General features: G+C 33.0%; 13 protein-coding genes and 1 pseudogene across 14 annotated transcripts; 7 read left to right on the top strand and 7 right to left on the bottom strand.

Moving 5' to 3' along the window:
- Positions 1-26,142: 26,142 nt before the first annotated feature.
- On the bottom strand, positions 26,143-28,746 carry LOC125833817 (phosphopantothenate--cysteine ligase 2-like). The gene is made up of 9 exons (XM_049512986.1): positions 28,593-28,746; positions 28,367-28,490; positions 28,237-28,281; positions 28,067-28,152; positions 27,344-27,396; positions 27,185-27,244; positions 26,962-27,063; positions 26,627-26,746; positions 26,143-26,382 (listed from the first exon to the last, which is right to left on the bottom strand). Exons 1-9 carry the CDS (start codon positions 28,744-28,746, stop codon positions 26,143-26,145), a joined length of 984 nt encoding a protein of 327 aa, XP_049368943.1.
- A 1,445-nt stretch (positions 28,747-30,191) lies between these two features.
- On the bottom strand, positions 30,192-37,011 carry LOC125834083 (protein EPIDERMAL PATTERNING FACTOR 2-like). 2 transcript variants are annotated; one of them, XM_049513255.1, is made up of 4 exons: positions 36,927-37,011; positions 32,876-32,881; positions 30,542-30,597; positions 30,192-30,412 (listed from the first exon to the last, which is right to left on the bottom strand). In XM_049513255.1, exons 1-4 carry the CDS (start codon positions 37,009-37,011, stop codon positions 30,209-30,211), a joined length of 351 nt encoding a protein of 116 aa, XP_049369212.1. In that variant the 3' UTR covers positions 30,192-30,208. The 2 variants fall into 2 exon arrangements, with proteins under 2 accessions (XP_049369212.1, XP_049369211.1); XM_049513254.1 differs by lacking the exons at positions 32,876-32,881; positions 36,927-37,011 and adding an exon at positions 31,279-31,429.
- LOC125834069 (transcription termination factor MTERF5, chloroplastic-like) lies at positions 36,966-38,333 on the bottom strand. Its single transcript, XM_049513237.1, has 2 exons — positions 37,133-38,333; positions 36,966-37,016 (listed from the first exon to the last, which is right to left on the bottom strand). The coding sequence occupies exon 1, from the start codon at positions 38,320-38,322 to the stop codon at positions 37,162-37,164; it is 1,161 nt and encodes a 386-aa protein (XP_049369194.1). The 5' UTR covers positions 38,323-38,333; the 3' UTR covers positions 36,966-37,016; positions 37,133-37,161.
- A 1,410-nt stretch (positions 38,334-39,743) lies between these two features.
- On the bottom strand, positions 39,744-41,039 carry LOC125834068 (transcription termination factor MTERF5, chloroplastic-like). Its single transcript, XM_049513236.1, has one exon. It carries the CDS (start codon positions 41,037-41,039, stop codon positions 39,876-39,878), a length of 1,164 nt encoding a protein of 387 aa, XP_049369193.1. The 3' UTR covers positions 39,744-39,875.
- Positions 41,040-42,557: 1,518 nt separating this feature from the next.
- On the bottom strand, positions 42,558-43,693 carry LOC125834071 (transcription termination factor MTERF5, chloroplastic-like). The gene has a single exon (XM_049513239.1). The coding sequence runs from the start codon at positions 43,686-43,688 to the stop codon at positions 42,558-42,560; it is 1,131 nt and encodes a 376-aa protein (XP_049369196.1). The 5' UTR covers positions 43,689-43,693.
- A 5,267-nt stretch (positions 43,694-48,960) lies between these two features.
- LOC125834074 (transcription termination factor MTERF5, chloroplastic-like) lies at positions 48,961-50,191 on the bottom strand. The gene has a single exon (XM_049513243.1). It carries the CDS (start codon positions 50,139-50,141, stop codon positions 49,035-49,037), a length of 1,107 nt encoding a protein of 368 aa, XP_049369200.1. The 5' UTR covers positions 50,142-50,191; the 3' UTR covers positions 48,961-49,034.
- An 8,174-nt stretch (positions 50,192-58,365) lies between these two features.
- LOC125833816 (uncharacterized) lies at positions 58,366-65,041 on the top strand. The gene is made up of 4 exons (XM_049512985.1): positions 58,366-59,538; positions 62,086-62,281; positions 62,364-62,496; positions 63,751-65,041. Exons 1-4 carry the CDS (start codon positions 58,391-58,393, stop codon positions 64,938-64,940), a joined length of 2,667 nt encoding a protein of 888 aa, XP_049368942.1. The 5' UTR covers positions 58,366-58,390; the 3' UTR covers positions 64,941-65,041.
- Positions 65,042-70,492: 5,451 nt separating this feature from the next.
- Positions 70,493-72,411, top strand: LOC125834070 (transcription termination factor MTERF5, chloroplastic-like; annotated as a pseudogene).
- Positions 72,412-75,000: 2,589 nt separating this feature from the next.
- LOC125833815 (uncharacterized) lies at positions 75,001-98,897 on the top strand. The gene is made up of 2 exons (XM_049512984.1): positions 75,001-75,195; positions 97,815-98,897. Exons 1-2 carry the CDS (start codon positions 75,040-75,042, stop codon positions 98,895-98,897), a joined length of 1,239 nt encoding a protein of 412 aa, XP_049368941.1. The 5' UTR covers positions 75,001-75,039.
- LOC125834060 (transcription termination factor MTEF18, mitochondrial-like) lies at positions 91,901-93,749 on the top strand. Its single transcript, XM_049513230.1, has one exon. The coding sequence runs from the start codon at positions 91,901-91,903 to the stop codon at positions 93,605-93,607; it is 1,707 nt and encodes a 568-aa protein (XP_049369187.1). The 3' UTR covers positions 93,608-93,749.
- Positions 98,898-99,662: 765 nt separating the features above from the next.
- Positions 99,663-108,293, top strand: LOC125834076 (uncharacterized). Its single transcript, XM_049513245.1, has 2 exons — positions 99,663-100,615; positions 107,771-108,293. The coding sequence occupies exon 1, from the start codon at positions 99,849-99,851 to the stop codon at positions 100,494-100,496; it is 648 nt and encodes a 215-aa protein (XP_049369202.1). The 5' UTR covers positions 99,663-99,848; the 3' UTR covers positions 100,497-100,615; positions 107,771-108,293.
- Positions 108,294-109,119: 826 nt separating this feature from the next.
- LOC125834061 (uncharacterized) lies at positions 109,120-115,155 on the top strand. The gene is made up of 7 exons (XM_049513231.1): positions 109,120-109,282; positions 109,447-109,565; positions 109,784-109,916; positions 110,077-110,180; positions 113,481-113,652; positions 113,746-113,886; positions 113,961-115,155. Exons 2-7 carry the CDS (start codon positions 109,525-109,527, stop codon positions 114,954-114,956), a joined length of 1,587 nt encoding a protein of 528 aa, XP_049369188.1. The 5' UTR covers positions 109,120-109,282; positions 109,447-109,524; the 3' UTR covers positions 114,957-115,155.
- Positions 115,156-115,525: 370 nt separating this feature from the next.
- On the bottom strand, positions 115,526-122,873 carry LOC125834059 (somatic embryogenesis receptor kinase 1). Its single transcript, XM_049513229.1, has 11 exons — positions 122,351-122,873; positions 121,757-121,889; positions 121,559-121,630; positions 119,588-119,731; positions 118,606-118,677; positions 118,399-118,470; positions 118,197-118,309; positions 117,209-117,340; positions 116,739-117,080; positions 116,117-116,511; positions 115,526-115,957 (listed from the first exon to the last, which is right to left on the bottom strand). Exons 1-11 carry the CDS (start codon positions 122,448-122,450, stop codon positions 115,643-115,645), a joined length of 1,890 nt encoding a protein of 629 aa, XP_049369186.1. The 5' UTR covers positions 122,451-122,873; the 3' UTR covers positions 115,526-115,642.
- Positions 122,874-129,253: 6,380 nt separating this feature from the next.
- On the top strand, positions 129,254-130,767 carry LOC125834038 (ATP-dependent 6-phosphofructokinase 6-like). The gene has a single exon (XM_049513216.1). The coding sequence runs from the start codon at positions 129,254-129,256 to the stop codon at positions 130,757-130,759; it is 1,506 nt and encodes a 501-aa protein (XP_049369173.1). The 3' UTR covers positions 130,760-130,767.
- Positions 130,768-131,273: the final 506 nt, after the last annotated feature.

The raw sequence follows: 131,273 nt of genomic DNA, 5'->3' as shown, positions 1-131,273 counted from the left end.
ATCAAATGCCGGACAAAGTTATAAATCGTGTTTTGGTCGACGATGGATCCGGTCTCAATATCTGCCCACTTTCGACTCTCAAGCAGCTGAAATTCGACTTGGGAAAGGTTCAACAAAACCAGGTCAATGTGAGAGCTTTCGATGGAGTGCAGAGAGACACGATAGGGGCAGTAAACTTGGGAATCCAGATGGGTCCTGCAGAGTTTAATGTGGAGTTCCAGGTGTTGGATATCAACACTAGTTACCAACCTGCTTCTGGGAAGACCGTTTATCCATATGGCCGGGGCTGTGCCGTCTACCCTTCACCAACTCTTGAAAATTTGTTTGGAAGGACCAGGAATTGGTCATTTATGGTGAAGGGAGTCATTCCAATGGGTATGCACCGATCGTTGATATATCTCTCGAGGTTGTGATTTCTACACGGTGGAGCTGGTAAATGCCACCGGTGATGACTTGGCTCCACAACCTCCTATGCCTGCGGTGTACAAGATGATTGCTACTGTTATGCTCCAGAATGGTTTTCGAACCAGGTTTTGGGTTGGGGAAGCATTTCCAAAGAATCGTCGAGCCTATCCAAATTCCCGCCAAAAGAGCAAAGTTTGGTTTAGGATATGTCCCAACAGATGACGAAGTAGAGATGAAGAACAAGAATGTTGATCAAGCATTGGCCAGGCCAATTCCTCATCTTTACCAGTCATTCCGGTGCGAGGATATGTCAATGATGATGGTCTCGGGGAAGGAATCTGTGGCCTTTTTGAGGAGATTGATGCAGTCATTGAAGAAGAGGCTGGGACATTCAGGCATCCGTGATGCAGAACCTGAGGAGCAATTGCAGAACTGGACATCCATACCACTCCTGATTTCCCGCTCATCTGGGTATAAAAGACATGTGTCTTTGTTTGTTTTAAAAATCGGTGGTAGTCCCGGAAGAGGCCCGAGACCCATCCTTTATGCAACTGTTATTTGTTTGAAGCTTTTAAATTCCTTTGTGATGTTTAAAAAGGCAATATGGCCCTCGGCCATGGCCAAAGTTTGTGTTTGTCTTTCAATTTAAATGAAAGCCTCTTTTATCGAAATTTGGTTTACTTGTCTATTTATATTTTACCTTTCCTAACTTTGTTTGTTTATGATTTCAGTAATAATAATTTAAAAACTTGCCAATGTCATGTCATGTCATGAACCGAGTAAACAAAATGAGGCAGGTGATGATGAGTGCGAGGAATACGAAGAAAAAAATGAGGTTCCCGAACATGTTGTGAAGAGTTTCGACAATTTGAAAATCAACATAAGCCAAATTTGGAAGAAATCGAAACTGTGAATCTCGGAGACGATGAATGTGTTAAAGAAGTAAAAATCAGTGTCCATTTGACGGAAGCTCAAGGAAGAGACCTGGTTCGCTTGCTTAGGGAGTACATTGATGTATTTGCCTGGTCTTATAAAGACATGCCAGGGCTGAGCACAAATATGGTGTCCCACAAGTTGCCGATCAACCAGATTTCAGTCCAGTAAAACAAAAGACTTGGAAGTTCAAGCCTGAGTTGAGTTTGAAGATCAAAGAGGAGATTACAAAGAAGATCGAGTCCCAAGTAGTGGAAGTTACGCAATATCCGATTTGGTTAGCTAATGTTGTTCCGGTTGCCAAGAAAGACGGAAAAATAAGAATTTTGTGTCGATTACAGAGATCTCAACAAAGCTAGCCCAAAGATAATTTTCCATTACCAAATATTCACATTCTCATTGATAACTGTGCTAAGCATGAGATGCAGTCATTTGTGGATTGTTATGCCGGTTACCACCAGATCCTGATGGACGAAGAAGATGCAAAAAAAACAGCTTTCATCACGCCTTGAGGTGTATATCATTATCGCGTGATGCCATTTGGTCTCAAGAATGCCGGTGCTACTTATATGAGGGCCATGACACCATCTTTCACGATATGATTCAACAAGGAGATCGAGGTGTATGTAGATGATGTCATAATCAAGTCTCGTGAGAGTTGGATCACTTAACTCACTTGAGGAAATTCTTTGATCGCTTTGCGTCGATACAATTTGAAGTTAAATCCCGCCAAATGTGCATTTGGAGTGCCAGCTGGCAAGTTGTTGGGATTTATAGTCAGTAGAAGAGGCATTGAGCTTGACCCTTCCAAGATCAAGGCGATCCAAGAATTACCTCCTCCAAAGACCCAAGAAAGAGGTGATGAATTTTTTGGAAAGGTTTGAACTACATCAGTCGGTTCATAGCTCAATCCACTGTGGTGGTGTGAGCCTATCTTTAAGTTATTGAAAAAAGATGCCTCGACCAAGTGGACCGGAGAATGTCAAACGGCTTTTGATGCTATCAAGAACTATTTGTCCAATCCACAAGTGTTGGTCCCTCCGCGAGAAGGGAGTCCGTTATTGTTATATTTGTCTGTCTCAGATAATGCATTGGGGATGCGAGCCATCTATTACTTGAGCAAAAAATTCACTCCCTACGAGGCTCGTTACACTCTGTTGGAGAGGACATGTTGTGCTTTGACCTGGATTGCTCAGAAGTTAAGACATTATTTGTCTTCTTATACCACATACCTTATTTCAGGATGGATCCATTGAAGTATATTTTCCAGAAAAGCAATGCCGACTGGAAAGCTAGCTAAATGGCAAATGCTTTTGAGTGAGTTTGACATTGTGTACGTGACTCAGAAGGCGATAAAGGCACAGGCCTTAGCCGATCATCTTGCAGAGAATCCAGTTGATGAGGAGTATGAACCGCTCAAGAATTATTTTACTGACGAGGAAGTTTCATTCGTGGGCGAAGATATTTCTGAAGCGTACCCCGGATGGAGAGTATTCTTCGATGGAGCGGCAAATCATCAAGGGAAAGGAATCGGAGCGGTCTTAGTATCAGAAACCGGTCAGCACTATCCTATGGCGGCTAAACTCCGATTTGAATGCACGAACAACATGGCTGAGTATGAAGCTTGCATTCTCGGTCTGAAGATGGCAATTGATATGAATGTTCACGAGTTGCTGGTTAATGGAGATTCAGATTTGCTGATTCATCAGGTTCAAGGGGAATGGGTCGTGAAAAATCCAAAGATCACACCGTATGTGCGGTATATACAGAAGTTGTGCAAGAGATTTCGCAAGATTGAGTTTAAACACACTCCCAGGACACAGAATGAGTTGGCCGATGCTCTTGCCACCATCGCGCCAATGATTAAGCATCCAGATACAAGTTATATTGATCCAGTGGATATAGAGGTAAAAGAACAACCTGTTCATTGTTCACACGTCGAAGCGGAACCAGATGGTTTGCCTTGGTATTTTGACATCAAGAAGTATTTAGAGGACAGGACTTATCCTGAGAATGCAACGTTCAACCAAAAGAAGTCGATACGCCGCATGGCCCTCAATTTCTTTGCAAGTGGAGAAATCTTTTACAGGAGGACTCCAGATTTAGGTCTTCTCAGATGCGTTGATGCTAATGAAGCTGCAAAACTTCTAGACCAGATACATGCCGGAGTTTGTGGTACTCATATGAATGGGCTCACTTTGGCGAGGAAGATCCTCCGAGCCGGTTATTTTTGGATGACTATGGAACACGATTGTTGCAAATTCGTGCAAAAATGTCATAAATGTCAAGTGCATGGTGATTTGATTCGAGTACCGCCTCATGAGCTCAATGCTATGAGTTCACCTTGGCCATTTGTAGCTTGGGGCATGGACGTCATTGGTCCAATAGAGCCAGCTGCCTCTAACGGACACAGATTCATTTTGGTTGCCATTGACTATTTCACCAAGTGGGTAGAAGCAGCTTCATACAAATCGGTAACCAAGAAAATTGTATCTGATTTTGTTCGCAACAACCTGATATGTAGGTTTGGAGTACTAGAATCCATCATTACTGATAATGGAGCGAATCTTAACAGTCACTTGATGAGAGAGATATGTGAACATGTCAAGATTACTCACCGAAACTCAACTTCCTATCGTCCCCAAATGAATGGAGCTGTAGAAGCCGCCAACAAGAACATAAAGAAGATTTTGAGAAAAATGATTGATAATCGCAGAGGTTGGCACGAGATGTTGCCATATGCTTTGTTGGGTTACCGAACGACCGTCAGAACATCAGTTGGAGCTACTCCATATTTGCTAGTATATGGAACAGAAGCAATTATACTTGCAGAAGTTGAAATACCTTCATTAAGGATCACCCAAGAAGCTGAGTTGAGTGATGCTGAATGGGTTCGCAAGAGAATCGATCAGTTAATATTAATTGATGAGAAGAGAATGGTTGCTGTTTGTCATGGACAACTATATCGACAGAGAATGATTCGTGCTTTCCACAAGAAAGTAAGAGCCAGAATGTTTGAGGTTGGTCAGTTGGTCCTCAAACGCATTTTCCCTCATCAGGATGAGTACAAAGGGAAATTTGCACCAAATTGGCAAGGACCCTACATGGTTCGCAAAGTGTTATCTGGAGGTGCCTTGATCCTGTCGGAGATGGATGGCACCGAATGGCCGAAACCGATCAACTCAGATGCAGTCAAGAGATATTATGTGTGAAGTTTATGTTTGTATTTTCTGTCATTTCCTTGTAATCGTTCTATTTGCTTGTAATTGCTTTGTTTAGAATTTATCCCTATGTAATGAACTACGTCTGACCAGAATTCTCAAGAATGAGATACGTAGGCGGCCTATGTCGGCCTCGGTCACTAATTTATCCCTTTTTAATATTCTTTGTATTTGAACTACGTTTGACCTGAATTCTCAAGAATGAGATACGTAGGCGGCCTATGTCGGCCTCGGTCAGTTTCTTTGTAAAATTCTTATTTTTGCTAATCCTTAAGAGGAACTACGTTTGACCTGATTCCTGCCTCAACGGGATACGTAGGCGCCACAAGGGCTCGGTCATATTTCCCGTAAGGATTTCTATTTCTCTTCACAATAGAAACTGGGACAGAACTTTTGAGAGGGACTCAAAAATTCTCGAGGAAAAGATCTTTCCAACAAAGTCAAGACTAAAGTCACTTTGAGATTTGCAATTGGGACAGAATTTTTGAGAATATCTCAAAAATTCCGTGATTTGCTTGCCAACGACTGAAGACAAACCAAGACAGTTAACTGGGACAGAAATTTTGAGATGGCCTCAAAATTTCAACCGGGTCTGTCGGCAGTTTAGAACAACTTCGAATACTCCCCAACGAGTAATCAGATAGATCCCAAAACATCAACTCCAAATGGCGTCCACTAAGTTTGGCGTGACATGACACTTGGTAGTGACATTTTTCAAATGCTACTTTTTGAAAATCTATTTTTTCTTAAAACTTTTCCTACATGTTTCAATTATTTTTACATAAAAAATGTTTTGTCTTATCTATCAAGAAGCGAAAGATTGAATAAATCAACCGGAGATAGCAAGACAAGGAGCAGACAACCGAAGAGATCAACACAGATCAGTTCATTTTTTTAAAAACTAACAATTTTTCTGTGTATGCAGGTCTATAGGTTTGCCTCAAGATCGGCATATTCTTCCATTCAATGAATATGGAGAAGTCAAAAGGGCGAAGAGCTCCCCAAATTGACAACTTTTCTGTGGATGCAGGAAATATTTCATGCTTCTTATACCAAGAATTGGGAATATGAGTAGCATTAATTTATTCAAATTTTCAGCAAGACAAGGTTCTTAACGAACATGCAATTATGTTCGGAGATGGGACAAATGAAAACCTTGAAGAGAGAAATATTATTATTTTCCAGCAACTAAAGATACCTGGAAGATATTTATCTGCATTATATTATCAGATATGATAATATTCTTACCCTGAAGGTTATTTATATTGTATTGTCGAATGAGACGATACCACTACCCGGAGAGTCATTTATATCGTATTGTCAAATGAGATGATACCGCTACTCCGAGGGTCATTTTTATTTATATTATCGATTGAGACGATATCACTACCCGGAGAGTCATTTATATCGTATTGTCAAATGAGATGATACCACTACTCCGAGAGTCATTTTTATTTATATTGTCGATTGAGACGATATCACTACCCGGAAAATCATTTATATCTTATTGTCAAATGAGATGACACCACTACTCCGAGGGTCATTTTTATTTATATTGTTGATTGAGACGATACCACCGTTCCAGAAGATACCCAGAAGATCACATATGTTGCTCGGTGAAGCATTATCTTCATTTGGTGTCAGGGAGGCATCATCAAAAGAAATCATGCATCGCGGGAAGAAGAAACCATGCATAACTAGAGGAAATCTATGCATAGCAAGAGAAAAGTCATGCATCGCGGGAAGAAGAAACCATGCATAACAAGAGGAAATCCATGCATAGCAAGAGAAAAGTCATGCATCGCGGGAAAGAGATTCGTGCATAGCAAGTGAAGGATTCATGCATCGCGGGAAAGAGAACCATGCATAGCAAGAGAAGTATTCATGCATCGCGGGAAAAGTCATGCATTGCAAGATAAAGAAGTCATGCATCGCGGGAAAGAGATTTATGCATAGCAAGAAGAAGCAACCATGCATAGCAAGAGAAAATGCCATGCATCGCGGGAAAGAGATTCATGCATAGCAAGAGAAGGATTCATGCATCGCGGAAAAGAAGTTATGCATTGCAAGAGAAAATTTACCCATCACAAGAAAATCAACATCGACTGCATCATTTTTTCTTTACAAAATGACATCAAGAGAATTATCAACAACGACGTCAAGAGAACTGTCAACATATTTACATCAACTTATTTTATTACTTTGACATCAAAGGAAGAGTACATTGAAGATCATATTGCAAATATGAGACACAAACTTTATTTGCTTCACGTCAAACCCGATAGAGTTGATGTCAAATATTCAAAGAGAACAATTAAGTGTCAACACGGTAGAAGACACTGTCTCCCATTTGAATTGCATTTTTTATGCTAATGAGTTTATCTTAGTCTTTGTCGAGAGCATCCAAGAGGATGAATTCTCAAAACAAACCACAGGTGCGGACGACATCAAAAAGGATGCAGCACAACGTGGAACTTTTTCTTAGCGGCGAACTGGGACATAGTCCAAAGAGGAGTGTCAAACTCTTAGGACGCGAGCAGAGGAGCGACTTTCACCACAATCAAACTGCACCCCTATTAGAAGGCATGTTGGTTTTTCTTAGGTTTGGCCTCTACCGGAAGCGGCTTTCCAATCCGAGTGACAATGCACCAAGAGCTTTGGAAATTATGTCCGTGTAAGTTCTTAATTATGGATGTGAAGTGCACCACATTCATGTCTAAGAGGTTGCAAGCCTCTTTTTCATACTCGACTTACTTGTCACTCCTCCAGAACCAAAGGATATCTTGCGTAATAGATTTCCTTTTTAACCGATAGAGTCGAACTACAAGTAGCCTGATTTCCTAAGTTGAGGAATATGTAGGCGGGATCAATGCTGAAAACTCGGCTGTGTTCCAACATTCACTCTCAAATCTTATTCCCAAGCATTCCGATCTCTTCATAATTCGATATCGGAATAAATTTTGAATTCTTTCAGAATCGTGCGGTAAATCAAGCGTATCGAACTACAAGTGGCCTGAATTCTCATATAGCCTGAGATATGTAGGAAACGCACCTCCAAGGTTCGGCCATAATTCCTAAAGTCCGTACCAAATCCCTCTCCTAATGGATGAAGATGTGGTCGGTCAAAATTGGACTTGTCAATTTCATTTTCCTCGAATTTCTTGCATCAATCCGAGTAAAATGAGGGACAGTTGTTGACACCTAATTTTGACCCTCCACAATAAGAATTAATTTGCAAGCTTCCTTAATTCCAAACGATTTAAAATAACTAATTTTATAGAAAATTCAAACTAATGTTTCAAGATATTTTAAGAATTTTATTCACTTTTATAATATTTTAATGATATATATGTTTTATATTTTACGTATGTAACTAATATATTTTATAAACACTTGAAAACCATCTCGAAGAAGATTTTATTATTACTATTATTATTATCACTATTATTATTTTAACGCTAAACGCTTTATTAATCTAGTTTAGTGTAAATTATAGCTATGTTGTTGAATTAGTTACTTTTATTAAGTTAATTATTTTTTTCCGTTAGGATTAAGAAGCTCGCTAATTAATTTGTTATTGATTCGCCTTATTTAATTTTTAGCCGAATTACCCACTAAATTCATTTCGGTTAAAAGTATTAATTCAATTTGGCTATTTCTTAAAATTCCGAAATCTAACCGATCTAATTGTACCCTTAACCCATACAAAAGACCCAAATGTTGGGCCTTTTTGTATTTTATTTATTCCCTTCAGTCGTTCCATAATAAAAGAAACTCAACCCAATTTCTTCAATTCCATATCCCATCAGCAGCAGCCCACCAGAAAATATCACTGCCCAGCCCACTCTTTTCTCCCTTACCCGGCGGCCCATTTTCTGTTCAGCAAAGAGACCCAGAACAACCTAAATTCCCAACAGAAGCGACACCATCTCCCAACGTATTTCTCCTCTAGCGACTCAACGACAAGAAACCCAGAATTCGTACAGCAGCAGGCAACAAGCACGTTTTCTCCCCTTTCCTCTTTCGGAATGGGTTGAAAACCTCAAAAAAAGATGTTTGTCCAAAAGGGCGAAAGGATTTCGATTTCAAATTTTGAATGCCAAAATTCCATCCGGATTTCCCCCTCTTTCTACCCTAATTTACTGGTATAAAAGCTCTCTTGGCATTTAGTTTTGAAGGGGGGGGGATAAAAAAAAAAGATTGGAGAGATAGGTTTGTGAAATTTGGAGATCTTTAGTTGACACATTTTTTTTTAAAACAGATATACAGAGAGCAACCATAGTAAGAAACAGCTATAAAAATACCTACAAAAATATAGGGGGAAAAATCAGTGTTAGAGAGAAATAGTTGGAAAAGATATTGGGAAAAGATTGAGAATCAACTAATTTAAGATAGGAATAAATATACTCGAATTAGATAGTTCCTAAAACCATAGAAAGACCGAGAACCCAGATTTCAGTTCAGTCCTTGCCTTCGCCTGTTTCCGGTTTTGGTCATCGGAGTCTTTGTTTGTGGTTTGGAAGGTTCTCAAATAGCTCGTCATCCCAGTTCCGCTGCTTCGAGAAAGGTAATATCACTTCCCTCTTCGCGTTTTGTTCGAATTTAAGTGTTGTGTGATGAATCAGTTTCTTTGGTTTTGTTTTGTTCTCTCTTGTTTTGATTGAAATATTCATGGATGAGAGCCTGTTTTAATTTGAATATGAGTGTTTAAATTATTCTTGAATATTCTCACTTATGTTCTTGGAATGGGTTGACCCATATTTAGCATCACCTTGCTCAAATGTTCTGTTGGGAAGTCATGTTCATTGAATGTATTTTTCTTGTTGATTTGAGCTCTATAAAACTGATCGTTAGTTGTAAGTTCCGATAGAGTTGAGCTCACTTTTATTCTTGATATATTCGTAAAACCGTTTTGAACTCACTCTTGTCCATAGGATCGATTCCTACTTCAGATTTTTATATGCTCCATCCCTTTGTCGATGTTTCCCCTTTGTCAAGAATATGGAAGAAGTGATATTGTTCTCTTAACTCGCTAATAGCTCGGGGTTGACCACTAGCTTCTGGTTTGCATATTACATATTTTCTGGCCTTAATTTGTTATTATTATTGGTTAGTTTGTTCATGTTTGAAGCATGTAATTTCTATAGCATTGGTTGTTGTCCCTCTAGCTGAATAAGAAAGCATGATATGTGTCTTCTCTATTTCATTTAGAGTTCCATGTTGGTTAAGGAGAAAAATGATTGTTTATGTGTATTACTTTGTTATGATAAGCTGAATTTTTTTTTATTTATTGCGGGCTGCTTTCTGGGATTTTTAGCTCTTCTTAACCTCATGTAGTTTCATTTTTGAGTTTGGTGGTATCCATTCATGTTAGGAGAAGTATGCTTTGACCCATTTGCATTTTTGCTGATCACTATTATCAGAGTGTTTACCCTTTTAATACTCATTGTTGGATCCTTGTTAGGTATGCAAGGTTTATTAAATGTCGTTTAGTCATTAGTTGGTCATGGCTTATCTTTTTTAAAAAATTGGAAATCTTAGGATAAGGCATTATTTCATATGTCTCTTGGTTCGGTATTCAACTTTTTTCGATAAAAATTGGTGTTCATAAAAGTCCTTTTTGTATACGTTTTTGTCTATGTTTCTTTCGGTACTACTGTTATGGTTAATATTCAAGGAAGTAAATTTAGGGAATAAGTGTCAGGATCATTTATGGGTTTTAAATGCTTAAATGCGTTTAAAAATGGCTGCCAACTTGAATTGCTTAAAATATTTATATAGTTGTCCATGCATCATTATTATTTTATTTTCTGAGATTGCTGCATTTTATTTTATTTTTGAGTGTTATTGCTTATCTATTATGTGTGCTTTTGGGAAAAAAATTAGTGGTATCAATTGCCTCCTCTTACTCAATCTATTTATTTATTTTCTTTAGCTAAGGTGTTAAGTTGTAATTTCCTTCGATACATTTATTATTTTGGGAATGGTTAATCATCGTTAAGCTATAGTTTGAAAATGTCATTATTGGGCACTAATCTCATTCTTATTTTTGTTTTGCATGTGTAAATCTATCCGAGTTCGCCACGAACTCCTATTTTCTTATCCCATATTTCGTGAGAGCCATAAAGGCCCAAATTCCTCCTCCATCGAGTCAGCCATCTAAAAATTGACAAACAGGTCTCAGAGTTGAAAGAATATGTGACAGATCGAGAAAGTAAAAATTTTGGGCCAAAGGCCCACACTTAATTCCAAAGAGATGTATTTTGTATTTTGGGCCTAAGCCCTTAGTCATTTTATTTATCAATATTCTTGTTAGAATTTAGGACAGGTGGAAAAATTGGACCTGAGGCCCAAAGGAAATGATATATTCCTTTCACATTAGTTTAGGACAGGTGCATGTGACGTAAATGGGCCAAAGGCTCAAAGGGAAAATGGGCCCAAGTGCTGGTCCAGGCGGACAGAAAAACCATACTTGGGCCCAAATCTCTTTACCTCTTTGTCTTACTATGTTTATTTACTTGTTAGTATTTGCCGTTGATTTTAAGGTTGGTAAATTTAAACCCCCGAAAGACGTCCATTTTCGCTTTAAAAGAAAATTAACTAAATTAGCCATCTCTTAACAAGATTTAAAGAAAATAATTTTATCAGATAGCTTCCTTAGATGATATTTAAATATTTCCCTTTTTTCCCCTTTAAAATGGTTCTAACTATAAAAATTGTTCAAATCAAATTAAGTTAAATTATTTTAGCCAAATAAATTAATTGTCGAATAACCGCATTAGCGGACATTCTAGGTGCTTTTAAAACCTTCCTAGAATGTTAATAAGAACCTCGAACCCTTTTCAAGTTTTCACTAGATTTCTGTTTTAGTCTTGTGAAAATGAATAGTTTTCTTGATTTTTCTTAAAAAATTAAGTGGCGACTCTTAAACCAGTCTAAAATATATTTTCCAAATAAAACAGAGATGATAACCCAACCTATGTGATTGGAGATCCCATGAAGTAGGTTCATATGGGTAATAACAAGTCAATATTGACTCTGCGCACTAACTGAGAATGTTTGAACTGCTACTAAAAATGAGGGATGAGTTATTAACTTTTAATGAATTCATAGTCCTTAATTAAGGAAGGTGTATTTAAAGTTGTATATTGTTGATGAATTCACCTATATGAGAAGTAGAGTGTGGCCGCTCCTATGAGACTTTGGCCTAGTCTCTAGAGCTCTCATGAATACCAGGCACGCACATGGCCTATTGGCGCAAAACCGCGTTGAATAGCAAAATTATTGTGGTCAAAATGTGATTGGTAAAGCCTCTGATTTACAATAAGAATTATTGATTTATAGAAATATTATATCTCACCAGTAAATCTTTAAATTAAATTTTATCAATCTAAGTTTGGTTCATAGTTTGAAAGACACCAAACTTATTGCATTTTGTCTTGAAAATCCAACAAGTTATATATTTTCATAAAAATTCTTTTGAAATAAATGAGAGATTGTAAGTAAATATCTATTTCAAATGAATTTATTTTTTATAGTGTATTTACAACACCAAAGTAATTAAGGTGTATACAAAAAGTTACTTGGAGAGTTGGCAAAATGGAAGAAAGTGTTGGCACTTAAATGTCTTCAAAGAACAAATGTCCTTACACTTGGCAATAGCATTTCATGCACTTGACACTAGTCAAGATGAAAGGCAATTTGTTGGCCTATAAATATGCATGTTACCATTGAAGAAATGAAGAGGAAAATAATGTTTCTCTGATCCTTGCCAACAAGTCGTCTTGCCCCTCTCTTTAATTTTCTTTCTTTTAAGTTATTTAATTATTTTGGTTTTGTTATTTTATATCCCCTAATAACATGTTGATGTTAATTAATTTGTTGATTCATATATTCTCTAGTTAAGATAGGAAAGTGCTTGTTTAATCCTCTGGAAATATTTCATATCGTTGAAATAGTTTTTTAGGATAGTGCTCAGCACGACTCAAGTATTAATTTTATGCACTATTATTATATATCATTGTAGTAATTTTCATCTTACTTTTAGGACTAATTTTTGTTAATAATAAGTTATATTATTATTGTGAAATTTCAATTATTTCCCCAACACATTGAAATCATGTACTAAAATTCTATAATTTCTTTCTATTTTATCTGACCTATAATTTGGTGGAAGTTAACTTCTGATGTTTCTCTCCGCCATTAGTGATAAAGTCACATTTACTCCCTCATACCTTGATTACTAACTACTCCCTCATACCTTGACAACTAACTTGACTTTCTCTCAATCTTAACGTAACGTATAATATGTTGTATTTTATTGTATTTAGACAGATTGGAGGATGACGTTAAAAAAATTTCATATTGTCTAAAATTGTTAATATTTCTCTTTTTTGTTATGCAAGCTTCAAAATTCATTGAACTCTTCAAAAGATTGAATCAGAAATAAAAACAAAGAATTATATGAATAATTTATCAGATTTGATTGATTATCTATAAATTTGGAGAGGTAATGCAGATTAGATTGTTATTTATAGAGCCACCAAAACGAGCTTAGCCCATGGGGCTGGCCCAATCCAACCCGTTATTGGGGTAGGGTTGAGATAGGATTTTTCAAGCCCATTTAACACTTGGGCTTATAAGTCATTGGCCCTTGAGGCTTGATCAGGGCGGGGTCAGGGTCGACCCATTGGATAAAAAATTTTATTTAAGAGTAATTTACAATAATCTCACTAGTATGTAATCTAATTACTTAACTACACGCTATGTTGTAATATTATGAATCTTACCAGATTTTGGTACGTCCAGATACATGTATCTCGGAATCTATGGACTCATAATTAGGTTAATCTATTCTAGATATTCCAAGTAGATTCGCATCTATCTAGGATGCATAGACAAATCTCGTGCCCTCGCCTCCCTCCAATCTTGCTTGTCACTCTTTTATCTCGCTCGTGTATCTGGTATGCGAGATACATGCTAATTACACTAGACTTTTTGCTATTGTTATTAAAGCAACACCATTGTTTGCCATATTTGATTTGAAAATCTTCTCATTTTCTTGATGTTATAGAATTATAAGTTTGAAAAGAAAAAAAAAAGGTTGGCCCACCCCAACCCTCGGCCCTTCTAGGGTTGGGTTGGGTTGAGCATTTTCATGCTCTTTTGAATGAACGGCCAGCCTGCCCTAGCCCATCAAATTCCTTGGCCCACGAGGCTTGGGCCGACCCTTTTTGATAGCTCTAGTTAATTACTAATATTATTTTTCAAAGTAAATTTCCAATACTTTATGTAATAATAAGAAGTATCTTTATTTCTTTTACTTGTTTATATTTAAAAATAAGTCAAACTAAAACAAACATTATGATTTTGGATACTCATGTCAACAATATTAAAAAACAGTTAACTATAGTATAATTTTGTTGTATAGAAAAGAGAAAATGGCTAAAGCCCTCCCAACCTATACTCGAAATCCCAATTACACACTCCAAATTCACGGGTGTCTTATTTGATTACTGTAATGATCCGAACCATCATTACTTAGGAAAAGCAAAACTTCAGGAAAATACTGGGTCACTGTCCCTCCAGGGCGAGACAAATGCTGCTAGGGCGGTGGCGACACGACAGGGTAAGTTGCCGCCAGAGCGGGTTGGGCGAGGTAGAATGTAAATAATACGAAATCTTATTTTCTCCTTTTTCCAAAAACACCTAAATTAGACGTAAATCACCCCCAGAAACCCTCCAAAAGCTTCCCTGGGCTGGGGAAAGAAGGAGGAAGAGAGTTTCGACGTAAGGAGATCAATGACTTGTGGATTCTTGGCCAATTTCACCATCTTGTCACCCGAAAATCGAATTTGAGCTATAATTTCGTGCAGCATCTTGGCGTCAGGTAGGCTAGGTTTATTAATTGAATAGTTATAAATATGTGCTCACTGTATAGTATGATGTTAATCAACGGCAAGAATTATACATAGGCCTTCGTGCATCGAGTAGAAGGTGACTTAGAGCATAGGAAGAAGCCTTAGACGATGAACTAAGGCTAGATACGGTCGAGTTATTATTTCGGTAATGTGCATTGATGAATGTTTCATTGTGATGTTGTGAATCTATATTAGTGTGATGTAGGTAGTAATTATTTCGTTATAATGCTTGTATGTATGCGAATGTTGCATTATTGATCACACTAATCGTATATGAGGATAATTAAATGAGGTATGCCATGAATCATGACTTGATTGTATGAAGGTAGGAATATACATTGTGATTTTGGTTGTGGATTGTTGATTGGATTGGGTGTTGCATTTCGACACACTAACATGGGATCGATTAACACGTATCGGCATAAATATTCACGATCTGACACACTAACTTAGAACAGATACCACGCACCGATACACTAATAGTTTGGATGTGGGTTCCATGAGAGGACCATGACTTGACATAATTGTATATCCTGAGAATTATGATGTTGTACGTGTTCTTAAGTGATAATTGAAGTGGTATTTCTCCTGAAGGGTTAAATGATTATGATGACCTATATATGTTGTTCTACTATGTTGATTTAACTCGTTAGGTATCTCGTTGTTGAAACAACATGGAAGGGCCAATGGTTCAAAAGTGTTAATGTTGAGAGAAAAGATTGTATGTGTGCGTTAATGTTGAGAGAAAAGATTGTATGTGTGCTGCAAGGGTGAGAAGTGAAGGTAGTGTACACAATGAAAATACTTAGGTAGATTTCACTGTGAAAGTAAGGAATTTGTGGTTGGTAGTTGAGAGGTCTTGATAAAAGGTGTCATATGGCAGGGACTGGTAAGATGAAGAGAAGGCAAGGGTATGTCGTGTGTGGTTAGTCGGAATGTGGGTAGTTGAAATGGTGGACCCTTCTATGAGTTAGAACGGTTAGACTATGATCAAGAACCTAGTAAGTTGGTAGACTGAGGCGGTGGTTGGTAGTAAGGGTACTAGTGTAATTTTGAGGTATTTGAGAGAGGTTAAAGGTGAAGAAGCGAGTGGTTTTATTGCATGTTCTTGCTAGTTGAATTCTTATATTATGCGGTAGGCGTCGGGTTGACCGATGATGCCTACCAGTATGTGTGGTTTTGTACTGATACTATTCTTGCTATGCCTTTTTGGCATAGTCTGGATCTGGATGCAGGGTCGGTGATGTTTCATTGGGTGAAGACGAAAAATTCTCCAACAACTTCTATTTTTCTCTCTGTATGGTAGGAGCTGTGTCTTTGCATTTTTATGTCATGTTGTACTCTTAGTAGCTCTTGTACCTGCTTAGACTAGATCACTATGAGTGTTAATTACTTTACAAGTCTTAACTCTAAGTCGTTTTAAAAACTCTTGTTTTATAAATATATTACATAATTTTCTTTTATTCGTCCTCTTTCTTAACTTTCCGCATGTTTTGACTATTGGGATGTGAGGGTTCTGTTAAAGTGTGTGACCATCTCATCTAAAAGCTTAAGTTGTTAGAGAGATCACACTTTTATTATTTGATTATATTCTCAACACGCCCCTCACGTGCGGGCCTGATTTTTTTCATAGGCCAAGCACGTGAAAATTCTTTTTGATTTGGGTGGCAGTGAGATTCAATCTCAGGACCCTTGCCTGCTCTGATACCATGAAGAAAACACAGAACAGAAAGGAAAAGAAAAGCTTAGTATTATTGATATATTTCATATCTGAAACTACTGCACAATACCTCATTATATAGGTTGTTGGCAGGTTACAATATAGGAGAGTTCTATTTGAATTCTACTTTGTAAGTTAACTCTTATTAGTAATACATAACAACACTTACACTCCTAATGCAATACATGCTCCTAATGCTAACACAATTCTGCTTTTTTATGCTAGTCTTCAATAGGTTCTCCTACTTAGGTGTTAGTATGTAGGTGCCCGCACGGCCCGGTAGGTTGGATCGTGACAATTACAAATCAATTCAAATGTCAAATTAACTCAATTTTTTCTTGATTTTGATTTTGGATTTAATTTTTTAAAAATTATTCTATCCTGAAAGGATATATTTCATTATCTTAGATATTTAATGAGAATAATTTTCTTAAGGACCACTTTGAATTCAGCTTTAAGCTAGCTAACATACACTTCTAATGTCTTTTTTTTATAGCAAATTTATACCACTAGACAGTGATTTAGTGGCTTTTTATTAATAATAAACATAAAAAATTCTCAATAGGAATAAGTACAAACATATACTTCTAATGTCGAATTAGAATTAGAACATATTTAAAAGAAGCCAATCATATATAAGTTGATTCAGATAACATGTTATATAACAATTTGCAACATAATGAGGGCAATCGTAGACAGGAAAGAAGGACAAGTATAATTCATGAAGCAATAAGAAAAGAGAGATTTATCTTAAGTACATAAATTATTATCATACTTTCCCACGGAACATAAAAATCAAAAACTGCAGCTGAAGAAAGAGTGAATGGAGAATGAAGACCAAGAGATGAATATAAAAGGACTTAAATTTCGGCGGGAATTTGAAAATTTTCTATCACGCAATTTTAATTATTAATTTAGCTTTTTCTCATTTAATTTTGTAAAATGATTGAATTAAAATTTTAACTGGAAAACATATGAATAATTCATTTGATTTGATAGATTATCAATAAATTTGGAGAAGTAACATGGATGGGATGATTAGTTATTATTATTTTTCAAAGTAAGTTCAATACTTTCACTCAATTTGATAATAAGTAGTATTGTTATATTTTCTTATTTATTTATATTACTCTTATTTAGATTACTCTTATTTAGAAGTGAGAGTTGGAAAGGACCAACATTGCATTAATACTCTTGTACAACATGCATACAATTTTGTACATTAACTTTTCACTGCATTAATTAGTTGTACAATGTGCAAAAACAATTGTACATTAATAGAAGGACTAACACCAAGGACTAACATTGCAATTATTATTATTACTCATTAGTCCTTATTAGAATTATTATTATTACTCATTAGTCCTTATTAGAATTATTATTATTACTCATTTGGCTTCATCTACTTCTACTTTTTCTACACATATTTTTCTTTAATAAAATAATTATTGCCTCCATTTTTTTTAAAATTTTTTAACATTTATTTTTTAATTTTAAAACATTGGAAATTTTATGTTAAAAATTTAAATAATAGAAAAAATGATTTATTTAACTTTTATCATCATCGATACAACTAATTTATTTGACGTTTTTTCTTAATCTTCATCTCATCATTAATGTTATTTATATAATTTTCTTAAATCACTTATTTTTTCTTTTTTGACTCTTTTTTTATATATATAAAAGTTGGATATGTAAATGATGATGTCACATTTCTTAGAAGCTAACATTACTATTTATCTAATTTGTCCAAATTTTTAAAAAAAAATGAAGATATCATACGCAAATTTATGGTTAAACTTAAACTATTTGATTCTCGAAAAATAAAAAGTCTCACATAAAATGGGACAGACGAAGGATAACTCTCAATTAAATTTATTTCACTTTTTATTTTCCATTTTTAGCATAATTTTTCAAGTTGGATTTCTAGGAATTCTATAGTAGACCCATTTAAATTTTACTTTTTTGTTTTAAATTAGAGAACTTGGCCGCACTTCGCGCGATCATTTAAATTAAATAAATTTTTTTAATTTTATATTTACTTTGTTGTTTAATTGTAATATTATTATTTGTCTTAATAATATGAAGATTGTGAAAAAAAATAAATCTTCACAAATTTTACATCTATTAAATGAGGAAGAATATATTTTTTATCAAATAAGTTAAAATATATTTGCTAATAACAAATTCTTCCATTGCATGAAGTTCATCCTTTAATATATAATATATATTTCGGTCTACCATTCTCCTTAAATGTCTAAGAAATATCTCATAATGTCAAATAAGACTGTAATACTCTCTCTGTCCCTAATTACTTCTCCACTTTTAAATTTACGCATTTATTAAGAAATCAATTAATGACATAGTCAGTTTATCATTTTACCCCTATTAATTATGAAGTAGATGAAAAGTTCTGCAATTTTCAAAGTAATTGCTCATTTAATTGAGGGTATAATAGGTAAAAAAATATTCTTTCTTGATTTGTCAAAATGGACAAGTAATTAGAGACAACTATAAAAGGAAAAGTAAACAAGTAATTAGGGACAGAGGGAGTACTAAACAAATGCATCAACAAATGAAATTTATATTAAAAATATATTGAATAATGACATAAAGATACCTTAATAGAATTTCCTATCCATTTACAAAAAAAAAAAAACGTCACCCTTTCAATTTCGTTATATCTTCTTATTTAGTAAAAGAATCATCATTTATTATATTTTACTCCACCTTCATTTGTACCGTCAGAGTTTTAAGAATAAACATTAAATTTTAAATTGAAATAAAATTCATTGAAAAATGACAGAAAAAATAATAATAGTATATGAAAATTAAAATAAGGTGCAAGAAAAGCCTTTTCACAATAATTTTTTCAAATATATTGACAACAATTAAAATGAAGCTGTTATTTTATCTTTAAAATTAAGTTTGATTGAATTGAATTAGTACAATGAGAAAAAATATTAAACTAATAACTTTTTGATGTTATTAAATGCATTCTATTTTTAATTGAGTAGTAGATTAAAAGTTCCGAATTAGGATATTAAGATAATATCTTACTCTCTCCTTAATTATTATGGTATTGCAAACATTTATTTTCCTTAAATCGTGATTCATTTTCCATTTACAGTTATATCCAATTAATTTCTAATGTATTGAATGTGGTTATGGGATATTGAAATAATATCTTTATTTTTCCTTAATCATAATAAATTATAATTTAACATTTATTTTTCTGAAATGATAATTTTGTTTTAATTCCTAAAACATGTTGTTTACTATATTGAATGTAATTATAATAAAACATATTGTATTTAGTATGACAAAAGAACTCAAAAAATGGAGAAATTAGATAAATAGTAATCTTAACTTCTAAGAAATGTCACATCATCATTTACATATCCAACTTTATATATATAAAAGAGTTAAAAAAGAAAAAATAAGTGATTAAACAAAATTAGTTCTATCAGCCTTGGGTGAAACTCGAATCTATCATGGGATGTTTAAATGGAAATAGAGGGAGTCATGGTTTAAAACTTTTAGAGGTGACAATGTGTTTGCTAAGAAGATTTTTATTCGAGTGATAGTTTGAGAGTAAGGTAAATGGACAGTGTAGTTATTATGTATGTTAATATTAAGAGTGTTAGCTTCAATGGAGTCAACTGAATGTAAATATTTAATCTGGGCTCTTTAGAGGAAGCATTTAGTGTTATTCAATCTTGGTTCTGTACATTCTTATGTGACCACCTATTTTGTCCTGGACATGATTTGGAGTATGATTCACTAGTTGTGCCCACACATGTTTTCACTTTTGTGGGTGGATCCTTAGTGGTGGATTGGGTGTACTGATCCTGCGATGTCCTATTGGTGGGATAGGATGTTGGGAAGAGTTGGTTATCTCAGATGATTCATTCGGTGTCGTCTTGGAGCTGTGAAATATTCCGTTGGTTCTACATATATCACCTTACTTTTGAGAGCTTATAGAAGAGCTACCAAGTGTATTTATAATTGTATGACAATTTTAATATTCATCTAGTTGTCGAAGTCATGTTACGATTTTGTGTGATTGAATGTGAGGACCATTGAGTCTAGTTATACCGTTCTTAAGGTATCTACAATCGCAACTACTAATCTAGCATTTCAACAATGTTGTTAGAGGTTACGTTTGTGTGGGTATATTGCTCGATGGATGGTTACTTGATCATTTTCTTCTTAAGGTTAGATAATTTTGATTTTCCCTTGATGAGTACTTGATGTCTAAAGATCAATTTTTTATAACTTAATCTCGTAGAAAGTTTATGTTGTGAGAATGAAATATTGATAAGATTTATGATGGTTTGTGCATTATGAGTGTGTGGTGGTTGATTTAGATTCACTTTTGATTGGAGTCAGTATTGATTCAACATTTTATCGTGGCTATATGAGAAAAGATTCCACTTAATGGCTTTATCAAGGTCCTTGAGAACATGTTGCATATATGTGTACGATTAGCTTTGATGGTTATGGAGAATACCTTTTGTTGTTAGTTGAGTTTACATACAACAATAGTTACCACTTGAGTATTGATATGACCCTATTTGAGGCATAGTAAGAGAGGAGATGTAGCTCTCCCATTGATTGGTTTGATGCATTTGAGGTAAGACCTTGGGAGACTCAGCATGATATGCACAAAATATATTCACATATTTTTGTCGATTCTTGCACCCTTTCTTACCCTCGCCTTCTTTTGATCCATCGAGGATGAACGATGGGTAAATTGGTATCTAATGTAACAACTCATTTGGTCATTTTGAGTACTAGAGCTTTTTAGTTCACAAAAGACTCTTCCGAAAAATTTTAAATGAGTATTTTGGGCTATTGGTAGCTATAGTTATATAATTAATGAGTTGTTTTTAATAAATTATATAGTTGGTGGTTAAAGAAAACAATATTAAAATTAATAGGGGCCACTTCTACCACTCCAATAATTAGTCCTAATAATAATTAGGGGTTTCTATCTTGAGTTAGAAACTCAACAGGAACTTCAACTACGGCGGCACAATCAGTAAGGAGGCCGACGAGTGCTTCAGGTAAGTTTAGTATGTATTTTGTGAATATGAACATAGGTCATAGGATTATAATTATTATTATATTATTATTATTATTGAAATTAGACGAGAGAGAGACAGAGGAGAGCATCACGCTTCCGGTAATTTTCGAGTGAGTTTCAATTTGTGTCTACTTATAATATTGTTGCATATAGGAATTAGTATTATAATATTATTGGGTTGAAAAAATTAAGAGGTAAGTTGCTGAAAATTGGGTGAATTGTTCGTGCTTTTATGACCGAGGATAATAACAAAATTGAGTGACCCAATCATTGACAATGATTGGAAGTGATGGTAGAATGGACTTGATTAGCATTGGCAGCGATAGTTGAATGGAAGTAATATGGGTTAAAATATTATTTTGTTATTAGAGGTTACGAATTTCTATTGATTTTGGAGTTGCAAAGTTCTTCATGGTCATCACATTATGATACATATCCATGTTCCAGCGTATTGGTGTGATGTACTTAAATTTTAGGGATACTATATTATATGAAAGTAATTAGGGTTGTACTATTTGGAGAAATTATGCCTTAATCCTAGGCTTGAATTTGAGAAATATGAGAGTTGGAATATTAAATGGCATCAAATTAGGAAATTGATTATAGAATTAGGTGAGTTTTGGAGTCTAGGCTAGACATAGAATAATATGAGTGTTTATAGACTCATTAACTTACAAATTATGCATATATATTTGATAGATTGGAAAGGTTCGAAGGCATTGAGGAAAGGAAAAGTATTGAAGAAGTAGCTTGCTTGACTTCGGTTCTTCGGTGGAGGTAGGTTATGGTTTATTCTATTTGATAGATAAACTCTTAATAGCGATTCATATGCATTGAATGATACTGTGAAGTTCTCTATGTACTTGATTGTGTGATTGCGTGACTTGGTTGTGTGGTTTGTGATTGGTCTAAAATCCTGAGACCGTGAGATTTATAATCTGAAAACCTCTCTATCGAAGTGATGAATAAAGAAGGTTTGATGTAATATTATTAATGAATTGAAAAGTTGTGATAATAAATGATAAATTAATAATATTATTGGATCGGAGTGTCACGTTCCGACACGATATTTTTGGATCGGAGTGTCACGTTCCGACACGGTATTTTTGGATCAGAGTGTCACGTTCCGACACGGTATTTTTGGATCGGAGTGTCACGTTCCGACACGGTATTATTGGATCAGAGTGTCACGTTCCGACACGGTAACATTAAAGGGAAAAGATATTGAACTAACTTAATGTACTCAATCTCAATGAACGCATTTCCCAAACGAGTGTGAAGTGGAGGCATGAGTCCTCGTGTGTGTGTTTGATATTGTGATTGATTACGTACTTGCTTCAACTGTCACTTGTTCATGTTGTTGTTTCCTATCACCTGCTAAGTGCTATAGTTGACTTTATACTATTATTCATTGTATATTAGTTTCTATTTTGGGTTGGCCGATGATACCTACTCAGTACATGTTGCCTCGTACTGAGCCCTACTTGTATTTTTCTTTGTTTTCCTTTTATGGAGTGCAGCGAGTGTACCAGCGAATTTGACTCGCCCTCAGCTCTAGCCAGTCTCAGCATATCAGGTTTAAGGGTGAGCTATTTATTCGAGCTTGTGTTGGATTCCCTCGGTCATGACTTGATGTCCATAGTTTTCGGACACAAATTACTTTATTTCATTTATTTCGTTGTCTTGATACTCTTAGACTTAGTATTTAGAGATTAGATGTCCTTGATGTGATGACTTTCAGATTTTGGGGATAATATGTAATAGACTTTAGAGGTTTATTTGATTGGTTACTTAAATAAGTTTTGGAGCTTCCGCGGTATTGTTGTTATTCGTATTTGAATTATTGGTATATGTTGGGGTTTAGGTTCCTTGGTCTGCCCACTTAGGAGGTTAAGTGTGGGTGCCACTCATGACTCAATTTGGGTCGTGACAATTTTATAGGCTAAATAATTATAAACAGTTATAAAAAATGAATAGTTTTTATCTTTTCATCTTCCATTTTCATTTACTTAAATTTATATTAATGTAATGGATGTTATAAAGGGCATAATTAATCGGGTATGACATAAATACATTTTTTTTAAGTACAAATAAAAAATACAAAACAAAGATAAAATGTCAAAAAAAGGAAAAAAATATGAATACAAATACTGGTCATAGAGAGATGCCACATCAAATTGTCAATATTCAACTTTATATATACATATATAGGTTCATGCCCTTAGATGTTATTTTATTACTTTAGCTGGCATCGACATTTTTGTAAATCTGATATCTACTTTGGAACATTTTATAATGTGGCATAGGCTGACAATTCAGATCATAAATTTAAAATAATAAAATTTAATTTATTATAATACTAATATCAATATCATAAAGATATATATATATATATATATATATCATTTAAAAAAATATATAAAAAGTATTATGAATTGTAATAATTAACCGTTTTTTTTTTAAAATCATATAACTAATTTGATTTACACTCCAAAATTCATAGGTGTCACATAATTTACACATTAATTCTTCATTACTTAATATATGTAATTATATCAATGACATATAAATTGAAATTAAAAAATACATATTTTATTTGAAAATCACGTAATAGTACTATAAGATATAATAATCAACAACTTAACATATTTAAAAAATTTAGTTGACTCTCCAAATTCCATATGTCTCATGTAATTGAGACAAAGAAAAACATATATTGGTTTAAAATTAATAAAAATATTATAAATTATAATAATTAACAACTTAAAATTTATAAAAAAAATCCTTTCAAAATTTTTAGTTGGCTCTCCAAATTCAATCGGTATTACAATAATTAAAACATAGAAATTAACATAGATTGGACTCCTGCTGACATTTATGTTTCCTTTTTCTAAATTTTTTCTTTTATACTTTATATAAATAATTTTTTTATGTAAAAATTATTATAAATCATAATAATTAATAGCTTAAAATATTTCAAAACATATAAAAAGTTTTTGTTAACTTTCAAAATTTCATCTATACCGCATAAATTGGGAGAAATATAGATATATAGATATTTTAAGTTGCTAATTATTGTGAGTTAAAGTACGTTTTATGTAATTTTCATATATATTACTCGGTCCTGATTTATGTGATACAAATGAAATTTCAAAAGTCAATGAATTTTTTATAAGTTTTTTTTTATATTAACTTGTTAATTATTGTGATTTCTAATATATTTACATAAAACATACTCTAAATACAAATAATTAGCAACTTAAAATATATAAAAACATACTAAAAAATTGATTAATTTCAAATTTCATATGTACCACATAAATTAAAACAGAAACAGTAACATATATTGGGCCCCGTGCTGGCACGGGGTCTCATATCTAGTTTAAAAATAAGTCAAAGTAAAACAAACATAATGATTTTGTGTACTCCTCGATATCAACTATATTGAAAAATAGTTAATATTTTTTTGGGTATCAGATAAATTGAAATAAAGAGAGTAATATTTATTTATATTAGTAAATTAATTAAGATTAAGAATGTTTTTGTCATGTATTTCCAATATATTTTGTTAGATCTTGTTCTAAAACACTTTATTTATCAATCTAAAGTTTTAAGTAATTTAATTCAAAGTTCTAAATATTTTTATTTTTAAAAACTTTGAGAAATAGAAATAAAAAAAGAGATAAGTTTCAGAAACACACCTAAACTATACATTTTTTGTGAGTTTCATACCTAAACTATCACTTATTAGTTTGAGAAACACAAATCTCTCTTTTATACCACTCTCATCATGGTGCGTATAATACACTCTCTTTTATTTTAAAAAATTATCTCACACTCCACATGGACAAACATTTCACTTTGACAATAAATAAATAAATTATTAATATTAGTTAAAATTAAAGATTAAAATTATTATCCCCAAAAAACAATATTTTTTTATAAAATAAAAAAGTAAAATATTTTTCTTCCTCTCACCCTCCCCCCCGCCTTTCCAATCCTAATTTAGATATTGTTTTATTTAAAAATAATAATTTTATCCACTAGTCCACATAACCCTTCGCTTCCAAAATGTTTTCTCGTTTTGTGTTAGATATAGATATATATATATATATCAAAAATATTTTGTTATGCGCCACGAGACTTTTTTAAAATAAATTTTTTATTTATGTTATATACGGTACACAAGTAGAAAAAACTTCTTAAAAATATATGTACATATATAACACAAAATGAGAAAAATGCAAAATAAATAAATAAATTAGTAGTGGAGGGTTAAATAGGATGGGGTAGAATTTTTTTTGGGAATGAGTGGGTGTTTTTTTTTTATTACTTTTTTTTGGGGGGGAGGGGGTGTGAAGAAAAAAATATTTTATAAAATAATTTGTTTTTAAAAAGGACGGGGGATTGTGGGGGGGGGGGGGTACGGGGGGAGGTGGTGGAATGGGGTAAGAAAAATAATTTAAGTTTTATTTTTTAAAAAAATATTTTTTGGGGATAATAATACTTTAATTTTTAATTAATATTAATAATTTATTATTTAATTTTTGCCAATATGGAATATTTTATCCATGTTGAATGTCATGTGTCAAGGTTTTTTTCAAAGAGATAAGTTTGAAGATCTGAACTATTGTTAGTGAGTGTGAGTTGTAATAGGGACAACAATAACATACTCAGTACAATCCCACGAAAAGAAACACATTGCCAATCTAAAATAAAACAAGCTAAGAAAAACACTCTTTTCTTTTCTCTTTTACAGGATAATTGGTTGCACTACATTTGCTTACTGAAATGTCCATGTAAGGTGTAACTCCACATTTGGGCGATAAAATGCATGATCCAAATCCATACTTGTTATGCATCAAACTTCTTGATATATGTTGAGTGTCTATCAACAACAAGCTCAACCAACGGAGACTCGACTTCAGCCCCTGCCCGAGTGCAGTCCCTGCGAACTGTGACTTTTTCCTGCTCAGTGACGACTATAACTACCTCTTTACGGGTTGATAGTTCATTAGCTATCACCATATGCATCTTGTATTGTTTGAGGGCCATATTAGCCTTTGCTAAAAGGATATCTGTGTCTGTCTCTAGCTGTCAAATAGTAGATATTGGAAATCAGTAATGAAACTATACCCCTGATCCCACTTGTGAGATTATACTGGGGTACGTATGTTGTTATTGTAGTCACGAAACCATATGATATACTTCCTAGCAAATGAAGCTTTGACATAGAAATTCAAGTCACCACTTCTTTACAAGTAGAGAATTTTTTTCCCCGAGACAGACAATTATTAAATTTCGTAACTTTACCAATCCATACAAGATGATCACCAACCTTAAAAGATATGTGGAAGGCCATTGGTGCCCATTCATTCCTAAGCATGGAAAGCATTTTTGGTACTTGGGTGAGTCGTATATCTAGAGGACCCGATGCTGACTGGATTTTATGTAAAGCCTGTGAAGAAGAGAGAACATATAACAAATAGAGCAGATTTAGAGGAAACAGTAGATACAACTCTCTTTTATAAGATGATTAAGATGACATGTTATATAACTATCAGTAGCAACATAATGATCTAGGGCAATCGAAGACAGGAAAGAAGGAAAAGTATAACTCACGAGAAGCAATAAGAAAAAAAGAGAGATAAATTCAAGAACATAGATTATTACCATGCTTTCCCACGGAACATAAAAATCAGAAACTGCAGCTGCCAGAAAAAAAATAGCACTAGGCCCGACGTCCCTCAAAGACACAGAAATTAGCTGAAGAATCTGCCAATGACCAAAATAGCATTAATCGAAGTGCTACCAGCCTCCACAAAGCGTACTAAAATGCTCATACAACATTGATTTAACAGTAAAACAGATTTCACTGATCTATTTTAACTTAAACCTGCAAATACTCGAAAATTGTTGTAAATGGAAGTTTCAACAGGATGCCCTCAGCAACTGCCTGCAAATAGTAAATTCTTCCTGTTAAAGACTAATAATAAGGATAACATTTCGAACAAAAAAAATAGGAAGAAAACAAAAAATCAGTAATAATCCATACTGCGCGATTTTCAGTAATGGCGCTCTTCACTGTTTCAGCATGCAATGCATCCACTAAAAAATAGTGCAACAGAAAAATGCTCATAAGATTGGAAAAGTGTGAATTGCTCAACAAATCAATTGTGATACAAAATACTCAGAACAGTAAAGATATCCTCTAAGTGACTATATATAAAGTTACCAAATATCAGAAGATGGATAAGCCTTTAAAGAGTATAAAACTAAGACAAGCTTTGACAATATGTGCTTACCCATTCCCATTTCCGTTGATTTACACTGGGATTTCAAATTGATCACATTCTTGCTTACCGTACGTATGAATGAGCTACTAATAATAGATAATCTCATGGTACATGCTATTTGCGGATAATATGGTGATAATCAACGAAACTACTGAGGGATTTGAAGTTTAAGATCTTGGTGTTATTGGTGTCACTGATATTGGTGTCATTTCGGGTCAATACACGTCATTGGTGTTAATTGAAGGATATGTGTAACATAGGCGTTTAAAGTTTAAGATCTTCACAAGATCAGTATCGTAGAAATGTAGATGTTAAGATGGAACATCATAATAAATGACCATAACTGATAGAGTGTACAAGTAGCGCTTACAGAGAATAAAGATTAAAGAATAAAATAAGATAAGGTCGTCTAGAATGACTTGGTTGATAGAAATGTATCACATGCATCAATATTGAGCGTAAAAAATATAAGAACTATAGACCTTCAATACTTGAATCATCAGCAACACTAAAGCACTCTAGCAGCGGATCATCGGGCAGAGAACTACAAAATGGCTGGCATGACCCTCTGCATATATATTTCATGGTGTTACTAGTCTAAAATCAAAATCACAATAATCGAATAAATTAACTTGGCACTTGAAGAACAAACCTTCGGTAGAGAAAGACTACAGAATAACCGGCATTCAGAAAGTATCTGCAATTACATTTTCATTTTGAACATCAAATGTATGTGAGTTCAAGTGTGTGCAAAGCATCAAAACATAGTATTCGTGATATACTCTGTGGATGCAGCCCCTCTATGACCGGAGCTAAAGTTGTCGATATAACGAACACATTGTTTTTCCAGAGGAACAGTTGTACCACCTGAAGTAATACACACCACCCTGTTTGCTTTTCCACTCACTGAACATGGAGACACAAAATAAAGTCAAGTGGCATCTATATTCAAAGAACAGAGAGTTAAGAGGTTAAAATCTATGAGATGTTGATTACTAAAGAAATAACAATTGCCTGATGATGAAGTATTGCGATCAACGAATTCCTTCAAGCTTTTCTCAATTTCAGCAGCATCCTTTAGTAGTGGAGCTGACTCGAAGAAGGACATAACTTCATTTTTCGGTGTTTCTCGTAACTGATTAGCATCATCAATTGCATCCATGCCGAAACTTGACAAAATGGTTTATTTAGTCATTCAATTAGATAACATACAAAACTTGAGAACCTGTCATAGATACAATCAACAGTCACCAAAAATATCCTTTAACAGGTCATTTTCTGCACTTCGAACATCATGTAGTACTGGATAATGAAACAAACATGCTGCACTTCGAACATCAAGTAGACCAAGGCCAAGGGCGGAACTAGGTAGGACCAAGGGTTCATCTAAATCCCCTTTGGCGGCGGAAAATTACTTTATTTCTACATGGTTAAACTTGAGAACCTGTCATATAACCAATCGTGTGTTTACTTCTTCATAATACGTAACCCCTTAGTGAAAATCCTAACTCAGCCACTAACCGAGGCTTAGATCAAAGGATTGAGATTTAACAACACTTTGATATGTTTCTTCAAAACTAATCCTACAAAAAATTCCATTTTACAAAAAAAATTCAAATGATAAATACAAAGGGCAAAATTTTATTACTAACCAAACATGAATAAACTCATCCTAAAATTAATCCTTTAATTAGCTATCCTTTATCCCTCATAACAAACCAGCCCTAAATTTATATAAATTGAATACCCAAAATCTTAATATTCCCAATCGTTAGCAAACATGCAAGAAAAAAGAAAAAAAAAAAACTGTTCAAAAATTGTTACCTGCGCGAAAGCTAGTTGAGAAGAATTTCTGTATATGGAGAATTTGGTGGCATAAATAAATAGTAGTACTAAAATATTCATTTTTTATATCTAATTTTTAATTTTAATACTTAATAATTAAGAAACGCCAGCTTCCGGCAGCCGTTTGGTCAGCTTTCGTCGCCGGCAATATGCTCTTTGTTATTAAAGTGTGAAAATACGTAGCAGACAAATAATTTTAAACCAAAAGATAAAAATACAAAAAGGGAACCGTATGGATCGGGAGATTGAACCCGACGTGAATCGAACATAATTGAACGGCTGCTGGAAAATATATGACGGCAAAACTATACACACAGTTTAAAGTTGTCAAATTGAATGTAAGTGAGATTATTTTATTTCATATTTAAATATAGATATTAATTAATTTTGAGATTATTTTAATTCGTATACAAAATGAAATAGTTTATTTGTTCCGTCTCACAAAACATACCAAAAGAAACTTAATAGTAGCATTATATCTCATGCAAGTAAATGAAGTAAAAAAAAACTTTGGGAGAAATTAAACAAAGAGAACACTCTAAATTACTTCACTGACAACTAAACCTACAAAACTCTTACAATTCCTCCTATTTACAATGACACTACCAAAATCTTGAAGGAAATTAAATGAGGCACAATAATCCAAATGCAACATTGCATAATATTAGTCATAGCTAGCTAGCTAGTACTCCATAATTAATAAACATACATATCACAACTAGTGGTCGAAATTAAATAAAACTGAATTTTGAGTGGCGACTCTGATCTCGTAGGAAGGATCAATTGGAAGGGACATGGTAATATTTGCCTTTACACATACATCTGTAGACAATTGGACAAGATTCAGCAATGGAGCATGCAAAGCTCACCATTACTCTCTTACAAGGGAAACAAGGTCCACAAGCATGAGAACAATCTGGTAAACTTGATCCTGTTGGATACATCTCCATTCCTAACACATCATGATCTCCTTTTTTTTCTTCCTGCAATTTCAATTTTTTATTTTTCAAATTATACATATGTGACAAAATTGTTAAAATGGTTTCATAATTGAGTGACAAGTTAAAAACACCACTTATTTTTAAACAGCGGAAGGGGAAGTAATAATTTACCTTAAGGTGGACATGGTTTTGATTGTCCTTGTTTGTTCCTTTGCCATGATAGGAAACTGAAATTTTTATAAGGAGAAAACATTTATGTATGCACATAGCAAAAGACATCAATTGCAACATTAATGTTTTTTTCTGAAAGTACTAGCAATTGTCTCTATGCTTTAAAAAAAAAAAACTAAATTGAGATATATATATATATATATATACACTTTTATTACATAGTTTATTTTACAAATGGATGACTGGATATATACTTATCGGGAATCTTAATAGTTTAGTTGATTGACTATCTGAAATTTTTGCTTTGTTGATGAGATTTTGATTATTGGTCGCTAATTTAGTCCTACAAACTATGTCACAGCTAGAGCTGAACATCTGGTACATGAGCAATTTAAATGAGGGCCCAATATTGAGAAATCGGAATTGAGATGAGTCCTACTTTAATAACATATAAAGGGGGAAAAATGGACTTAACTCAACCTCAAAAGCTAGCTTATATAGACAGAATTGTTTAAGTCATATTAAAGAGACCACTCATCCCTTAAATTAACCACCGATGTGGGACTCTTCACAAGAAAGCTCATGCCTAGTGTTACTTTCGGCTCAAACTATGTATACATATGAAAAAACACATATATTATACACACGCATACATTTTTTTTTTTATCTCCTATCTCTCATTGTTTTTTTTATTATATTTGAAAATAAGACAGGATAAAGCATAGGTTGGCACTTACAATGATATGGACGTAGGCTTTGGCTAGAGTCAACCAACAACATTAAAACAAGAGTAACTAATGACACACTCAAAATTCCAAATGTATTCACCATCTTCTTTTAAGAATCTTGAAAATTTGGTGCAAACAAAATTTTTATTTTAAAAAAAAACAAACAACTAAAAAATAGTTGGAAGATGGATATGTGAAGGAAAATATTGGACCAAACTTGTGGACTATATATATAAGAGAAAATATAATGAAATTTGAAATGAAAGAGGGGTGATTTTAATTAATGTAGGATATTGTACACCTGATGAACTTCACATGATACACGCCCATTTTTATTTTTATTTTCAAAAATTCACAGGTTTCCTTCTCTTCTTTAAACTAATCCCACTAGGTATACAAATAAAAATAATTTTTTTCTTAAAAAAAAAAAACAAGACCCAAAGTATGAAAATTTTATGATAGCAAAGAAAAGGATAAAAAGGGATTTCTAAAGAAGAATAAATTTTAAGTAGCACACTTTAATTATTTAATTTTTTATATGGGTGGCAGTGAGATTCGGACCCAGAAATTTTATTTTATTTGAATTTTGATATCATGTTAAAGTATGTAATCATCTCATTTAAAAGTTGAAGATGTTAGAGAGAACACATTTTTATCCTTTGCTTGGATTCTCGGCAACTACTACTAGAAACATTTTTTCAAAAGAAAAATTATCACGAATTAATGGAAAATTTGTGCAATAATATATGATTTTTCCACTAATTTTTACCGAGCTAGCTCACTGAAAAAATGAATGGTGAAAAACAAATTATCATTGAAATATAAGAAGCTTCTTGATTTTTACTTGTGAAAACACTATTATTTTTGTTCACTAATTCGATCAAAATATTTGTGAAAATTTAAAATAGTCATTGAATATTTTTAGTGAAAAAACAGTTACTACTCCCTCTATTCTATATTAATTGAATTTTTGGAGTTTCTTGCATTGTTCAAAATAAGTGAATTGTTCAAAGTTCAAGATGGATGTTTGAATTTTTTTCCATATTTATCATTTCCTTTAATGAGTTTGATATTTTCTAAGAGATAAATCGCACTATTTGCAAAATTATATTTATGATTTCACAAAAAATAATAGTAAAAAATATAATTTAAATTATATCCTTAAATATTTTTCTTAATAAGGGTGCATTGTCATTTGCCTCACAAATTTACTTTTAGTAGTGAATAGCGCAAAAAAAAAATTGTGTATATAGTCTGAAATGAGCTAAGGTAAAAATAGAAATTGTGCTTCTTATAACTTATTTATTTGACCAAAACAATTGGTCTTTTTTTAAAACTTGTCCTTTTTAATTGAAGACTTTAAATTCAAATGTTGCTTTTTTAAACTTGACCTTTATTATATTTAATTTTATTGAAACTTTTAAATTCATATGATATGACACGATACTATTTTTGTTTATCTCTTACTAATAATTTTCCTAACTATTGTATCAACAAATGTAGAGTGCAAATAAAAATAGTGTGAAAAGGTTCATTCAGAATCAAAGGGATAAATTTTCTTTGAATCATAGAAGATGTTACTCATTATATGGCTCACCAACTTCACTTGACTCTACTGTCTTTATGAAAGGCTCACTTTATACAGGTTCGAATCAAAACACGAGCTTTACCAAGAAAATAATTGAACGTTTTGAAATATATGTAATTTGTCCTAGTCCAAGATTTCAAAATCCAACGTCATCCCAGCCTGGAGTTTTATTTATGGATGAGCCGATTGTGATTTTTATTCTTATTATTTGAATGTATATTATTCAAGGACAAGAAAATGCCAGTATTAAAAAATGGCTATAAGACAAATATAATTAACATGAGTGGCAATATGCATTAATTTCAGTTGTTTAGTAGAACACGTACATATGTGTGATATAATTATCAAGTGTACCATATTGTTAAACAAATAGATGAAATTAGTGATAAACAAAGAAAAAGCAAAGAAGTAAAGTCTAATCTAAAGATAAGATTGGTTCTTAACCACTACAAAACGAGATTTTTTCCTTTACTAGTATCTATTTTCTTTCGAAAACTTATGAGATGCTATTTTTTAGGAAATCTGACTCTTAGTGTTTTAAAAGGAGTGAGGCGAGACGTTTTATGCAGTATGGGGCGAGATGTGAGTCTTGTATCGAGGCGCGTAAGTCTTATGGACTTACGGGGCATAGCTCATGTATATTCAATTTTATAAATTTATTACTAAGAAAATAAGTAAAAGTAAAGCTTTTATTTATTTTACAAATAAATTTTAATAAATAACCTGTAATATATAGGAAAAAAAATATTATGATTTTTATTTGAGAAATGTAATAATAACCAATAATGAAGAAAAAAAGAATTACAATTACTATTTGAGAAATATCATTACACCAATAATAAAAAATATGATTTAAAGAAAAAAAGAATTACAATTACTATTTGAGAAATATCATTACACCAATAATAAAAAATATGATTTAAAGAAAAAAAAATAAAAAAAATAAAAAGAAAAATAACTCCCAAAGCGTACGTTTTTACGCCTAGAACTTACGTTTTTAATCTTGAAGCTTATGCACCAAATTTTAGGACTTACATCCTATGAATTTATGTCTTCAATTTACACTTCGATGCTTTTTCGATACACCTCGCCCCATGACTTGCCCCAAAAATGTTTTTTTGAAAACACTACTGACTTTTATGTTATTTGTATGGATTTAGTTTGTATATATTGATAGTGTTTACACATAAAATCGTTGCCATTTTCAATTCGAAAAATGACTAACTTGTATTTATATTTAAAACCAATTCAAATTTTTAAATATTATTTCCAACTTTAAAATTAAATAAATACCTTCTTCTTCTTTTTTCACAATTTTTATGTTCAAACAAATTATACCGCAAAAGACGCAAAAAGAAGATCATTGAAGAGAGGGTCTGGTAAAACGTGAAGGTCTGAACTTTGGAATAAATGAAATTTGAGCATTTATAAATTTCCTTTTCATGCATGCCTTTAATTAATGTATATTTTCCCTCCTCCCATGTTTCATGTCTTATTAATTTACTTCACCTGCAGGAATACTCTGCCATAAATCTATACCAAGTACAATTTTTCAATTTTAAGTATCAATTAATTTGACAAAATTAAGCTCATAATATTATAAAATGTAGCTAAAAGTAATAATGTAAAACAACAAATGTAGAGAGACAAGTTTTTTTTTTCTTCAAGTATAAATATGTTTAAGTATCCATAACGTAATTTTCAATACTTTTATTTATAAAAGATCATGGAAAAAGTTAAATGGTGTGAAAGTTAATAATCGCATAATAAATAATTTCTTAGAAGTTATGAACATTCGCCGTAATTCTCTCCGTTCCTATTTATATGTCATCATTTTAGGTTTCACGTTCCTTAGAAAACTAGGTGAGTTTACTTTTGTATCCTTATTTAGTGTTCTCTTGAAGTCAAATTTCAATAAATGAACATGAATTAATTTACTTTGATTAACTAATTGGGCCAATGAAAATGAATTAATTATTTAGTTTTTCTATATTGGACAAATGAATAGTTTCAAGGCTAATAACTTTCAAAGGGTAAAATAGGAAGAATAATATTATTTATGCATTGATTTTGTAAAATGACAAATATTAAAGACCATCTATTTTTAGTAAGAATGACATATAAAAAAAAGTGACACATAAGCAATAGACCGGTAAACTTCTAATCATGATTCCAACGTCTCCCAACAAGAGGTTGAAATATGGTGGAGGGGTTGCATCTTAGGTAGGGGAGTTAGAATCTGTTTTTGTTTGCACGGATCAGGATTAAGAACTCACTTATTTATTAATTTAGCTCATTTTAATCGGCTTAGTTCAACCGATTTTATAATCGTGCAGATATGTAATTCAGGTTAACCCATGAAAATTTTTGTCTTCTTTTACTTTCTAGTTTGATATGTTTTTTTTATAGTTATGATATACAAGGAAACGCTTATTAGATACTCAAATAAATTATAATAAAATAAAAATTGAATTTAAAACATAATAAGAATAGCACGAGTTGAGTTATTATCTGATTTTTGGCTCATTTCAGCCCAACTCAATTCAACCCAAATAACATTTAAGCGAGTCATGATTCATAAACTCAACACGTTTTGACATTCTCAAATTCATCCCAAGCCGTTTATTTGACACTTCTAATCTTAAGCTTGTCATCAAAGTAATCAAGTGCATGTATTGTTTAATGGAACGATTTTTGGGACTTCTGGATAAACAAATATAGATGAAAGATTACCCGTTTCTGTAGCAACGGTACCTAGTCATGTACAATACTACAGATATAAACGTATTTAATTTATGTAAAATGATTGAAGTCCAATTATATTATGGCCAAATATTCATGGAAAAATGACTAAAGTTCAATCATATATGACCTGAAATTCATGTAAAAATGTTCCAAATTGCTTGCTTCCTTCCAAGTTGTGTGAAGTTGGGTAAAACAAGTCAAACTGCATACACGTATGTCTGAACTTCAAACCATGTAAAGTAGATTTAAAAGCGACTAAACTTGCAATAAAAATGATAAAACTTCAGCTATGACTTAAATGAGGGTCTTGAAATCAAGCCCATTAACTTGAACCACTATAGTAAGGTAAGGGCCAAGACCAGAAAAAAAAATGTAGATTCCTTGGACTCCATATATCATTTGAAGCAATTTGGTCCAAATCAACTGAGTCTAGTATCCACCTCACTCAGTCTAGATGCTTGAATAGTACTTACATATTTGGCTGCTAGTCAACAATAATTATAATCGCTAGTTAAATATACCGAAAGTATACTTGTTTGTTCATGAATTCGTTTGGCTTGATTAAGCGTTCTTTCTATTTGGAAAAAGAATTGGAACTATTGGTTAAGAAAAATACATGACTTCTTCCTATATCCTTAAAGCTTTTATGAGCAGAATTACACTATAATTGCACAGGTTGGATGATTTATTTCCTTGTACTTAGGGAGAGTTACTTAATATCTGCGCTAGTGAGAACTAACTGATTGACGAAACAGTTGAAGATATTATGGCAAACTTGCCTAAACACCAACAACAACGTACCTAGTATAATACGCAGATGTTACCCCTACCTAGGCAGGTAGTGAGATTGTTTTCAATAGATCTTCAACTTGGGAAAACACTATAGGAAGCTTGCTTAAACACCATTGTCATGAAAAACCACTATTTTCTCCCTGATTTTGATCTCCATTTCAGATAGATACCTCATACCATTGAGGTTGTGATTCTCCCAACTCAAGTTAAACTTCCAAGTAATTAGCTTCCAAGACTAAATAAGAGTTTACTGTATCATTTCAAGCACTAGGAAAGTGTAAAGGGAAAAAGAATGTTCAACTTCACATCCTTTATAAGACAAAGACTGAAGCTTTAAATGTTAATCAATAGTAAAAGGTAGGACTTAACGAACTAACTAACCATCAAGTCCTTATAAATGGATAGATTAGCGAATAATTCGATTCAAGATTTTATAGGATCAAACTCAGACAGAATAGAAGAACATCAGATAAAGCAATGTTGTAGACTTGTAGCAGAGGAAGTATTTGACTTACTCTCTTATGGAACAAACTTGCTGGTAACTGACAAAGGAAATTAGTTATCAACAAGATCTGTCGAATCCAATCAGCTTCAATTTGCAAGATTGATTTTTGCATATAGCCTACAGCAGTTCAGACTTCTCGGCAACACTGACTGTGTTTTCAGAATACAAACTGAAAACAGAAAAGCAAAAAACTGTAATGAACTATAACTGAAAACTGAGAAAGATCTCAGCACCTTTTGGTGTCAAAAATAAACAAAATCTATTAAGGAGCCACAATTTTCTTGAGCTGTTCATACAAATCAGGCATCTGATCCTTGTAGGGCTGCACAAAATAATCTACGAACTTTGTGTCTGGTAAGCTCAGAGCATAATAGAGATCCAACTTTCTCCTCTCAACCTTCTTATCGTCCAAAACTTTCAAAACTTGCATCCGAGGTACCACCCTTTTTTCCATACTAAAGGCCAAAATTGCAGGATGAGAAACCAAGTAAGCAGTTCCCAAACCAAGCTCCTTCATGAAAAGATTCAGTGCTTTCTGAATTCTAACTTCAGAGAGGCCAACACAAAAAGGTAGCTTCCGGAACATCTCAAGTATATCATCATCAGACCATCCAAAACTCTTAAAAATTCCAAACTTCTTTTCCAACTTAGACTTGTTTTGTGAGTTTAACACTTGACATCCATAAATAAAACTGGGGGAATCACGTGGAACGAGAAAATCGTTCTCCATCCTATGCAAAAAACCTTTAATCCTCTCGGGATTTTGAGCAATATAACTCGGATTTCTAAGCATGAGTTTTTTAATTCTCTCATCAGGAACACCATAGTTTTTCAACAACAATAGATTAGTCTCCATAGTATGATGAGCACGAAAAGAAAGCAACCAAGGAAATCTCTTTAACGCCTTAACTACATTTTCATCACTACCCAAAATTTTCCTGAGGAGATCAATGGTAGGTCTCAAATGAGTATCTAAACCTCTATCAACAATTTGTGAACCTTTAGCAATTACATCCACCAGGTCCGACCCGGATAACCCGAGATCCATAAGGCACTGGAATTTGGGTTTTAGGGTTTTGGAAACATCATGGTATAGTAATTTGGGAACCCTAGAAACCATTATTTTCATCTGGGTGTTGTCGAAACCATTTTGTTTCAAGAAATTGATGACTAAATCAGGATTCTTTAAGTTTTTACGTGAAGTTACCTTGGAGGATGTAGATGCAGCTTCTTCATTGGAGAATCCGAGAGAATCAACCAGATACTTCACCAAGACATGGGTCGGGGCAGGGGTTGCGGTTGATGAGTAGAGATACTGAGATCTGAAATTGAAGGAGGAAAGGAGGTCTCCAAAGCCATTGCAATGAAATATGGACCTGTGAGTTGATACAACTACAGCTTTGCCTCTGAATCTGATAAGCATTTCTTTTACAACTTGAAGAGTTCACTCCCAAGTCCTATGGCAACTTTCCAACTGTGAAACTATGTATACTTTACTTTCGAAGAAGAGAACCTCAAATAAAGGTGACCTTTTTAAACTTAATAGAGTTGAACAAGTAGATATTTACGTTTTATTTTGCATTTAACGTGGCAATAATTAGATAAGTTCGGGTGAAGTATATGGGGAGAAGTTAGGTCATCTTTTATATCAGTCACATTGTTCGACTATATGGAGTTTTCGTTTCCATTGTCTCTAATCAAGGTTCATTGTTCACTTCTCACTTTTGGAGGGTTTTACATCATGGTTTGGATATTTGACTAAATATGAGTATAATTTTTTACCCTCAAACGGATGATCAGTCCGAGCTGATGATTCAAATGTTGGAGGACATGCCTCGAGCATGTGTGATTGACTTTGGTGCTCGATGGGATTAGCACTTGTCCTCAATAGAGTTTGTCTACAACAACAGTTATCACTCTATGCCTACAACAACAGTTATTACTCCAGTATTAAGATGGCTTCATTTGAGCAACAGTTATCACTCTTTACCTACAACAATAGTTATCACTCCAGTATTCAGATGGCTCCATTTGAGGTGTTGTATGACAGATGGTATAGATCTCTAAGTGATTGGTTTGATTCAGCTGAGATAGACTCTTTAGACAAAGACTTGTTATGTAGTAAGTGTGTCTACTTGCAAAAAAGGTAAGATTTTTTTAATTTGTGGCCGGGAATAATCATTGATTATTTGTAGAATTATAAATCATTCCATTAAAAGTAAATGTGTAATTTGAAAGTTAAATTGTTTCAATAAGGGAAAGTGTGATAATCTTTTGGAAGCACTAAAAAGATAAGTATGTGCCTAATAAATAGGGACATAGAGATTTGAACTTTTTTATTTTATTTTTAATGAAATAATAATGAATAATCATACAAATATTTCTATAACTTCAATATCAGTCTTCTTAACGGGAGATGCACCATTAAAGTTAATGAAAAGCCTAGTTAGTAGAGCCAAGTTGTTTGACAAAACATAGGCATCCTTACAATGAAATAACCAAAGTAATGCAATTTCAATAACAATACCACATGTTGGATTTCAATAACCAAAAGTATGATGAAAAAGAATGTTCCAACACTTCAACTTCACATCAAAGATAAGTCAGAGACTAAAAGAGTCTAAAGTAAGGTACAATAAAAATTCTTGAGATGTCAAGAATATCAGATATCAGATGACTAGTGCAGTAACCAGAAAAGTATTCGACTTTTGTCTTCTGGAACAAACTCTCGGTAACTGCCCAAGGGAATCAGCTTAACAACAAGATGTATTGAAACTGTATAGCTTACTGCAGTTCAGACTTGTAAATATGACGAAGATGTTTCAATAAACTATGTCCTGACTACACCAATGATGTTTGGAAATACGGACTCTGTTTTAGTTGTTACCTGTTCACAATGAAAAGCAAAAATGTATTGAACTATAACTGAAAATTTAGAAAGATCTCAGCACCATTGGTGTCAAAAATAAACAAAATCTACTTAGGAGCCACAATTTTCTTGAGCTGTTCATACAAATCAGGCATCTGATCCTTGTAGGGGTGCACAAAATAATCTATGAACTTTGTCTCTGCTAAGCTCAGAGCATAATAGAGATCCAACTTTCTCCTCTCAACCTTCTTTTCGTCCAAAATTTTCATCACTTGCATCCGAGGTATCACCCTTTTTTCCATACTAAAGACCAAAATTGCAGGATGAGAAACCAAGTAAGCAGTTCCAAAACCAAGTTCCTTCATAAAAAGATTCAGTGCTTTATGAATTCTAACTTCCGAGAGGCCAACACAAAAAGGTAGCTTCCGGAACATCTTGAGTATATCATCATCAGACCATCCAAAACTCTTGAAAACTCCAAACTTCTTTTCCAACTTAGACTTGTTTAGTGAGTTTAACACTTGACATCCATAAAGAAAACTAGAGGAATCACGTGGAACGAGAAAATCATTCTCCATCCTATGCAACAAACCTTTAATCCTCTCAAGATTTTGAGCAAAATAACTCGGATTTCTAAGCATGAGTTTTTTAATTCTCTCATCAGGAACACCATAGTTTTTCAACAACAGTAGATTATTCTCCATAATATGATGAGCACGAAAAGAAAGTAACCGAGGAAATCTCTTTAAGGCCTTAACTACATTTTCATTACTACCCAAAATCCTCCTCAGGAGATCAATGGTAGGTCTCAAATGAGTATCTAAACCTCTATCAACAATTTGTGAATCTTTAGCAATTACATCCACCAGGTCCGACCCGGATAACCCGAGATCCATAAGGCACTGGAATTTGGGTTTTAGGGTTTTGGAAACATCACGGAATAGCAATTTGGGTACTTTAGAAACCATTATTTTCATCTGGGTGTTGTCGAAACCAGTTTGTTTCAAGAAATTGATAACTAAATCAGGATTCTTTAAGTTTTTACGTGAAGTTACCTTGGAGGATGCAGATGCAGCTTCTTCATTGGAGAATCCGAGAGAATCAACAAGGTATTTAACCAAGAAATGGGTTGGGGCAGGAGTTGCGGTTGATGAGTAGAGATACTGAGATCTGAAATTGTAGGAGGAAAGGAAATTTCCAAAACCATTGCAATGAAATATGGAGCTGTGAGTTGATACAGCTACAGCTTTGCCTCTAAATCTGATAAGCATTTCTTTTGCAATTTGAAGAGTATACTCCCAAGTCCTAGGGAAGCAATGTATACTTTACTTTGTAAAAAAAAAAAAAAATGAAAAGACGCGGAAATTATTAGTTTTATCCTTGAACTATTAATATACACGCCCATCTTGTAATATGAGTGAAATATATCCCTAAATTCTCACCAAGTTTAGGAGTGTTTTTCAATACTTTTCTCGATTTTTTTATTAAGAGTCTTATGCTTCTACAAGATTTTGAGACCACTTATTATGTCTCGTCTAATATCTGTGACCTCATACTTAGTCAAGTAGAGGTGTTTTTAAGGCTGTCAACGTGTCTTTTAACTTGATCTCATCTGATATCTATGTTCTCCTAGTTGTGCACACCCAAAGTTATATATGTCCTCTTTGATATCTATACCCTCCTAGTTGTGTACAACTAAAGTTGGAGGACATAGATATCAGTTGAAGTCAATTTAAAGAGCATATTTATATATTATGTTTGTTATATATTTTTTTTATGACAAGAAAAACTTGCAGCCGCTATCCTTTGGATACACACATGATAAAACTCTCGCTCTTATGCAATAACCACACATGAGAGGCTAACCCGGGACAAGCTCAACCCATTTTTGTATTTAGTTACTCCACTAATTTCAATTTATGTGACATACTTTGATTTAACATTAAGTTTTTTTTCTATAAAAAATTAAGATTTTTGAAATTTTTGATCAAAAATAATTATTGATATTTTATTTGTATGGCTATAAATCATTCCATTAAAGATAAATATGTAATTCCAAAGTTAATTTTTTTCAATTAGGGAAAGTGTGATACTCTTTTTCGAACGAACCAAAAAAGAAAAGTATATGCCAAATAAATCTGGACAAAGGGATTTGTACTTTTTTAGTATTTTAATGAAATAATAATCAATAATCATATAAATATTTATATAACTTTAATGGGAGATTCACCATTAAAGTTAATGAAAAGCCTAGTAGAGCCTAACTTGTTTGACAAAACATAGGCATCAACAGCATTCTCAATGAAATCCCACCTGTATGAATTCATGAAATAACCAAAGAAGTAATGCAATTTCTATTACATTTAGAAGAAACTACCACATGTTGGATTCAATAACCAAAGTATGATGAAAAAGAATGTTCAACACTTCAACTTCACATCAAAGTTAAGAGAAGGACTAAAAGAGTCCAAAGGTACCACAAAAATTCTTTAGATGTCAACAACATCTGATCTGACCAATTGAGTAAGCAGAAATAGTATTTGATTTCTGTCTTCTGGAACAAACTCTGAGGTAACTGCCCAAGGGAATCAGCTTAACAACAAGGTGTATTGAAACTGTACAGCTTACCGCAGTTCAGACTTGTAAATATGAAGAAGACGTTTCAATAAACTATATCCTGACTATACGAATGATGTTTTAGTTGTTACCTGTCAAAATGTATTGAATTACAAAATGAAAATTTCAGAAAGATCTCAGCACCCTTAGTACCAAACGTAAACCAAAAACTATTAAGGAGCCACCGTTTTCTGGAGTGGTTCATACAGATCAGGTATCTGATCCTTGTAGGGAAGCACAAAATACCTTATGAATCTTGACTCAGATATGCTCAGAACACTAGAAAGTGCCAAGTTTCTTCTCTCGAGCTTCTTTTCGTCCAAAATTTTCAACACTTGCATCCGAGGTACCACCCTTTTTTCCAGACTATAGATCAAAACACCTAGATGAGAAACCAAGTAAGCCGGTCCAAGACCAAGCTCCTTCATGAAAAGATTCAGTTTTTCCTGAATTCTAACTTCTGAAAGCCCAATACAATAAGGTAACTTCCGGAACATCTCAAGTATATCATCATCAGACCATCCAAAACTCTTGAAAATTCCAATCTTTCTATCCAACATAGATTTTTTTTGAGAGGATAACACTTGAAATCCATAATGAAAAAAAGGGGAGTCACGCGGAACTTGAAAATCATTCTCCACTCTATGCAACAAATCCTTAATCCTTTCAGGCTTTTGTGTAAGATAATTAGGATATATAACCACAAGTTTTCTTATTTTCTCATCAGAAAACCCAAAGTTTCTCAACAACAATCGATTAGCCTCCATAGTATGGTGAGGACCAAAAGTAAGCAACCAAGGAGCTCTCTTTAATGCCTTAACTACATTTTCATCACTACCCAAAATTCTCCTAAGAAAATCAATGGTAGGTCTCAAATGAGTAACTAAACCTCTATCAATAATTTGTACATCTTTAGCAATTACATTCACTAGGTCCGACCCGGACAACCCGAGATCCATAAGGCACTGAAATTTGGGTTTTAGGGTTTTGGAAACATCACGGAGTAGCATTTTGGGTGCTCTAGATACAATTTTTTTCATCTGGGTGTTGTCGAAACCGGTTTGTTTCAAGAAATTGATGACTAAATCAGGATTCTTTAAGGTTTTCAATGAAGTTACCTTGGAGGATGTAGAGGCAGCTTCTTCATTGGAGAATCCGAGAGCATCAACAAGATACTTGACCAAGAAATGGGTCGGGGCAGGAGTAGAGGTTGATGAGTAGAGAAATTGAGACCTGAAGCTGCACAAACCGACGCCATTGCAGTGAAATATGGAAGTGTGAGTGCCTCTGAATCTGATGAGCATATCGTCCAACGGTCTAACGTTGCAAGAGCAGCAAAAAACTTTTAAATGTTAAAAATGAATTACTAAGCTTATTGCCATTATTGCATATAAAAGAGGGGGAAAGCTCGGAAATGTCGTATTAGAAATAGTTCAAAAATGCTCTCCTTCCACCTATTGATTTAAAAATGTCCTTAACATTTTGTTTAGATTAAAAAATGCCCTTAAGTTAACAGAATTATGACATGAAATTTAACAAAACAAATGGTCAATTTTCATTGATCCACATCAAATAAAACAAATGGTCAATTATAGTTTACAATAATTACCATTCGTGACCTACTTTTAGTTATAATTATGTGATTCACATTTTAGTTAAGGTGTAGTTTTATCCTCGTTATACTATGGAGGACAAATATAAAACGTGTGGTTATTCGTATATATATTTTAGAACTCCTTTTAACAACTTCTGCATTTAGTTATCATTTTCAATCGCGAATTATTCAAAACTATTCTATAACAAGTAGTTATAATAAACTTATTGACGCTCACATCAGATGGAGAGTAAACAATCTTGTATGTGCAACTGTAGCTCAACCTAGACATAGATTTGTTCTTTGGTTAGCTGTACATGGAGGCTACTTACCAAAGTAAGATTGAGATACTTTGGAACGTATCTATAGATAGTGATGAATGTTGTTGATGTGACATGAAGATTACAGAAACACCCCTCTACCTTTTTGCAGATTGTGCTTTGACAAGTAGTTGAGATCTGGTTTATCAAATTGGTTGAGCATACAACTTGTGTAGGAGAGAATTAAAAGGAAGCACTAGAAGCATTTTAAAAAGGAGATTGTAGCAGCTATGCGAAAAACTGAACTACTTTCAATTTTGACATTGATAAAGGACATTGTAGGTACCTTGGTGTACCTCTCTCTTCAAAGAAATTGATTGCTGCTGCTTATTTGCCCCTCATTGAGAAGATAACATCTAAAATTACTTGCTGGTCAGCCAAGTTATTGTCATATGCTGGTAGAATGCAACTAATAAAAGCAGTGTTGTTTGGAGTTCAAGCTTATTGGGCTCAGATTTTCCTCATTCCTAAGAAGGTCATGAAGACAGTTGAGCAAATTTGCAGGACAGGTGCAGTGACAGTGTCCAAGAAAGCTTTTTTGTGGCTTGGTCTAATGTGTGCCTGCCAGGGGCAGCATGTGGACTAAATATAGTGAATCTATGCATTTGGAACTTAGCTGCAATTCTAAAGCTACTATGGGATATCAACAGGAAAAAGGACCGTCTTTGGGTTCAATGGGTGCACAGTTATTATATCAAGAAGGGTGATATTACCCAAGTCCAAATCCCTAAAACAGCTTCCTGGGTGGTGAGAAAGGTATTGGAATCTAGACAACAATTGATCACTCGACTACAAAGCCATGGAACACTACATCAACAACTTGGAAATGCCCAGCAGGGAGGGAAACTTTCAATCCATAAAATGTATGTCAACTTATTGCCTGTTCAGCCCAAAGTGACTTGGAAACATCTTGTTCTGCATCCAAAGATACATCCTAGATACAAGTTTATCTTGTGGCTGGCTATACAGAAACGTTTGGCAACAATTGAGAGATTGCAAAAGTTTGGTATTAATGTTCTCCCTGATTGTGCCTTCTGTGGGCAACACCTAGAAACACTCACATTTATTCTTTGAATGTGATGTGACTAGGAGGATATGGAGGAGGTTGCTACAATGGATGGGGTATAACAGACAAATACAAGACTGGGAAAATGAGGTGAAGTGGATGAGCCAAGTTGCTAGAAGACGAGGAGGTCAAGCTGAGATAACTAGCTGTTTGTTTGATATGACTGTGCATAAGGTGTGGCAAGCTAGAAATTTCATTCGATTCCAACAAAAACCTTTCCTCTCTGAAGTGATCATTAAGGATATAGTGATACACATACATATAAGAGGAAGAAATAGTATAGCATGGAGGGAGTGTTGCAGAGAGTAACACAATATCCTAGTTGAATTTCATAAGATTCTTGTTTTTCTTGTAAATGTTAGTGAATTAGCTGGTTGTATGTAGGAGCAGCTTGTCCAGGCTGCTGGAACTCAAATTGTACATGTTTTTGGTTATAAATGAAAGCTCTAATTTTACCAAAAAAAAAAAAGGACATTGTAGAAAGACGAGAGATGTTAAAATTAGTAGGAGAGCTTGTAATTATAGCAATTTTGATTCGTAGGATTATCTGTACTAGTCTGATTCTGAAGGCCTAACTTCTCGTAATAACTTTCCAGGTAGATGGTTATGAAAGTATGTGCTCCCTTATGTGTATTGGTTCCTCTTGTTGGTTATGGCAATATTCATATTAGTTATCAAAAAAAAAACTTTTCAACTTTTCAAGGTGTTTACATATAGATAAACTAAGTAGGTGTTTGGTCATAGATTCCCAATACTTTTTTATATTATTTGAAATTAATAACATTGATTTTTTGAAAGGCAGGTAAAGAAAAAGTGGACAACTAATATGGAACGGACGGAGTATACTCTGGCCAGAATGAGAAGAGCCATCCCAATGTGGATTGAGTTTCACACATTCAGCTTCAAATGGGAAAAAAGGTTCATTTGCAGACATTGCTTCAACTTGGGACCTCCTTGCACTGAAGTAACCAAAATAGTATTCCAATTACAATAACAATTAGAAGAAACTATAAATTACAAACATGTTTAATGGGAGGTAGCAATAGTTGGGATGAACGCAAACTCGTCTCGACACCATAGAGAAATACTACCGTCATGTTCCATACTGGCTACACCATTGGGCCATTGGCATCTAAATTTAGCTTTACATGCATAACAGATGAGGCACTTCACCGCCTTGCACTTTGATCAACATGGAGAAGCAAAACAAGAGCACAAACTTCAAGTTTGAATAACAATTCAGTTAGGAATTGGGAAAAAGATGATGGTTGATTAAAAACAGTCAAACACTTTCATTCATCTCACACCAAATTTCATCTACTAACGTAATACATTACGTTATACATGAGAGAACAAACCAGTCGACCAAATCTGAACCAAGACCAACAAATGGTAAGATGAAACAGTAATTCCGCCAAGTAGCTAACATTACATTGTAAAATTCAACAAAAGAGCTATCTTCTGCTCAAGTGAAGCTAAATTAAATATTGTGAGAATAGAAAGGCTTCTCATTGACTTGATCAACAATGTCCTAGAGTTGCTCGGAGTCCTTAACTATGTAAAATATGGTAGGTAATTAATCACAGAATATCCTGAGGTTTCCTATAGGATAATTCTATATGAATTTCATTATTCAAATACAATAAATCTAGATGTGGAAAATGTAGACACATATTAACTTGATATTCCTACAACTATATAGCTCGTGAGTCCCGATAAATTCAGAACGATTTTAAGATTATCATGAACTGCAAGCTATTGGAGAACTTGCACCACAGTATATTTTTTAAAGAAATTTATAATGATGGAGACAAATATCATTCAGTATTCAAGGCAGAAAAGTGTAGCACCAATAGGAATATTAGCTGGACGGCTACATGATTAAAAAAAAATTACTTAGTCTGCAAGCTCTGATTAGTAGCTCTAAATGTAACAAATGAACATCGACCAACCACTTAAGGGTTCTTTCAGCTCTGATTAGTAGCTCTAAATTTTCCCCACCCCACCCCCCAAAAAGGAAAAAGGTATGGCAGTTCCACGAAGAACAAGCTAATTAGCTACTATCATTTGCAGAAACATAATGTATATGCTTAGCACCATACTATGATGAAAACTAGCTTGCCAAGCATTTGACTAAGACTAGAGTCTATTGCCACATAAGAAGTAATTTTAGGCACCCAAACTTACTTCAGTACAAGCAATATACCCCACAAAATTATTGTATAATGAGTTAAAAGCAATATATCCTCATGGTATAACAGCAATTCTAGAGTAGTTCATTCACTTGCTTTTCTACTTAATGGAAGATATAGAACCTGCCACTTTGTGGTTCATCATTAACAAAAGACATCAAGTGAGACATTTATTAGCTAGCAACATGTTATCAAATACTAGAGATACTTGTTGAATGATTGGTGCTTTTTTTTGGAAAAGATGTAGGTCACTAGAAAGCAAATTAAGTTTGAATAGCAAAAACACTCCAATGGTATTTTGCTTTAACAGCAAAAAAATGATTATTGGCAACACAGACGATATTATTCGAAATACCAACTGAAAAAAGAAAAGCAACAAAATATCTGGATAAATTTTTAAGCAAGTCGCAACACCCTTAGTGCCAAAAGTAAACTAAAACTATTAAGGAGCCACAGTTTTCTTGTGAGATTCATACAGATCAGGCATCTGATCCTTGTAGGGAAGCACAAAATACTCTATGAACTTAGACTCTATTAAGCACAGAACAGTATAAAGACTTGCATCTGAGGCTCCACCTTTTTTCCAGACTATAGACCAAAATTAAAGGATGAGAAGCTAAGTAAGCAGGTTCTAAACCAAGCTCTTGTTAGAAAATTCAAGGAGGAAGAACGGCATTCTATATTAATCATTTTCTTTCAAACACAAAGAGGAGGAAAGTATTCTTCTTTACTTCTTCCAAATTGAAATACATAAAACTATGAATATATTGTCTTTCTGAGTATTTTCACGTTATCATGTATTTATATACCAATTAAACATAGAGAAATTTTAATATTTGTTATTATTATTATAACTACTGTTTATATATGTTAAGCTTATCTTTCACCTTTATTTTTATTTGGCAAGATGATGACATGAGTTGAGCTTAAATGGAGAAACATGGTCATTGAGGATTCATGTAGCCGATCTCAACTTGTTTGGGATTAAGGCTTAGTTGTTGCTGTATAGTTTCTCATATTATAAGCTTAACAAAACCAGGACAACATTTCACTTACTTAAAGTCAATATTTTTCCATATAGCATCCTAGCTACAGTCAAATGAGCAAAAGGTAAACTGGTAGCAACTAGCAACTATAGCACATAAACAAGGAAGAGAACTACAAAAGCAGTTGACTTTATTCTCTCTATTGAGATGATACTGCCGAATCCTTTAAGACGCATACAACAGGAAAAGAGAAAACAACTGCGTCATTTGTACTTGCTGAAAGCACCAACTGAACTTAAAAAATATAGCCGTCTTCTTTCTTTTTCTACTTACCACTAGCACCAAAAAGTGGATAACTATTAACTCGCAACAAGTGAACTAACAGTAATGTAGATTTGAAAGGTAATCTGATCAAATAAAATTCACTTTGCCTTGCTGATAACAAAGATCACCGTGACGTCCATCAAAAGAAATAACAAGATTAAGTAGTTTCTATTTTCCTATCCTCTTGAGGTACAAATCATATAAGTTAGGCATATCAGCTTTGACAGGCAACACGTACTTGTCCAAAAACTTTGATTCAGGCCATGTCATAACTGTGTAAAACTCCTGCCTACTCTTTATGAGATTCTTTTCATTGACAAATTTCCAGATTTCATACCTGGGCATTAGTCTCTTCTCCAAACTGTATGTTAAAAGCGAAGGGCGAGAAGCTATGTAAATAGACTTGTATCGGACTTCTTTCATCAAAAATGTCAATGCAGTTTGAATTCGTGCCTCTGATAGGGCTACACAGTAAGGTAGCTTTTGCAACATGGTGAGAATATTGGTGTCAGACCACCCAAAACTCTTGAAGACTCCAACTTTAGTGTCTACTTTCTCTTGACTCAAGTTAGCAAGCACACTAACAATGTGGAGAAACACTGCTGAGTCGGGAGAAACGCCAACTTCTTTTTCCACCCTATGCAGCAATTCCTCAAGCTTCTTAGTGCTATGTTTAAGAATGCTGGGATTCCTAAGCACAATATGCTTGATCTTATCATTTGAACAGCCAAATGATCTCAACAAATTCAGATTGGCTTCCATAGTTCCACCTTTATAGTAACTAATCAACCAAGAACATCTCTTTACAACCCTAACCACATTTTCATCACTATCCAACACCTTTTTAAGTGAACTTAAAAGGGGTTTTATACTGTTATCTAATCCTCTCTGAAAAAATGCCCAATCTCTGAAAAGGACTTTGACTAACTCGGGACCAGATAACCCTATTTCTGAAAGACAGTGCACTTTGGGTTTAAGGGTTTTTTCAACATCATAGAATAGCAAGTCTGGGAACTTGAAAACCAAGATTTTGATTTGGGTGTCGTTAAAACCTGTTTGTTTCAAGAAATTGACGCATAAAGCTGGATTCTTGGAGGAATTAGTGCGTGTTACCTTTGCGGATGCAGAAAGAGCTTCTTGTTTGGAGAATCCGAGTGAGTTGATGAGGTACTTCTCTGTGAAATGGGTCGGGACAGTTGCCACAGCCGTTGAGTATCGAAAGAGAAACCCATTACCCTCAAAGTTGAATAATATAGCTCGAGCTTTGACAAGCATCCTGGCAGAAACCCAAAACTGGGCAAGACCTTCTAGGGTTTATGCTCTCATTTCTTCTCAAGGTTGAAGCCATTCATTGGCTTTTGAAATTAAAATAGGTGATACTCCTTTTATTTCATATTAACAGAATTTTTGGGGTTTTTGATTGTTTAAAATAATTGAATCATTCATTCAAGATTGAGAGTTGGCATTGCTGTTGAGAGGATAAAAGTATTTTTTCCTTTTTAGAAAAAAAAAAGTGTTTGTCAAATCTTTAAAACAGTTTTTAAATGAAAAGAAAAATAGTTTTTCACGAGTTAAAAATTTCTGCTTCTTAAAAAAAATAAAAATAGAAAATTACTTTTGAAAGATTAAAATATTCTTCCATATATACATATTTATCAATTAATTAATCAACATATCTCTTAAGTTTGATTGATTTTTATTCAAGAATATTTTATTTTTATATGTACCCTCCGTCATAATTGTCCCTATGCTTTTAGAAAAGGGTTATATTTATCATCCGTCATACTTTTTTGATATATTTATCCCTATCATCCAACATTAGATACATATTTATCCTCAAACAATTAAGTCTCATATTTCCACTTTTATCATCATATGTAGCATCTACTTGGCATGCCTATATGGATATATATCATTTCACTTAATACTTCTTCTTAATTTAATTATTATAATTTATACCCAGTTTCAAATATTTTATCCACCCATTTAATCCATGACTGTCAATCCATTTCATTGTCACTTTCCCAAAGAAAATCACAAAAAAAAAAAAAGAATTTAACTGTTATACCGTAGATTATATTACGATATTGACTTTTTTAGTACAATTATTAAATCTGCTAACAATGGCCTAAAATATTAGATAAAAAATCGTCAATATTGATACGTTTATATTTTAACGATTTGCTAAATTTTGGAGTAAAGTAATCAATGCCATTATCCAGATTTGGAATATAATAAGAACAAGAATCATGATTTTCGTATCTCTTTTCATCTGACAGACAATGAGACCAAGAAAACTGTTAGATACACTCAAATAATTCCCAACACAATGTAATCCACCATAAATCTAGGCATACCAGTAAACACCATTCTTTCCCCGGCTGATTTCATCACCTCATAAACACAAACATTCAAATTTTTAAATTTTTATTTAGGTAAAACACAGCTCTATCAACACACTTAACATCCTTAATTTTGATCCCAAAGAAAGTTATGAACACCATAACTCTCAATTTAGCTTCGAAATCAAGAACGAATAACAGAGGACTCAACGAAAGTAACAACAGAGCTCTTAATATATTGCCACCTTCAAAAACAATTATCATGAAATACGAAAAAAAAAGATTCAAATCTAAGTAATATAGATTGAAACCCCAATTTTAGGATTGGGGTTTTATGAGTTAAATGAGTAGGTAAAATATTTGAAATTGGATATAAATTATAATAATTAAATTAGGATGAAATATTAAGTGGAATAAATATATATCCATGTAGGCATACCATGTAGATGTCACATAGGATGATAAAAGATAGATATATGAGACTTAACCGTTGGAGGGTAAATATGTGCCTAAAGTTGAATGGTAGGGTAAATATATAAAAAAGGTGTAACGAAGGACAAATATAACCCGTTTCTAAGTGTACAGGGGCAAATATAACCCTTTTCTATTCTAAAAATAAGCAGTTTTTTATCAGAGCATGTTTGACATTGTTGTTGGGAGGCCAGAAGCACCTATTTGGATAAACAATTATTTTTTGTGAAAAATTAAGTATTTGCCAAATCAGTAAAAGTGTTTTAAAATGAATTAATTGCCAAACAGTAAAAGTGTTTTCAAAAGCACAAATATATTAAAAGGTTTTGTGGGGTGATAGAACACTTTAAAAATTAAAGTGTCTTTATACAAATATGAAATAACTTCAGTGGTGACTTTATGTATTTTCTGTAAGGAAAACATCAAAATACATACATTCACTCCATATTTTGCATCTTTGTATGCAGATGCATATATGATTTCATATGCAAACATTATCGAGCATATGTAGTTGTGTGTTCTTGAGAGAAAGCATGCACATTTTGCTTGCAAACACTATTTATTCATTCATTTATAGTATGGTAAAGTGATGAAAGAAGTTAGAATGATTCATATAAATGCATAAATAAATGTGATTTCTTTTAATTCTATTAAATTTGTTATCAAAAGAAAGACAAAAGGTCAAAAGAAACGTACTAAAAGAAGATAAATGCAAGGCTGAAGTAATTTAGTGAAATTAGAACGTGTTTGTTTATATTCGGCAGGGATTTAATGTGTTTTCTTATCATGAATATATTTTAGAAAAATGAGATAAAAGCTCAAAAATCAGATAAAATAGATAAATATCATTTAAATACTAATGGTGGTCATTGAGATGTGACACATCACCGTTTTTATATTCTACTTTATATAGATACTAGATAATTTTAAGCCCGTGATATGGGCCCAATATAATGAAAGGCCCATTTACGGGCCCAATATTACAATATTATATATATTTATAATAGAAATTTAATTAGTTTTCAAAAAGAAAAATTATTATGACATTTTCAAATAAACATGATACAAATAATAATAAAATATCAGATGCTCCAGTGCTCATTATAACATCATGTCAAACATATATATTCGAATTAAATAATTAATTTAATGATATTCTTTTTCTATTTTATTTGAAAATTATTCAAGAGAATAGATTAAAATTATTCTCAATATATTAACAATTTTCATAAAATATATGAAGCAATAAATTCTACTATTCACCTATAGATTAATTTTGAATACACTTATAAATTTGTTTTAAAGGTGTTTAACAAACAAAAATAACGACCTACTTGATGAAAATTAGAATGAATCATCTCATTATTTACAAAGTGATAAAGAATAAAAAAAAGTTATGACTTTATATCTTGTCTTTATATTCATTAAAATTAGGAGAACAATCTAGTATAGTAACGAAAGATTTTTTTTCTAAAGTAATTTATATACCCGATGAATGAATGTTATACCTCAAATAATGAGATGTTAAAAATATTAATAAAAGTTATTATAATTATAGATTGCAATAATTTAACAAAAGGTAGTTAAAATAATAATTTATATAACTTGATAAAAATGATTTTAACTGTTGATAAAATAATAGTACTTAATAAATAATATATGTTTCTCAATAAATTATATAATGACATGTATGTTATGTGAAATTTTGGGATTATACATAAAAAGAGAAATCAAGTAAATTAGATACTTCAAAAAGTATCTTTACAATCCAGAAAGAAAAGCAACACCATGAAATTGAAAAGTCTAAAGAGAACCAAAGAAAAGGACATAACATGCTCTGAAATTTTTGAAAATTTTGTTCTTGAAGAGCTTGTTCACTAATTGCATTCCTTATGAATTACGTCTTCTGAGAATTGCAATTGTGATTGATATTGGATTTAACATATTAACTGGTTCATATATTATCATATTCATTAGAATGTTTGAAAAATGTGGATCAATTGAATTTTGTTGAAAATTTGTTATATGGACAAGTTTCAGAAGTGATGTGTTCACTAAGAAATAATGAATTTTACTCTTGTCTTATAATTGTTTTACAAAAGTAGGGCCATTAGGGAATAGATGAAAAATGAAGTTCTTAATGTTGAAAAAATTGTGTATTAGTCTTCCTAATAAGAGATTTATACTAAAGTGTATAATATTTAGAACTATTTAATTTTCTTGATATCATTCTTGGTAGATTTTTGTTAGCGTAAAATTACATTTTTACACTTGATCATAACATAATTCACTTAATATATAAAAAGATGTTTCTAGAATTATTTACTATCTTTCTTAATAGATTTTTGTTAGAATGAAATTATATTTTTACCCTTGATCGTCCTACATATTATTAATTTTTATCACATTTATTTCTTTTCAAGTATATTAATTAGAGCCAAAATAAAGGTGAAAATATTTAATTCATAATGAATTAAAGTAGGCATTTTTGATAAGCATAATGAATAGAAAAAAATATTAAGCATTAAATTAACGTAATAGTAAAATAGAGTAATGAATAGATATTACAATAACTCACAAAAGAAAAGAAAGTGAAGTAATAACAAAATAAGTTAATGGTAATAACAATAACAAAAGATGTTTCTAGAACTATTTAATTTTCTTGATATCATTCTTGGTAGATTTTTGTTAGCGTGAAATTACATTTTTATCCTTGATCATAATTCACTTAATATATAAAAAGATGTTTCTAGAATTATTTACTATCTTTCTTAATAGATTTTTGTTAGAATGAAATTACATTTTTACCCTTGGTCGTCCTACCACTTCACTCTTCTATATAATAGAAATATAGATTGTTTTATTATGCATAGAGATTAACATGATCTCCCCAACAACCACAATAATGATAATAGTAAGAATTAACAACTGAAAATTAATTGTCCTTTATTATCATTCAAAGACAATTAGGACAGCAAATCTTGACTTTTTATTTTTATTTTATTTTTGCATAAAGAAGAGATACTGGGATTTAACAATTAATTAAAGCAAACTTTATAATTGCCTAAGTATAATGTCTTGAAAAATCACTAGGCCATTACAATCTAAAATGAAATATTTCTCCCATCCATCGATATTGTTTAAGGTAATAAAACGAACTTCACCAACTTTATCATGATTAATTCTAGATTATTAGATGATAATTAAGAGTTTTCTAAATGATTTAGCAACATAATTACATGTTTACTTTTTAGTTTTTAGTTTTTTTTTTTTTGGGGGGTTCTGGGAAGTCCCATATTGGGGCCAGGGGTGGAGGTACTGATGGGGTTCATCCTTCTTCGAAAAATTACATTATATATATAAGATTGATTTATTGATTTACGTGTATATATTTAATAATGAACCTCCTCAGAATATGTTAAAGGCTTGGTTCAGTGGTAAAGTGGATTCAAGATTCCGTCAAATCTTCTTGGCTTCGCGAGTTCGAGTCCTTTGGACATTTTAGCTTGTTGCTTATTCCTATGTTTTATTGTTCTTGTTGACGTAGAGTTAAATTTTATCTAGTTACATATATTTGACCTGATTCGTTTATATGTGGATACGGTTAGCGTGCTTAATTGTTCTTTTGAACCCTTCAATGAAAATTCTGCCTCCGCCATTGATTGGGGGTAAAACACTTCCTAACAAAGGGGACTCGAGTTTTTGGCTAAAATCATTCCTGAAGTATCACCTAAACCTAAAGTACATCCTTGAACTATTCAAAAAGTTGCAAGATTCCTCCTTGTGTCTATTTTTTTTAAGAAACTCACGCTACCAACAAAAAATGTGCCAAATCGAATGAATATATGTACACATGGTTAAGCTAATCAAGTTAGGTGATTTTTTTTTAATTTTTAGAAATTGAGGGTTTAAATCATATTCAGACAAAATATATTCAAATTCTAAATATTCTTTGTAAAAATATGGCCAAATACTACTCCAACTTCAAAAATTTCAAATAAAATATTTTTTTTTAATTTTCATAACTAAACACCTACGTAATTTCACTAAATTTCCAACATTTCTGTACATTGTATAAAATGTGAATTGCATTGTATATATAACATATACGCCCTAAATATTTTATTAAAGAAAATGTTTAAATAATTGGACGTAATATTTTTGAAATGATTTTTTTTACATAATCTTTCTAACTATCGGTACATACTGTATAAATATTTCAGAACTTATGTATTGTTGCAAGTCAATTTACTTGATGATGCAAAAAAACATATAAACTAACAACACACAAAATTTAAATTTTGAGAATGAAAAATTCATTTTCTATCCATATCCTTATTCTTTTTAGGTAACTTTGATCTCCTCGTCGTGGCCAAATTAAAAAATATTTTATTTTGTTGGTTCAATCAATTTCTTAACAAAAATAGATTGAATGACGATTCTTGTTATTTTTTGGATAGTATAAGGATGTTTTTTGTTCACTTAGATAATATAAGGATGTACATTAGATTTGAGTCATAATTGAGGGATGATTTTAGCCAAAAACTCAAGGGGACTCCGCACCCCGAGAGACTCAGATCTCTTTGATTAATAATGAAAGAGTACTTACCACTCCAAAAAGAAAACATTATCGAGTACTTTTTAGTTTTTTCACTATGGACTTCAAATATTTACACATAATAAAAGAGTCAAGAACATGTCAAATTGAGATTAATTTCTTGTTTTGATTGAGAATTTTTTTTGTTAATACAAATTAAACAAGAATACATCTATAAATACCACAAAAGCAAGTATCAGGATTTGGGCACTCTCCAAAAACAGTGCCTTCATAAGTCTTTCCACAAGTGACCATGCATTTCCCTATTTCACAATTCTCCATTTTTATTGGCACATAAACCAACGTTTGACTGCATTTCCTCTCCAAATTCCTCCCTGTTCACACACACATAATTTATTTATTTTAAAAGTCAGAATGGACATTTGATCATGTTTCATTTTAAAATTTGAAAAAAATGGAGTTATTTTTTACCTTTTGTAAGTAATTTGAAGCCAAAATCTTGAAAATTCAACTTGAATTTTTTATGGCCACACAACACTTGACCAGAATTTATTTGAAATTGAGATCTAAATTATAATTATTGTTGTTGTTGCATCCCTTGATTTTTAATCAATAACAATAATAACGTATTTAGTGTAATTTTACGATTTTTAAATCAATAAAAAGAAAGTTATACTTTGTCCAAGATAATTATTAAGTGATGTGGAGATTAAAGGTACATACCAGAGGATGTAGCACTGAGGTGAAGGAAGCATAGAAGAGCAAGGATGTGAATCAACTTCATTTTTGTTATTTTTTGAACTTATGAGGAAAAATGATAAAGAACTTTGCTTTTAAAAAAATGATTTGATCTTAACCACACCATATGTCTTTTATACTCCCACTTTCGTTCATTTTTAATTATCATTTTCCTTTTTAAAAGTTAAATGATAAAAAAATTTACTAACATTTTATGATGCATTTTTTTATTATATTGATATTCAAAAAATTGTAATATAGTATTTTTCATATAATTTTTGAATATTTAACTATTTGTTTAAAATATCAAATTAATATAATCTAATTTAACTTTGACAAATAAAAGTGAACGAAGAGAATATTGTCTTTTAGACACTTCAAAACCACCTTGAAAATTGCAAAATAAATTATGTTAATCTAAAAGGTGTCTTTTTGCTATTCAAAATGCAATTTTTTTCATTTCTCATCCACAATAGAAAAAGTATATTTTTTACTTATCACTTTTAACATATTAAAAATTGAATAATATAAAAAAAGACATATTAAGAAAAGATAATTATGCTTTTTTCATATTTTACCCTTATCATTAAATATTAATTTTTTAATTATTTTTTAAGACCTAAGACTAACATTGCTCCCTCTGTCCCTAATTACTTGTCCACTTTTTCTTTTATATTTGTCCCTAATTACTTGTCCATTTTGACAAATCAAGAAAGGATATTTTTTTTTTACCTATTATACCCTCAATTAAATGACTAATTACTTTGGAAAATTCTTGAAAAATGTAGAATTTTCCATCCACTTCATAATTAATAGGGGTAAAATGATAAACTCACTATATCATTAATTGTTTTCTTAATATGTGTGTCAATTCAAAAGTGGACAAGTAATTAGGGACGGAGAGAGTATTTAATAGGGATAGTTTGGTAAAATACATAAATTAATAATTGTTTTCTTAATAAACGTGTCAAGTCAAACAGTGACAAGTAAAAATTAACCGAGGAGTATTTCTAGAATGTCTTAGGATCATACCGTTTAACTTAATTAAAATATGCACATATATTTCCTCTATTTTAAATTGTTTATCCTACTTTTCTTTTTAATCGGTTAAAAAAAATCATCGTTTATATTTGGTAATAACTCTTTACACCTATCATCTAATTTATTATATCCAAGACCACAAAAATCAAAAGATTTTGATACATTAAGCACATTTTTTTTTATAGAATTAATCATAAAATCCAAAAATATTTTTTATTTTCTTAAATTTGCTGAATCAAATTTAAACAAACAAATTTCATTTTTAATGTCTGTCATTAAACAAGTTTTAATTAATTTATTTATAAGTCCTCCATAATTAGTATTCTTAGGCCAATTTGGTCCCTTTCTTTTCAGATTGATGAAAACTGGAAACTATGGCGGCTCGCTTATTCCGACCGCACGGCCATTGCGCCGCCGTAGGGCAGCTTTTTTTCATCTACAACTCCAAATTCTTGTTTCAATATTCAACAATTGCAGATAAAACTGCATGTGACCAAACACATTTCTTGGTGAACTATCTCGTGAACTCGCTTGGATTTTCTAGAGGAGAAGCCATTTCAACAAGCACTAAGGTAACTCGTTCGAAATCCACTGGAAATCCTCAATCTGTGTTAAATTTCTTCGAAAAAAGTGGTTTGGACAAAACCCATATCGGTAAAATTGTTTCTGCAGTTCCGAAGTTGCTTGTGTGTGATGTTGACAAAACCCTTAAGCCCAAACTTGACATTCTTCAACAGCTTGGTTTATCTGGATCTGATTTGGTCAAGGTCATTACAGGGAGTGTGTCTATTTTGAAAAGCCTTGAAGTTTCTGATTTGGAATTTTGCATTAGTTATCTTAGAAAAATTTTGGGTAGTGATGAGTATGTAGTGAAAGCTATCAAGAAAAGAACATGTTTACTCTCTGTTAAAGCATGTGAAAGAGTGAGAATCAATATGTTGTTCTTTCAGAGCATTGGGTTTACAGATGATGATATCAAAAAATTCATACTTCAAAATCCATATACTCTTTTGGCAAGTCCTGAGGTTGTAGAGGAAAAAGTTCACAGACTTGAAAATGAATTTAATATTTCTCGAGCATCGGGATTGTTTATCCATGGAGTTGATGTGTTTATTTCAATGAAAGAGTCGACTGTAGACACAAAACTTGGCGTTTTAAGGGATTATGGTTGGTCTAAATGGGACATAATCAAATTGGTTCAGCTTTTACCTTATTGTTTGAGGCTGTCAGAGGAGAAATTGCGAGCTGCGCTAGACTTCTACATGGTGCAACTTGGTTTGAAACCTGCCTACTTGGCTTCTCACCCAACACTGCTCATGTTCAGTATGAAAAAGAGAGTTTTGCCCCGGTTGGAATTCATGAGAAGTTTAGTTGAGAAGAAACTATGTGATGAAGATTACAATCTGTATACTGTTCTGTTGCCATCAGAACAGAAGTTTTATCAGGCTTATGTGCTTGCCCATAAGATGCCTGATGTGTGTGAACTATACAACAACATTCAGCAGCATGAAAAATACAAAAAGTGATATTCTTGTTCGCCAGAGGTTTGATACTCCATTTCATTTTGCCGATCTAGTCTTTTGCAATTTCTACCATAGTGAGATTATAACTCTTGCGAAAATGATATGTATAACTTTGAACTAAAGGGAAGAAACTCCAGTAGAGGCTCTTGAGAATAAGAAAGTGAGAAATCTGTTTCTGCTCCTATCCTCAAAATTGGTTCCTCTGCCATTCTCCATTTAAACAGAAGATTTGGTTCACTGGCAACAGTTCGAACTCGTGATCTGTGCTTATTTACAGCAGATTGTGATTGATTAGGATGATTATTTTATCTTATCAGCCTTTAGGCTATTTATATCTATCCATCAATGCCTAGATTCCAAACTAGTCAGCCTTAGCTGTATCATATCTATTCCATATAGTTAGGCCCAAATCATTATCAACCCCTAGGTTATACTCAAGGGTGAAATTTCAACAGTCCTACACTTAACACAGAGCTTGTTGGACAATGTTCAGAAAAAATCATTTTGAGTTCTTGACAATGTAATGCTTCCTGGAAACCCATCCCATCCCCTGAATTTTGTTTCTCATTTGCTGATAGTTTGGTGACGATAAAATCTCCTTGCTGAGATTACTTGACTAAGACATTGTTTTTTTTGCATTGTTTCCCTACCCTCCTTCTATCTCTCAAAAAGGTGAAAAAGGAATTTTCATTCCTTTGTGTCCTCTAGGTAATATCATAGTAGGCACTAGGCATCTATGAAACTTTTAGTTTCCCGAAAAGAAAGGGGAAGAAGAATTAGTTTGGGCTTTATACCGTTCAAAACAATCAGTTTGGGATTTATCTGCTGTCCAATGAACCTTTCTTTTTCTAAAAAAGAACAATCGTCTATGACTAGTTAAACCTGTATGATGCAACTAATTTGACAAGTTGCATATGTTTGATTAATAGAGTATGGGTGAAGAATTATTTGCCAAGTATGAACTCGATGTACTAGGCTTCCATCTTCCCAATTAAGGAGCTAGGAGCACCAAAACAACAAGAATGGACCTCTGATGATGTTTGTTACCTGTTCACACTCTAGCTGCAATGTTGCTTCTACTTTGAAAGCTTTCGGGTTCAGCTAACCCCCCTGTTTATTCATCTTATTTTAGTCACGTATTAGAATTCAGATGTTTGGAATCTTCCACCCGTCACACAGTGATTTTTTGTTGTGATTGTCACTAGTGCCTCAGGGTTGTGTTGTGGATTATCCATGCTTTGTTATGTGACTAATTTCTTCTTTTCTTTCCAAGGAGTCACACAAGAGAATGAAGATGTTTATCAACTTTTACTACCCCACCCCCTCCTTCCTCGTGGCTAACCCCTCTCTTCCTCTGCATTTATTATGGATATCTTTTTTGGAGGGGAGGTGAAGTAGTTTATTTTTTTTATCGTGTTAATATTATACCTTTAATAATCTTCATTTTGAGTTTATAAAGCTCAACACAAAAACATGCGGTACAAAATTCATCCAATAGTGGTCTTCTGAAATTGCACCCTAGGTTGTGGCTTAGTGGTCAATGAAGAAAGTTGAGTCCCATAAAGTCTTAGGTTCAAATTCAAGCGGAAGTAAAAATGCTAGATAATTTCTTCCCATCTTTTCAAGCCTTGATGAGCAAAGTTATTCACTGGCACAACAACCTGTACTGGTGGGGAAATAGCAAGTATCCCGAGAAATTGGTCGAGGTGCGCGCAAGCTAACTCAGACACCACGATGATAAAAAAGTAGTGGACTTCTGAAATTATTTCTTACTAAAACACACTTCTCCATTCATGAGTTCATTATTTTGCAGCTAAAACACATAGATATTGAGAAAAGACTGTAATATATCTAAACCTAGCATGCGATGATAAATATTAATCAATTCAGGATGGAGAATATGAAGATTGGGTTTTCACTTTACCACCAGAGTATGTCAAATCCTTTAAGGATTGGCTAATAAGATGGTTTGTTAAAGTATTAGGTGATTTCTTGCTACTTATCTAACCTTGGTAGACAAAGTTGTTTTTTGATAACCGTGGTGTTTGGAGCAGCTTTTACACACCTCGACTAATTCCACGAGATACCTCCCACCTCCCACCAACAATAGGTACCATGTAACTTTTTCTATCAAGGCTAGGATAAATAGGAAGAAATCACGTAGTAGTTTCTATCTCTGTTGGGATTTGAACCTGAGACCTCATGGTTCTCCTACCCACTTTATTGACCACTAGGACACACACCTGGATGGTAGACAAAGTTATCCGGTGCATATAATGATTTGTGGTAGAATATAACAGGTACCAGTTGAATCAGTCGAGGTGAATTTAAATCACTAAATAGATACAAATAAGTTCAATGCCGACATCACTACATAAAACATGGGTCTCTTGCTCCTTGCTGATGGAGCAGGTTCAGATACACCTCCTTTACTATTATTATTTTTAGGAAAAAGACCGTTCTTGTAATTTCATGGTCTATACAGAAAATGTGAGGAACAACACCATGTTGACAGATAGATTTGCTGATATTGTTTGGATTTTTAGGAAGAGTCTGATTCTAAGAGTGCTTTCTTTAACGAATGGTTCCCAGGAACTATGCCCTAATGCCACCTTAATCTTTGAATTTCTTGTGCAGTATTTTGGCTCAATTGCAACTTCGTATGTTGTGCTGGATGAGGCATGCGAGAATGACAACCGTTGTGGCATTCGATCAGAGAAGGACGGTGATGGCAACAGCTTTGCAGATGACTCATTGCTGCTTGATGAAAGGACTTGATCTGCAATTGGAAGTCATCTCAAGCATGCATTCATACTGATTGCAGGTAGCAAACACACAACATTCTGTGAAACAAGCTGAAGCAGAGCCGGTGATGCATAATTTTACTAGTTTTAACTCTCTAAGATGGATAAACTTTAATGTCAATAGCTCTCAAGCTGGCCTAATAGCAATGGCTGGCAATTTTGTGTCTAAATCCTGACCAACATTTAGCCTTGTAGTTAAGTACAGGCTTTTAATATTTCTCAGAATTTCAGTTAAGTAGCAGAAGCCACAGGAAAAGAGAGTGTCATTCATGACACTCAAATGATGACACAAAAGGGTGTGTTTGGTATGAAGGGAATTGTTTTCCATGGAAAATGTATGGTTTTTTAATTATTGTCTTGTGTTTGGTACATAAATAAAATGTATCGTTCTAGTACCATACCCTAGGGGAAATCGAATTCTTGCTACCTCTTTGAAGGAGAGATGTCTTCATCCTATTATAGGAACATCGTCAGGGGAGTTCCATTTTTTATGGGGGTGGGAGGGCAACGATTAGGGTACAAAGTTAGTAGGTAGTTGAGTGCTGTCTAGTTCTGTTATTAGTATTGTTACTATTATTCTCCAACTATCTTATTTTTTTATTTTAGTATTATATGTTGCTTCCTTTGTTTCAATTATTATATTATTTGTTGTTATCACTTTTCTCTTCATTGTTTTCAGCATGACTTCTTAGCTACTATATTTGCTTTGCATATTTGATTTTTCATATGTTTACCTGAGCTAACGGTCTATATGCACGTCATCCTCCCCGTACCTCACTTGTGGAATTACAGTGGGTATGTCGTTGTTGGGATGGAGGGGAAAGGAAGTTCTAATGGTAGGAGTTTGGGAGGAAGAACCTTTGAGAACAATGAGAAGTTGGTCTATGTTTATTTCCAAAATTTAGTGCAATTAACAAAGGAGGATTGTGTTAGGTTACAAGTTACATTGTTACAACCCATATAAAACTAGTTAATTTTTCACAATACAAATTCCAAACTTATTTTGAATTGAAGTATCTTTTTACGGTGACAATGTTTTTCTAAAAGTTTTATGATTGCTATAGTAAATTATTGTTGTTTATGTATACTAAAATAATAACATTTAACGTTTATACTTAATTTAACTATTATAATCAATAACACATAAAATTATCTTTTATATGTTTTCTATGTTACACACTAAAACAAAATATTTGTTAAATTCAAAATGTTAATTGATTTTCGTGATTCATTAATTAAAAAATTTAAAAACTAATACGTTACTAATGAATTCATATCTAAGTAAAGAAAAATCTAATAGTTTTGGAGTATTAACCCTATTCACTCAAATTAAAATATGAAACTCACAAAAATATAATAATTCAAAAAGGGGTTTTAACCATTGAGGCAACATTTCTCCCCAAGCAGAAGCGTTTTCTACTCTTGCTAAGTTTAATAGAAAGGAGCTCAACAATATGTTCCTCCGATTCAGAGGCCGCGGCGGCGCCGCTGCGGCCGCTGTTGCCAGATTTCACGGTCTTATAGACTTCCTTTCCTTGAATAGTATCAAATCTCAATGTTTCTACTCAACAAGCACAACCTCTGAGTTGGTGAAATACTTGGTTGATTCTCTCGGATTCTCCAAACAGGAAGCATCGTTGGCATCTTCCAAGGTAACTTCACGGAAACACTTAAATAATCCTGATTTAGTCATCAATTTCTTGAAACAAACTGGTTTCGACAACACCCAGGTGAAAAAACTGGTTTTCATAGCACCCAAATTGCTATTCCATGATGTTAACAAAACCTTACAACCCAAATTCCAGTGCCTTATGGATCTCGGGTTATCCGGGTCGGACTTGGCGAAATTAATGGCTAAAGATAGAACAATTGTTGAAAGAGGTTTAGTTACTCATTTGAGACCTACCATTGATTTTCTTAGGAAAATTTTGGGTAGTGATGAAGATGTAGTTAAGGCTATAAAGAAAAGTTCTTGGTTGCTTTCATTTAGTGCTCATCAAATTATGAAGAATAATGTAGTGTTGTTGAGAAACTCTGGTGTTTCTGATGTGAAAATAAGAAAACTTGTGCTTATATGTCCTAATTATCTTACACAAAAGCCTGAGTGGGTTAAGGATTTGTTGCATAGGTTGGAGAAAGATTTTCGAATTCCGCTCCATTCTCCTATGTTTCCTTATGGGTTTCATACATTAGCCGCGCAAAAGCAGTCCAAGTATGAAAACAAGATTGAAATTTTCAAGAGTTTTGGATGGTCTAATGATTATGTACTCATGATGTTCAGGAAGTTACCGTATTGTATTGCTCTCTCTGAGGATAAAATTCAGAAAGCATTGAGTTTTTACATGAAAAGGCTTGGTTGTGAACCTGCTTACTTGGCTTCTCATCCTTCAATTTTGGTCTTTAGTTTGGAAAAAAGGGTGGTACCTCGGGTGCAAGTCTTGAAAATTTTGGACGAAAAGAAGGTTGAGAGGAGAAAGTTGGGTTTCTATTATGCTCTGAGCATAACAGAGACAAAGTTCATGGATTACTTTGTGCTACCCTACAAGGATCAGATACCTGATTTGTATGAACAGCTCAACAAAATTGTGGCTCCTTAGTACATTTTGTTTATTTTTGGCACTACATTGAAGTATTGTTTTCATTTCAAACTTGTTTTGCTTTCCAGTGACCTACTTGCATGTTTTCCAGTGTTGCCAAAGATCATTTCTCTCTTTATGTCTTGTTGCTTTCAGTACGTACACATTTGGATAACTCTATAGCATACCTTTAATTCTGAAAAAATGAGAAGCCACAAAGATGGGAAGTCGTATATTATCAGGCATGTTCTTCTTCTGTGGAGTTTAAAGTTTATGCTTTTGTTTAGATCAGTGAGCTTCTTTTAGAGAAGGAAGTGTGCAGTTTTCAGGAGTTAACTAGGATACCATGGTTCGAAATGTGCCTTTTCGTTTAACTCTTATCAGAGGCTACAATCGAGAGGAAGGTAGATTTTCTTCTGAAAGGAATTGGGATTAAAACCGGAGATGTTGGTTTCTGCTTCCCTTTTCGGTTAGAAGATTGGGTTCAAGAGAACATTATTGCTATCAAGTTCTCCAGTTAAGTGAGTTGGTTTTGTTGAGCAGTTTGTGCTGCCTTACAAGGCTCAAATTCCTGATGTGTATCTCACACAAGAAAATAATGAAAAATTAGTAGTACTTTGAGGAACATTTGTTTTATTAGATGCTGAAAATTGTATCTCAGTCTTTCAGCCTGGAAATTTTCTTGCTTTATCAGTTTCATTGCAGTTTGTCCAGGCTTCCTATGGCTATAATAGTTTACATAATTCCAGTTTACTCAACTCAACATTGTTATTTAACTGTCTGTTTATTTGCACTTGATGAAGATGTTTAATCTTTTATCATTGAGATCTCAATTATTAGGTGCATTTATTTTTCAAGTCTCAGATATATATACACATGGATATTATCATAGTTTGGCAAAAATACTGTTAAGGGTCACATGGTAGAGTGATAAGTATTTCAGTGCGCTTTGGTCTATCTTACAAAGACCATCCTTTGTATAACTTATGATCTATTCAAGAATTGAGTGTCCCCAAGAAAAATCCTGTCGAATACAAGGAAAAGATAGAATCTTGCTTGACAAAGAGTTTGGTAGAAAACGAAAGAGACATTCTTTTTGAAACAAACTAAAAAAGAAAGTAAAATTGAAATGAAAATAGTAAAATCCTTTCATGTGGTACAAACAATTTTTTTTATGTTGAACATGTGTTCTTTTTACAATATTTAGAATGGAAAAATCACACCATATACACATTTAAGAGACAATATTAAGAGTTTTAAACCTACTCTTAAAAAATTCTTTACAATTTAATTATGGGTTATAACATATCAATTAAATTTAACTTTATTTAAAAATCAATTAAAATTTACTTTTATTAAATGATTAATCTTTTTATATTATTAATTATTTAATTATATTGATTGCAGTAACCTTTTATATAATTAATAGGTGAGAGAAATAATATTAATGAGAGAGAATCAATTTGTAATTATCTATTACACCTTTTAAGAGATTTTTTAACTTATTCAAATACCTTTTATTTATTAATGACTATTGGGGCCTTTAATTTAAAAATAAATAAAAAATTTAGTACCGTATATTTTAACATGTAATTTTCTCTCTTTAATCTTTTTTTTTTTTGCTTTTCTTGATGTTTTATTTTAAATTTTGATATTATTTTTTTTTAATCTGATTTTTTTAGAATTAAGAATTCTATATTTTGAAAATTTGATTTCGTTTTTTATTTTAATTAATCTAAAACTTGATTTTTGTTTTACTTAAGTTTTGAACTTGTTTTTGGTGTGTTTTTCTATATCTAAAATACTGTTTTGTTGGTGAAATAAGTATATTTAATTCTGAAATTTGTTGATATATATAGATAATATGAGATCATAAAATCTTTAATAAGGATTTCTTAAGTTTTAGCTTAAATATGATTAAAAAAATCACACTTGAATACGGAATATAAATTGAAGAGAGAGGAAAATATAGAACTTGTATTAATTATTGCAGTTTAGACTTTTAATTACATGTTTTGATTTTTGGGTGATGTATATTTCTTTTGCTACAATTTCTGACAACAATATATAATATGCATTGTTTTACAACCAGATTTATTCTTCCCGGATTTATACTCATTGGATACTAATTTTATACATTTTTATTTTTTGTCTTTGTTCTAAAATTTCAAGTTGGATACCAAGTGTATATAAATTAGATAAAACATTAACTTGTTTTAGATTGTCTAATTTGGATAATGTTGGATACCAATTGAATACAATATTAACTTGTTTAGGTTGTCTAATTTGATTGAAATCTCAACCACATGACAATTTTCCAATGGGATATCAATTCAATACTAAATTTATACAAATTAAATACAATATTAACTAGTTTTACGTTGGCTATTTCAGTTAAAATCTCAATTACATGTTGTTTTTCAATTTTACCACTGGGACGTCAGTTGGATACCAAATGTATACCAATTTCATACTAAGATTTGACTTAATTTTTCCAGTCAATATCAATCTCATACAAACATTACCTATTTTTTGAGTATACATTTGAAAAACACTGAATACACAAATAATTAACTAGCACACATAATAAACATTCTGAAATTATAATTCATTAACTTAAAAGACAAAATAAATCAAAACATGAGTTTACCACAATAAAACAACCAAATCAAAATAAAAATAAATATTGTCTTTTTTTCAGAAGGGTAATTTGAACATATCTTCCTATTGTGTTCCTCCCGACGACATGTACTGCACATAATCTTAAACCTCTTGAATTTCACATCAGCAAACTATTTACAAGTTGTGGTCTCCCTACAGTTCTTTTTGAACTAGGTGACAATAATTTCTGCTCCAACACTTTTTGAATTGCATATTTTTCTGTTTCATCATAAATTATTGTGTCAATATTATATCATACAAAAGTACAAATAACTTTTAGACATATGTTATATCAATATACAAATTTCATACCATTTTTATTCTTACAAAATTCATACAAAAGTAAAAATACATATGTTATTTTAAAACAATTTCATATGTTATTACATAATACAAAAGTAAAAACACATATGTTATATCAGTATACAAATTTCATACAATTCTTATTCACACATTTCTTACCTATTTCATGCCAAAAGTTATCAATTATTCATACCAAGATCATGCCACTAGAATACCAAAATAATTCCAACTTAGAAATATTAATTGTCATTTCTTTAATAAACAGTATACCAAATTCATTACATTATTATTCTCAAAATTCATTACAATATAATGCCAAAAAAAATTCAATCAAACCAAAAATCGTACCAAAACATTATCGATTGTCATACATGCTTGGTAGTATAAGTATACAAATTCCAAAGAAAAAATTATCTATTTTTTTAACAAAAAATATACCCAAAAAAAAAAAGCGTTAGACAAATAATGAACAAATTCAATATTCATACCAAAATATAACATTATACATTTTTTTTAAAAACGCCATAATTCAAATTATTATACACAACAAAAAATCTGAAATCAGTATACAAATTTCATATAATTATTATGCACATTTTTCATACCTATTTCATGCCAAAATTATACCTATTTCATGACATAAGTCGTCACTTTTTCACAGCAGAATCATGCCACTATAATACCAAAATAATACCACTTTTAACTATTAATTGTCATTTATTAGACAAATAGTATACGAAATTCATTCAAATATAATTCTAAAATCGTGCCAACATGGTATAACCAATATACCAAATTCAAATAAATTTTATGTAATTTTTTTACCAGAAACATACAAAAAAATGAATGTTCATACAAAAATCTATACCAATTTCAAACAAATTTTATGTAATTTCAAAAGTAAATATTCATACCAAAAACGCCATAATTAAAACTATTATTCAAAAACAAAATCTGAATAATTTTTTTTCCAGAATCACTGTTCATAATTTTTTTGAACGTTTGGTTTGCATTACAATACAAATAAAAAATCGCAAAGAACACTAACTTGAAAGATCCCATCTACCACGATGTTTTATTAATACTAATAAGAAGCCGTCCAGAAAATATAGATTATTGAATAAAAAGAATATGAATTAGATGAGAGTGACAAGATTTCTGGAAAAAAAATCGAAGAGAGAGAAACGTGGAAGAAAATGGATGAAATCAGAATTTTTAATTAATTTTAACAAATTAGAGTGAAATAAGGAAACTAAATATGCTTAATTAGTTTGAATTTCCTTAATTTATGCTAATTAGTAATTATCTTCAATCAATTCAAATTTAATTAACACATTTATTTCCATTTTTTTACCTTTTTTTAAAAAAAAATGAATTTTTTTTTATCTTTTTTTTTTTTCAAAACAATTTTTTACAATTATTTAAAAAAAGCTTTTTTTTTTAAGAAACTGTTACAACCTAAAATTTTTTATTGTTACAATTTGAAAATTTAATTCTACTGCTATAACTTGAAAATATTAGTCTAATATATGATGAATATAACTTTTATGAATTGAGTTTTATATTATTTATTTAAAAGAACTATGATCCAAAATCAAATAAAACTATGGAATGTAATTGCAAAAGATCCACAAATTGGTTATAGAGGTGTAGATACTCATTTGAGACCTACCATTGATTGCCTTCGGATAATTTTGGTTAGTGATAGAAAATATAGTCAAGGCATTAAAGAGAAGTTCTTGGTTGCTTAATTTTGGTGCTCGAAACATTATGGAGAGTGGAGACAAATCTATTTTGGTGCACAAGCCCTAATGTGTGTGTATATATATATATTTTGCTCCGTTTTATATTACTTGCTTCCTACAAGTCACTTAAGAAGTCTAAATAAAAAAGAAATTTTACAAACTTATCATGTACTCTCTTTGTTTAATTTTACTTACCCAAATCTCAAGAAATCCTATAAAAAAGCAAAATAATTTAGCAAGTTTATCTGTTTCATTGCAGTTGGTCCCAGCCTTCCTATGACTAGTTTACATAATGCAGTGTCTACTTGTCATTTTACTCAACTCAAATTGTTGTTTTAACAGTCGGTCCTTCTCTTGGGCATATTTGAACTTAATGAAGATTTTAATCTTAATTATTGAGATCTCATTTATCAAATGTGTTTATTTTTTAAATCTCATGTATACACACATGGATATTATCTAAGTTTGGCAAAAATACTGATAAAAATTATGATAAAATGGTAAATATTTCAATGCGCTTTAATCATTCTCGTAGAAACTGTCCATTTTATCAGTTATGATCCATCCATGAAATGAACTTTCTCAAAGTAAAATATTGTGGACTACAAGAAAGAAGTAGAATCTCATTCAGCAAAGAGTTGGTAAAAGTTGAAAAAAATATTCTTTTCTAAAACATACTAAAAAATATTAAAACGAAAACAGTAAAATCTTTTTGTATAGTAGGAACAATTTCTTCACGTCAATTTGTGAATTAAGTTGTATATTTAAAAAAATAAAATTATGATTGAAAATTAAATCATATTTTTCCGAGAATTGGGATAATTCAAAATTATGATCCCGAATATGCAAACACTAATTTGAAATGGTGAATTCTAAACGCAAGCTAAAATTTGATCAATTTTGAAAATATTCAGTGAATTCCTTGCAGTCCATCAAGCACAGGAAGAGGGACTATAAACCCTAATCCCCATTAGTGCAGAGAAGTTTAGTAAGGGAAATGCACATCAGATTCAGAGGCAAAGCGGTAGTTGTATCAACTCAGTGTTCCATATATCATTGCAATGGCTATAGAGACTTCCGTTTCAGATCTCAATATCTCTACTCATCAACCTCTACACCTGCCCCGACCCATTTCTTGGTGAAATACCTTGTTGATTCTCTCGGATTCTCCGATGAAGAAGCTGCCTCTACATCCTCCAAGGTAACTTCATTGAAAACCTTTAAGAATCCTGATTTAGTCATCAATTTCTTGAAACAAATCGGTTTGGACAATACCCAGATGAAAAAAATGGTTTCTTTAGCACCCAAAATGCTATTATCAGATGTTTCCAAAACCCTAAAACCCAAATTCCAGTGCCTTATGGATATCGGGTTATCCGGGTCGGACCTGGTGAATGTAATTGCTAGAGATTCAAAAATTGTTGAAAGAGGTTTAGATACTCATTTGAGACCTACCATTGATCGTCTTAGGATAACTTTGGGTAGTGATGAAAATGTAGTGAAGGCGTTAAAGAGAGCTCCTTGGTTGCTTACTTTTGGTGCTCATAATATTATGGAGACTAATCTATTGTTGTTGAAAAATTGTGGTGTTCCTGATGAGGGAATAAAAACACTCGTGCTTAGAAATCCTAGGTATTTTGCACAAAATCCTGAGTGGATTAAGGGTTTGTTGCATAGGGTGGAGAATGATTTTCGGGTTCCGCTTGACTCTCCTATGTTTCCTTATGGATTCATACATTAGCCTCACAAAAGCAGTGTACCGTGGATAGGAAGATTGGAATTTTCAAGAGTTTTGGATGGTCTGATAATGAGATATTTGAGATGTTTAGGAAGTTTCCTTATTGTATTGCTCAGTCAGAGGTCAAAATTCAGAAAGCATTGAATCTTTACATTAATGAGCTTGGTTCTGAACCTGCTTACTTGGCTTCTCAGCCTTCAGTTTTGATCTATAGTCTGGAAAAAAGGGTGCTACCTCGGATGCAAGTCTTGAAAATTTTGGATGAAAATAAGCTTGAGAGGAGAAAGTTGGCTCTTTATACTGTTGTGAGCTTATCAGAGACAAAGTTCATTGATTATTTTGTGCTGCCCTACAAGGATCAGATACCTGATTTGTATGAATCACATAAGAAAACTGCGGCTCCCTAGCCGTTTTAGTTTAACCTTTTCAAAATCATATTTTGTAGTCAGATATATTTTTGCGTTTCTTTTTTTTCAGTTTGTATTCTGAAAATTACAGTCGGTGTCATTTCTGTCCTTATAAAGGGAAAATGTCATTGGAGGTTTGAGAAATAGTCAAGTATTTATTTGCTTCCCATTTGGATATTCTTCTATCCTGTTCTGATTTGATTCTGGAACATTTTACGAGTTGTTTGCTATTCAATCCATTTTATTGCCACCTGAGCTTTTGTATTTATCTGGTCCTTAATTTGAGGTTGAAGAGTCTCTTTCATTTCATACTGTTTCACTCGAAATAATTTGGTACTCCATCTATTCTACAATTACTCTGTGATTTAAACGAAATTCCGATGATTTGGTGCTTTGTGAAAGATATGCCCACTTGGGAATGGAGCTGTAGGATGTAGAATTTGTCCTATAAACTCTTCGAAAATTAGTCGGTCATTCATGTTTGGTGACACAGAATACACTCTCCAGGCTTTTAATTAACATAATGCTCAATCTACATTTGTCTAAAGAAAACATAGTTTCTGCCCTTTTGGTGATTGTAAAGCATTATTTTTTCCCATCCAGGTTCCAAGTAGACAGTGTGGAGATGAATTAGCTTCTCATTTCCATGTGGATTCCATTTACTTCTATAAAAGCGTCAAATTGCAACAGAAATGTCGATAGACTTTTTTGCCCTCTGAATGTGCACTTGATATTTGCCATATTTATCTAATGTTTAGTATCAATTGTATCCTATTTTTACTGTCCTTAAGCTGTAAAATCCAATTGGCCTTAACTTGTGATTTTTTATGGATGATGTAACAAGTCAGGATGGTTTTGGACCGAATCTGAACAATTAGATGAAACCAGGAACTCTTGCAGTGCGGAGTACCGCGAGGGCTGTGCAACCTGAAGGCCTTGGAGATGAGCCATTCTAGTTTAGTGAGCCTCAACCACAAGGCAACCGCGGGGAAATCTGGAGAAAAACAACCCAACTCCCACGGCTGGAGCACCTCAAAACACATGAACTCTGAAGCTCTGATTAAGGAGGCAGTTCAATTAGCTTCCACCACAACACCACATGAACCTCCTGTTGCCCTCTTACACAAAAGCCTGAAAGGATTAAGGATTTGTTGCATAGAGTGGAGAATGATTTTCGAGTTCCGTATTATTCCCCTATATTTCAGTATGGATTTCGAGTGGTATCCTCCCAAAAGAAGTCTATGTTGGATAGAAAGATTGGAATTTTCAGGAGTTTTGGATGGTCTGATGATGATATACTCCCCATGTTCCGGAAGCTACCTTATTGTCTTGCCCTCTCGGAAGTTAGAATACAGAAAGCACTGAATCTTTTCATGAAGGAGCTTGGTGTTAAATCTGCTTACTTGGTTTCTTACCCCTACACTTGTGATGCATAGTTTGGAAAAAAGAGTGGTACCTCGGATGCAAGTCTTGAAAATTTTGGACGAAAAGAAGCTTAAGAGGAGAGAGTTGATGCTCTATACTGTTGTCAGGTTAACAGAGTCAAAGTTCATGGAGTATTTTGTGCTGCCCTACAAGGATAAGATACCTGATCTGTATTAACCACTCAAGAAAATTATGCTCCTTTGGTAGATTTTTTGGCCTCTTTCTTTTCATATTGAATTCTGAAAAACAGGATTGGTGTTGCCAAAAATCATTGATGGAGTTGGGGCATAGTTTATTGAAAGACCTCCCTCATATTTACAAGTCTGAATTCTTGTGAGCTATATGGCAAATCAAGGTTTCCATTTGAAGCTGTTTGGATTCAACTGATCTTGTTGATAACTGATTCCTTTGGCAGTTACAAAAAGGAATAATGTTTTTCCTGATTTCTAATCTCCATTACGAAGAGACATACCTCGAATCAATCAGGTTATGATTCTCCTAACTCAAATTAAACTTGATCGAATTCTCACGAGGTAGAAGAATTTCTCGAAGAGGAATCATACATCCTCCTCTCATCCATCAGAGAGAAAACAAACCCAACAACATATCCAGTATGATCTCACGTGTACGGTCTGGGAAAGGTGGGCTATAGTAGGTGTTGTGCCTTTTTGCCTTTCTTTTTCTTCATTTCTATTTCCGTTGTTTATCACAAAAGATGACCTTTTTATTTCCATTTCACCAAATAGTGGATAACAGCAAAACCTGAACCAACAACAATGTCAATATGATTTAAGGAAATCCATTTTTCCCAGCTGAAACTAACAATATTGGATAACCAACAGAGTTTGTAAGCTTCTTGCATGTCAGCCAAAAGAAGTAAGAAAATTGAAAAGCTTCTATTTTCCTATCCTTTTGATGTACAAATCATATAAGTCAGCCAGTTCAGCTTTGATCCAATATACAAGGTTGCATATTTGTTAGTATTTAATAATATAAAGAGTATACAAGATTGAAATTGACTATTCTATTTTGATTGAAATGTAATTTTAATTAACAAAAGAAGTTATTTGTACTTTCTTTTGAATAAATATTCTATATGTGTAATGTTAGTATGATACAATTGAGATCATTTTTGAATTATCGAAGTCATAATACTCTATTAAATAAATATATATTAGTTGAAGTTGAATAAATTATGATTACCAATTTACCATACCCCAAAAATACTGAAATTGAACTTAAAAAAAGTGTTGAATCATACTGAATTAAATTGATATGATAATGATATAATAGGTTTAAAAACCGAATACCAAAATTACCATATCGAAGTTTTCTTGCCCCTTCCTACTGGCAATTCACATCATGCGTGAAAGTATATTCAACTTATATAAAGTTGAACAAATGACATACATGTTTTAGTGACATACTCCCTCCGTCCCAGTTTATATGTCACATTTTTACTTTGTACTTACATTAAGAAATGATGTAACTTTACCTTTCTACTTTTTAATGTTTTTTTAAGTCAACTTTATAATAAATGATGAATATATTTTCAAGATTAATTAACTACTCTATCAAGGGTATAATAGGCAAAATATGGTAATTTATGCATAAATTTCATAAAATAATAAATATTGTGGTCCAACTATTTATAGAAAGGGATGACATATCGAATGAGACGGAAGGAGTACAATGGAAGTCTATTGCCTTCAAATCACATAGTTAAAAATATATATTTTCCCCTTTTTCCATAAGACAAAATAAAAGTAGGCAATGGCGCTTTAACGTTTTTCCGGTTTAACCCTTTTCAATTTCAAGCTTCGGTTCTTCTTCTGAAAACCATGCTTTCTCGAATCTATAGGTTTCGACATACTGGCAGCTGCGGCTTACCTTCTCTGTTACCAGTAGCTGTTTCCGGGCCTCATTTATCTGAAAACTCTCTCTTTGGTTCAGTTGGATTTTCTAAAGATGATGAAGCAATTTCTACTGCTACCAAGGTAACCTCACTTTGAAATCTTTGAAAATTTCTTATTTTGGTATCAAGAAATTCATTTATATGTAAATTTTGCTGCTATTCTCAGTACAGTAACCCTGAAATCAAGATTTGACATGTGAAAGGTGTAGTCTTTAGATTCTAATGTGATGCTTAAATTAGATTTTCTTAGACAAGTACTTATTTGTGATAGAAAATGTGGTTAAAGCTAGAGTGAAATGCCCTCAAATGTGCCCCCTGGGCAGTGGTCGAAGTCTGGTATTTAAGTCTAGAAGGGTAGAGGGATAGGCCTATGTTCCACCTAGTTTGGAACTATGTGCCTATTGACTTTTGGGAATTCTCAGTTTTCATCCTATGATACCAAAATAATCAAACTCAGTAACTTTTTTGCTGCTATTCTCAGTACAGTAAGCCTGAAATCAAGATTTGACTTGTGAAAGGTGTTATTTTAGATTCTAATGTGATGCCTAAATTAGATTTTCTTTGACAAGTATTAAGTGGTTATAGAAAATGTGGTTAAAGCTAGAGTGCAATGAATGTGCCCCCTGTGCTTTGGCAGTGGTCAAAGTCTGGTATTTTAGTCGAGTTGGGTAGAGGGATGGACCAATTTTTCACGGAGTTTGGAACTATGCGCCTATTGACCTTTGGGAATTCTCAGTTTTTAAGGAAAAAAATACTGAAATGTTTTCATCCTATGGTACCAAAGAATCAAACTCAGTATACTTTTTGAGCCAAAAGAGTGCTGAAAATATTGAGTGTAAAGGAGGTGAACAAGAAAAGAAGCTATATGGTTGACAATCAGATTTATACAGGATTTACCTTGCCTTTCTGTACTATATGTATGAAGAATCCAAGTAAGAGTACTAAAATGTTGTGTTTGTGACTTCCTTAACATAGCGTTAGAATTCGCCTTTTCATTTGTTATAATGTTAGAACACAACCTTCCTGGTTCACCGCTTGGTCATTATCAAAAAAAAATGTGAGCAACTGTTCTAAAGCTGGAGTCTTTGTTGTGGAACCTAGGACCCTTTATTGCTTTGTCTCAATTGTTGTAATATATTGGAATACTCAGCTTTTCTTGGCTACTTCTATGCATAGACGTTTAAGTGGTGTATAATTTGTTTAAATGCTTTCACAACTTGGCCTTTGCTATTACTTCTTTTTTAAGAAAAAGTGGCACGGTAATTTTAAAAATATCAGAATGCCAAGGAGGTACGTAAAGAGTACAAAAAGTATGACTTGTGTAAATCTACATAATAAAGTAGTCTAAGTCCATAAACTCTGTCCAGTTAGTTACAAAAATCATTTTGTACCAACATAATAAATTCTGGTGCATATATATTTGACAAAAAATATAAGCTTTTTTCCCCTAAAATATATCTTCTATTCCTTAGAAGCACACTTTCCAAAAGATGCATAGAGGAATGAATTTACATACTTTATCTTCAGCTTCTTGTTGACATTTTGTGCCTGCCAGACTTCAAGTAAATCATTCAAAGCAAACTATGTTGGGTTAGTTATACTACTTTCCTCTAGATTAGAAAAAGTCCTCTAATTGAAATATTAGTAGAAACCATACCAACAATAAGTTGATGAGTAACACTGTTGAAAGTATTGAGAATATTTAAACTTTACTTTTTCGATAACCGAGAAACCCTCAGGGGCTAGTTGTGCACCGTTTGAACTACGTGGATAGTGAGCCTGCCAGTGCCTTCCATTGTCCCCCTTTTTTGTTTTCTCTTTTCTTCTTGTTTTGTGTGTTCTATTGCTTTTGTTATTATCAAGAACTATTTTAACATTTACTGTTCATGTCTAAGAATTTATAGTTCCTGAATTACTTTTTTTGTATAAGAAGAATAGCACTAGAAATTCTTAGACAGACTACAAATGTAAAAGAAAAATATATAAGAGAATCGAAAGTCAAATTATCCAAAATTGACTTTGAGTTCTCTGTTGTGGAATAATACTTCATATACTCATTGTAATTTCACAACTTTAAATGATTTGTTATTAGTAATATTTGCCTGTTATTTAAATACTCCTTGTAACACGTTGACTTAAAATGCTTCTTATTTCAGTAAACAGAAGAGTTTAAAAGTAAAAGAAAGGGAGGTTAATTTTTTGTAAGTAATACGATACTTTGTTGTTTAACACTGTAATTCATGTGGGGGTTCTTGTAATTCTTTAAAGGGAGGTCCCTTGAATATTTTCGATCTAGAGAGGAATTCGGCGTAATTGACTCTCAAAAGCTTGCACAAGTTAATTTTTGTGAGTAAACCATCGATGGTCTTGAACTGCCATGTATGCCTTATGCTTCATCACTTTGTAATGCAATTTTTACATTTTTAACAAATGTGTGTTGCACGTCTTCAATTTAAATGTTTCATCAATTTTGTGTTCAGAATTTTTTTCCAATGGTTTCAGTTTCCCTTTGAATAAACTATATATATTATTATTTTTTGATTGGTATAAATTCTGTATCATTTATTGCTCATGAAACATTTCTTGTTGTGAAGTTTGATCTCCCGTAATTATGGTTCAAGGAGATACATGTTGGTTCTCTCCAAGTAAAAAGTGCTGTTCGAATACATTATCCCTTGTTTCATTGTCTAAAACAGCTTGTTTATATTATATTATTGTCATTGTCATTTATCAATGTTTGTGCAATGTTGTCTAATGAAACTGTGCTTCTTAAATATTTTAAGTTTTGGTACATTGGCATTTGGCAGCTTTTTTTCATTAGTGGATCATGGTCTCAGTTTTGCTATTCAACAAGTGCGACCGTTCACTCTCAGAACCCTCTCTTGTCAAACTACCTCATCAAATCACTGGGATTCTCCAGATATGAAGCAAATGCTGCAGCTGCCAAGTTGAACAGCGTGAAAGCACCTAAGAATCCTGATTTGGTAATCAAATTCTTCCAAGAGATGGGTTTAGAACGGACAGAGATCAAGAAATTAGTTTCTATTACACCGAGACTGCTTTTTTCTGATGTAAACAGAACCCTTAAACCCAAGTTTCAGTGTCTGCGAGAAGTGAGGGTATCTGGATCTGACCTAGTTGATCTCTTCCTAGCAGACGGGAAAGCTTTGTATAATGCAGTAGGTTCTCATTTGAGGTCTAATTTGGATTTTCTTAGGAAACTAGTTAGTAATGAGGAAACTTTGGTTAAACTTATAAAGAGGTCACCTTATTTACTTGCTGTCAATGGTCCAAAATATTTGAACCCAAAATATTGTTGTTGCAAAAATTTGGTTTTTCAAATGACCAAATCGAGAAACTTATACTTCAGAAACCACGTATACTTCTGCAAAAATTCGAGTGGCTAGAGGAGATATTGCACAAAGCTGAAAAGGATTTACAGATTTCTCCCACATCTGGAATGTTCATGTACGGAGTTCTTGCAGTTATCGCACTAGGTAAGTCAACAGTGGAAAACAAAATGGGAGTTTTCAGGAGTTGTGGATGGTGTGATCAGGATATAATGACTGTGTTCAGAAAGCAACCCCTCTGTTTGGCTATGTCAGAAGCTAGAGTTCTGCGAGCATTGGACGTTTTCACTAGGGTACTCGGATGCAAACCAGAATACTTGATTAGTAATCCTGCACTTCTAATGCTTAGCCTGGACAAGAGAGTGATTCCTAGAAATCAAGTACTGAAAGTTTTAGAGGAGAAGAAGCTGAATCAGAAAGTATCTTTTTCTCGAGCTATGTATATATCTGAACCTATGTTTCGTTCAGAATTTGTGCTTCCTTACAAGGATGAGATACCTAATCTATATGAGTCATATGTGACATGTGTGAGACGTTAGAGTCATGATGATCAGTCAAATGAGGTGCGATTTTCATCTTTATGGTTCATACTCATGATCTTTCAGTCAAATGAATTTTGTTTCTTCAGGTCTTTCCTGTTTTCTATTGAAGTCACAACTATTAGTTCCCCTGCAGTGTGGTAATTTTCATTTTCTCTGTCCATCCTGCTTTTATGTGTTAGATCCTTTTGAGTTTCGGACTAAGCGTGAATTGAACAATCTTGTTCTCGCTATATATGACTCATTGAATCTTCTAGTTATTGTTTGCTCTGCGTTTTTTCTGAACTTTTCTTCTGGGCAGAGTGCTTGTTTATGGACTCTACCTAGACTGCAGATTCAACAACTAACTAGTTGCAGCATGTAAAGAGGTTTATTGTAGCAACTGAGTCTGCATTACTCTTAGTTGAAGATGGAGTTGCACAATTCTTTTGCCTTCCAAGACTTAGCAACAGCTAGGTAATAGAAGGACACAGATTCTTTAGGTTCCTTTTTGGCTTCACACCTCGTGTCTGGTACCTACGTTGGTTCTGACTAAATTTGGATTTGCATCGGGAATGCTAGAATAATACTGCACTCGGGGTCGTTTGATAGGAAGTATTAGGAGAAATAGTTCATATATTATGTAAGGTATTATATAGTACTATGTTTGGTAAGAATTTGGGCCTATGTATAACTCATCCATGGATTAGTTATACACCCTGCATGGTATTAGATGATATATTACTAATACCTTCTATTTGGAGGTATTAGTAATACATAGGATTTAATACCATGGGATAAGTCTATGTAAAGACAAAAATATCCTTCAAATCATTTTAATCATTTTGTTTATTTTCTTGATTTTATGTTTTATATTTGTATTAGTAAATTAATTTAAATAAATTAGCATATAAATTATTAGAGAGAGTTGTTTGTTACTAAATAAATTCAATACAATTTTTGAAATGTGAATTTAACATTTACTAATTATAAAGGCAAATATATCACCACATGATGTTTCTTAATTGAATGTATAATATATGTGTGTGGGTTTTCTAATTATTTGTATTTTGAATAATTTATAAAATTGCATACATATTAAAACTATAACTTGCAATTTTTATGTGTAAATGTAGATGGTTTACTCAATTTTACTAAGTATTGTTTACCGTCTTATCGGTTTTAAAAGTAGATGATTTATCCTTTTTAAATTGAAAAATGTCATTTTGTGAGTGCTAAATTTATTAAAATGACAATTATTTATCCTCAAATAATTCAAGTGAAAAAATAGTAATCATGACAACAAAATTGTTCTTCACCTAGCTAGTTAAAAGGTCATAAAAAAAATAACATTGTCCAATAATTATCTACCTTGATCCAATTATATAATAATACAAGGGTATAATTGAAAAGAAGCTTTTTATAGAGTTTTAATTCAAACACAAGATAAAGTAGGAAATAATGAATCAAACACTTGATAAAAATAAATCATGCAATACTAATTCCTGCACCACATCTAATATCTTTAATTCTTGAAAGTTGTAGACATTTTTTAACCTTCTAAGGTGAAAGAGAGTCATGCAATTTATTATTTTTCTAGAAAGAGTAAATATTTTTTTTTAACTATATGCACAATCAAACACATCTCATGATTATGAATAGTCGACTATACAAATTATCGAAGTGTGAACTCATAAATAGGTAAACTTTAACAAGTGAACTTTTACAACTATGACTTCTTTTTACCAAAATAAATATTCATGCTTATTGTTTAGTTTAGAAAATTTAGAGATAATTCATCACTTTAATTTTAATCTATTTTTATCATTTCTCAAAATATGATTTTTTATTATAATAAAAAAATATATAATAAAATTATTACTGTTTGTTTATAGAGAGAATAATTGAAAACACTTTTAAATTTGACGCAAATTATTAATTTCATCCTCGAACTATTGATTGGATATCTTTATTTGACTAACTGAAATTAAATACACCTCAATCTTGAAATATGAGTGGTAACACCGCTTAAATTCTCTCCAAATTTAGGAGTGTTTTCAATACTTCTACTTTTTATTATGAGTCTCATCTCTTATCAGAGTTTGAAACTTCTTGCTATGTCAGGTGACATATTAGAATGTATTTAAATTTAGTTAGTCAAATAAAAAAATATTTTTTAAGAGACTCAATAATTTAAGGATGAAATTAATAATTTATGTTAAATTGAGAAAATGTTAGGCACAAATAAAAATAGATGGTGAAATCAAATAGAAGTACTTGTTTGAAGTTTGTTTGGCCAGTTCAATTTCTCCAGTCTCCATTGTTAACTATGCTTACTCGAATCACTCGTTGTGGGATTCATGCAAAATTATCGGTGTAATCAACATTCTCCTGGGATACCCACTAACATATATGTTAATAAAGAAAACATAACTTATCTTTAATATTCGTGTTTTTGTTTAACTTGTTAACCCTTTGTTTTTTTTAGAGCAAAATAATTTAATCCTTCAGAAGAAACAATCATCTGAGTCCTCAAAATAGTTCTAGACACCCACTAGAGTCTTTATTCAAAAACTCCAAATATAATAATTCTTCTTAATTGGTAGCACAATCTGGGACAACTTTGTCATTCAAATTCTTTTACACTTTTTTTCTTTCATTAATCAATTTTTATTTCAAATAGACTTTTTTAGCAAGGCATTTAACCAGGCAATTATATAAAATGTATTAGGGTGATTCTATGCTTTTCTACCGAGAAAAAGATAAATTACTCCTCTTTTCAGTTCCTCCAACTCTACACTTTATTTTACTCTTCAAATATAGAATTGTCTATTTTTTCAAACAACCAACTCCAACTCAATTCTCTATTTTACTCTCTAAAAAAGAATTTTTCTCTCTCTTCAATATTATATTATTATTTTTATTTCTATTTCATTTTTTTATTTCATAATATAAACACGTTCTTTCTTTTTTCAAAATAATCACCCTATATAATTTTCATGTTATGTAAAATTATTATTTTTTAAAATTCTTTATTTAGTAAAAAATTATATTTATTCTAAATTTTAAAGAACAACTACGAAAAATTGAAAAAAAAAATCAACAAGCACAACCGCAATCACAAACACAACAATTCTCTAGATCATACACTATCTTTCTTCTGAATATTGTTAAATCTGAAAACGACCTACCGGATTACTAGATTATTGTTGTGATTTTAAAAATATTATATTATGTGTTGTATTGTTATCTTGTATTTAAATTATTATGTCATGTATTGTATTTTTAAATTAAATTTTTCATTTTATCATTTAAATTTTGTGGTGAAAATCAATAATAATATCAAATTATCTCTTAAAGTGACGAAAATTGAAAAAAAAATATTTAAAATATTGTTAATTCGGGATGAAAATAGTATATACCAAATAATATGTTTTTTTAAATGTTATATTATATTTTTTTAAATTACGAATATTAGAAATTTAATTAATAACCTTATATGAAAAATAATATGTTAGATACAAATAGTAGAAATAATATTAAAAAAGTATTTCTCTAGATAGTCACTCATGTTTGGGAAATTACCTAGTAATATCACTTATGTTTGTTTTAGGATTACAATATCACCAACTTTACCTATTTTCCTCAAAATATACTTGACACAAAAAAAACATGGAAAAATTACAGAAATTCCACCTTTTAGTTTACGTATTACCATTATCCCCTATAAGTTTTACAAATTTTCAAAATCCCTCATTTACGCGCATCAGATTAATGTATCAGCGCTTATATTATTGTATCTCGCGCATCAGATTAATGTATCAACGCTTATATTATTGTATCTTGCACATCAGATTAATGTATCAGAGTTATATAAGTGCTGATACATGCGCGAGATACAATAATATAAGCGTTGATACATTAATCTGATGCGCGAGATACAATAATATAAGCGCTGATACACTAATTTGATGCGCGAAAATGAGGGATTTCTGTAATTATAAACTTTTAAGGGATAAATTGTAATTTTGTCTTTAAAGTATGTGATTTCTGTAATTTGCCCAAAAAACATTATCTCTCTCCTAATGGGATGCCATGTCACATTTTTTAAATTTATTAATAATATTTTTTTAATTCAATTCTTTAAGTGTTTGTGCCCCTGCTTTTCGATAGTATTTATACCGTGTTTAGACATTTTTTTGTTTATTTGATTGTACTTCTCTGATTAGAAAGATTTTTCAAAGGCCGACAACCCAAATAAAAGTTGAAAACATGATATTTGTCGATAGAGAGCCTAGTGCGCTCTATGGACTATGTACACTACTTTCATTCATTATTGTTACATTTAGTAAGAAAACAAGTTATATCATATTATGCAAAAATATGTTTTTACCCTATCAGATTATAAACTCTAATTAACTCAAAAGGAGAAAAAGGGGGTCCAGACGAATTATTTGAAGATTAAAATAAATAACATCAGTAGCTGTAGGCTGTCCGTGTGACTTATTGACTAGGACGTATATAGTCTATGGTCCGCAGATATTGAAATGAGACATTTCATTGCTCCAATTATTATACTCAGAAAATAATAAAATATTAAAGATACAAACTAGTATTCTCTTATTATATAAAAGAGACTTCACGGTGAAGCAGTCACGTCTCTATCGACGTGCCTGCTTAGTGTGTTTTGGAAAAAATTGAAAAAATTATTTCATTTGTTCTATTTTAACTTAATTAGTGTATAATTTTTCTGAAATTATGAAATCCGTTTTAGCTATATTTTTTAGTTTTAAATTCATATTCTTTAGTTATACCTTTATTATTTTGGATGTCGGTAATATCTTGTAGCTACTTTGAGTATAGATTCAACAATCGATGATGAAAAATACTTTAATTATGGACATCTTAATGAACCTCTTCACATTAAAGTTGCGCAAACAAAAAGTAACTAACAACTTAATATATCTAAAATCATATTAAAATTTAATTAACTTTCTAAATTCTATCGATATCACATAAATTAAAACAATAGATATTGGGCTCGTGCTAGCAAGGCCGGCTCTATGTATACAAAAATAAGGCATTGGCCTTAGGCCCCCAATTTTAGGGGCCTCAATTTTTTATCAAGAATAAATTATGTGTTAATTTTTTAAAGAAAAACATTAATTATTTATGATAAAAAGTATATATTTAAAATTATTATTTTATTCTCTTCAACCCAATTCAAATAGAAAAGATCAAGAAAGTATTGTTTTATTTTCTTACACTCTCTCTACTTATACTCACATTATTTTCTTTTTAACTCCTTTTATACTCTCTTCTTTAAATTGTTGATAAGTTAGAGTAATATTCTGTCAAAAATATCAATTAATAGTCAAAAAGTATTGAACAAATTGAATTGTAAATTCTTTTTCCATTTCTTCTTAGATTTTCAAGCATTACAACAACCATAGTAAAATGTGGGGTAACCAAATTATCAACTTCATCAAAGCTATGGTTCTCACTCTTATATTTATTTGAAATTTGTCAACGTATTACTTGTAGAACTATGTTAACAATTCATATAATGATTGCCCGAGTAAAATAATATTTTTCAATGTTGAATTAATAAAATCTTATTTAAAACTAATAATTGAAAAAGAAATCGAATAAATCATTTATATATATAAAAAAAATATTAGGTAATACTTTGCATTTAAAAATGTAAGAAAAATAAATTTTAAATAAATGCATGTGAAGTTTATTTAGATTTTAGGCCTCTAATTAAGATTTCGCTTTAGGCCTCCGATTACGTTGAGCCGCCCCTGCGTGCTAGCATAGACACGTGTGTCTAATTTTAAGCATACATGTAAGTTTTAAATTTTACTTCTTTAAAGTAGAGAGTTCTTAATCAATATTTTATATCTTTTTTAATAATTTTAAAATCATAAATATAACTAAATTCTGTGTAACCGAAGGTTAGCTCCGCTCTCGATTGCTTGTGGGAATCGACATGGTTTTATCTTTACGATTAATAAGGAGATATTTTGTGCGAAGAGAATCACGCACATAATAAATATCACACGTATACTAATTAATTACTTTTACTTGTTTTAATAACATAGTATTTTTCAAGTAAATAGTAAAAAAAATACTTAATTAAATATTATTTCCACGAAATTCGTATTTTAATTATCTATTATTTCCTTTATCTATCTAAATTGTTATTTTCTTGTATTAAAATAAACCTCGATTTATAATGGTGGTTAAATGTTTGAAATAAATAGACACGCAACAGGGGCACAAACACTTCAATTCCTAATGTAGGCATTCCACAACTAAACTACTTAGTATTAGGAGCCTACAGACATTTAAAGAATTAAAAAATATATTATTAATAAATTTTAAAAATGTGGCATGGCATTCCATTAGAAAAGAGATAATGTTTTTTTTTTTTTTGTGTCAAGTATATTTTGAGGAAAATAGGTAAAATTGGGTGATATTATAATCCTAAAACAAACATAAGTGATATTACTAGGTAATTTCTCAAACATGGGTGACTATCTAAGGGAAATTACTCAATATTAAAATAATGATAAAGTGAAATAGAGAGGTGAATTTGGAGAATTACTATTCACCTCTCTATAAATAAAAAGAATAGAGGGCTTTTTAGAGAGTGGTTGGAGTCTCAATTCTCTATTTCTCTCCAATTATAGAGAATAAAGAGTAAAATAGAGGTGGGTTGGAGATGGTCTTACTACCCAAAAAGTAGGGAGATAGGGTAAAAGTTAGACTCGAGACTTAGAAAAACAAGAAGTGATGCGTGACATGAAGAATAAGTTAAAAGTAACTCAGTTGGGATAACATCAAATAATATTTTCATAACGTGTGTTAAGGGTAAACTTGACCATAAAAAGCCCAAAGTCAAGACAATCATGATTAGTGTCATATCGGCGAATTCCGTCTAACTTCGAAAAAACAAGATCAAACACCAGACTATGACCAAATATGACAAGCTTGAGATAAGTTGGTGGTCTAACTGTTACGGAGAAATTCGAGATCTCCACCAGTCGTTACATAACTGAAGTAAATGTGAGTTAGTGGACTTATGAGGACGAGAACAACAAAAAATTGCTCCCCAAAGTTAAGCTATAAAATAGTATTCTATCTACTCATTGTAAACCATCTGATCGTATTCTAATTCGAAACTCATTCACTCATTAGCAATACATTGTTGTCTTCAACTCATAAGCTCTATTATTTGTTGATTTGTTAATTACCAATAAATTCAAATTTGCTCGGTGACACTACAACTTCTAGCACTGGAATTCATGCTCATTCTATTTACGTAACTAGTATTTCATGTCAATTCCATAATTGTAAATTTTTTCCATTGTTCATATGTATTGATTATTATGCAATTTATAATATACAAACCACATATTTAGATAATTCAATCCATATATTTTTAAATCTCATCTATAAATTCAGTTTTTTCGTTATAAAGGTAAACACTAGTAAACTCTAGAGTCTAATGGTTGATATATTGTTGTTTATATGTATTTTTTACATTTTGAGATTTCATGTTTTCAATATCTTGGGCATTGTACTTTTCTTCAATGATTGATGTATTTTTCATGTGCCATTTCAAAAAAATGAAAACCAGAGTGAAAAGGGAAAAAAATAAAAGGAATCGCAATCAAACCAAATTTGAACCCCATCACATTATTGCTTGCAACTTTTAGGGATAAGTGTCTGAAAAATATCTCAATTTTGGTCAAATTTGTTGTTGCGATACTAAACTTTTATGAGGACCTATTACCTCTCTAAACTATTTAATACCGTATTTTTAACCCCTTGAACTATTTAATAGTGTATTTTAAAGGTATATATGTGCCCACGTGGACACATTACTATTTATAATTTTGTATTATTTTTTATGTCCATGTGGACAAATATATATGTTTAAAATACGATATTAAATAGTCTAGGGAGGTAATAGATCCTCATGAAAATTTAGTATCGCAACAACAAATTCGACTATAATTGAAATATTTTTCAGACCTTTATCCCTAACTTTAATAGGTGAAAACCCGGCCCAAAATTTCTCCTCAATTGTCTTTGAAAACTTTAATGGTAGCATGTGGAGAGAGAAGGCAAATGCAATAACAATCATTTATATATCCCTATTTAAAGAGGAGAAAATGTTGACAATAGTAGTCTTCAGTTTTCAAACTTACTGATAAGACTTCAAAGTATTATTTTCACAAAAAGCATAAACAACACAAAATAAAATAATTTATTCATGAAATAATTTGAACTGATACCAGTTTGAATACGACAAAATAATATATATTCATGAAATATATTATCAAAGTATACAATAATTTGTTAACTATTAAGACGTATATTTTTTTTTTGTGATTTTAAATTACAATTGTTATTCAAAATCAGTTAATCGAATCTCCATCAAATAACTTCAAATATTATAGATAATTTCCTTGTATTAACTATTCCAATAAGTCTAATCAACACTTCAATATTTTCACATACAAAAATAAAAATAAAATTCGAAATTTAAATTCACTTCTTCCAAAGTTATTCCACTACGACGAATTATCTTTTAAATTTAATTTTCAACATTTAAATTTCACAAAAGCAGTGCTCTAACCACGAATTGGGTCCCAAATTTCTATTATATAGAAGAGTGAAGTGGTAGGACGATCAAGGGTAAAAATGTAATATCATTATAATAAAAATCTATTAAAAAAGATAATAAATAATTCTAGAAACATCTTTATATATATGAAGTGAATAATGATCAAGGTTAAAAATGTAATTTCACGCTACAAAAATCTACCAAGAATAATAACAAGAAAATTAAATAATTCTAGAAACATCTTTAGTTATTGTTATTACCATTAACTTATTTTGTTATTACTTCACTTTCTTTTCTTTTGTGAGTTATTGTAATTCCTATTCATTACTCTATTTTACTATTACTTTAGTTTAATTATTAATATTTTTTCTATTCATTATGCTTATCAAAAATGCCTACTTTAATATAAAAATTCATTATGAATTAATTATTTTCACTTTTATTTTGGCTCTAATTAATATACTTAAAAAGAAATTAGTGTGATAAAACCTAATAATATATATTAGATTAAAATTAAAGAAAAAGATGTTAAAAAGTAACTTTACAAATAAAAATGAATAGGATGATATATTTGCATTTAAGATGACCAATCCCAAAAATGTAATTTCATTCTAACAAAAATCTATTAGAAAAGATAGCAAGAAAAATAAATAATTCTAGAAACAACTTTTTATATATGAAGTGAATGATGATCAAAGGTAAAAATGTAACTTCACGCAAACAAAAATCTACCAAGAATGATAACAAGATAACTAAATAGTTCTAGAAACATCTTTAGCTATTGTTATTACTATTAACTCATTTTGTTATTACTTCACCTTTTTATTTATGAGTTATTGTGATATCTACCCATTACTCTATTTTACTATTACTTTAATTTAATTCTTAATATTTTTTCTATTCATTATACTTACTAAAAATGCCTACTTTAATATAAAAATTCATTATTTAAAAATATAATTAATTACTTTCACTTTTATTTTGGCTCTATTAAATAAACTTGAAAAGAAATAAGTGTGATCAATTAATAATATATATTAGATTGAAATTAAAGAATAAATAAAATTAGTTATAAAAAATATATTTTAGAAAATGTTAAAAAGTAACTTTACAAATAAAATGAATAGGATGATATATTTGCATTTAAAGTAGACTAAAAATATATACTAGATTATAAAAGAGTAGTACTTCATTAAAATATATAATCAAATTTTTACTTTTATTTGATTTCAAACATATTAATCTGAATAGTGAACTAATGTAAGTTTGATTAAATTTGAAGTTGTTGGGCCAAAATTTGATATTTTTCTATTATATAGAAATATGAAGTTGAGGCCGATCAAGGATAACATGGTCATTCATATATTTTTTATTTTAAAATTCTATAAATTCTATTTTTAAATTTGTCAAAATATTTTTTTCAAGTGGCTAAATTTCCTCCATAAGTTACATGATTATTCTAGAAACTATAAATTATATAAAAAAATCTAGAATTAAGTCTATGACAAAAATAAATAGACACTAACTCATTCTTCATTACATTCACTCCTCAATTCTCTCCCCTCTCGTGTCTTATACCAATAAATTTCTCTTCCTTTATTTCTAATTTGCATCCTAAATATTACACGCTTCGGTATAGATCTCTTATTAGGAAGACCAATAATGCAATTCTTTTCAACATTAAGAAATTCATTTTTTTATCAATTCCCTACATAATGACCCTACCTTTGTAAAACAATTATAAGACACAAGTAAAATTCACTATTTCTTAGTGAACACATTACTTTTGGGACTTGTCCATACAAAAAATCTTCAACAAAATTCAATTGATTCACATTTTTCAAACATTCTAATGAATATAATAATGGACCAGTTAACATGTTAAATCCAATATCAATCACAATTACAATTCTCAAAAGGTCTAATTCATCCTGGAAAAAAAAAGGTCTAACTCATAAGGAATGCAACCACTGATCACGCTCTTCAAGAACAAAAATTTTGGAGCATGTTATGCCCTTTCCTTTGGTTCTCTTTAGACTTTTTAATCTCATGGTGTTGCTTTTCTTTTTGGATTAAAGATAATTTTTGAAGTATCTAACTTACTCGATTTCTCTTTTTATGTATAATCCCAAACTTCACGTAACATATGTCATTATATAATTTTTTGAGAAACATATATTTATTTATTACTATCATTTTATCATCAGTTAAAATCATTTTAAGCAAATTATTATTTTAACTACCTCATGTTAAATTACTGCAATATATATTATATTTTGTTAAATTTTTTAAATTCTCATTATTTGAGGTAAACATTCATTCACCAGGTATATAAATTACTATAGAAAAAAAGTTCTTTTCTTACTATACTAAATTGTTCTCCTAATTTTAAAGAATATAAAGACAAGATATAAAGTCATAATTTTTTTTTCATCCTTTCATTACTTTGTAAAGAATGAGATGATTCATTCTAATTTTCATCAAGTAGATCATTATTTTTGTTTGTTTACTCCAATTTAAACTTGCCTAACTCCGGTTGGGAAGAAGGGACTTCGCTAAAGATGGTTAAACACATATAATACAAATTTATAAGAGTATTCAAAATTAATCTATAGATGGATCAGTAGACTTTATTGCTTCATATATTTTTTGAAAATTGTTAATATATTGAGACTCATAATTTTAATCTATTCTCTTGAATAATTTTCAAATAAAATATAAAAAGAATATCATTTAATTCGAATATATATGTTTGACATGATGTTAAAATAATTACTGGAGCATCGGATATTTTATTATTATTTCTTATCTTGTTTATTTGAAAATGTCATAATAGTTTTTCTTTTTGAAAACTAATTAAATTTCCATTCTAAATATATATAATATTGTAATATTAGGCCTGTATCACGAGCCTTAAATTATCTAGTATATTAACTAAATCGAAACTGTCAACTAATTATTAAGAGGTGGTTGCCTGGTTGATTGCAAATAAAATAAAATTTAATATTTTTGTTATTTTCTATCAAATGTGTGTAAATGACGTGTCACTCAACTTTTAATTTTATACATCAATCAATTTGACAATACTAAAATGACTAAAATCAATTTAAAAGAATAATGCATGCATTAACATTGTGTATTACTAGTACCTTATTTGGTATATTTTTTCAAACTATGTATAACTAATGCATTAGTTATAGACTCTATTGTGTATTAAAATGTGTATTGCTAATACCATGAATTTTTATGTATTAGCAGTGCAATGATTTTCATGCATTAACTCAATTAAAGACCCAATTGCCACTCAATACCATTTTTATATCTTTTTCATCATAATAGTGAAGGGTATCTTTGTAATTTATTTTTTTAATGCAATGCATTCTATTTTTAATGCATCAAACCAAACAATGCATACAAATAATTTATGTATAATTAATGCAAGTATAACTAATACATGTGTTACTAAAACACTCTATTTAACATTACTTTTATATATTCTACCAAACAACCCCTAAAATCAATAAGTACCCCCTTGTCCCTAATTACTTGTCTACTTTTAAATTGACAAATCGATTAAGAAAACAATGATTGACATAGTGAGTTTATCATTTTACTCCTATTAATTATGAAGTGAATGAATTTATAACTTAAGATTTTCAAGAAATTCACTATTTTTCAAAGTAATTAATTGAGGGTATAATAGGTAAAAAAATTTGTCATTTCTTGATTTGTCAAAATGAACAAGTAATTAGAGACAACTAAAAGAAGAAAAGTGGATAAGTAATTAGGGACAAAGAGAGTATTTAGGTAAGAAACCAAACCTAATAATTTTTTTAAATAGATAAAAAAGTAAATGGATAAATGTATAGTTAAAACACCATTTTAGATATTCTAAGTTTTTTTTTTATTTTCCACCCGATGTCGACTACCAATAAAGTTTTCTCCATACTCCGCCTCGAACCCAAAATATCTAGTTAAGAATAAACCTTTATCATTATCCCTTTGATCGAAAAAAAAAACATTATTGATAGGTCTACCATTTCCCTGACTCCCTAATTTTTTTTTACCCTCGCCTAGGAGCTACCACCTTTTGCTCCCTTGTTGACTCAAACTCACAATCTTCAGCTTGGAATTGAGGATTGCTTACCATTCGAGCAACTCGTCCCCGGCTCCCTAACTAAAAGCAGCACAACAGCAAAACCCTTTTGTGCGAACTTTGGCTACTCAAACCAGTAATTTCTTGAAATCATAGAGAGATTTCTCCTTCTCTATCCATTGATGATGAAGCATTTGCAGAAGCTGACAGCTCCATTAATTCTCAAATGGGGTTATGTTTTTAACAATTCTAAACCCATTTTTGGGTCCTTCCAAAAGGTTAGGTTTTATGCAACTGCTAAAAAACCTAAATTGAAACAAGAAGAAGAAGAAGAAGAAGAATGTCATATACCTCGTGCAGTGAAGAAAGAAGCACAAGCTGTTTTGCTAGACTACTTGCATTCCACTAGAAGTTTGCAGTTTATGGATGCTGAACATATGAGTAAAAACTCACCTTTTTTTCTTTCCAACTTATTACAAAGAATTGATAATGAAAATGATATTAGACGTTCTTTAACTCGATTCTTGCGATATCATCCAATCAATGAATTTGAACCATTCTTTGAGAGCATTGGTCTGAAACCTTGTCAGTACTTGCCATTTCTTCCTAGAGATCTCATGTTTTTGAATGATGATCATAGGTTGCTTGATAACTATCACATCTTGTGTAATTATGGTATTTCAAGAAATAAGATAGGAAGGATTTTTGCTGAAGCTCCAGAAGTTTTTAGATATGATTCTGGAGTTTTGGACTTGAAGCTTGCTTCTTTTCACGGGGTTGGGATAGATCAGTCTATTGTTGTTAAGCTTGTTAGTGCAAGTCCTCATCTTTTGATTGGGAATGTACACAAGGAATTTTTTCAAGTTGTTGAGGAGTTAAAGAAAACAGGAGTTGAATATAGTTGGATTGAGGAGCAATTGAATGGAAATTCTATTGATTGGAGCCACTTATTCGAGCTCATATGCTTCTTGAACGGGTTGGGCTTGACTGATCAACAATTAGGAAAGTTAATTTGTCAAGTTCCTGGTCTTCTGTTTGATTGTTCCGGTCGTACTACATTTTCGCTAATTGGATTCTGGTTGAAATTTGGTATTCAGATACCCAAATTACTTGATGTATTTCTACACTTGCCACAAATTCCAATAACCACATTTGTTTTCAATATGAGGCAATGCTACCAGTTCTTGATTGAAATTGAGATGCCTGTCTTAGAGATTGGAAATATTATTCATTCATACCCTACATTGCTAGGCTCGTGTGTTTTGAAGAAAGCTACAAGCTTGTTAACTACCCTGAATACAGGGAAGAAGCGGCTTTGTAGTGTGATCAAGGAGAATCCAGAATTTTTGAGGAATTTAGTTCGTGGAGCCAAAGTTGAACGGTTACCAATAGCTGAGGAGGAGCTAAGATCCAAAATGATGAAAACTAAGTTCCTTTTAGATTTGGGTTTTGCTGAGAACTCGAGTGGAATGGAGAAAGCTCTCAAATTATTTCGAGGGAAAGGGGTGGAGCTCCAAGAGAGGTTTGATTGTTTGGTAAATGCTGGTTTGGATCGAAAGCATGTTGCTTCAGTGCTGAAAATATATCCGCAAATACTCAATCAAAGGAAAGAGGTACTTGAGGCAAAGATTGATTTTCTATTGAATAATTTGGGTCTTCCACTGTCTACTTTAGTTTCGTTTCCATCCTACCTAAACTACACAATTCCAAGAACCACAATTAGGCTTTCAATGTATAATTGGCTCAAAGATCAAGGAAAAGTGGACCCAACATTGTCTTTGAGCACTATCATAGCTTCCTCAGAGAAATTATTCATGAAGACTTATGTAAATCCTCATCCTAAAGGCCTTGAAGTCTGGCAAGAGCTGAAAAGAGAGATATATCCTGATTAAGTGAGATATCCTGGGTCGTTCCATCTGGTAGCGTTGACAAAAGGAAGTCTAAAGCTTGAAGTCTCTTTAAAGCACAATCTCTTGCTTAAGTTAAGATGAGTACCAGTTCTAAATGTGTTAACTTTGAGTGAAACGAAAAGGAGCAGGCTGCAGGCATCCAGGTAATGGCCTTTCTAGTTGTGTCATACTTGGATGTCTCAGTTACTAACCCATTCAATGATTAAGGATTATAATGTCCATGTTTGCTCTTGATGTCCACTATTCTTGATTCACCTGTCTTTTCCGGTGGCAATATGTCTAACTGTTTTACTTGCTATTGTTGTACTGTTAAAATTTAAAATTCTTTGTCTTTGTTAGGAATTGTCTTCTTTATGAACTGTTCTACTCCTTAGCATTCACCTCTCACTAGCTTATATTATTGGTAAAGTGAACAAAGGACCATCTTACTCGTATTAGGGGCAACTACAGATTGTAGGAAAATAATGTTTATCTTGTGCCAAGTAAAAGACTAAATTCTAGTATGTGAGCTGATTTGGTGCTTAGCATTCAGTACCATTCATGGTATATACCCCCTATTTGAGATGAATAGTGCATGTTCAATGTCCTCTATTTTGCATCTTTGGAGTTTAACTTTTCAGAAACCATTAAATAATCATAATATGTTAAATAATGTAATTTACCACTTTTATGAATGTAAATTTGTAGGTCTTTCTTTCTTTCTGTTATTTAAGTCAACCCGGTAATTGATGAACCTTTAATTATGAAGTAGAATTGACCAGAATCAGAGAGAATCATTATCATTTTGAATACAATCTAACACTAAACTGGAAAAACATGTCTGCCAAATATATACAATTCATTAAATATTTAAGTAGATAGTATATAGCGAAAGATCAGAACAAACAGCAAAATAGTCAAAGTGAAAAAGAAAAGTTAAGGAAACCATAAAAGAAATTTACATAGTATTTATCAAAAACAAAAAGGAGATTTTGTGGATAACATACTAGAATTCAGATCAAGGTGACTGGAGTGTGTTGTGGACGTGAATGTTCCTCTTCTTCTCCCTGTTCTCCCTCTCTTGTTTTACCTCTTATTCTTCATTGAGTTGCTATGGTGAAGCTATGCCACCAATATGCTCTTTACTCTCACTCTATTCTTCTTTGTTTAATTCTTTTTTTCATTTCATTCTCTTTCCACTATTTTACATTTTATTTTATAATTTTTTGGGGGAATAGTAATACTTTAATCTTTAACTTTAACTAATACTAATAATTTATTTAATTTTTGTCAAGGTGGAATATTTTTTCCATGTGAAGTGTGATGCGACAATTTTCTTAAATAAATTCATTTATATGTAAATTTTGCTGCTATTCTCAGTACAGTAACCCTGAAATCAAGATTTGACATGTGAAAGGTGTAATCTTTAGATTCTAATGTGATGCCTAAATTAGATTTTCTTTGACAAGTATTTAGTGGTGATAGAAAATGTGGTTAAAGCTAGAGTGAAATGAATGTGCCCCTGTGCTTTGGCAGTGGTCAAAGTCTGGTATTTTAGTCGAGTTGGGTAGAGGGATGGGCCTATTTTCCACGGAGTTTGGAACTATGTGTCTATTTTTTTTTTTGACAAAGGTAGCAGTTTTGTGTATAAATCTTCAGTTAGTGCTGGGATCCCAAATTTACATCATGGAGCTACATACAGTTGAGTATACTCAGCAAATCTAAACTAGATCCTACTTCATCTTACAAAGAACCTAGAATATCTGTAATAGCTATAGGATCATCTACATACTCAGAACTGCACCAATAGCAAGAAACGATAATGCAGTTCATTTTAATCTATGTGAAGGACTACTAATGCTCTCATAACATCTCAAATTTCTCTCCTTCCATATGGTCCACTAAATCACTGGGACAAATTCTCCATCTGTTTTTGTCTGTACTACCACTACCTTCATTATTCCAGCTTTCTATAGCCTGACTTGCCCTTTCAGGCATGGTCCAACTTATGCCCCTGAAGCTAGTAAACAAGTTCCAAAGTTCTCTAACCACCCTGCGGTGAAGAAATTTGAGATGTTATTAGGAACTATGTGTCTATTGACGTTAGGGAATTCTCAGTTTTTAAGGAAAAGAAGTCTTGAAATGTTTTCATCCTATGATACCAAGAGAATCAAACTCACTATAAATTTTAGTCAAAAGAGTGCTGAAAATATTTAGTGTGAAGGAGGTGAACACGAAAAGAAGTCATATGGTTGACAGAATCAGATTTATACAGGATGTACCCTGCCTTTCTGTACTTTATGTATGAATAATTCAAGAAAAGAGTGATTAAATGTTTTGTTTGTGACTTCCTTCACATAGCGTGGTTCACCTCATTGTTGCTTCTCTGTAGAATTCGCCTTTTCATTCATTATGATGTTAGAACATAACCTTCCTGGTTCACCGCTTGGTCATTATCAAATTAACATGTGAGCAACTGTTCTAAAGCTGGAGTCTTTGTTGTGGAACCTAGGACCCTTTATTGCTTTGTCTAAACTGTTGTAATATTTTGGAATATTCAGCTTCATTTGGCTACTTCTACATTTAGATGTTTAAGTGGTGTATAATTTGTTTAAATGCTATCACAACTTGGCCTTTGCTATTACATTTTTTTTTAGAAAAAATGGTATGGTAATTTTATAAATATCAGAGTGCCAAGGAGGTACGTAAAGAGTACAAAAAGTGGGACTTGTGTAAATCTACATAATAAAGGAGCCTAACAAGTCCATAAACTCTGTCCAGTTAGTCGAAAATCATTTTGTACCAACAAAATAAATTCTGATGCATATATATTTGACAAAAAATATAAGCTTTTTTTCCCTAAAATATATCTTCTATTCCTTTCAAGCCACTTTCCAAATGATGCATAGAATGAATTTCATACTTTATCTTCAGCTTCTTGTTGACAATTTGTGTCTGCCAGACTTAAAGTAAACCATTCAAAGCAAACTATGTTGGGTTAGTTATACTACTTTCCTCTGGATTAGAAAAAGTCCTCTAATTAAATATATTAGTAGAAACCTTACCAAAAATAAGTTGATGGGTAACACCGTTGAAAGCATGAGAATTTTAAACTTTATTTTTTCCATAACCGAGAAACTCTCAGGGGTTAGTTGTGCACCGTTTGAACTCCATGGATAGTGAGCCTGCCAGTGCCTTCTATTGTCCCCTTTTTTGTTTTCTCTTTTCTTCTTGTTTTGTGTCTTCTATTGCTGTTGTTATTACCAAGAACTATTTTAACATTTACTGTTCATGTCTTAGAATATATAGTTCCAATATTACTTTTTTATAAAAGAAGAATAGCACTAGAAATTCTTAGACAGACTACAAATGTAAAAAAAAAAATATATAAGAGAATAGAAAGTCAAATTATCCGAAATTGACTTTGAGTTCTCTGTTGTGGAATAATATTTAATACACTCATTGTAATTTCACAACTTTAAATGATTTGTTTTTAGTAATATTTGCCTGTTATTTAAATACTCCTTGTAACACGTTGACTTAAATGCTTCTTATTTCAGTAAACAGAAGAGTTTTAAAGTAAAAGAAAGGGAGTTTAAATTTTTGTAAGTAATACGATACTTTGTTGTTTAACACTGTAATTCATGTGGGGGTTCTTGTAATTCTTTCAAGGGAGGTCCCTTGAATATTTTCGCTCTAGAGAGGAGTTCAGTGTAATTGACTCTCAAAAGCTTGCGCAAGTTAACTTCTGTGAGTAAGCCATCAATGTTCTTGAACTGCCATGTATGCCTTATGCTTCATCACTTTGTAATGCAATTTTTACATTTTTAACAATGTGTATTGCACGTCTTCATTTTAAATGTTTCATCAATTTTGTGTTCAGAATTTTTTTCCAATGGTTTCAGTTTCCCTTTGAATAAACTATATATATTATTATTTTTTGATTGGTATAAATTCTGTATCATTTATTGCTCATGAAACCTTTCTTGTTGTGAAGTTTGATCTCATGTAAATATGGTTCAAGGAGATACATGCTGGTTCTCTCCAAGTAAAAAGTGATGTTCGAATACATTATCCCTTGTTTCATGGTCTAAAACAGCATGTTTATATTATATTATTGTCATTGTCATTTATCAATGTTTGTGCAATGTTGTCTAATGAAACTGTGCTTCTTAAATGTTTTAAGTTTTGGTACATTGGCATTTGGCAGCTTTTTTTCATTAGTGGATCATGGTCTCAGTTTTGCTATTCAACAAGTGCGACCGTTCATTCTCAGAACCCTCTCTTGTCGTACTACTTCATCAAATCACGGGGATTCTCCAGATATGAAGCAAATGCTGTAGCTGCCAAGTTGAACAGCGTGAAAGCACCTAAGAATCCTGATTTGGTAATCAAATTCTTCCAAGAGATGGGTTTAGAACGGACAGAGATCGAGAAATTAGTTTCTATTACACCGAGACTGCTTTTTTCTGATATAAACAGAACCCTTAAACCCAAGTTTCAGTGTCTGCGAGAAGTGAGGGTATCTGGATCTGACCTAGTTGATCTCTTCCTAGCAGACGGAAAAGCTTTGTATAATGCAGTAGGTTCTCATTTGAGGTCTAATTTGGATTTTCTAAGGAAACTAGTTAGTAGTGAGGAGACTTTGGTTAAACTTATAAAGAGGTCACCTTATTTACTTGCTGTCAATGTTCCAAAAAGATTTGAACCCAAAATATTGTTGTTGCAAAAATTTGGTTTTTCAAATGCCCAAATCGAGAAACTTATACTTCAGAAACCACGTATACTTCTGCAAAAATATGAGTGGCTAGAGGAGATATTGCACAAAGCTGAAAAGGATTTACATATTTCTCCCACATCTGGAATGTTCATGTACGGAGTTCTTGCAGTTATCGCACTAGGTAAGTCAACAGTGGAAAACAAAATGGGAGTTTTCAGGAGTTGTGGATGGTGTGATCAGGATATATTGACTGTGTTCAGAAAGCAACCCCTTTGTTTGGCTATGTCAGAAGCTAGAATTCTGCGAGCATTGGACATTTTCACGAGGGTACTCGGATGCAAACCAGAATACTTGATTAGTAATCCTGCGCTTATAATGCTTAGCCTGGACAAGAGAGTGATTCCTAGAAATCAAGTACTGAAAGTTTTAGAGGAGAAGAAGCTGAATCAGAAAGTATCTTTTTCTCGAGCCATGTATATATCTGAACCTATGTTTCGTTCAGAATTCGTGCTTCCTTACAAGGATGAGATACCTAATCTATATGAGTCATATGTGACATGTGTGAGCCGTTAGAGTCATGATGATCAGTCAAATGAGGTGCGATTTTCATCTTTATGGTTCATACTCATGATCTTTCAGTCAAATGAATTTTGTTTCTTCAGGTCTTTCCTGTTTTCTATTGAAGTCACAACTATTAGTTCCCCTGCAGTGTGGTAAATTTCATTTTCTCTGTCCATCCTGCTTTTATGTGTTTGATCCTTTTGAGTTTCGGGCTAAGCATGAATTGAACAATCTTGTTCTCGCTATATATGACTCATTGAATCTTCTGGTTATTGTTTGCTCTCCATTTTTTCTAAACTTTTCTTCTGGGCAGAGTGCTTGTTTATGGACTCTACCTAGACCTCATCTTATGTCATTTCATGATGTGGACTTATCACGAAGTTCTTCATTCCCGTGACTTGAACTGCAGATTCAACAACTAACTAGTTGCAGCATGTAAAGAGGTTTATTGTAGCAACTGAGTCTGCATTACTCTTAGTTGAAGATGGAGTTGCACAATTCTTTTGCCTTACAAGACTTAGCAACAGCTAGGTAATAGAGGGACACTGATTCTTTAAGTTCCTTTTTGGCTTCACACCTCGTGTCCGGTACCTACGTTGGTTCTGACTAAATCTGGATTTGCATCGGGAATTCTAGAATAATACAATGAGATGGCATTAGGATTTGTTTTGGATGAATTCTCTTGTATAACCTAATGGTTGAGGTTTGACAGCGCACCACATCTAATATCTTTAATACTTGAAACCCTCAAAAAACCCAAAATTAATCCACTTGAAACCCTCAAAAAACCCAGAATTTGTAGTCGATTTCTTTCAAAAAAATGATTTTGATAATACCCAAATCAAGAACATTGTCTCCAAATCCCCCAAAGTACTATTCTCTAATGTAGACAAAACCCTTAAACCAAAACTCGAGATTTTACAAGAAATTGGGCTTTCTGGGACTGACTTATGTAAGTTTATAATGGAGAATGATTTGTTTTTCAGCAATGGTTTGGATACTTTTATTAGACCTTCCCTTGATTATCTTAGAAATTTATTGGGTAGTGATGAAAATGTTGTTAAGATTATAAAAAAGAGTTCTTGGTTACTTAGATGTCATGTTACCAAGACAATAGCACCTAATGTGTTGTTGTTACATGATATTGGGCTTTCAGATGAGAAAATTAGGAAGTTTATATTGCAGAACCCAAAGCGTATAATGCGGAATCTTGGATGTCTTAAGGATGTTATTCATAGTGTGGAGAAAGACCTTGGAATCCCTCGTGAACCACGTACATTCTTCAATGGAATTGCTGCCATTGTTACGTTCCGTCAGTCAACTTTGGCAAAGAAGATTGATGTTTATAAAAGTTTTGGTTGGTCTGATGAACATATAAAAACCATGACCAGAAATTATCCTTCTTGTTTGAGTTCCTCGGAGGTGAAAATATGTAAACAGTTAACTTTTCTCATGAATGAAGTTGGCTGTACATCAGAGTATTTAGCATCTCATTCCCGCCTGCTAACGCATAGTTTACAGAAGAGAGTGATTCCAAGATATAGGGTCCTGAAAATTTTAAATGAAAAACATCTCAAAAAAGGCGTGGGGTTATTACTGCTGTTAGCATGACGCCATCAAAGTTTATGGAAGCAATTTTGCTGCCTTACAAGGATAAAATACCCATTGCATATGAAGCATACATGAAAAGTGTCGGATGAAATAGATATTCTGAGTTTCCACTTGTTGAGGTAAACTATTTCTTTATGGCTGCTATCTAGTATTCTTTTTCCGTTTTTGTTATTGCTGTAATTTTATTTTCTTGGTTCCTTTTTAAAATTAGGGACTATGTCACTGTTTGATTTGATGCTGTATTGCCATTATCTGATAGTGCAATTCGAAACAAAAAAGTATTCTTTGTTAAAGCCATTGGTAAGTAAGGTAGGCCATTTATGAGTTTGATGTGTTGCTTTTGAAAATGCCTGATAGTATGAATCAAGTCGGGAAATTCCACCCAGGAAGTGAAGATCCTTGTGTTGCTTTTGAAAATGCCTGATAGTATGAATGTCATTTTACTTTTTGCAGTTGAGATATCGTATTGTTGCTTTCGAATTATGTGAAGCATAAAAAGGACAGTTTGGTTCACTAAGCTCCTACTATGTGTGGGGTCGGGGGAAGGGCCAAACTATAGGGGTCCATTATCCGCAACCTTATCTGACATTTCTGCAAGAGGTTGTTTCATATCCCGAACCCATAACCTTCAAACAAGATTTTTCTTTTTATCTTTTCTTTTTTTTTTAGTTTTAATTTTGGTTTTTTTTTTTTTTTTTTGGTTTCCCACCCGGTGTCCGGTACCCACATTGGATACCGGACACCTGGTGAGAAACCAAAATTTTTTTTGGTTGGGATTGCTGATTGTTGATTGTTGATTCTGTATAGATAATTGTGGCATGTTGTAGTTAAAAGCTAAGCTTGTTTTAAACCATTCTTTCTGGCATGGTCAGATAAAACTAAAGATGCTAAGGAATCCCATAAGATTCATTTGTGATGAAAGATGCTACAACAACAACAACAAATTCAGTGTAATCCTACAATTGGGGTCTAGAGAGGGTTGCATGTACGCAGGCCTTAGCCCTATCCTTTGTGAGGTAGAGAGGTTGTATCGCTAGACTCAAAAGAGAAGTTCCATAAGTAGGGTATCAAGAAAATATGACAACAAAATAGCGAGATAACAAAGCAAAAGAAGCAACAAATAGTAATATACATTGAAGAACATGATACTATGCTACTACTAAATAGCCCCCTAGCATTCCCACATGAAGTGCGATAACACTCGGGTACTTACTAGCCTTTTGCTCTAATCCTCAACCTCCAAACCTTCCTATCTAGAGTCATGTACTCAATAAGCTAAAGTTGTGTCATGTTCTATCTAATCATCTCCCCCGGTATTTTTTCGGCCTATCTCTACCTCTCCTAACCCCTGTTATATCCAATCTCTCACACCTCATTACTGGCACATCTGTGCCCCTCCTCTTTGCATGCCCGTACGATCTTAATTTAGCTTCCTCATCTTGACCTCTGTTAGAATAGAAATAAGTATTTCCTACTTAGAATAGAAATAAGAATAGGAATATGAATAGGAATAAGAATAGGAATCCTAGTTGGAAAAGGATTCCAATGTAGTGTCTATAAATAGGGTCTCAATGTAACTATTTAGATACACAATTCAATAATATTTTTAGTATATATTTCTCACATGGTATCAGAGCATTGGTGAGAACAAACAAGTCACCGTATGTCTATGTCAATTACTGGTGACTGTTAGGTCTGATTTTGTTATTCTTTTTTCTTTCTGTGGGTGTTGTGCGAAAACCAACACCACCACGAGGCTCGGAAAGCCCCCGCGACCAAACCCCAGCCAAAACCACCGGAAAACACCACCCCACGCGCTCTCACGCGCCGATCGGAGGTGGTAGTTTCCGGCGAGATCTGTCTCACGTGCCGGCGCGTGAGGGCTTTTCTGTGCATATTTTTTGAACTTTTTTTTGACAGTTGGGGTCGTCCAGCCATTCCGACCAAGCCCATACTATTTTTGACCAGATCCGATCGCCGGAATTAGGGTTCCGGCTATTTCCAGGCAGTTTCCGGCGACTTTTCTTCAAGATTTGAATTTTCCGAGACAAATTTAGCATAATGTCTTTTGGGTGTGATGTTTTTGGTTCCAAAAATATGGGGATTGGAAGTTCTAGCCCTATAATCACTTCAGAACTTTTATTGGGAAGTTCAAACTATTTATCTTGGGCTTCCTCGGTTGAGCTTTGGTGCAAGGGTCAAGGTGTCCAAGATCACTTAACGAACAAGGCTTATGTGGTAGATGTAAAGGCAAAGACTAGTGAGGAAGATGCAAAAGCCAAAGCACAATGGGAGAAAGTAGATGCTCAATTATGTAGTCTCCTATGGCGTTCTATTGATTCCAAGTTGATGCCCTTGTTTCGCCCATTCCAGACGTGTTATACAGTTTGGGAAAAGGCTCGTGCTTTATACACTAATGACATATCTCGATTCTATGATGTGATATCTCGATTGACCAACTTAAAGAAACAAGAATCCGATATGTCTACTTACTTGGGACAGGTACAGGTAGTCATGGAGGAATTTGACACATTAATGCCAGTTACTACGAACGTGGAAAAACAACAAGAACACAGACAAACATTGTTTCTAGTTCTTACTCTTGCTGGACTTCCTCCTAATCATGATTCTGTACGTGATCAGATTTTAGCTAGCCCTACAGTTCCTACAATCGATGAATTATTCTCTCGTCTCCTTCGTCTTGCGGCACCTCCCAGTCACAAGGTAGTTTCATCACCCACTGTTGACTCATCTATTCTCGCATCTCAAACCTTTGAAAAGCGTACATATCAATCTATGGAGAATCGGCGAGGGGGAGGGCGTTTTGGGAAACCTCGATCCAAGTGTAGTCATTGTCATAAGCCTGGACACACTCGTGATATATGTTATATTTTGCATGGTCCACCACCCAGTTATGATCCTATTGTTCTAAAGGAATATAATGAGTTCCTTCGAAATTGCGCAAGTAAACAGACATCTTCAGCAGTAGCATATGGTGCTCAACCTAATCAACCATCCAATAATGCTCATATTGCCCAGACAGAATATGATGAGTTCCTTCAGTATCGTGCAAATAAGCAAACGTCTCCACAAGTAGTTTCGGTTGCACAACCTAATGTCTCTGTTGCGGGTAATTCTTTTGCTTGTGTGTCGCAATCTAGTACTCTTGGAACATGGGTCATGGACTCTGGGGCTTCTGATCATATCTCTGGTAATAAATCACTTTTATCCGATATTGTTTATTCACAATCTCTTCCAGCTATTACTTTAGCCAATGGGATCCAAACAAAACCAAAAGGGGTTGGAAAAGCCAAACCCCTATCTTCTGTCACCCTAGACTCTGTTCTTTATGTCCCTGGTTCTCCTTTTAATCTAGCATCTGTTAGTCGTTTGACGAAAGCCCTACATTGTAGCATAACTTTTTTCGATGATTTTTTTCTCATGCAGGACCGCAGTACGGGACAGATGATTGGAACAGGACATGAATCACAAGGCCTTTACTATCTTACCTCTTCAAATTCCTTAGCAGCATGCTCCGTTACAGATTCCCCAGATCTAATTCATAAACGTTTGGGACATCCGAGTCTATCCAAACTGCAAAAGATGGTGCCTAGTTTATCCACATTAGATTGTGAGTCGTGTCAACTTGGGAAACACACTCGTGCTACGTTTTCTCGTAGTACTGAGGGTCGTTCAGAGTCTATTTTTTCATTAGTTCATTCTGATATTTGGGGTCCTAGTAGAGTCAGTTCCACCTTAGGATTTCGTTATTTTGTTAGTTTCATTGATGATTATTCAAAATGTACTTGGGTTTTCTTAATGAAAGATCGTTCTGAGTTATTTTCTATTTTCAAAAGTTTCTTTGCTGAAATACAAAATCAGTTTGGTGTTTCTATTCGTACTTTTCGTAGTGATAATGCCTTAGAATACTTATCCTCCCAATTTCAGGAGTTTATGACTCACCAAGGCATTATTCACCAGACTACTTGTCCATACACCCTCAACAAAATGGTGTAGCTGAAAGAAAAAATCGGCATCTTATTGAGACCGCTCGTACTCTTCTCCTTGAATCCAATGTTCCACTACGTTTTTGGGGAGATGCAGTTCTTACGTCTTGTTATTTGATAAATAGAATGCCCTCTTCTTCTATTCAGAATCAGGTTCCCCATTCCATACTGTTTCCTCAGTCACATCTCTATCATATCCCTCCTCGTGTCTTTGGGAGCACATGCTTTGTTCATAACTTAGCCCCAGGAAAAGATAAATTAGCTCCTCGTGCCCTCAAATGTGTCTTTCTTGGTTACTCTCGAGTCCAAAAAGGGTATCGTTGTTATTCACATGATCTTCATCGATACCTTATGTCCGCTGATGTTACATTTTTTGAGTCTCAGCCTTACTATACATCTTTTGATCATCCTGATGTCTCTATGGTCTTACCCATACCTCAGGTTTTACCTGTGCCAACCTTTGAGGAATCTACGGTTACTTCTACATCTCCAGTTGTAGTGCCACCACTACTAACTTATCATCGCCGTCCACGTCCAACCCTAGTCCCAAATGATTCATGTCATGCGTCGGACCCTGCTCCTACTGCGGACTTGCCTCCTCCTAGCCAACCGCTTGCACTTCAAAAAGGTATACGATCCACTCGAAATACTAACCCACATTATACCTTCTTAAGTTATCATCGTCTATCATCACCCCATTATGCATTTGTGTCGTCTTTGTCCTCTATTTCCATTCCTAAGACTACAGGTGAAGCACTTTCTCATTCTGGATGGAGGCAGGCTATGGTTGATGAAATGTCTGCTTTACATAAGAGTGGTACTTGGGAGCTTGTCTCCTTTCCTGCAGGTAAATCTACTGTTGGTTGTCGTTGGGTTTATGCAGTCAAAATTGGTCCAGACGGTCAGGTTGATCGACTTAAGGCTCGCCTTGTTGCCAAAGGGTATACTCAGATATTTGGGCTAGATTATAGTGACACTTTCGCTCCTGTGGCTAAAATTGCATCTGTTCGTCTTTTTCTATCTATGGCTGTTGTTCGTCATTGGCCTCTTCATCAGTTGGACATTAAGAATGCTTTTCTGCATGGTGATCTTGAGGAAGAAGTCTATATGGAGCAACCACCTGGTTTTGTTGCTCAGGGGAGTCTAGTAGCCTTGTATGTCGATTGCACAGGTCACTCTATGGTCTAAAACAGTCTCCTCGAGCTTGGTTCGGGAAGTTCAGCAGAGTAATTCAGGAGTTTGGCATGACTCGTAGTGGAGCTGATCACTCTGTGTTTTATCGGCATTCTGCACCAAGTCGATGTATCTATTTGGTTGTTTACGTTGATGATATTGTTATCACCGGTAATGATCAAGATGGTATCACCGATTTGAAGCAACATCTCTTTAAGCACTTCCAAACTAAAGACCTTGGCAGATTGAAGTATTTTCTAGGTATTGAGGTTGCTCAGTCTAGATCAGGTATTGTTATTTCTCAACGCAAGTATGCCTTAGACATTCTTGAGGAGACAGGAATGATGGGATGTAGACCTGTTGACACTCCTATGGATCCGAATGTTAAACTCCTTCCAGGACAGGGGGAGCCACTTAGTAATCCTGAAAGGTATAGACGACTTGTTGGAAAGTTGAATTATCTCACAGTGACTAGACCTGACATCTCTTTTCCTGTGAGTGTTGTAAGTCAGTTTATGACTTCCCCTTGTGATAGTCATTGGGAAGCAGTTGTTCGTATTCTGCGATATATAAAGTCAGCTCCCGGTAAAGGACTACTCTTTGAGGATCAAGGCCATGAGCATATCATTGGATATACAGACGCTGATTGGGCAGGATCACCCTCTGACAGACGTTCGACATCCGGATATTGTGTTTTAGTAGGAGGTAATTTGGTGTCGTGGAAGAGTAAGAAACAGAATGTGGTTGCTCGATCTAGTGCAGAATCAGAATATCGAGCAATGGCGACAACAACTTGTGAGCTAGTTTGGATCAAACAGTTGCTGGGAGAACTAAAATTTGGCAAAGTTGATCAGATGGAACTTGTGTGTGATAATCAAGCGGCTCTTCATATCGCATCAAATCCAGTGTTTCATGAAAGGACTAAGCACATTGAGATTGACTGTCACTTTGTCAGAGAAAAGATACTCTCGGGAGATATTGTTACGAAATTTGTGAAGTCAAATGATCAGCTTGCAGATATCTTCACCAAGTCCCTCACATGTCCTCGTATTAATTACATCTGTAACAAGCTAGGTACATATGATTTGTATGCACCAGCTTGAGGGGGAGTGCTAGAATAGAAATAAGTATTTCCTACTTAGAATAGAAATAAGAATAGGAATAGGAATAGGAATAAGAATAGGAATCCTAGTTGGAAAAGGATTCCAATGTAGTGTCTATAAATAGGGTCTCAATGTAACTATTTAGATACACAATTCAATAATATTTTTAGTATATATTTCTCACATCCTCCGCCATTCGGACTTTGACTTATATGACTTCGTTTCTAATCATATCTCTCTTAGTATGTTCACACATCCATTTGAGCATTCTCATATCCGCTACCTTCATCTACTGTACGTTTGCATTCTTGACTGACAAATACTCTTCTCCATGCAAAAATGTTGGTCTAACCACCACTTTGTATAACTTACCTTTAAGCCTTGACGGCATTTTCTTATCATCCGCTCCAATATGTGCGATATCATTGTCAATCTCCCGTCTCCTTGGATTGTTGACCCAAGCTACTTGGAACTTCCTCTCTTGGGTAAGACTTGTGCATTGATCTTCACTTCCACCTCCACCTTATGTGCTATGTTGCTGAACTTGCACTCCAAGTAATCTGTTTTAGTCCTGCTTAACCTGAAGCCTTTAGACTCTAGGACTTGTCTCCAAACTTCCAGCCTATTGTTAACTTTCACAACTCATCAGATGAAACATGCTACATGAAAGAAGTATTGTGAGAAAAGGATGTCAGTTGTGCTATGCATAGTTGTGATTTAAAATCAGTGCGTAAAATAATGCAGGTTCTTCTATTACGTAGCAAATGCAAATGACTTAGGGATGCAGAAGCCCCTATCCTTCTTTTTGTTTTCTACTAAGCAGCATGCAGTTTGAAAATAAAACATGTGCTTCTTGGTTATGTTATCCTATTTCATTATCTCAGGACAAAGTATTAACACTCTTCTGATCCTAAAATGTGTTTCCCGTTTCTTATCCATTTAGTTTAGGAGGCATCAACTAAGCTCATTAAGTCATGTTAATCTCTTATAGGGATCCAGCTAGGACATTCACACCAAGGCTCATATTGAAAGCCATGGGAGGTTCCAAGTGAAGACCAAGATCCTTTTTGGAGATGAAGGTCCCGAGATGGACTGAATTTGGAACTCGCTGGACCAAATTCAATACTGATTGTGACTGCTCAAGTATGTTGATCGCCCAGACATGCACAGTTTGGCCAGATATTTTATGTTCCTCAATTGAAGGCACGACTCATGTATCCTCATGCACTTGCTTATGGTTTTGGCTTAGGAACGATTTGAGCTTATAGCTTCGGGGTAAATGCAACCTTGTTCTTGTTCAACACCTATGGTTGCGGCTGAAGTAGAGCCAAACTCCTTGTGTTAATCATTCTAACCTGTTGTAGTTTGAGTAATCTAGTAGGTTTCTTCTTATTTCACTTTGAATGGATTCCTTGAAAATATACTTTTAGCATTATTATCTCCTTTTGTATGGAGAAAATAAATTGTTTACCATATTGGAGACCTTGTATAAGTTTCTTGTTTATCCAGCCCTATTCGCTCTCCCACAAGCTGCTGCTCTCAACAAATCAGTTTTTCCATCACTTGGACTGCAGGTAGATCAATTCTGTAACAAGAAAATAGCATCCAGAAAGATAAAATTGGCCAATCCTACACACTGGTATTTTACTCATCGAGATGCATGCAAGTTGGCTCGTAAATTAAAATTTAATTATGCCACATAAATTGAACATACAAAAACAACATACCTAGTGAAATCCCACTAAGTGGGGTTTGGGGAGGGCTAGAGTGTACGCAAAATTTATCACTCCCTCCGTACATGTTCTAGCTCGAACAGGTATAAAGGTTGTTCCAAAAAACCATCAGCTCAAGTGCATCGAACCCAAGTGAAAAAAAGAAAATAATGAAGAAATCATAATTGTTAATAAGAAAAGGTACCGTCTAAAAGAGAGAAGCAAACAATAACAACAAAATAGTGTGGTAATTAAAAACACAATACACCACATACAACAAGAGCTACAAAGGTACGAATAGTGCTTGCTCTAAGCCTAAAAGTACGTCAACTACTTCCGGTGTAGTAGTAATTAGTTTTTGTTTTATTGGAAAATGCAATACATTATTTCTGACCAAACGTCTTCTTTGTTAACGTCAAATCTCATTTACCAAATATGGGAGTTGGAATGTCGAATGATCATTTTAATTTGTAGTAATTTGGTTATCAAATTACTCAATTTTGCTTTTATCTATAAAAATTATACGTAATTTATTATACTAGATAAAAAAAACAAAAAAAAAACTTCTTCCATGGCCAGAAATTGGGCCAAATCCGACCCAAATTCATCTTCTAGAGTTGTACTTTAAACAGTTGTAAAATTGAGAAGTTATACCTAATTTTAATCCCAAAAATAATACTCGTTGAAAGTTGAAATCCAATAATGCTTAGAGCTTAAGGAAGCTGCTTGTTGTCGTAGACATTGAAAGCTTTGTCCGCGTTCCATTTGTCTTTATATGCATAGCGGAGCAGGTTCACTTTCTTTGCTTTCCACAAAAACACATATTTTCTTTACTACTTCGTCATCAGTTTTGATCTTTGATCTCTTTTTCTTTTCTTTTTTTGAAAAATAAAAAGGTATTCTTTGCTTTAATCTGAAATACTACCAAGTTTGATTAATTATTTTGTGGTTTTAGGTAAGTGATAATTCATAAGGTTTTGTTGCAAGAATTTTAAAGGGTACACGGATATTGAAGATCTGAATCAAGTCTATAATGGATTCTTTCTTCAGCAAAGGTTTCAAAGCTGCCAAATGGTAATCCTCAATTTCCCACTTTCCTGTCTTTTTTTAAAGGTTCTTGTCAGATTTTATGATTTGGGTCTTTTTAGTTAAGGGTTCTTATGATGCAGATTTGAAATTTTGTATTGTTGAAAGCATGGGGTTTTGAATTTTTCAATTTTTTGAGAAAAATTGAGAGAAAAATGATGTCTTTTTTATATGGAAATTTGCTGATGGTACCTATCAATTTGCAGTAAAACCATGTTGAAATTGACAATTCCTCGGATCAAACTACTGAGGAATCGTAGGGAGTTTCAGCTGAAGCAGATGAGGAAAGAAATAGCTAAGCTACTAGAGACTGGTCAGGAAGCTACTGCTCGAATTCGGGTATAAACTGAATCTTATTTTGCTTAAATTCATCAATTCATGCTGATATAATTTGTGCTAGGCTGTGTGTTCTTCGCATTTGAATACTGAAAGGTTATTATGTATTTTGATAGATGGTTTTACAGAGTAATGAGCTTGACTGTGATGTTTGCTTGTTTAGGTAGAGCATATCATAAGAGAAGAGAAAATGATGGCAGCGCAGGAGATTGTTGAGCTATTCTGTGAGCTTATATCGGTTCGTCTTCCAATTATTGAAGCGCAAAGGTAATGAGTTATCTGTTGTGTTAATGTTCTTGATATTCTATATGGTGTGAACATTTACAGTATCCTAAGATGGTTCTTCAGTTTATTGATGAGCAACTGAATATGCTTTTAGTTGCTCTTAGGATAAGGAATGTATGGGGCGAATGGCAAAGAATATAAAAGGGTTCCTTTATGATGCATTAGATGATCACCTATGATGTTTTGGCGAAGTGCCTATAGAACAGCAATTTTTTGGTTTTCGTGGTTATATGATTTTTTTGACACCATTGGCAGATGTAAATCCCAGCTGTAAGGTTGGCCTACTTGTAGTATTGCCTTTTAGCTTATTTTTCTTCTTCTGTTTTCACAAGTAAAGTATATTGTCATCTTGTGTAGTTATGCTGGTCATGTGTATCTTTATAGCTGTATTGTGCTCTAAAACAATAGCTCCATTTAACTTTACTCTAGCTGCAATAAGTCAATAAACTGGGTTACACCTGATATAGACTAGGATAGTCAGCTGAATGAGGTTTAATAATTATAAAAAGGCAGAAATGCTAGAGACCTCCCGATCTTGTAGCTTTTTATTTAGTGAATACCTAAACTATCACTCATATGAAATATCCGTGGAACTTGTTTTTTAACCGTCGCATACACCAGTTTAATAATAATAAAAAGGCAGAAATGCTAGAGACCCCCCGACCTTTTAGCTTTTTATTCAGCGAATACCTAAACTATCACTCATATGAAATACCCCCGGAACTTGTTTTTTCAACCGTCGCATACACCTACAACGTCCACCTGGCATAGAAACTGACAACAAGCTCAGCTAGGCGCGTGAGGGAGTAAATTTTTTGCCGCATCATATTACTTCAATGGTGAAAAACATTAAAAATTCTTGTTTCTCTTTATTTTTTTCCTTTTTTGCACAGCATCTCTCTTCATTCTCTTCCTATTTATTCTCCCTAAACCCTTCTTCTCCATCACTTTCAATTTTCTGAAATACCTATCTTTGCCATCATTTTCTTTCTTTGCCTATAATTTATCTCTCCTCCATCTTTCTAAAGTTGCAATTGATGAATCCATGAATTATAATAGGATGCTTGTTTGTGCATGTGGGTGTCCTCCGATTGTGAGAATTTCATGGTCATATGACTACCCCGGACGTAATTGGATTGTAACTGACCAAGGCTATTCAAGGTAAAACAAACAAAAATACATTTTAAGAATGGATGATCACTTACTTGATAAGAGTTTCAGACAAGATCGGAGAAAAATCCACTCAAATAAAAAGCTTCACCCAAATGGACTACTATTTGAGGAGAAAACATTCAAATAGCAGAGCCAGAAATGTTCAAAATCTACCCTTTACTCTGATTGTTAAACTTCTTAGGATTTGATTATTTAGAGAGTATTTGTGTGAAAGAGAAGATCGGGTAATTAGGGTTGATTTGTGTGAATTGGGGGTTTATATAAAAAGCTTTTGAAAAAGGGTAAATATTAGAGAGGGTGGAGGCATTATTTATCTACATGGACATCCACATTTGTCATATTTTCACCGTGTCACGTGCATGTATACACGGTTGAGGGATCTAAACGTCGTAGGTGTACGCTACGGTTGAAAAAACAAATTCCAGGGGTATTTAATACGAGTGATAGTTTAGGTGCTCACTAACTAAAAAGCTACAAGTCGGGGGTGGGGGGGGGGGGGGGGGGTTCTTTGCCATTTTTTTTCCTAATAAAAATAGTATAGGATACCAAGCTAGCGTTTGGCCATAGATTTCCAAATATTTTTGGCAAATATTATTTGGGTGAAATTTCACCATGTGTTTGGCCATAGTATTTTGGAAACATATTTCACTTTTTTAGAAAAAATATGATTTATACTCATAAGTTTTAAAAACTATCAAAACTAACCATAAGTTTGTATTACAAGTCAGTTGGATCTTTGTTGCAACGAATAACAAGTAGTGTCCATGAAACTGGAGCAATGTGGTGTGTGGAGTGAGTGCAGAGGCGAATTTAGGATTTTTCGAACAGGGGTGCACCAAGTAAAAATCTATTGAAGTGGAAATTAATCCTTAATCCTCAAGGTCAAAAGCTCAATATTTAATCATGTGGACCATTTAGACTGTTCGTAGTACGGGTGCAAGAATATGATATTATACAAATTTAGAAAATATATATATAAAGTATCTAATTTTACGAAGAAACCACGGGTGCGGATGCCCTATTTTTTGGCTATAAATTTGCCACTGAGTGAGTGCAACAAGCATCATTCTATACATCGTGAAGTAGACAAAGCACATGACTTTGGTACCCTGGACCGATTGTTCATCACTTTCATATTCACTGAATATTTCATCACTACTTTGGTGTTCACGTAAAAAATTATGTAATACAACGCAAACAACTACTATAGAGGGAGTTTTTGTAAAGGATAAAAGTTTGGTATAAAATTTCAATTTTTAAAAGATCCCAAATAATGAGATTTGGCTCAAATACTAGAAAAAACTAGTATTTGGGAATTTGGGATATTTGCCAAATAATGGCAAATTGTATGGACAAACACTATTTGCCAAATTTCCCCCCAAATATTACTTGGGAAATCTATGGCCAAACGGGTCCCAAATGTTCCTCTCTGTCTTCCTTGCTTGCCTCTGGCCTTTGCTGTCTATGCTGCTGTTAACATTTAGTTCCATATCTCCTTCAATACCAAACTTTCAGATCTACTATACTCCACCCTAGCTGTTGTTTTGCGAGAATTATCTGCACTAGATATGGATACTTTTTCATGGAGCAACTCTAGTTCAATTAATGAATCACAGTCCTTTAATTTGCTAAATTTCATGTATTCTGAAAAAAAGTTACCAACTTTGAAATGTCTAGGTTGTAGGTCGATTAAATGGAAGTATGTGCATGTATCCGAGCAACAGCATGTTTGATCCTTTTGCATAAAGTCAATTTTAGCCAAACAAGGATTAACTACGTTTAACTTTCTGCTTATATGACCGAGAAGTATCTAGGGCATAGAATGAACAATACATTCTTGCTTGTGTTATGGCAGTGTGAAACCTTAAAATAATTTGATCATCTACATGAGACCATAAATGTGGATCTCTAGTTCCAAGATGGACCCAAAGCGCTTCATCTTCGATATTTGTTTTAAAGCAAACTGATACTCTTGAACTTGACTGTCCTGCAATGTGGAGGTTTTCTTTCCAAGTCTTAATATTCTAGACTTCTAGTTGAATTTTGTTGATAATTTTCTTAACTTGAATAATTGGAAAGAGCTGAACCCCCAAACTCTATAATGTCCAGGGAATGCCCTCTAGATCTGAAAGAAGCTATTTCAAGTGTTTGTTTTGCTGCACCAAGATGTGCAGATCTTCCGGAATTGCTGCAGGTTCAGATGATGTTTGCTGGTAAATATGGGAAGGAATTCATTGCTGCTGCTACAGAGCTCATGCCAGAATGCGGAGTCAATCGCCAGGTTACCTTAGTTCTCCTTTATGCCATAGCTAAACGAGAAAGAGGAACTGTTTCTTGTTTCTGATTTTTCTCTCTTTTTTCTTGTCTCTGACAGTTGATAGAGTTGCTGTCTATTCGAGCTCCTGCTCCTGATGTGAAAATGAAGCTGCTAAAGGAAATTGCGGAGGAGCATCAGCTAGATTGGGATCCAAGTGCTTCTGAAACTGAGCTGTTGAAGTCACATGAGGACTTGCTGGTATATTTCAGTCTGTACTGGCTTTGATTTTGTCCTCTTTTCAATCATCATGATTTCTTCGCTTTGCTTTGCAGAATGGGCCCACACAATTTGTCAGTGGGGCTAAGGTGCCACTTCCCAAAGAAAGGTTGGATGAGGTGCAGCACTCTGCATCAGATCAAGTCTTTGATAAACAAACGGAATCTGAGGCTGATTTTGACTTAGATTTTCCAGAAGTCCCTAAGCAGCCACTACGACATAGCACCGGTGGAGTTTCTGCCCCTGAAATGCTTCCTTTCCCAGCCTCTGCACTATCTGACTCCGATGAGGAGGTAGCTAAGCCTTCTGAAGACGGTGAGCTCAAATCTCACAAACAAGATGTGGAGCGAGATGAACTTTTGCAAGAGAAGGTAGTTTCAAAAGATTTTGGATCAGCTGATAGTTTATCTTCACCGGAAGAAGAGAAACAGTTTTTGCCATTCATGGTTCCCCCGCCAAAATCACCTCCATTCTCCTCAACAGAAAGAACCACAACCCAAAGTACTCAACCACCCTCTACTACAAAGACCAAAGTTGAGACTGATGTAGATTTGCAAGATGTATTGGCTGCTGCCCAAGCAGCTGCTGATTCAGCCGAACGTGCAGCTGCTGCTGCTCGCTCAGCAGCTAGCCTTGCTCAGGTTAGAATCAGCGAGCTGACCAGGAAAAGGAGCGAAGAGGTGCCTGTAAGCCCCAGTGAGAACCCCTTTTATGCTGAGAAACAAGAATCTCACATCCTAGAAAAGCCTCACTTAGACCTCCAACGCCAATCGTCAAACTCTGATGGTATCCCCAGCCCACTTCATGGCAGTCCATTGGAACATCAGGTGTCGAATATTCCTTCATACGATGATTCAACAGTGGGTGTTGAGTCTCCCATCTCCCATATTCAGCATCCTGGTCAGGGTCTTCACCAACCACAGAGATTGCCTTCCATGGACGATGAAACATATTATTCATATCCAAACCTGTTTAATGCAACAAATGGCTCTAATCCTGGTTCTCGTTCACAGTCATTCAAAGATAATATCAGGTCCAGCCATGATAAGTGAAGTGTATTTCTCTACCTTCTGCAGGCTCTGGTTTGTTTGTTGATTGTGAGTTTTGAGATTCTTCTGTTTATTCTATTGCCCTTTGGTCTGTAGTACATTCGATGGATCCTTGTATGTTGAAGAGTATGCAGTTCAAAAAATTTGCAAATAAGAAATTTTCTTTGGAGTAAAAAATAATGACAGAAATGATCGAAAGTATCACTGCGCAGATCTTGTACTTATATCAGAGCGTCTGGTACTAATCTGAATTGTCAGAAAGAGCCCAAAATTTGGGCATAGAGTGGCAAAACAAACTCTGCAAGTGGCCTATTGATGAAATATTTGCCATTATCTTGTAGCACGAGATTATGATAAAAACCTTAAGAGAATCCAAAATCTTGTAAATAACCTTGTCAAATTGATAGCATTTTCAATGTCACTGAAAACAAGAGTCTGCTTGACAGTAGTTTACTGTGTTGGACAATTTTAAAGCACTTAACTACTACGCCTATGTGCCAACTTGTCAGGGAATGGATTTGGAATTTCCTGTCAGTACAAATTTGTATGCACAATGTAACAGACACACTTCATGGGCTTACAACTGGAGATTTTCATTAAATTTCACAAAGAAAAACTTTCACAAGGTCAACAAAAATAAAGAGTTCCTAATGATTTGATTTTCTTTACTTGGGGTAGTACGAGGTCGGTCACCTTGGACCCGATAATTCAACTGCGTGTAAATTCTCTGTTGAGTCAACAAGCCAATCAGAACCAGGATGTGGTGCAAGTTCCACTTCCTGCCGGAGAACTTCTACCTTCTGCCACTCATCCCATCTTTCAGCCAAACCATCACCTTCAAGCATTCTCACCACTTCCGACATCTTAGGCCGATCCATTGGGTTGCTTTGTGTACAAAGCAATGCTACTTGGATCAGTTGCTCCACCTCAGCCTCCACATACTTGTTCTGAAGATCAGGGTCAACCAGCATTTCCAATTTCTTCTCTTTGAGGAGTCCTTTCACCTGAAACAAGAACCTCAACAAGTTTAGACATAGACGTAAAGATTCCTGCTAAAGGCAGAAACACTTATTAATCAGCTAGTGTTGTGATGTACAGATTAAAAAATGAGCACATTATGGTACTCGTGTCATGTTACATATAAAGCAGGCATGACAACATACCCAGTCAAGCAACATGACATCGTCATCATTTGCAAGCCGAGCAAGATCAAAAGCACGTTGGCCGGTGATTAGCTCCAGAAGCATGATCCCATACCCAAAAACATCAGTCTTTTCTGAAGACTTCCCTGTGGACAGGTATTCTGGAGCTATATGCCCAATTGTACCACGCACAGCAGTTGTAACATGTGTATCCTTGTAGTCCATAAGTTTAGCCAAACCAAAGTCTCCAACAACAGCCTCAAATTCTTCATCTAGCAATATATTTGCAGCCTTCACATCACGATGGATAATCTTAGGGTCACAATGATCATGCAAATACGATAATCCCCTGGCAGACCCCAAAGCAATGCGCTTTCGCGTTGGCCAATCAAGTGGCGGTTCAGAAGGCGGTCGTTCTGATAAAATAAATTATTTTGTCAAGAGAATACAAAATAAATTATATTTCTACCTTTACCAAGTTACAGGAATAACATACAAGAATATGTTTTATTATAAAGAGCATGTATGCCAGATAGAATGTTAACCAGCGAAAGATGTTCTTGCATTATGTAATAATACCCTCTAAATTAAAGGTGAGAACATCCAAATATGTTACGGAGTGATAGATTTCAGAAGGCGTCACCTCTCAGGCATGATGCAACACTTCCATTTGCCATGTAGGGGTAGACAAGCAGTCTTTCAGTTGGAGTCATACAGAAACCACGCAATCGTAGAAGATTCCTATGCACTGCCATGCTAATCATCTCAACTTCTGTTTGAAATTGTAACTCCCCTCCAGGAGTACGCTCCTCCTTAAGCCGCTTAACAGCCACCAACGATCCATCTGCTAAGCGTCCTTTGTATACCTTACCAAATCCACCCCGACCCAGAATATTTTTATTGCTAAAACTGTCGGTCGCAACTTGTAGCTCTCGGAGGGAGAACCTTTTCAGTTGACCTAAGTGAACTTCAGGATCTTCTTCAGCTGCAATAAGTTAAAGCAAAAACGGTAATTATGGAGCCAAAAAATAAACATGCAAGAGAAACCACAAACACGCGAGGGAGTAAGTAGGAGTTATGGACATATGGTTGGGTATTGTGAATACTGCTAACCTGGTACATCAAAGAAATATTCTTGTGGCTTTCTACGGCGCCACCAGGCAAATGCAATGGCAGGAGCAGCAAATAGTAGAGCAGCACCAGCAGCTACACCTCCAGCAATTGCTCCAGTTGCACCATTTCCTCCTGAAGTTCCCATAAATTTGATTAATTTCCTTCATATGATCCAGACTATATTTAACACAATTTTGGCCCTTCATTATTTAAATCACTTCAAGAAGAAAGAACACAAAAATGTATCTATCATTCAGATCTAATTTCCAGGATAGTTTTTAAAAGCAAAGAAAATCTTCACAAGTTCTGACTTAAATATGATTAATTTCATTCAGACATACTCGACTTCAAATACCACAGATAATACTCCCTCCGTCCCTTTTTAGTTGTCCACTTTAGAAATGGCACACAGATTAAGGCAACAATGATTAGCACAGTGAAGTTACAATTTTACCCTTATGACAACTTTTCAATTCAAAATTACAACCACTTATTTGAATTAAAGTGAAATAAATTGGAGGGAAACAACATACACTTTTACAATTTTCAAGAAGTGTAAATAAGGGTATAATAGGAAAAAATTTGTTGTCCTTTCTTGATTTGTCAAAATGGACAACTAAATAGGGACAACTAAAAAAGGAAATATGGACAAGTAAATAGGGACAGAGGGAGTAATTTACAAGGGGACCAAAGAAAAGATCTCCACAATGCTGAATTAAATTTGTATAAAGACCAGAATGCTTAGAGACTAAATGTAGTCTCGTGCATACCAGTTTCCCATAAGAACTACTTAACCAAAATGCCTGACTAGCTAAGATGTGCTTTCCTCTTCTGCCCCTTTCTTGTCAGTACTTCTATAGCACAAATTCTCACTTAGGTTAGGAAAAACTAAGAGACGCAAGATGGATGGACCAACAAAAATCACCAAACTCAAACAAGCAAAAAAAAAAAGGGAAAACAACTTATCCACACCAATTTAGAGAACCACCTGGAGCAGAAATTGGTGGTGGTGGAACAAATGGAGGCGGAGGGGAGAATGGAGGAGATCCCGGACATGGGCGTCCAGTTACAGGCCCGCAAAGATCTAAATTATTCGCAAAACTGTAAATTCAAGCAAAATATATTAGCAAATAGCAGCATACTAAAACCACCAGCCAGTTTGATGGTGCACCACCTTAAATGAAATATACCTGATAGGCGTGAATAGAGAAAAGGAACCATTATCTGGAACAACACCTGAGAGACGGTTGTTTGACAGATCCCTATACACAGATGAGACAAGAATTGAGTATGAGTATATCTGTATATGCACTAGAAGGAAAAGGAAATGAAATGAAAAGATATGGAAGACAGAAAGAATTATCTAAGTTAAGTCACAAAATAACTAGTGTACTTACAACACTTGTAGTGATGAGATATTAGTCAGTGACATAGGGATGTTACCAGTCAAGCTATTATTGTTGAGCCGACTATCCTTGCAAAAAAATCAAAGGTGTACAGGAATGAGCTTCACTTTTGGTATAAGTAATAATTGGAGAATAAAACAGAAGAAAAGGTTACTAATTGAATCATCTTAATTTATTTATTTATTGACAAGTAGAATCATCTTAATAAATTATTTATATGTGGATGTAAAACATATTCGAACTTCAAGCCAGAACCGGCACTTCAGCTGGAAATGAAGTTGTCAGTTCAGAACAACAATAAACAGCCTCAAAACATTTCCCCCTGACAAACAGAAACTTGAAACATTTTTTGGACTAAATCATGTCAGTCAACATTGGCAGTACTGCAATAGTTCTATAGTAAGTCCCAAGATGCAGTTAATGAGGCTTCATGCTGAGTCTGCATAATAGAACCTATTTGGTACACTTCTTAGACAGTCAAGCCAAAAGAAAGAAGTTTGTGGAGCATTAAGCAAGAGAAACTTCGGCAGTGAAAAATGCAAGATGAAGCATGGGATTCTAAACTTCTTTTCTCTTCTAGAAAAGGATCCCAACAATGGGAGAAAAATAAAACACCAATTACTAAACTCTGCTTAATTTTACAATATCAGGCCCAAATATCAGACAAAGCATAGGCTTCTATTCTTTTCCTTTATATAAGGATTAGAACAAAGGGAGAAAATAAAAAGACTTATATGTAAGATCTGTTTTATTAATGATATCAGACCCATAAAGTCCTCAAATACCTTCTACCATCAAAACTTAGTGTGAAACCTAATACTAATAGAGGTAATCTTATGAGAAACCTAGAAAAGAATTCAGGCTTCCTTTCCTTTCTCAACATGCCAGCAAAAGCAGGTCCATCTTGGTTGATGACATACACATTTGGCATCACAATATCCACATAAATCTAATATAGAATAAAAATACATACAGGAATCTCAATTTCGACAGCTTCCCCAAGGAATCTGGGATGGGACCGACGAAGTTGTTCAAGTAGAGATCCAAGCTGACCAAATTAGTCAAATTCCCAAGATCACTCGGTATTAGACCACTTATGTTATTACTGTAAAGCTCCCTGTGACAAGAAAACCAGAGAATGAATCAATTCCATATATCACACCAATGACATCCCTAGGATAATGGGACAACAAAGATAATGAAGCAAAGTTCACACATTCATCAAAACTGGCATCAAGCTACAGTTAAATGTCAACAAATGAGAAAGGTCTGGGAGTTCCAAGCTACCAATTATAACTAGTTACCGATGTATATGTCATGGAGGAATTTTCTTATATTTGGTTACAAGCATTTTGCTAGATAAAAACCTGTCATCCCATGTGCTGCAAAGGATCAGCTCGTCAAACATTTTATACAATCTTTATAGCTCATCAATAAAAAATTAACGTCTGTCATTATGTTTATTTCGAACTTCATCTAAACTGTGTGTATGCCCAGTGATCGTTAAATTCCATCAGCATTCTTGATGTTCTTTTTATATTGTTTCATTCTTGATGTGATTGTCACTTGCATACACTTGGAAAATACTTAGCACACATACTACACAAGCCTCCAGCAAATCTAGGCATCCATAGGAATATATGAATGTGTGAGCAGAATGAAGCAGTCACTAGGTAATAATTATGCCCATCATTAAAACATTGTCTGATGCATCAGTATACATCATGTAATGCCCAGCTTCACCAGGTGCACATGCACTTACTGTCTCTGTGAACTTCCATACAGTTGCATCTTCAAAAGAGCATGGGTTACAATAAGAACTTGAAAGCCAGCTTGAGACAGAATATGCCTATAGCATGTTGACAATTTAAGTGAACGGTATATTATCAAACTCCAAACTAAGCTTAACACATGTACAAAATCTATGCTTAATTGAATCATGATTCAAACTCTTGGTGAAAACCAGAATAGCATCTGTTATATGACCACAAAACTTCAGATCTTCTCCTCCAAGATATCAACCTACCCTCAAGCCATATTTCCTCTTTCTAAATCTAGATTTTGCTTTACTTTTACAATGGACTTGTTTCTCTTGTTTGCTTTATCCTATTCCATCATCCTAAATCATGATTAGACGCTACCTGGGACAAGGAAAGAGGGAATAAAGGATTTGATATGAGTTGGAAGTTTGTTATTCCAAATTAAGAGTGCTTAGGGTACCAACAAGGGTTGTGGTAGAGTGGTAAGTACTCCTTCATCATTAACCAAGAGGTCTCGGGTTCAAGCCCTCTTGGGTACAAAGTCACCTTTGTTAGGGAGCAGCGCTTTACCCCTCAATGTGGGACTTCCCGGCGCGAATCCGGATTTAGTCAGGCTCCAATGTGGGTACCGGACACCGGGTGGGAAACCAAAAGAATAAAGAGTGCTTAGGGTACTGGCATTAGTAATGATATTTAGAATCTATGCTTAACTTTTGATAGGGGAGTGTATGACAGAAATTTAAGTTCAACTACAATGTTTTCACAAGCAATTACAGACACTACTTTGCCACATAAGTTAATTCACTGCTAGTCTCATCCAAGTATCCGAGTTTCTTAATTTACTAGTATGTATTGTGAAACACAAATTTAAATCTTTTTTTATAAAGTATACATTCAAATTTGTGTTGTTCAGGGAACACATTAACAACTATGCAATTGACTACAACACCAAGTGAAACAAGAGATGGAGAGGAGAAAGTGTTCTCTGCTCGATTTTGCACTTACAACGGCTTTGTTTTATGCGAAAGTTAATATGCAAGCCATCTATGGTATTTCCATGCAGCAAATTCTAGAGGTAATATGAAAAATCTTCAACATCTGGAAAAACCAATACACTTAATGCCAGTTTTCCAAGTCTAAATTCGTAAAATAATTCCAAACATAGTTCATGAAATGAGACTTACAAGTACTGCAAATTCTTCAGAAGGCCAAGCTGTGGGACTAACAGACCAGATAAAGCTGCATTTCCTAAATCACTGGAAAGGTTGATCATATAACAAGTGTTATGGAAGCACAAACTGCAATTAGATTTGCCCACCACCACAAGAGAGTGGAATTGCAAATCCATTAAAACGGAGGTAAACCAGACAACAGATTCTTACACTCTTATAACACTGTTGTCATTGTTGCAGGTAACATGAAACCATGTGCAAGGATTAACAAGGGTAGGGTCCCAGCTCTGTAGCACATTGTTAGGATCTTGTAAATTGACGCGTAGACTATGCAATGCATCACCTGTTCGTATATCCATTTAGGAAAACATAGACGATATTTAATCCACCAAAATGCACATAAAAATTTAATCTATTCACTGAATAAAACAGTTTATCAAGATTTTGGCAACAACCAAATTAAATCACATCAAATTATTCAAGCTTGTATAGGAAACATAATGCACTAAGGTTGAATGGCAATGATAACTAAAAACTTTAACATATAACTGACATTAAAACTAAACTGCTTGCCACCGTAACAATGCAGGGAGCTCACTGCACATCTTGCTTACCCTTTTGGGAAAATTCAACAACTCACACATTAGTCAAATTCAAAATCCAATTTCGCACATACTCATTTCACTTTCAGCAAATATTTAATTTCTAGTACGAAAAGTTTCGACATTTGAAACTCATCTCACAAAATAGAACAACAAATATAGACCTAAAAATTAACTAAATGAGGATGATGGTCCCACAAACCTTCCATATTAGCATAAATGAGCTTAAGATGATGTACAACCAAGATTAGCCATACTACCAGTGACATCACCACAGCATCCTTCTCCATCACCTTCACCATCAAAATACTGTTGTTTTTTTTACAAATCAAGCAGCCAGCTGACTAAACAATCTCGTAGATCCAAGTAAAGCAAACTCAAAAAACCCAGCATTTACCCAAAAATTCAAGAAAACCCTACCCCTCATTACCATGAACCAAGATAAACACACCCACAAAGCTCAAAACCCAAGAATCGATCTCATCTCATAACCCAACAAAAAAAGATCAAATTTTTACACTTATTTTCCAAGATTTTGCTACCCCTTTTACTCTTCACTGAACAACCCTTTTTTGTATTTCTCAGTTCAGTTTAGTTCTTCTCCTTCTTCTGATGAACCCCCTTTTTTTTTTTTATCTGCTGCAACTTTTCACATTTTTGTACTGCTTCTCTTTCTCTCTCTACTGAGTTGTGTGTGCGCAGAGAGAGAGAAAAAAAAGTAAGTGAGAGAAATTATTATCTTCTCTTTTTGGGCGTGTTAAGCTGCCCGAACGGTGCTTTGCCCGTCTGCCCGTAACCTTAAAACTCTAAAACGGCTTCGCGCTATCTTTGACTCCTGTCAACTTTTGACACTTATTTCAAATTATTAATAAAAAGTAACATAAAATCTAAAATGAAATTTATATGTTCTTGCTTTTTTTATAAATGGCAAAATACATTAATATCAACAACCCTTAACCAAAACTAAGTAATAATAATAATAATAATATATTTAGTTCAATTTTACATGTGACATTTAAAAGATGATAGAATGTACACATGTCTTATTTCAATTTTTGTGAGTTAAGGAGGTTGTTTTTAATAGACTCTTATCGAAAAGAAAAAAAAAAGTAACTGATGCTAGGAAAGTAAACATTATTTATGTTTCAATTAATATTGATGTGTATAATTAAATGAACGGACGTAAAAATATGATGAACTATCTATGGAATAGGTCAAGCACAAAAATAAAATATGAATTGAAAATATCTAATAGCTAAAAAATATTTTATCATGTATTGAGTTGATCATTTAAAGTAAATTGTAATTAAATATCTATATAAAATTTACCAATAAATTTATCGGTGTATTCAACATTCTCCTTAATACCCACTAGCATTATGTTAATAAAGAATACATATAACTTATCTTTAATTTTCGTGTTTGTTTAACTTGTTTTTTTTTTTTTTTTAGAGCAAAATAATTTAATCCCCTTCATTTTTAATATATATAGAGTATAATTTAATAGGACACAAAATTTAAAAACAAATTTTAAGACTTTATAATCTTAAACATGGGTATAAATTTGTGGTGTAATTATACAAGACTTTTACATATTTTTCTATAATCACATAATTATTCTTTTTTTTTGGGATTCATATTTTTTTTGTGTGTGTGATTGTTAATTACATATGTTGTATATAAATATCTCATGATAAAGAAACAAGAAATCTTCATCATGGCTAAATTAAAGCGTATCTATCGACAATCATTTTCCGAGTCATATATATTCGTTATTTGATTAAGTCAAATATGGCAAATACAGTAAAATTAAGGAATAATTATCCTAAACAAACTGGAAAACATAATTATGTAAAATGGTTTCTTTACTTCAAAATTATATTTGTTCAAAACTGTTTTAAAATGTTTTTTAATTTGAGTTCACCAAAGTCATCACCAACAACATGATTATGTTGACGTTTTTTACTTTTATCAGAAAGAAATAAAACTCATGCACACACTATTTTTTTTACATTCAAATTTTACACGTGAAATTATACTGAGTTTAGTGTGGTTGTGATTTATAAACATTGGAAATTGTTTACTCATTAAATGAGCATTATAAAGAAGTTTTCCTTTTGAAGCCATTTTAACTAAAAAATGGGAAAAAAAATCAATTTATTTTAAAATTAAAAAAAATAATAAAGTTTTTTTAATTTTTTGACTATTTAGCACTTTCCCTTTTTATTTATTAGTACTTATTTTGCTTTGACATCATTATCTATTCCTTGAAAACAAACTTCCTCTTTTAATGCATGCTACATATATACAATTCTTGTATAATTACCTCTTTTGTTTTGTATACAAAGTGGGTTGCTGAAAAAGTGCAAATTCAGAAATTTTTTAAACACTAAAGTAAGATTAATTTTGACCCAAAAAAATGAAAATAAAGTAAGGTTGCACGTGTGGTTAATTTTAAATAGTTTTAAGTGGTCTAATTACATTTTTTTTAAAATACAACAAAGACATCTTTAGCAATTAAACTAAACTCTTGTGTACCTTACCCCCCAACAAGAAAGAAAAGATAAAGAATATTTTTCCCCAAATATAAAAACGTTGCTACTTAGTTGGAAAGTGACCTTTATTAATTTGTTGAGAAAAAGAAAGATATTTGGTTTGTGGGGAATTTACATCAAATATCCAAAAATGAAATCATGGGAAAGTGACAGGATAGTGTGAGCTTAAAAAAGGACCCCTAATATTTGTAGGTCCATAGTTTCTTTTGTTTTCTTTTTGGTTTTCAATCGGGTTCAATATTCATATTGGAATTTGATTAATTCGAATTTGGATTATATAAGATCCCCTTTTAGGAGAAAATTCTTTCTATTCAGGATTTTTTTCATACTCGAATTCAAATTTTTGACTAAAAAATAACTAGTCTCATCCACTGTTCCACGTCCTTTGTTGGTTCTTTTATTTTCAATTAAATATGATAGTCCAAACCTAGTCAATATTCCGTTTTGAGAACAATTACGGGACGGGACAATTTTGTTATCAATTTTTTCATTTTTGGCCCAAATAGAAGACAACATATTATTGTATTAGTCCCACATTCTTTTATTTTGTATAGGGACGTTATTGTATTTATGCTATTTGATTATTTATTTATTTTTGTTTATCTTTGGTTTTGGCATTTTGATTTGTCTTTTTGTCTTTTGGATGATTTTCGTGATTTATGACTAGTGAAACATAATCAACATCATGGCTTCTTTCAAGTTTCTCTTATAGAAATTGGAGTTGGTTAAGGTCAATAAACACAAGGCAATGGAATGGACCTCTTTTTGCAATTTCATTATATACTTGCTTATCTTTATGGTAAAAATAAATAAATACCCAAGTAGCTTTTTCTAAGTTTTATACTTTGAAATTATTGTATAAAGTATATTTATGATCTCTTCCATCAATCCATTGTTATTGATAGTTATTAATTAATAGGTCATCCACATATACTACAGTGATCACACAATATTTGAATTAACGTCTCTCTATAGAAGAAACATCCTTCGGAAGGAACAATCATTTCAGTCCTCAAAATCGTTCTGGACACCTACTAGAGTCTTTTTTCGAAAACTCCAAATATAATAATTCTTCTTAATTGGTAGCACAATCTGGGATGACTTTGTCATTCAAATTCTCTTACACTTTATTTCTTTCATTAATCAACTTTTATTTCAAATAGATTTTTCTAGCAAGGTATTTAACCATGCAATTACTTAAAATGTATTAGGGTGATTCTATGCTTTTCCACCGAGAAAAAGATATATAATTCCTCTTTTCAGTTCCATTACTATCCAAAAAGTAGGGAGATTATTCATCTAGGGTAAAAGTTAGACTTGAGACTTCAGAAAATTAAGAAGCAACACGTGACAGGAAGAATAAGTTAAAAGCAGTTGGGATAACATCAAATGATATATTCGTAACATGAGTGGTAAGGGTAAACCTGACCATGAAAGACCCAAAGTCAAGACAATCATAATCAGTGTCATATCAATGAAGTTCGTCTAACTCAAAAAAACAGGATCGAACACCAAACTATGACCAAATATGACAAGTTTGAGATAAGTTGGGGGTTCAATTGTTATGGAAGAACCTGAGAACTCCACCAATCGTTACATAACTGAAGTAAATGTGAGTTCGTGGACTTAGTGAGGAACTCAGGCTCATTCTATTTATATAACTTATTATTTCATGTCAATTTCATGTTTGTTATTTCTTTGTGTTATATATATATATATATATTATTATTATTATTATTATTATTATTATTTAATTGTACAAGTTACAATATACAAACCACATATTTAGGTAATTTAAATTCATATATTCTTAAATTGTGTCTATAAATTCAATTATATCGTTTTATAGGTAAACACTACCAAAACTTTAGAATCTAATGATGGATATATTGTTGTTTACATGTATTTTTACATTTAAGATTTTTTAATCATGTTTTCGATATCTTGTGGCATTGTACTTTTCTTCAATGATTAATGTATTTTTCCTGTGCCATTTCTAAAAATGAAAACCAGAGTGAAAAGGGGAAAAAAGAGAAGGAATTGCAATCAAACCAAATTTGAACCCCATCACATTATTACTTGTAACTTTTATAAGTGAAAGCCCGGCCCAAAATTTCTCCTCAATTGTCTTTGAAAACTTTAGTGGTAGCATGTGGAGAGAGAAGGCAAATGCAATAACAATCATTTAAATTTCCCTATTTAAAGAGGAGAAATGTTGACCATAGTAGTGTTCAGTTTTCAAACTTACTGATAAGACTTCTATTATTTTCACAAAAAGCATAAACAACACAAAATAAAATAATAGCATGATGCAGAGGTGGAATTGTTTCACTTTTCAACAGAGATTTCGATTTCAAGCCATGAGTATGAAGAAAAATTTGTTGGAAGTATCACCCCTGAATAGGTTATGTAGTGTGTGATCCGAATTAAGTCGGCTCTCCAATGAAGATTTCAGACACCAAATGAAAAACCATAAAAATAAAATAAAATTGGATGATTCTACTCCACTATTATAAACATAAGCCTCTTCTATCAGAAAATGCATGTTGGAAAACATATTGTCATCATAATATTGATTTTTTTTTTAAAAAATCGTGTGAAAATATTAATATTTTTTTAATGAACGTGAAAAGAGTTAAAATTGCTATTAAAATAAAACGGAGGGAATATTAATTAGCCTTTCTTTTTGTTAGAACCAGTATCATCCATATTCTTCTTCAAAAGATATGAATGAATGTGGAAAAATGATGACCATGGGAAGTTGACATATAATTATGTAATGGGGAATCTTTTAATTGTCTATGTTTGATGTTTCTCTACATTTTCAAAAGGGTCCAAGTGACTTTGATTATTACTACTTGTATTTTCTGTCATTATTATGCCTAGCTAGGGCAATCTTATTATAACCACTTGATATACATCATATAAATAACATCTAATTAGCTTTCCTTATGGTTTTTCCTTTTTCTATATTCTATTTTGTGTTTTTTGGAACTTTACCAATAAACTAAAAAATTCTGCATATTCTAGTGTAAAATAATATAAATTATGATTGCTTAGGCAGGTCTTTAGAAAGTGTTTGCCTTTTAGAGTGTATTTGGTATGAAGAAGAATGCCTTTGAATATATCTTTTTTTTTAAAAAGAAAATATTAAGTGATTTTCTTCTTATTATTAGTATTATTATTTTTGGCAAGTATATAATTTTCTCAAGAACATTGCGTTGCCTCCAAAATAGGTCTTGCAATGCGTGGGGTTCAAATATATATAATCAAGCTCTAATACAAATATCAAATATCAAGTGAAAGACCGATAAAAATAGAAATTGGACTAGTTTTGGAGGTGCTAGGGGTAGGGGTGGGAGGTTGGGGTGTTGGGAATGGAGGGAGATAATCAACATGGAAATTAAAGTCATTTAAGGAACGTGTTTTTTTTCTCATTAGGAAGTTACTCCCCGGTTTCAAAAGAATTGAATTGTTTAGATATTTTTCATATGTCAAATTAACTTAATTGTTCAATCTTCAAAATTACTTTTAAAATATTCTTTCATTTTTACTCTTCATTTGGATTTTCTATGTGATGAGTTCAAGAAACTTTAATTGCTTTGAAAATTAATTATTCTAAAGATTAATTTGATAATAATCAGTAAAGAAATGGAAAGTAATGTCTAATTTATGTCCTAATCTTGTTTTCTTAAAGGGTGTGAAACACCCCAATAATTCAATTATTTTGAAATGAAGAGAGTATTATTTTAATTTCTAAGAAACTTATTTTTTTCTGGTAAAAATATTTTGACTCACTAAATATAAAAAAGTTGAAAAAAAATAATCTGAAAAATTGTTTTCCTAGTTGTTAAACCAACTAACAACAGCCTCTCCTAATTGTTTACAAGTTTTAGTGATGTACTACAGCTTCAAGTTTATATGGTTGCTTTTGACAACTCATAGAGTAGATCATTGTCTTTATACATGAGATTGGCTACATGCTAAATAGACTTATTTGTTTCTATTCTAACAAATGGTCGATAAAAAAACAAATTTGATGGACATAGATAGTGACCCTAACTAGATAGTAGCGCAATAAAAAAAATAAATTATGAACGATATTTAATAAATACAAAAAAATATACTTGGGGTTTGAATATGTAATTCTCTTATATCAAGGAATTCTAAAAGAATATTATATAAGTATAATTTTTGACGAATTGAATCCCTACATGAATAGGATAGATGAGATTTTTTTTTTGCAACAAAATTCTTTAGGTGACGACATGGAAAATATGCACTTATATGCCATTCTACCGTGCATAAAAAAACATTAGGTAACTTACCATAATGGATGTTGAAAATAATAATTCAAAGTTAGACTAGGAATTCTAGTTTATTTAGGATTTATTATTTGGTAATTTGTTTTCATATTGGAATACGTTTTCTAATCCTACCTTAATTTGGTTTATTAGTATTATAAATAGGCATGCTTTGTCACCTAGTTTCTTATAGTGAAATTAGAGTTTTTGAGTTTATAAACAAAATATTTTCCTTCAAATTGAATTATGGGATCATTGGTTGATAGTGTTGCAGTGCATAATTTGAAAAAGAAGATTGTGATGGGTGACAATGGTTATGTTCTTGAAGACGTTCCTCATTTGTCTGATTATATTCCTAGTCTTCCTACGTATCCTAATCCATTGAAGAAAAATCCTTCCTATTCAGTCGTTAATCAGTATTTTGTCGATAAAGATGATACAGTTGCTCAAAACATTGTTGTCCGCAAGAATAGTTCAAGAGGGATACATTTTCGTCGAGCTGGTCCTTCCCAAAACGTTTATTTTAAGCCGGATGATGTTAATGCATGTATTGTAACATGTGGAGGTTTATGCCCTGGTCTCAATACAGTTATCAGGGAATTAGTATGTGGCCTATACTCTATGTATGGTGTAACAAGAGTGATGGGGATAGATGGAGGATATCGAGGTTTCTATTCCAAAAACACGATTCCTTTGACACCTAAGGTTGTGAATGATATCCATAAACGTGGTGGAACGATTCTTGGGTCATCTCGAGGAGGTCATGTTACGAAGAAAATAGTTGATAGCATTCAGGACCGGGGTATCAATCAGGTTTATATAATTGGAGGAGATGGAACACAGAAAGGAGCATCGGTGTTATTTGAGGAAATTACAAGGCGTGGTTTGAATGTTGTAGTTGTTGGAATCCCCAAGACAATCGATAATGATATACCAGTTATTGACAAGTCTTTTGGTTTTGATTCCGCGGTTGAGGAAGCTCAACGTGCTATTAATGCTGCTCATGTTGAAGCTACCAGTTTTGAGAATGGAATTGGGGTTGTGAAGTTAATGGGACGGAATAGTGGTTTCATAGCGATGTATGCTAGTCTTGCTAGTCGAGATGTTGATTGTTGTTTGATTCCAGAATCTGATTACTATCTTGAAGGACGTGGTGGAGTGTTTGAGTACATAGAACAAAGGCTGAAAGAGAATGGACACATGGTTATAGTTGTAGCTGAAGGTGCTGGACAAGATGATGAGCAAGTTGATGTTGGTTTATGGATATCGAAAAAGATAAAGGAGCATTTTTCGAAAGAAAAGAAGATGATGATCAATCTTAAATATATAGATCCGACATACATGATTCGGGCTATTGCAAGTAATGCATCTGACAATGTGTATTGCACTCTTCTTGCTCAAAGCGCGGTACATGGAGCAATGGCTGGGTACACAGGCTTTATGGTTGGTCCTGTCAACAACACACATGCTTACATACCCTTTGATAGAATCACTGAGAAACAAAACAAGGTTGACATTACGGACATGATGTGGGCACAACTTCTATCTTCAACCAATCAACCTAGCTTCTTGTCAACAACGAGATCAGCCGATATAATTGAAGCAAACAAGGACGAAGAACCACCTATTCAATTATCAGATGGAGAAACAAATCAACCTAGCTTCTTGACAACCAGAGTTGATATAATTGAAGCAAACAAGAACGAAGAACCACCTACTCAATTATCAGATGGAGAAACAAATCCTTGCTAATTAGTAACTTTTTGAACATTATACATATATTATAAATATGGTCCCATGTAACAGTAGTTTGACAATTTGTGAGTGAATCCTACACTTGTGTAATCTCAATAAAATTGCTTTACTGAACAAAGCCAATAATACAACATTTATATATCAGATTTGTATAGTACATTGCATATAACTTGCATCCATTGCCTCATGTTTATAAAATACCTTATAACCTGGAAATGTGTGCTTCATATTTTAAGCTTAGTCAAGTCTGAATTTATCAATATATCTCCCATTGCAAACTTGTTTGCATATCTTCCATGAAAGATGTAGCTAATGCAGGGGAATAGAAAAGCAATTCCACATTATAACAGAGGAAATAATGTATGATTACATCTTTTGTTTGATTCGTCTGAAATATCTATACATGATGCATAATTTAGATGCCTGAAACAATGACGAATGATGAGGGGTTTCAAAAATTAGTGTAATATTTGGTGAGAAATAGTTTCTATTTTGCCTTTGTTTCAATAGA

This window comes from Solanum verrucosum, unplaced genomic scaffold, assembly GCF_900185275.1.
Source record: "Solanum verrucosum unplaced genomic scaffold, falcon-dt-bn FXZP01000108.1, whole genome shotgun sequence".
Taxonomy (NCBI): Eukaryota; Viridiplantae; Streptophyta; class Magnoliopsida; order Solanales; family Solanaceae; genus Solanum; species Solanum verrucosum.
The sequence above is the reverse complement of the archived record's forward strand: the minus strand, read 5'-3'. Positions and strand labels throughout refer to the sequence as shown.

What these genes read in the sequence shown, in the direction of transcription:
- LOC125834074 (XM_049513243.1), bottom strand. Translation starts at nt 50,141, where the DNA reads ATGCTTGTCAAAGCTCGAGCTATATTATTCAACTTTGAGGGTAATGGG.
- LOC125834068 (XM_049513236.1), bottom strand. Translation starts at nt 41,039, where the DNA reads ATGCTTATCAGATTTAGAGGCAAAGCTGTAGCTGTATCAACTCACAGC.
- LOC125834071 (XM_049513239.1), bottom strand. Translation starts at nt 43,688, where the DNA reads ATGCTCATCAGATTCAGAGGCACTCACACTTCCATATTTCACTGCAAT.
- LOC125833817 (XM_049512986.1), bottom strand. Translation starts at nt 28,746, where the DNA reads ATGGATGCAATTGATGATGCTAATCAGTTACGAGAAACACCGAAAAAT. An exon ending in GTAGTCTTTCTCTACCGAAG is followed by an intron (nt 28,153 to 28,236) that starts GTTTGTTCTTCA and finishes ATATATATGCAG; the next exon opens with AGGGTCATGCCAGCCATTTT. An exon ending in TGATGATTCAAGTATTGAAG is followed by an intron (nt 27,397 to 28,066) that starts GTCTATAGTTCT and finishes ACTATTTTTTAG; the next exon opens with TGGATGCATTGCATGCTGAA.
- LOC125834076 (XM_049513245.1), top strand. Translation starts at nt 99,849, where the DNA reads ATGGAGAATGATTTGTTTTTCAGCAATGGTTTGGATACTTTTATTAGA.
- LOC125834059 (XM_049513229.1), bottom strand. Translation starts at nt 122,450, where the DNA reads ATGGTGAAGGTGATGGAGAAGGATGCTGTGGTGATGTCACTGGTAGTA. An exon ending in CATTTATGCTAATATGGAAG is followed by an intron (nt 121,890 to 122,350) that starts GTTTGTGGGACC and finishes ATATACGAACAG; the next exon opens with GTGATGCATTGCATAGTCTA. An exon ending in ACCACCAATTTCTGCTCCAG is followed by an intron (nt 117,341 to 118,196) that starts GTGGTTCTCTAA and finishes TGGGAACTTCAG; the next exon opens with GAGGAAATGGTGCAACTGGA.
- LOC125834060 (XM_049513230.1), top strand. Translation starts at nt 91,901, where the DNA reads ATGAAGCATTTGCAGAAGCTGACAGCTCCATTAATTCTCAAATGGGGT.
- LOC125833816 (XM_049512985.1), top strand. Translation starts at nt 58,391, where the DNA reads ATGGCGGCTCGCTTATTCCGACCGCACGGCCATTGCGCCGCCGTAGGG. An exon ending in CAGCATGAAAAATACAAAAA is followed by an intron (nt 59,539 to 62,085) that starts GTGATATTCTTG and finishes TTGGATTTTTAG; the next exon opens with GAAGAGTCTGATTCTAAGAG. An exon ending in TGGCCTAATAGCAATGGCTG is followed by an intron (nt 62,497 to 63,750) that starts GCAATTTTGTGT and finishes CTCCCCAAGCAG; the next exon opens with AAGCGTTTTCTACTCTTGCT.
- LOC125834083 (XM_049513254.1), bottom strand. Translation starts at nt 31,372, where the DNA reads ATGGTGAATACATTTGGAATTTTGAGTGTGTCATTAGTTACTCTTGTT. An exon ending in AAGCCTACGTCCATATCATT is followed by an intron (nt 30,598 to 31,278) that starts GTAAGTGCCAAC and finishes TAAAAATTTCAG; the next exon opens with TTTCCTATCATGGCAAAGGA. An exon ending in AAAACCATGTCCACCTTAAG is followed by an intron (nt 30,413 to 30,541) that starts GTAAATTATTAC and finishes TTGAAATTGCAG; the next exon opens with GAAGAAAAAAAAGGAGATCA.
- LOC125833815 (XM_049512984.1), top strand. Translation starts at nt 75,040, where the DNA reads ATGCTTTCTCGAATCTATAGGTTTCGACATACTGGCAGCTGCGGCTTA. An exon ending in CAATTTCTACTGCTACCAAG is followed by an intron (nt 75,196 to 97,814) that starts GTAACCTCACTT and finishes GGCATTTGGCAG; the next exon opens with CTTTTTTTCATTAGTGGATC.
- LOC125834061 (XM_049513231.1), top strand. Translation starts at nt 109,525, where the DNA reads ATGGATTCTTTCTTCAGCAAAGGTTTCAAAGCTGCCAAATG. An exon ending in CCAATTATTGAAGCGCAAAG is followed by an intron (nt 110,181 to 113,480) that starts GTAATGAGTTAT and finishes TATAATGTCCAG; the next exon opens with GGAATGCCCTCTAGATCTGA. An exon ending in AGTCACATGAGGACTTGCTG is followed by an intron (nt 113,887 to 113,960) that starts GTATATTTCAGT and finishes TTTGCTTTGCAG; the next exon opens with AATGGGCCCACACAATTTGT.
- LOC125834069 (XM_049513237.1), bottom strand. Translation starts at nt 38,322, where the DNA reads ATGCTTATCAGATTCAGAGGCAAAGCTGTAGTTGTATCAACTCACAGG.
- LOC125834038 (XM_049513216.1), top strand. Translation starts at nt 129,254, where the DNA reads ATGGGATCATTGGTTGATAGTGTTGCAGTGCATAATTTGAAAAAGAAG.